This window comes from Symphalangus syndactylus, chromosome 17, assembly GCF_028878055.3.
Source record: "Symphalangus syndactylus isolate Jambi chromosome 17, NHGRI_mSymSyn1-v2.1_pri, whole genome shotgun sequence".
Lineage (NCBI taxonomy): Eukaryota > Metazoa > Chordata > Mammalia > Primates > Hylobatidae > Symphalangus > Symphalangus syndactylus.
In genome coordinates this window covers 68,409,637-68,553,815 of record NC_072439.2, presented here as the reverse complement: position 1 = coordinate 68,553,815, position 144,179 = coordinate 68,409,637, and the positions used below count along the sequence as shown (strand labels likewise).

General features: G+C 35.7%; 1 long non-coding RNA gene and 1 pseudogene across 1 annotated transcript; one reads left to right on the top strand and one right to left on the bottom strand.

Annotated features, from left to right (window-relative positions):
* The first annotated feature begins 38,223 nt into the window (after positions 1-38,223).
* Positions 38,224-106,494, top strand: LOC134733307 (uncharacterized). Its single transcript, XR_010116790.1, has 3 exons — positions 38,224-38,318; positions 97,786-97,864; positions 106,158-106,494. It is a non-coding gene; the product is annotated as an uncharacterized lncRNA (long non-coding RNA).
* A 22,131-nt stretch (positions 106,495-128,625) lies between these two features.
* LOC134732836 (chromobox protein homolog 1-like) lies at positions 128,626-130,052 on the bottom strand (annotated as a pseudogene).
* Between the last annotated feature and the right edge of the window lie 14,127 nt (positions 130,053-144,179).

The following is a 144,179-nucleotide window of genomic DNA, read 5'->3' as shown; positions in this document are numbered from 1 at the left end:
GCAGATCATTTATGCGAACAATGAAACTTACGAGAGGGTATTTGGGTCATAATGCATCAGTTTGACTTCTGGAAGGGTTGGAGACAGAATAATTAAAGTCAACCACGTGATTGCTCCATGCCTATGTGGGCAGTTTGCAATAAAAACCCTGGAGAATAAAGCTCAGGTGAGCTTCTCTGTTAGGCAATATTCCATATGTATTGACACATATCATTGCTAAAAGAATTAAATGCTGTTCACACAACTTTACTAGGAGAAGACAACTGAAGCTTGGGCCTAGTATCTCTTGGACTCTGCCCTATACACCTTTTAACTTTGCTGATTTCAACCTGTATTCTTTTGTTGTAATAAACCATAATTGAGAGTCTAAAAACTTTTCTGAGTTCTTTTTACCATTAAGCTTTTCTTTCTTTATTTATTTTTTATTTTTTTTATTATTGTACTTTAAGTTTTTGGGTACATGTGCACAATGTGCAGGTTTGTTACGTATGTATCCATGTGCCATGTTGGTGTGCTGCACCGATTAACTCATCATTTAGCATTAGGTGTATCTCCTAATGCTATCCTTCCCCCCTCCTCCCACCCCACAACAGTCCCCGGAGTGTGATGTTCTCCTTCCTGTGTCCATGTGTTCTCATTGTTCAATTCCCACCTATGAGTGAGAACATGTGGTGTTTGGTTTTTCTGTCCTTGCGATAGTTTACTGAGAATGATGATTTCCAGTTTCATCCATATCCCTACAAAGGACATGAACTCATCATTTTTTATGGCTGCATAGTATTCCATGGTGTATATGTGCCACATTTTCTTAATCCAGTCTATCGTTGTTGGACATTTGGGTTGGTTCCAAGTCTTTGCTATTGTGAATAGTGCCACAATAAACATACATGTGCATGTGTCTTTATAGCAGCATGACTTATAGTCCTTTGGGTGTAGACCCAGTAATGGGATGGCTGGGTGAAAGGGTATTTCTAGTACTAGATCCCTGAGGATTTGCCACACTGACTTCCACAATGGTTGAACTAGTTTACAGTCCCACCAATATTGTAAAAGTGTTCCTATTTCTCTCCACATCCTCTCCAGCACCTGTTGTTTCCTGACTTTTTAATGATGGCCATTCTAACTGGTGTGAGATGGTATCTCATTGTGGTTTTGATTTGCATTTCTCTGATGGCCAGTGATGATGAGCATTTTTTCATGTGTTTTTTGGCTGCATAAATGTCTTCTTTTGAGAAGTGTCTGTTCATATCCTTTGCCCACTTTTTGATGGGGTTGTTTTTTTCTTGTAAATTTGTTTGAGTTCATTGTAGATTCTGGATATTAGCCCTTTGTCAGGTGAGTAAGCTGCAAAAATTTTCTCCCACTTTGTAGGTTGACTGTTCACTCTGATGGTAGTTTCTTTTGCTGTGCAGAACCTCTTTAGTTTAATTAGACCCATTTGTCAATTTTGGCTTTTGTTGCCATTGCTTTTGGTGTTTTAGACATGAAGTCCTTGCCTATGCCTATGTACTGAATGGTATTGCCTAGATTTTCTTCTAGGGTTTTTATGGTTTTAGGTCTAACATCTAAGTCTGTAATTCATCTTGAATTAATTTTTGTATAAGGTGTAAGGAAGGGATCCAGTTTCAGCTTTCTACATATGGCTAGCCAGTTTTCCTAGCACCATTTATTAAATAGGGAATCCTTTCCCCATTGCTTGTTTTTGTCAGGTTTGTCAAAGATCAGATGGTTGTAGATATGCGGCATTATTTCTGAGGGCTCTGTTCTGTTCCATTGATCTATATCTCTGTTTTGGTACCAGTACCATGCTGTTTTGGTTACTGTAGCCTTGTAGTATAGTTTGAAGTCAGGTAGCATGATGCCTCCAGCTTTGTTCTTTTGGGTTAGGATTGACTTAGTGATGAGAGCTCTTTTTTGGTTCCATATGAACTTTAAAGTAGTTTTTTCCAATTCTGAGAAGAAAGTCATTGGTAGCTCGATGGGGATGGCATTGAATCTATAAATTACCTTGGGCAGTATGGCCATTTTCACGATATTGATTCTTCCTACCCATGAGCATGAAATGTTCTTCCATTTGTTTGTATCCTCTTTTATTTCATTGAGCAGTGGTTTGTAGTTCTCCTTGAAGAGGTCCTTCACATCCCTTGTAAGTTGGATTCCTAGGTATTTTATTCTCTTTGAAGCAATTGTGAATGTTAGTTCACTCATGATTTGGCTCTCTGTTTGTCTGTGATTGGTGTATAAGAATGCCTGTGATTTTTCTACGCTGATTTTGTATCCTGAGACTTTGCTAAAGTTGCGTATCAGCTTAAGGAGATTTTGGGCTGAGACAATGGGGTTTCCTAGATATACAATCATGTCATCTGCAAACAGGGACAATTTGACTTCCTCTTTTCCTAATTGAATACCCTTTATTTCCTTCTCCTGCCTAATTGCCCTGGCCAGAACGTCCAACACTATGTTGAATAGGAGTGGTGAGAGAGGGCATCCCTGTCTTGTGCCAGTTTTCAAAGGGAATGCTTCCAGTTTTTGCCCATTCAGCATGATATTGGCTGTGGGTGTGTCATAGGTAGCTCTTATTATTTTGAGATACTTCCCATCAATACCTAATTTATTGAGAGTTTTTAGCATGAAGAGTTGCTTAATTTTGTCAAAGGCCTTTTCTGCATCTATTGAGATAATCATGTGGTTTTTGTCTTTGGTTCTGTTTATATGGTGGATTACATTTATTTATTTTTGTATGTTGAACCAGCCTTGCATCCCAGGGATGAAGCCCACTTGATCACGGTGTATAAGCTTTTTGAAGTGCTGCTAGATTCGGTTTGCCAGTATTTTATTGAGGATTTTTGCATCAATGTTCATCAAGGATATTGTTCTAAAATTCTCTTTTTTGGTTGTGTCTCTGCCTGGCTTTGGTATCAGGATGATCCTGGCCTCATAAAATGAGTTAGGGAGTATTCCCTCTTTTTCTATTGATTGGAACAGTTTCAGAAGGAATGGTACCAGCTCCTCCTTGTACCTCTGGTAGAATTCAGCTGTGAATCCATCTGGTCCTGGACTTTTTTTGGTTGGTAAGCTATTGATTATTGCCTCAATTTCAGAGCCTGTTATTGGTCTATTCAGAGATTCAACTTCTTCCTGGTTTAGTCTTGGGAGGGTGTATTTGTCGAGGAATTTATCCATTTCTTCTAGATTTTCTAGTTTATTTGCATAGAGGTGTTTGTAGTTTTCTCTGACGGTAGTTTGTATTTCTGTGAGATCGGTGGTGATATCCCCTTTATCATTTTTTATTGCATCTATTTGATTCTTCTCTCTTTTCTTCTTTATTAGTCTTGCTAGCAGTCTATCAATTTTGTTGAATCAGCTCCTGGATTCATTAATTTTTTGAAGGGTTTCTTGTGTCTCTATTTCCTTCAGTTCTGCTCTGATTTTAGTTATTTCTTGCCTTCTGCTAGCTTTTGAATGTGTTTGCTCTTGCTTTTCTAGTTCTTTCAGTTGTGATGTTAGAGTGTCACTTTTGGATCTTTCCTGCTTTCTCTTGTGGGCATTTAGTGCTATAAATTTCCCTCTACACACTGCTTTGAATGTGTCCCAGAGATTCTGGTATGTTGTGTCTTTGTTCTTGTTGGTTTCAAAGAACATCTTTATTTCTGCCTTCATTTCGTTATGTACCCAGTAGTCACTCAGGAGCAGGTTGTTCAGTTTCTATGTAGTTGAGCAGTTTTGAGTGAGTTTCTTAATCCTGAGTTCTAGTTTGATTGCACTGTTGTCTGAGAGACAGTTTGTTATAATCTCTGTTCTTTTACATTTGCTGAGGAGAGCTTTACTTCCAACTATGTGGTCAGTTTTGGAATAGGTGTGGTGTGGTGCTGAAAAAAATGTATATTCTGTTGATTTTGGGTGGAGAGTTCTGTAGATGTCTATTAGGTCTGCTTGGTGCAGAGCTGAGTTCAATTCCTGGGTATCCTTGGTAACTTTCTGTCTCGTTGATCTAATGTTGACAGTGGGCTGTTAAAGTCTCCAATTATTATTGTATGGGAGTTTAAGTCTCTTTGTAGGTCACTCGGGACTTGCTTTATGAATCTGGGTGCTGCTGTATTGGGTGCATATATATTTAAGATAGTTAGCTCTTCTTGTAGAATTAATACCTTTACCATTATGTAATGACCTTCTTTGTCTCTTTTGATCTTTGTTGGTTTAAAGTCTGTTTTATCAGAGACTAGGATTGCAACCCCTGCCTTTTTTTGTATTCCATTTACTTGGTAGATCTTCCTCCATCCTTTTATTTTGAGCCTATGTGTGTCTCTGCATGTGAGATGGGTTTCCTGAATAGAGCACACTGATGGGTCTTGACCCTTTATCCAATTTGCCAGTCTGTGTCTTTTAATTGGAGCATTTAGTCCATTTACATTTAAAGTTAATATTGTTATGTGTGAATTTGATCCTGTCATTATGATGTTAGCTGGTTATTTTGCTCGTTATTTGATGCAGTTTCTTCCTAGCCTCGATGGTCTTTAAAATTTGGCATGATTTTGCAGTGGCTGGTACCGGTTGTTCCTTTCCATGTTTACTGATTCCTTCAGGAGCTCTTTTAGGGCAGGCCTGGTGGTGACAAAATCTCTCAGCATTTGCTTGTCTGCAAAGTATTTTATTTCTCCTTTGCTTATGAAGCCTAGTTTGGCTGTATACGAAATTCTGGGTTGAAAATTCTTTTCTTTAAGAATGTTGAATATTGGCCCCCACTCTCTTCTGGCTTGTAGAGTTTCTGCTGAGAGATCCGCTGTTAATATGACGGGCTTCTCTTTGTGGGTACCCAGACCTTTCTCTCTGGCTGCTTTTAACATTTTTTCCTTCATTTCAACTTTGGTGAATCTGACAATTATGTGTCTTGGAGTTGCTCTTCTTGAGGAGTATCTTTGTGGCGTTCTCTGTATTTCCTGAATCTGAATGTTGGCCTGCCTTGCTAGATTGGGGAAGTTCTCCTGGATAATATCCTGGAGAGTGTTTTCCAACTTGGTTCCATTCTGCCTGTCACTTTCAGGTACACCAATAAGACATAGATTTTTTCTTTTCACATAGTCCCATATTTCTTGGAGGCTTTGTTTGTTTCTTTTTATTCTTTTTTCTCTAGACTTCTCTTCTCACTTCATTTCATTCATTTCATCTTCCATTGCTGATACCCTTTCTTCCAGTTGATCGCATCGGCTCCTGAGGCTTCTGCATTCTTCACGTAGTTCTCGAGCCTTGGCTTTCAGCTCCATTAGCTCCTTTAAGCACTTCTCTGTATTGGTTATTCTAGTTATAAATTTGTCTAATTCTTTTTCAAAGTTTTTAACTTCATTGCCTTTGGCTTGAATTTCCTCCTGTAGCTTGGAGTAGTTTGATCGTCTGAAGCCTTCTTCTCTCAACTCGTCATTCTCTGTCCAGCTTTGTTCCGTTGCTGGTGAGGAACTGCGTTCCTCTGGAGGAGGAGAGGTGCTCTGCTTTTTAGAGTTTCCAGTTTTTCTGCTTTGTTTTTCCCGATCTTTGTTGTTTTATCTACTTATGGTCTTTGATGATGGTGATGTACAGATGGGTTTTTAGTGTGGATATCCTTTCTGTTTGTTAGTTTTCCTTCTACCAGACAGGACCCTCAGCTGCAGGTCTGTTGGAGTTTGCTAGAGGTCCACTCCAGACCCTGTTTGCCTGGGTGTCAGCAGCGGTGGCTGCAGAACAGCCGATTTTCATGAACCACAAATGCTGCTGCCTGATCGTTCCTCTGGAAGTTTTGTCGCAGAGGAGTACCCAAGCCATGTGAGGTGTCAGTCTGCCCCTATTGGGGGGTGCCTCCCAGTTAGGCTGCTCGGGGGTCAGGGACCCACTTTAGGAGGCAGTCTGCCCGTTCTCAGATCTTCATCTGAATGCTGGGAGAACCACTACTCTCTTCAAAGCTGTCAGACAGGGACATTTAAGTCTGCAGAGATTACTGCTGTCTTTTTGTTTGTCTGTGCCCTGCCCCCAGAGGTGGAGCCTACAGAGGCAGGCAGGCCTCCTTGAGCTGTGGTGGGCTCCACCCAGTTCAAGCTTCCCAGCTGCTTTGTTTACCTAATCAAGCCTAGGCAATGGTGGGCGCCCCTCCACCAGCCTCGCTGCCACCTTGCAGTTTAATCTCAGACTGCTGTGCTAGCAATCAGCGAGACTCCATGGGCGTAGGACCCTCTGTGCCAGATGCGGGATATAATCTCCTGGTGTGCCGTCTTTTAAGCCCGTCAGAAAAGTGCAGTATTAGGGTGGGAGTGACCCAATTTTCCAGGTGCTGTCTGTCACCCCTTTCTTTGACTAAGAAAGGGAACTCCCTGACCCCTTGCACTTCCCGAGTGAGGCAATGCCTTGTCCTGCTTCGGCTCGCACACGGTGCACTGCACCCACTGTCCCGCGCCCACTGTCTGGCACTCCCTAGTGAGATGAACCCGGTACCTCGATGGAAATGCAGAAATCACCCGTCTTCTGGGTCGCTCACGCTGGGAGCTGTAGACCAGAGCTGTTCCTATTTGGCCATCTTGGCCCCCCCCCAACTTTTCTGAGTTCTATGAGTCCTTCTAACACATCTTAATGCCTCCTGACACAGTAATAAGAACCACACAGAGTGGTCTTGGGAACACTTGACAGAGTAGTGAGAAATTTTCTATTTTACTTGTATTTGAAAAAATGCAAATGAAAACAGATAAAATGCCATGTTATTGTGGTAAAACAATAGAAATATTAATTGTAGTTAGTGTTAGGAAGTATATTGAGGATGGGATTAAGATGGCAGACAGGAGGCAGGACTAGCTTGCAGCTCCCACTTAGAGCAGTGTGTGGAGACTCGTATCATAAACTTTTGCTCCAAGAACTGCCATAAGAATTCTGTATATTTCTTAGCAGAAATCCTACAACCTAGAAGGGATTAGCATCCTGGTTTTCGCCCCTTTAAACAAAACAATTATCAGCCAAGAATTTTGTATCCAGTGAAACTGAGCTTCACAAATGAAGAAAAGGTAGTCTTTTCCAGACAAACAAATGCTGAGATAATTTGCCACTACCAATCCAGCACTATAAGAACTGCTAAAGGAGCTCTAAATCTTGAAACAAATCCTAGAATTACACCAAAATAGAACCTCCTTAAAGTATAAATCTCACCGGACCTATATAACAATAACAAAATTAAAAACAACAACAATAACAACAACAACAAGGTATTGTCGTCCCAGGGCCTTTCACCTGGGACAGAGCTCTGTCCCAGGAAGCACAGAGCTGCTACCAGTCTTGTTATTTTTTATCATATAAAATTTTGGAGGCAACCTAAATATCTCTCAATAAATAGACAGTTAATAAATGATAGTAGGTAGATACTATTGCAATGTCATGTAGCTGTTAAAAAAGTTAAACATATATGCAATGAATGTAAAGATGTTAAGTAAGAACAGCAAGTCTCATAATCATTTATCCATTTAAGGCAATTTATGCTGAAAATTGTATTGATGCATATTTACATAAGTGAGCTCACACAGATGTGTACACATACACACAAATGATGTACAGAACATAATTAGGGATATTGCAAAGTGGATATTATTAGTACTGATTGCCTCTGGGAAAGAAGTGTATTAATAGAGAATTTTGCCTTTTTTCTTTTATATTTTATATAGTTTATTTTAAAATTTATGTGTTTATTAATTTTGAATTTTTTCTCCTTTATGCCCTGTTGGACTTGAATTAATTTTGAAATTTAAATATGTAAATTAAGATAAATAATTTTGGGGGGAGTGGTGGTCACTGAAAGAATATAGTATCCATTGTGTTCTGACAATTCATATATGTACCCAGAATAAGTTTAGCTCTTGATGACACTGGGGCATGAGCAGTGTCTCTGCTGCTTCTCTTCAAAAAATTGACTTTGCTTTCTAAACTTCAGTTTGTTTATAAGTAAAATGAAAGGACTGGATTACAGGACCTTACATAAACCTAGATCTAATATTCTGTGATTCTATAATCCTCACGACTGGAAGAATGCATGAGTCTTGCACTAGAACTAAATATATGTGCAACTGATCACAGTTAGATTCTATACTCAAGATGAAGCCACAATGATCTCCTAAAAAGATAAGCCTTGAGATAGAGATAAAATCTTGTAGTCTTTCTGAAAGCTGAAGCTGTTTAAACTATTTATATAAGATATTAAACTAGATGCTGTCTGCTGTCAAGTTTTCTGCCATGTGAACCACATTGTGGGTCTTCAGAGAGCATAAAACAAATGCCTAGAGAATAGGAGATGTGGAAGATGGGGAACGGGACTTGGCATTAAATCCTAGGGCCCAGTTATATTGATTTCCTGGTAGTTTATGAGACACCTCATTACCTTTATAAGTCATTTCCCTTTTTGCTTAAGGTATTCCAATTTTGATTTTAGTCAGTGAAAAAGAATCTCATCCGGTGCAGACCTTTTCTTTCTCTCCATTTCCACTTCCCTTGTAGTCAAGACAACTTCATATTGATCTAAGTCACTTGTGTAAGAGCACAAAGTAATATATTAAGTTCATTTAAGTCAAAATGCTAGTGAAAATACTGTACAACATTGCAAAAGCATCTGTCATTTATAAAAGAGATGATTTTACTTTTTTCAAAGCATTTCCAGTGGTGTAATTTTAGCTATTGTGAAAACTAGAACAGGATCTTACTCTGGTAGACAGAAAGGTTTAGTCTCTCACTGAAATTGAGTAGACTCTTGATTTTTATGACCATGTACCAAGCTAAATTTGAGGGATTGGTCAAATGAGACAGATAATTGTTCATTCTCTGTAAAGTGTTGGGTTTGATCTCTCTTACTACTGCTCCAATAATTTTCTTTTGTCTACAGGGAAAGAAGCAGAAAAATTTTTTAAAATGCTTTTGAATTCAAATGTGAATGCTTTTGTGTTAGGAAGCACAATGATGGGACTCCTACTAGCATTTAGAAAATGATAGCTGTATTTCTTTAAATCGAGATCATTAAAATAAAATTACATTGCTAGCCTTTATATTCCATTTAAGATATTCTATAATTAAAATAATGTTCTCATTTAAAACATAAACTCATAATTCACAAAGCGGCATTATTGCCTATGCAAACATTGTGAAATGTAAACAAATTTCCACTAGAATGCCCGCACAATAAAAAAGAAATTGCCTTTATTATTTTGTATACCACTAAGCACTTAATATTACAATTTAATTGGATAATTTAAAGTTGTTAACATAATAGATGGCATAAACACTCTAGATCAAATAAAAGAGTACATTTAGTTATAAATTTCACATTGATTGAATATAATTTTAGGTGTGGCTATATTAAATAACTGAAATCATTAGATGTGTATATTTTTACTGATTAAGCAATGAAACTTTCTTATGTTTGTTTAAATACAAAAGATCTAATTTTACTACAAGTGAAAACTTATCTAGGCCTCCGTTTTCTCTTTTCTACATTGGAGGTCATAGCAATTTCCTTAAGCCATTTGTGATAAATATTAAGCTGAATCAGAGATATAAAATGTCTGAGACTTATATCACTCAATACAATTATTTATTTTCATAATGCTCATTAATTTAAGTGCTGTATAGCTATTTTTTCTATTTGTTATTTTACATTTCACATTGTAATTTTGCTCAGATTACCTAAAATAGATAACTGAAGCAAACTACTTTGGCAATAAAGGTAAGGTGTGTAATTTATATCACAATGTATATATACATGTAGTTCTGTAGCTTAGCATTATCTTGTGTTATTTTAGAATCACTGTCAAGTGATTCTAAAACACTGAAACAAGTGTTCCTGATGAAGATCATTGGTAGAGCTCTTGATGACAGAAGAGCAGAAATAAAGCTGCATGCTTACAACCCTATGAACTTTGACAAAGTAGACAATGCCAAGCCATGAAGAAAGAACTCTCCATTCAATAAAGGGTGCTAGGATAACTGGCTAGCTATAGATGCCAAAGATTAAAACTGGACCCCTACATTTTACCATATACAAAAATCAACTCAAGACAGATTAAAGACTTAAATATAAAGCCTAAAACTATAAAAACCCTAGAAGAAAAGCTAGGAAATACCGTTCTGGACACAGGCCCTGGCAAAGATTTCATGGCAAAGATCCCTAAAGCTATTGCGATAACGACAACAACAAATATTGACAAGTAGGACCTAATTAAACTAAAGAGCTTCTGTATAGCAAAAGACACTATCAACAGATAAACAGACAACCTACAGAATAAAATAAAATATTTGCAAACTTTGCACCCAGCAAAGGTTTAATATTTACAATATAGAAAAAACTTAAATAAGCAAACAAAATCAAACAACCTCATTAAAAATAGACAAGGGATGTGAATAGACACTTCTCAAAAAAAGACATGTGCATTACCAACAAGCATATCAAAAGTGCTCAACATCACTAATCATTAGAGAAATGCAAATCAAAAGCATCTCATGCCAGTCAGAATGGCCATTAAAAAGTCAAAAAATAACAGAGGCTGGTGAAGGTGCAGAGAGTCAGGAATACTTATACCCTGCTAGTGGGAATGTAAATTAGTTCAGAGACTGTGGAAAACCATCTGGAGATTTCTCAAAGAACCTTAAACAGAATTACTGTTCAACCCAGCCATCCTATTATTGGATATATAGCCAAAGGAATATAAATTGTTATACCATAAAGACAAATGCATGCTTATGTTCATTATAGTACTATTCACAATAGCAAAAATACACAATACCAACCTAAATGCCCATCAATGGTAGACTGGATAAAGAAATTATGGTACATAAACACCATGGAATAGCATACAATCATAAAAAAGAATAATAATGTGTTTTTTGCAGAACATGTATGGAACTGGAGGCCATCATCCTAAGCAAATTTACACAAGAACAGAAAATCAAGTACAGTATGTGCTCTCTTATAAGTTGAAGCTAAACATCGAATACACATAGATACAAAGAAGGAAATAATAGATACCAGGGTCTATTTGAAGGTGGAGGGAGGTAGCGAGTGAGGATTAAAAAACTACCTATTAGGTAGTACGCTCATTCCCAGGATGATGGAATAATCTGTACACCAAATTCTCATGACACATAATTTACCCATGTAACATATATGTACCCTGCACATGTAACCCTGAACCTAAAATAAAAGTTGAAAAAGAAAAGCAGAAGAAACAACCAGAAATCAATTGAGGAGAATGTTACTGTTGGTGAATATGGTGGGTTATCAGTTCTCTTTAGTTCTTAGTAGGCAGTGAAGCCTAGAAAATAGTTCTTACCTTGTCAAAATGATGTTTTGGAAATTAAAATGAGAAATAACTAAGATCAGAATGGAACTGAAGGAGATTGAGACATGAAAAGTCCTCCAAAAAAATTAATGAATCCAGGGGCTGATTTTTTTTGAAAAAATAATACAATAGACTGCTAGCTAGACAAATAATCAAATACAATCAAAAATAATAAAGGGGATATTATCACTGACCCCACAGAAATACAAACTACCATCAGAGAATATTATAAACACCTCTTGCAAATAAACTAGAAATTTAGAAGAAATGAATAAATTCCTGAACACATACACCCTCCCAGGAATAAACAAGAAAAAAGTCAAATCCTTGAATAGAACAATAACAAGCTCTGAAATTGAGGCAGTGATAAACAACTTACCAACCAAAGAAATGCACAGGACCAGATGGATTCACAGCCAAATTCTACTAGAAGTACGAAGAGGAGCTGTTACCATTCCTTCAAAAAATAATCCAAACAATTGAAAGGGAAGGACTCCTCTCTAACTCATTTTATGAGGCCAGCATCATCCTGATACCAAAACCTGGTAGAGGTACAACAACAAAAGAAAACTTCAGGCCAATATCCCTAATGACATCGATGCAAAAGTCCTCAATAAAATACTGGCAAACTAGATATAGCAACACATCCAAAAGGTTATCCATGATGATCAAGTCAGCTTCATATCTGGGATGCAAGGCTGGTTCAACCTATGGAAATCAATAAATGTAATCCATCACATAAACAGAACCAACGACAAAAACCACATGATTATCTCAATAGATGCAGAAAATGCCTTCAATAAAATTCAACATCCCTTTATGTTAAAAACTCTCAATAAACTAAGTATTGATGACACATATCTCAAAACAATAAGAGGTATTTATGACAAACCCACAGCCAATATCATACCGAATGGGCAAAAGCTGGAAGCATTCCTTTTGAAAACTGGCACAAGACAAAGATGTCGTCTCTCAGCACTGCTGTTCAACATAATATTGGAAGTTCTGGCCAGGGCAATCAGCTAAGAGAAAGAAGTAAAGGTATTCAAATAGGAAAGGAGGAAGTCAAATTGTCACCATTTGCAGACAACATGATTGTATATTTAGAAAACCCCATCATCTCAGCCCAAAATCTCCTTAAGCTGATAAGCAACTTCAGCATAGTCTCAGGATACAAAATCAATGTGCAAAAATCATGAGCATTCCTATGCACCAACAATAGACGAACAAATAACCAAATAATGAATGAACTCCCATTCACAGTTGCTACAAAGAGAATAAAATGCCTAGGAATACAGCTTAACAAGGGATTTTAAGGACTTCTTAAAGTAGAACTACAAACCATTCCTTAAGGAAATAAGAGAGGACACAAACAAATGAAGAAACATTCCATCCTCACAGATAGAAAGAATGGAAACTGTGAAATGGACATACTGCCCAAAGTAATTTATAGATTCAATGCTATTCCCATTAAACTACCACCAACATTTTTCATAGAATTAGAAAAAAATACTTTCAAATTCATATGGAAACTAAAAAGAGCCTGCATAGCTAAGACAATCCTAAGCAAAAAGAACAAAGCTGGAGACATCACGCTACCTGGCTTCAAACCATCCTACAAGGCTACAGTAACCAAAACAGCATGGTACTTGAACCAAAAAAGAGGTATAGACCAATGGAATAGAACAGAGACTTCAGAAATAAGACCACACATCTGCAAGCATCTGATCTTTGACAAACCTGACAGAAACAAGCCATGGGGAAATGATTCCCTATTTAATAAATGGTGCTAGGAAAACTGGCTAGCCACATGCAGAAAACTGAAACTGGACCCTTTCTTTATACCTTATACAACAATTAACTCAAGATGGATTAAAGACATAAATGTGAAATCCAAAACCATAAAAACCCTAGAAGCAAAACTAGGCAGTACCATTCTGGACATAGGCATGGGCAAATATTTTATGATGAAATTATCAAAAGCAATTGCAACAAAAGCTAAAATGGACAAATGGGATCTAATTACACTAAAGAGCTTCTGCACAGAAACAAACAACAATGACAACAAAACACTATCATCAGGGTGAACAGGCAACCTACGACTGGGAGAAAAATTTTGCATTCTACCCATTTGCCAAAGATCTAATATCCAGAATTTACAAGGAACTTAAACAAATTTACAAGAAAAAAACAAACAACACTATCGAAAAGTGGGCAAAGGGCTTGAACGGACATTTCTCAAAAGAAGATATTTATGTGGCTGAAAAAAGCTTAACTGATCATTAAGAGAAATGCAAATTAAAATCACAATGAGGTACCATCTCATGTCAGTCAGAATGGTGATTATTAAAAAGTCAATAAAGGACAGCTGCTCGCATGGCTGTGAAGAAATAGTAAAGCTTTTACACTGTTGGTGGGAAAGTAAATTAGTTCAACCATTGTGGAAGACAGTGTGGCAATTCCTCAATGATCTAGAACCAGAAATACCATTTGACCCAGCAATCCTATTACTGGGTAATATACCCAAAAGAGTAAAAATCGTTCTATTATAAAGATATATACAGATGTGTGTTTATTGCAGCACTATTCACAATAGCAAAGACATGGAACCAACTCAAATGACCATCAGTGACAGACTGGATAAAGAAAATGTGGTACATATACACCATGGAATACTATGCAACCATAAAAGGAATGAGATCATGTCCTTTGCAGGGACTTGAATGAATCTGGAAGCCATCACCCTCAGCAAACTAACACAGGAACAGAAAACCAAACACCACATTTTCTCACTCATAAGTGGGTGTTGAACAATGAGAACACATGGATGCAGGGAGGGAAACAACACACACTCCAGCCTGTCTGTGGGGGGTGGTTAGGGGAGGGAGAACATAAGGATAAATAGCTAATGCATGTGCAGCTTAAAACCTAGGTTATGGGTTAATAGGTGCAGCAAACCACCATGGCACACATATACCTATGTAACAAACATGCACGTTCTGCACATGTATCCCAGAACTTTAAAAAAAAAAAATTATTCATGCCTTTTCATGGCTTGAGAGCTCATTTTTTAAATCGCTGAATAATATTCTATTATATGAATGTGTCAAGTTTATTCATCTATGGAAAGACATTTTGACTGTTTCCCATTTTTACTGAATATGAATAAAGTCACTATAAACGTTAACATATAGGTTTTTATGTGGTCATACATTCCCAATTTGGCTGGATGAATATCTAGTAGCATGATCGCTACGTTGCATAGGAAAAGTGTTTTTGTATGAAATAGCCAACTGGTCTTCCAAAGTGGCTGTGCCATTTTATATTCTCACCAGCATGAGTGAGAACTCTTGTTCTGCATCTTTGTCAGCAATTTGAATTTAGATTTTTTTTTATTATATTCATTCTAATATGTATGTAGTGGTATCTCGTTGTTTTAATTTGCAATTCCCTGATGACCTATGTTGTTGAGAACATTTTCATATACTTATTTTTAATCTACATAACATTAATTCATTTTTTTAAAAAGAACATCTCTAAAGACTTATATTTTCTGAAACACTCTTTGGGAAATGCTACCTTAGTTCATTATGAAAATGTAGAAATATTATTCATATATGTTTTAGTTAGGTGAAATAATATATGCTTTAAAAAGCTGCATAATATATCATAACAAAATATTTAACATGATTTTGTGTGATTTTATTTTATTTTGTTGATAATGTGTTGTGGTAGATTTTTAAAATATTGGAATCAATAACTTGTAATAAATCATATATGTAAGACACTGTCTTATAAGCAACCTCCCATTAGCATGGATATATATTTTTATTCTTGTTCCCTTTTCAGTTGGTTTTCATTCTCTCTTGGCTGCTGCCATGTAAGATGTGACTTTCACCTTCCAACATGATTGTGAGGCCTCCCCAGCCACATGGAACTGTGATTCCTTTAAACCTCTTTTTCTTTATAAATTACCCAGCCTTGGGTATGTCTTTATCAGCAGCATGAAAAAGGACTAATACAATAGTCCTTGTGTTTGTGTTTATATATATAATGCAAAGTAATGTGTGTGGTATATATTCATAGAAGAATGACTGCATATGTATATTAACAGCTAAAATATTTTAATTTAGTTAAAATAGTTTATTTGAAAGTTTTATTGAAATATATGTTTATAAGTGAATGTTTAAATTCATTAAACAATAAATGAGGATACTTATGAGAAGCAGAATGATTCGTGTGCTTTAGTGGAGGAAGGCAGAAATGCAAACAAGTAATTATGATACAATGATATATGTGTTACAAGAATAAAAATGGTAGAGGAAGCACAGTAGGATGAATGAGATAAAGGAAAGTAGCAGAAATAGGCCAAGGGAATTAAATACTATGGTTGTCATTCCACAAAGATATAAAATAAGACTAGTCCCCTGTTAAGAAATGCAATACCTGTGCATTTCTCAAATAATTGGTGAAATGTTAGAGCACTGTATCTTACTGACAGTCATTAATGACTCTAATAAATAGGAAACCTTAGTTCAAACAAACACATTATTCCAAATGACAGAAGTAAAAGCATGACTAATTAATGAATTTGGTAATATTTGTTCCCTATTTACGAGAACATTACCTTGAGTTAGAACTAATTACCTGTACACATAACTCAGAATATGCCAGGTACTTCATGTCATGCTTAATGTGATGGTGGCTTGTGTTTTTATTTCAGATATATAATACCTAAATATTAGGTCAGAATAATAATATAAATTAAAAACACATTAATTCAAAAGCTATGTTGCAAAACAATACACATTTTCAAATTTGAAAGTAACATTCAAAGAGCTCTTCTAATTTGTGTACCTGCTATAATTCTCTGGAGAAGTAATCATGATATGAGAAATGGAGATGATTTGGCACCCACAATCTTTTTACACAAAATTCAAGCCCAGGCCCTGGCATTCTGTTATCAGGACAGTTCTAAATGCTGGTGAGCTTTTTGCTCTATTGTACTTTATTTTAAAAATTTATACATAAATTAGAAAAGCTCTTTGTATACTGACCTGGAACATAACCAAATTATTTTATTTTCAGGAAAGATAAAAAGAAAATTTTACTTGCCACTTCCCCAATAATTTAACAGCCCCCAAACTGATAGTAAAGGTAAAAGGATATTTGCTTTATTATGTCAAATATTGGCTATTTGTTTTAGGATACAGCATAAATTTCATTGGTAACAATATTATTCATCTATGCTGTAGAATTGTTTAATATTCTCTTGTTATATATTTAAAAACATGTGCATTTCTGTATCATCCCAAATTAGCCATTGGAGATGTGAGTAGTTTAAACAATTTATTAAAAAGTATATGTGTAAAGACAGTTGATGGGTATTTTATTCTACTTTGTGGAAAATATAGAAAACATGACAGTATTCTTGTCATTCAAACCTTGAGTCAGGAGAAAAAATAAATATATGTCAAAATTCAGGAATCCTAGTAAGGCTTACAATGATAGAGTGAAGCCGTACGTAGATACTTTTAGAAATCTTGAAGAAGCACTACATGTGAACATCCTAAAAGGTATTTACAAAAAACAATTTATTCACGCTATAATACTGTCCCTTTATTTCTTATCCTCCCTCCCCCTAAATGGCCAACATACTAAAAAATCTTACCGGAAGGCGAAAAGAATCTGACATTGAAGGTGTCCCTGAAAAATGAGGAATGTGACTGACCTGCTCCAGGTGCCAGTTAAGAAAACAAGAAGAGCGAAAATAAAAGTGAGATTGAGTTGTGATTAGTTAATGCCGGAAACTAGCTAAGTTGGAAAACTTTTTTTTTTTTTTTTTTTTTTTTTTTGAGACGGAGTCTCACTCTGTCGCCCAGGCTGGAGCACAGTGGCGCAATCTCGGCTCACTGCAAGCTCCGCCTCCCGGGTTCACGCCATTCTCCTGCCTCAGCCTGAGTAGCTGGGACTACAGGCGCCCGCCACTATGCCCGGCTAATTTTTTGTATTTTTAGTAGAGACGGGGTTTCACCGTGGTCTCGATCTCCTGACCTAGTGATCCGCCCACCTCGGCCTCCCAAAGTGCTGGGATTACAGGCGTGAGCCACCGCGCCCGGCCTTTTTTTTTTTTTTTAAGACGGAGTCTCGCTCTGTCGCCCGGGCTGGAGTGCAATGGCGGGATCTCGGCTCACTGCAAGCTCTGCCTCCCGGGTTCACGCCATCTCAGCCTCCCGAGTAGCTTGCCGGTACTACAGGCGCCCGCCACCACGCCCCGCTAATTTTTTTGTATTTTTTAGTAGAGACGAGGTCTTACCGCGTTAGCCAGGATGGTCTCGGTCTCCTCACCTCGTGATCCGCCCGCCTCGGCTTCAAAAAGTGTTGGAATTACAGGCATAAGCCACCGCGCCCGGCGGAACACTTTTATTGTGAGTTGCTTTGAAATGAATAGAGCAGCATCTCTTTTTGAGTTCAGAATCTCGTCAAATTTCACAATGTATTCTCCTTGGTGTCATTCTATATCATCTAATTTGAACTCCACAATACCTCTGACAGTTGTATAATATTTTATTCCCTTGTGTTGCTGTGTTGTCTCCAGGATATACAGTTCAGATCTTGATCTCAGAGTAGCATTGTGGAGAAACTTGTCTAAGGTTGTAGACTCAGGGGTGAAGCCTCGTTTCACCACACCTGAGGGGAGAAAATAAAACACATAGTCTCAGTAAGCCAAAGGTTCTCAACACTTTAGTATATAAAACTCACCTGCATGGCTTGTTAAACCAGACTAGTGGGCCCTACCCTCAGAGTTTTTGATTCAGTAGGTTTGGGGAGGAGGCAGAGTACCGACATTTCTAATGAGTTTACAGGTGATGCTGATGTGCTGGTTCCGGGACCACACTTTGAGAACCTCGGAACTAAGTCTTTTAGCATTGGCCAATCAAATATAAAAATAAGGGTTTCTAGATGCTCTTGTTTAGAGAAAGGAGGCATCCTTACTTCTGGGTATATGATAGCTGTATTCTCTACCTTCCATTATTCAATGAGATTTTATTATTCTTTGTTTTTAATCCCTTAAAGCAAGGCATTTTTTTAAAAAAATTTCTTTGAGGTGAATATAATTTGTATTTTTGTCTTTTTAAGGCATGGAAAGAAAGAGAGAGAGAGAGAGAATGTTTCATTCACTGTTGGAATACTTAGATATTTTAAATTAAATCAGTAACCTTTGATTGGCCCAGTGTGCATTATAAAGATATGGATTTTTTTCCCCTTAGTAATTATTTAATAGACTTTGATTCTGCAACTTTCTACTTGGTAACCTTGGTCCAGTTGCCATTGCAGCTTAGCCTTATTGATTAAATGAAACTAATAACAATAGACTCATGAGGCTGTGTGGGTATAAAATGTAATATGTATAAAATTAATTCATGCAAATAATACATTTATACATATATAAAGACATAGATTGTACATGCAAAATAATTGTATGTATATACAAAATGTTCAAAATCAGTTTCAGGGTGACTTGCAGGATTTTTAAGGATAATTTTGTTCATACATTAAAACTTGTGAAACATTAATTTGATTCTGCTTAAGTATTTTTCAGTTAATATTTTATCATCGCACATTTCATGTCTTAGGAAATTTTTTACCCAAATCATGGGAAAAGTCTGTCTTCTTTCCAGGCCACAGAGTAGTTAATAAATTAATTTTAAGTCAGTAAATGAAATATGTGAAATTTAAATTCATGAGCTTCAAAGAGAATACAAAGTCCTTCCATTTTTATCCAGTAATATTTTTCAATAAATATTACAGACACTGGTTTCTTAACTTTCTGGTGGTGAAGGTTCTATCTGAGTTATTTCAAATGTCTGGACAAAATTTAACAATTTTTAAGATTTAAATTTTTTTTTTTTGTCTTAAAAGTGGCAGACAAAATTGTCCACCAATCTCATTTCATGTACAAAAACTTGCCAATGTTTCTTGTCCTGAGGTTGGGCTGCCTTCCTTTTGCTGCCCAATATGCTTATATGTGAAGAAATTAAAATATAATTATAACTTTTCCTTTTTTATTTAGGGCACTGAAAAACAGAGCTGCTTCTGTTCTCTACCATGCATATTAAGAATAATGCATAAAATACATTCTCATGTTATACTTTAAGATATAAAGACTGAAAAATATTTTGTATGTGTTCATTCCTTTGTAAGAAATTGTCTTGTAGGAATACAACAGTTTAAACCCTGCAATTTTATTTTTCTAATGAAAGTAACTGAGTCCATATGTTCACAGATGAAAGTGACATCAGTGCATGATAAATGACTAGGAAGGTCCTTTGGCTTCCTCAACAGACTGTTGAAAAATCCCTGAAAAAGGACATAAGGATAATGATTGCTCAGTGCCATAGATCTAATAACTATAAAGGAGTGATCCTAAACTGGTCATCTAAATACAAACCAGAATTGTTTTTACTCTATTTTGTGTCCTTTCCAGTTTATTTTTTCTAGTGAAAGAGTAGTAGAATAACCTATTATTAGAGATCCTGACAGAAGCTAACAGAAGATGAAAATAATTAACCCTAAATGTATGTAGTTCTGTGATGGTGTAGACCTATGCCAGCTGTGGTCTATTAAAATATTATGCCTTTTGTTTTTCAGTCTAGTAGTGTAATTACTAAACATCAAGTAAAATTTATTCTTTCATAAGAATTAAGACATGCTTAAGATAAAATAATTTAAAATATCTACAAAGCAATAACTCTGTAAATTTTCCATGATACAGATATAAATTAATGAGGTGCCTAGTGATGATTTTTAGAAGTTGATAAATATACTATGCCAGGTAATCTTTAATGTTCCATACATTTTCTATCACCCTGTGAAATGGATATACTGGATTCTATTTTTCAGATTGGAGACTGAAAAGAAGAGAAGTTAAGAAACTTGTCTAAGATCATCAAGCAAAAAATTTAAAGCTGAAGTTTCAATATTTTCTTAGAAAACAAGAAAAGTTAGTGATCTCATTATAGAAGTACAATATAATAAATATAAATACATTTAATATATTTAATTTGAAATAATCAAAACTTTCTTACAATGAAAGGATTTGTATCACTTACATATCATCAAAGCCAAGTTCTAAAGTGGCTCAAAGTATCAACCTTGGTCAAAATAGTCAAAACAGGCAAACTTTATGCATTAAAAATGTAGCTTAAGTGTATGTTGTCTGTCTTTAATCTATTGTATTTTAGTTAGGACTGAAAAAAGAGCTGCAATATTAGTATGGTACTTGATACTTTACAGAAGAATTTCATGAGTATTTCAGTTTGGCGAGCTATAGACTTTGACAGTTAAGACATGTGTGGTGTGATCACTTGTGGACTATCCCTTCACCTCCCATTACCACCTAACGTTTTCTGCACTCCATTCGGAATTGGAACTGCTTGAAGAAAAGCATTAGCATACTTTTAGGAATTCTAGTTAAATTTCAATGTTACTTAATATTCTCAAAATAGCCAGGGAGAATTATATTTAGAAATATTTAATAAAAGCATAAGTGTCCAGTAGAGAAAACCAATGTTTAAGTTAAAAAAAAGAGGTTAATCTTTCTAATAATTATTAACACCTTTCAGATGTCATTATAAAATCTGTAAGTTAAATTGGAAAATGAATGCAAGAATTCTCCCTGTCTTAAAAAAGTTGACCTAGAACAAACAGAAATGTACTCCTAAAAACTAAAATTCATTGCTTTTCATAAGGACCTGCAATAGAAACTGAAATTACTATTCAATTGAGAAAGATGGCTGGGTCTTTTTTTTCTTCACATCCTTACCTCACTTCTTCCCTGCTCAAATTTTCTTTTCTTATTGCTGTTTTCCTTCTGAGTCCTGCAAGTCTCTTCTAGCAAGTGAAAGAGAAGGATGCAAAACTTCCCATGTACTTATCTTTTTTTTTTTTTTTCTTTTCTTTTTTTCAGATCCGTTGCCCAGGGTAGAGGAAATGGTGCCATTTTTTTTTTCCAAGATTTTCTATTGGGCATGAAAATTGCACTAATTTTCCAGGGTGTTGGAAGAAATTACAAAATCTTGAAAACCTATTATATATAAAATAGATTTACTGTTGTTTTCATAGGATTCTTCACATTCCTTAGGACAATCAGTTTACTTTATATATTTTACAGTAAACAGTGAACAAGTTAAGAGGAGAGACATGATTGTATGTATATTTGTATTACCAGGATTTAGTGCAGTGTTTTATATATGTGTATTAGATTCTTAGAAAAATACTTGAGAAAATAAATCTTGTCCCTTCCTCAATTTTTCTAGGCAGGAATGATCGGACTCTAGTACCTACAAGTAGATAAAGTAATCTGGACAGAGTACTATAAAATAGCCATCTCTGCGATATGGCTGTCCCTTGAATTATCCTGCACAAAGAAATGCCAGAATGGCATTAATCTAAATGCTAGGTGGGAAAAATGAACACACTTCCTTCTAAATCACATCAGCATAGAGGAGATTAATGATCATTATTTAAAGACTAAATCAAAAGATTGCAGTAAAGGCAGTGCTTCCATTTTGGTATGAATTTAAAATATTTGCCCATTACAGACTAGCATGGCAGTCCCTCGAGTTTTAGTGAAAATTTAATTCAACAATTGAAGTAACATTTGGTGCCTTCACAAATGATAACACTTTTTTTGTTTGGTCAATACAGGACATTATAGTTTGTAAAGTATTTTGTGATATTTTAGCCTCTTTATTCTTCACAAAAAAAAACTGAAGGTAGATATTATTGGGTTATTTTTATTTTTTGAAGGAGAAAATTAGAGAGGCTATTTAGCAGTTAGGTGTTGCTGGCTCCCTTGCACTCTGACACTTAGAAGTATGTGTTTACTATCTCTATTCCCCAAGATCCATAAACATTTATACTTTGCTTACTTTTCTGTCTTTACTACATTGCACAATCGCCAGCCCTGAGTAGGTGTAAGAAAGATATTTTAAGATAAATTAGGGATTGTTATTTTCACTATATTTCACTGCCAAGACACTGTACTAGGTCCTGGGGTTATACAAAATTAAGACAGATTTTTGTACTCAAATTCTTTGCAGTATATTAGGAAGTTGTAGTGAAAATGTCATTCTAGAAGGAAGGACAGAAGAAAGGAAGGAAAGAGGAAAAGATAGTAGGAGTAAGAGATAATACTCTTTTGTAATAGGCAGAATAATGGCTCCCCCAAAATGTCCATGCCCCAATTCTTGAGATTTGTGAATATGGTATCTTTTGTGGCCAAAGAGACTTTACAAATCTGATTGGCATCCTGGACCTTGAGAGATTATTGTAGTGGGCCAATATAATCATGTGAGTCCTTAAAAGCATAGAAACCTTCTCAGGTATGAAGAGATAGAGAGAGAGAGAGAGAGAGGGGAGTAAAAGTGATGTGATATGAGGAGCTGACCTGCATTTGTCATCTTTGAAGATGGGGCAAAAGACCCATGAACCAGAAAGTGAGGGCAGATTCTAGCAGCTGACAAGAAAATAGATTCTCGCCGTGCGCGGTGGCTCACGCCTGTAATCCCAGCACTTTGGGAGGCCGAGGTGGGCGGATCACGAGGTCAGGAGATCGAGACCACAGTGAAACCCCGTCTCTACTAAAAATACAAAAAATTAGCCAGGCGCGGTGGCGGGCGCCTGTAGTCCCAGCTACTCCGGAGGCCGAGGCAGGAGAATGGCGCGAACCAGGGAGGCGGAGCTTGCAGTGAGCCAAGATTGCGCCACTGTGCTCCAGCCTGGGCGACAGAGTGAGACTCCGTCTCAAAAAAAAAAAAGAAAAAGAAAATAGATTCTCCTCTAAAACTTCCTGAAAGGAATACAGTTCTTCAGACACTTTGATTTTGGTTCAGTGAATCCCTTGGCCCTCCAACCCACAGAAATGTCAGCCAAATACATTTGTATCACTTAAGCAACTAAGTTTGTGGTAATTTGTTAGAGCAGCAATAGAAAACTGATGTATCTTTTTCTCCACCTGAATGGCACAGGAAATACAAAACAGGGAAAACTGTTCATTAGAATTGAAAGCAAGGCAACAGAACCATCTTAGTTCAGACTTCAGTGTTTTCTACTACACACAGCAGAAATAGATTGAAATTAAAGGACCCACCAGCCTAGATCTCAAAACTTTCCTTTGAAATAAGAACATGTCTTTCCTCCCAGATAAACCAGAAGAGAGCCTATATCCCATGAATTGCCTTGACAGGAAAATGGCTGACAGGGACAGGCTGTGAGATTCCAAACAAGTATTTTAACTAGAATGCCTTTCGTTACTACAGATTAGCAGATGTCATAGCAATGGTAATGTCATTACTCAAGATTTCCTGACAGAAAGCCTGTAGTAGTGTACAGGTCTAGTAGTGACATCTTCCTGTTCCTAACAGAAAGCCTGTAGTAGCTGGGAGCAGTTTTTGAGAGTCTTCTTTGATGCAGGAAATGTTTAATAATCTGGATAGGACCTGAAAATTCAGATGACTGTGTAGTTGTACTTAATATAGGCAGCTTTTGGTGGAGATAGTAGTAGCCCCAGAGAAAGTTTTTACTTGGCAGTAAAGTTCTTTGCTGTCTTAATGATTATTTTAATCGACAAATGATGTTAAGAATCAAGGCTCTTCCTTCTCTTGAAAGAGGCATATTAACACTGGGTTTAGAAGTTAATTCAGTACATTTGTCCCAAATGGGATAATCTATGCAAAGATGAATTTTTCCTACTGGGATTGCCAAAGTGCTAAATCATGCAAACTCTTCTCTGCGTAATATTTATTTATTTATTTTTGTCTCTTAGTTCCTATTGTCATTCCATGCTTTCCTCTATATTTCTAAGGGACTAAAAGCCTGCAAAGTATATTTTTGTTAACTCCAAAGGACAGACTTTCAGGGCAGTTTACCAGGAGACAGCTTTTACAATGAGTGCACTGGCAAGAGGAAAGAAAAAAACATTTTTGCTGCTTCATGTATTGCCTACACAGTGACTGTTACAGTGGCTTCAGCAGAGTCAGTGGTGGTGTCAACAGTATCTGGAGCAGAGAGGGCAGCTTCGTTCATAGGAAGCAGCAATAGCAACAGAAGAAAAGGCAGTGACATCACCCTCAGCTTGTTGGGGGTAAGTGTGACCTTATGGACTAAGGCAAGTGACCATAACACTCTCCAACAGCTGCTCACCATCCCCTTCATAATCTCCAGTCACTTCTCCAGAAAACCCCTTCCTTTAACTCTCTAGAACTCTCTGCCATCAATTTATTTCTTTATATTCCTATCTGTTTGATATCACCAGAGAGGCTTTTATTTCCCAACTAAACTTTGGCTGCTTTGGTATTTGTTAAAGAAGCAAACTCAGAAATAGGCTTTCAAGGCTTGGAATGTGAGTTTGTTAATCTATTTGTCATCTGAAAGTTGTGACTTTTTTGCCAGTGAATAATGGGCTATTTCTGTTTCCTGTCAGCAAATGCAAAACTGTACATCAACTGGATTAAATTAAAGGCAAGTATGTGAGGCTGAAATGGGCTATTTTGCTTGATTATAATGGTAGGAATGATGAGTATATTGTGGAATACATGGGCTACTTCTGATTGCACTGGAGAGCTCAGTCAGTGTACATTCAGAAACACTGAAACCATCAGAGATATTTCAGTCTCCATCGATCCCCTTCCAGAGGCACCACAATATGCAGAGAATAAAGGACTCCTTTCTTACTCCCACCTTCCGATTCATTATTACTTCCCTGTGGCAGAATCTAAATAATCAAGATGGTAAAGGATCAGTGGAAATAAAGTTTTTAGGCTTCCAGCTTCCTGCAGGGAAGGGAAATCAGAAAAGGTTAGAGCAGAGCTAAGTGCCTATAGACAAATAACCAGCTCAGTGATTACGTTGTTAACAAGTTTTATAGTTGGCCCTAAAAATGGTCTGTAAACACATACCAGTTCAAAATAGAAAATTCTAAAAAAAATCTTATTTCTGAAGTATTTCTTATTTCTGAAATATCAGACTAAAAGATAACTCCCAATTCCTTAATGGTAAAGAGAAAAATATAGATGCAAAAAATAAATTAAGAAAAAGGAACAAGGTAATTTTTTGTGGCACAGAGGAAGTAAGACATACATACAAAAGATAAATACTATCATCTGTTGAAACAACATGTACTACACAGAAAAGAAGTAAATTTAACCAGCATCCATAAAAGTCAAAGAAACACAAGTAAATTTCAAGTACTGTCTTTAAAAGTCAAGGAAACATGTATGAGGCAAAATAGTAGATTTAAGATTAGATGGAAGTGCAGAAGAAGAAGATTGATATGGTTTGAATCTGTGTCCTCATCCAAATCTAATGTTCAGTTATAATCCCCATTGTCGGAGGTAGGGCCTGGTGGGAGGTGATTGGATCATAGGGGCAGTTTCTCATGAATGATTTAGTACCATCCCCCTAGTGCTGTTTTTGTGATAAAATTCCCGTAAGATCTTTCTTTAAAACTGTGTAGCACCTCCTCCCTCTCTCTTTTCCTGCGGCTCCAGACAGATGTGTCTGCTTCCTCTTCACATTTTGCTATGATTTTAAGTACTCTGAGGCCTCCCCAGAAGCTGATGCCACCATGCTTTCTCAACAGCCTACAGAACCACAATCTAATAAAGCCTCTTTCCTTATAAATTACCGAGTCTCAGATAATTCTTTATAGAAAAGCAAGAGTGGACTAACATACATCCTGTGCCTGGAAAAGCCACAGACACTCAATGCCAGCCTGTGAGAGCAGCTGTAGTGGCTGAACCCTGAAAAATCACAGGACTAGAGCTGCCTAAGCCTTTGGGAGCCTACCTCTTTCATCAGTGTGCCCTGGATGTGGGACATGAAGTCAAAGGTGATTATAGTGTAGCTTTAGGATTTAATGACTGCCCAGCTGGATTTTGGACTTGCATGAGCCTGTAGCTTGTTCCTTTTGGCTGATTTCTCCCCTTTGGAATGAGAGTATTTACCTAATGCCTATACTCCCACTGTATCTTGGAAGTAACTAGATTTTTTTAAAAGAATTTTGACTTTATAAGCTTAAGAGAGTAGCATTGTCTCAGATGAGACTTTGGACTTCAGGCTTTTGAGTTACTGCTGTAATGAGTTAAGGCTTTGGGGAAGATTGCTAGAAACACATGATTGTATTTTGCAATGTGAAAGGACATGAGATGTGGGAGGGGCAAGGGGAAGAAGGATGTGGTTCAGATGTGTGTGCCCACCAAAAATTTATGTTCAATTGTACCCTCCAGTGTTAAAGGTGGGGCTGGGTGGGAGGTGACTGGATCATGGGGGAAGTTCTCATGATTTAAGAGCATGCCACTTGGAGGTATCCTCAGTGATGCTGAGTTCTCATGAGATCTGGTTGTTAACAGTGTGTGGCACCTCCCCCGACCCCGTGCTTCTGCTCTCACCATGTGAGACACCTCACTTCCATTTGCTTTCATTATAATTGTAAGTTGCCTGAGGCCTCCCCGGAAGCCAAGCAGATGCCAGCATCATGCTTCCTGTATTGCCTGAAGAACTGTCAGTCAATTAAGCCTTTTTCTTTATAAATTACCCAGCCTCAGGTATTTCTTTAAAGGGATGCAAGAATAACCTAACATGGAGATGAAAATGTAGCTGGAGGCAGTCTAAAGTAAAAGTGGAGCTTAGGGAAATTACTGTATTAAAAATGTTTAGGTACAAAGTAGTTACTAAAACAAGTTTTAGTGTTATATGGTGGTCAAAAACAAGCTATTCTGTTGAAAGCTAAGTTAATGTTGTAATAGATAAATTTGAAAAAGAAAAACAAAAGAAAAGCTAAGAGATGTTAAATGGATTAAAATAGAAAAGATAATTGACAAACAGTAGAAATAGCAAGATTAAGCAAAAGAAATAATTTAGTTACATAAGAGCTACTATGCCAGAGTTCTTCAGAGACATTCAATAAATGCAAGAGATTATAGGATATGATTTAATTTTTCTTACTTTTGTAGTATTTTTATGCACACCACATGTTTACATGAGGCAAACCATATATGTTAATATTTGTCAGATACTAATACAGAAAAAACAGCATAACAGACATAGGTAATTATCCTATATTTAAAGTGAAAATGTCATTAAAATGTATTATAGTGATTCATTTTTCAAAAATGGAAAACTATAGAATAATTGCATTATACTCAACTTTCTTCAAGTGTGGCATGATACATTTTCTAATTTAATTGAATCTGTAATATTTATGATATTTTTAGAACAAAGATTTCTGAGGACAGAGTGTCAGAAAATATGATAAATAACAAAGAAAATTTAAATGGAAGTTACTATGTGACAATTAGTATTTTATTACTTTACATGTACTAACTTATTAAATGCTTATGATAATGGTCTAAGATACAAATATTCTTATCTTAATTTTACACAGGAGAAAACTAAAACACAAAAAGTTCAAGTATATTACCAAAATCACAGCAAAAGCTGTTGAGCTGACATCTGATTACAGTCAACCTGTATCAAGAGTCTGTTACCTAACTACTGTAAAATACTTTCTCTCACATTCTGACACTTGTTTATTGGCCACAGTATTTAAAATGACCAATAGTATATATTTATCACTCAAGGTATTTTAATTATTTTACCATTCAATTATTTATTTAATACTGTTCTTAATTTTATCTCCAAGAATGTATTGTCATATCTGTATCAATATGATAAAAATTAAAACTGAACTCTTTTCCCATTTAGAAAAAATGTGCAGCTTGCTGCCTGTGTGCATTTAATTTTATATAAACATGCTCTATGAAGCTAAAGCAAATCGGAACAATTTTCAATGTGAAAATAAAATATAAAAACTGTTATTGGAGTTATTTCTAAACAGAACTAACATCAGAATTGTATGAATCATCAGAATTGTCTAATGGATTCTGATTTTTGGAAAAATTGGATTCAAATGAATCTTTGGGTAACAACTGTTCAAGAATGGCATTAATATCACATATAGAAATATTGTTTTATAGGATTTGACATTTTCATCAATTGAGAATTACTATATTTTGCAAACAGAAATACCACTACTAAAAAACAGAATGCTGTAAATAGAATGATGTCTTTTGTTTCTAAAGTCAATATTTGAGAGCAATCCAAAAACAATAATAAAAGTGAGATATTTTGTGGCACACTTATCTCAGGGTAAATGCTGCAGCAGCAAGTGCCGCCAGTGTGTATTTTCAGGGAAAACAGGGAAAGGATTAACATGGGAAAATGGGAAAAAGAGTAACAGGTTAAGCATTCTCATAGTATTAAAAGAAAACTAATTCAAAAAATATTTATTGAATGGAGTGATTTTTCCAGAGTTTAAGCCTCCCATGGTTTATAGTTTAAAAGTGGGAATCTGGCAAATGAACAACTATTTCTTTACAGTTAAGAGTGCTAAGACCAAATTACTATAGACTAGGTACAGTTAAGGAATTAAGTAGGGCATCTTTTACAAAGACAGTGGTAATGAGGTTAAAAATGTGACCAATATGAGACATATTAAGGATGTAAAGTGTAAAATAATAATAGTAATTGACATTTATGAATATTTTTAATGTACAAGTTACTGTCATAAGTGTTTCATAAGGGTTTTATTACTTAACTCTTATTATAAAAGCTATTAGTAAGCTACATTAACTTTATAGATAAAGGAAACTAGGCATCAGAGAAGCTACATAAGTAACCAATGGAATGTGATTGAAGTAATGTTATGTGACTTGTTAAGACAGATAGTAACTTCTACTTCTGTTGTTAGAGTGTTGCACTGAAACTGCGAGGTAAAGAAGTCAGCTCAGACTTCTGGAGTGTGAGTGGTCATGTGGACTGTATTAGGCCATACTTACACTGATGTAAAGAAATACCGAAGACTGGGTAATTTATATAGAAAAGAGGTTTAAGTGCCTGAAGGCTTTACAGGAAGCTTCTAGGGTGGCCTCAGAAAGCTTACAATCATGGTGGAAGGTGAAGGGGGAGCAGGCATGTCACATGGCAAAAGCAGGAGCAAGAAGAGGATAATAACAACAGTAAGGGGAGAGGTGCCACACACTTTTAAATAATCAGACTTATGGATGAAAGCTGAGGTTCCTCAGACAATTGCCAACATCAGCTGACAGAAATTAGTGAAAACATCTAGTGAAGTCATCTTGAAACTTTTAGTTCAGCCAGTCCTCTAATAGGTGGTGTGCTGATAAATGTTGAACAATGCAGGTCTATGGGAAGGAAAAATGCCTAATTTGTAGCATTTGGCATTTTCTCTCTAAAGACATCAATCATGGTAAATTTCAAGCCATTAATATGATGGTATCTGGTTTACAGAACTTCTGAAACCATCAGCTCTCCTATGTTGCTAAGAGTGAGCTCCAGCACAGCATTGTCAATTCTGTTAAATGAAGCAGCATGAGTGAACCCAGCTGAAACCACAGCAGAAACTGCCTTGGAAACTTGCAAAATCATGAGAAATAGAAATCATTGTTTTAAGTAACTAAGTTTTTGGGTATTCAGTTACTCATTAAAGGACTAAAGAAGGCAATGAACAACAAAGAGACAAAATAAAAAGTATAATATTTAAAATATCATAAATGTTCAGTTGTCTCAATTATTAATAATAATGATACCTTGGTTTTTTTCTTAGTATTAGTTTAACTTCCTCTTTTCCTATTTGGATGTCTTTTATTGCTTTCTTTAGCCTGATTGCTCATGCTAGGGCTTCCATTAATATGTGAAATAGGAGTCCTGGGAGTGGATGAATATCCTTGTTTTGTTCTGGTTCTCAAGGGGAATGGTTCCAGCATTTGTCTCTTCAGTATAATGTTGGCTGTGGATGTGATCACTCTTCAGGTACATACCTTTGAATCTTAGTTTGTTGAGGGTTTTTAACATGAGGACATGTGGCATTTTATTGAAAGATTTTTTTTTATTCTGCATCTATTGAGAAAATTGTGACTTCTTTTATTTCTGTTTATTGATGAATCATATTTATTGATTTCCATGTGTTGAACTGACCTTGCATTCCAGGAATAATGCCTACTTGATCATAGTGGATTTATTTTTTGATGCACATCTAATTTCTGTTTGCTAGTATTTTGCTGAAAATTTTTGCATCTATGTTCATGAAGGATATCGGCCTGAAGTTTTTTATTTTTCTTTTATCTCTACCAGGTTTTTGTATGATGATACTGACCTCATAAAATGAGTTACAGAGAAATCCTTCCTCCTCAATTTTTTGCAATAGTTTCAGTAGTAATAGTACCAGCTCTTCTTTATACATCTGGTAGAATTCATATGTACATCTGTCTGATCCTGAGCTTTTTTTGGTTGGTTGGCTTTCTATTACTGAATCAATTTTGGAACTTGTTGTTGGTCTGTTGAAGGATTCAGTTTCTTGTTGGGTCTTTTGAAGACAGCCTAGAGTTAGGTCTTGCTTCTTTGTACAACTTGCCATTTGGTGCCTTTTACGCAGGACATTTAACCTGAGTTCAAGGTTCATGCTGATATGTGTGAATTTGGTTCTGACATTGTGTTGTTAGCTGGTTGTTATGCAGGCTTGATTGTGTATTTGCTTATAGTGTCAATAGCCTATCCATTTGAGTGCCTTTTTGTGGTAGCCTGTAACAGTTTTTCATTTCCATATGTAGCACTCTTCAAGGGCTAATGCTAAGGCACACCTAGTAATAACAAATTCCCCTAGTGTTTTCTTGTCTGAAAAGGATCTTATTTCTCATTTGTATATGAAGCTTTGTTTGGCTGGCTGTGAAATTCTTGGTTGGAATTTTTTTTTCTTTAAGGATGCAGAATATAGGCCCCCAATCTCTTTCAGCTTGTAGGGTTTCTTCTGAAAGGTCTGCTGTTAGCCTGATGGGGATTCCCTCTGTCGGTAACCTTTTCCTACTTTCTAGATGCATTTAATATTTTTTCTTTTACATTGGCCTTGAAGAATGTGATTACTATGTATCTTGGGAATGGTTTCTCATATAATATCTTGCCTGAGTTCTCTACATTATCTGAATTTGCATGTGTATCTCTCTAGCAAGGTTGGGACAGTCCTTATGGAAGTTATCCTCAAATATGTTTTTGAAGTTGCTTGCTTTCTTCTTCATAGATGTCAATAATTCTTTGATTTGATCTCTTTCCATAATCCCATATTGTTCGGAGATTTTGCTCAGTTGTTAAAATCCTTTTTAAAATTTTTGTCTGCCTGAGCTAATTTGAAGAGCTGGTCTTTAAGCTCTAAGATTCTTTCTTCTAATCTGCTGTTAATATTTGTGATTGTATTATAAAATTATTCTGGTGAGTTTTTTCAGCTCCATCAGCTTGGTTTCATGCATTCTTAGAAGGGCTATTTTGTCTTTCAACTCTTAAGGCATTTTACTGGATTCCTTAAATTCCTTGGAATAGGTTTCAACTTTCTCCTGAAATTCAATGATCTTTGTTGCCCTCCAGATTCTGAATTCTGTCATTTCAGCCATTTTTTTTTTCTGGTTAAGAACTATTACTGGGGAGCTAGTGTCATCACTTGGAGGTAAGGAGACACTCTGGCCTTTAGAGTTGCCAGAGTTCTTGCACTAATTCTTTCTCACCTGGGTAAGCTGATGTTCCCTTAACTGTTGTGTAATTTGATTATAGTCATTTGGCTTCACTCCTGGATATTTTTACAGGATGGAAGTTGTGTGAGGGTCTTTATTTGTGGCTGAATTCTTGTAATTGGTTTCACAGGGGGGTATATTAGTTTGGCTGCAATACAGTATCTGGCCCTTAAGTGTAATGGCTGGTAGGTGGGATCTTGCTCAGCCACGTTGCTCCTGTATACTTGCTTGTATTTGCAGTTGTGCTCACTTTCAGTGTTATGAGGACGTGGGTTTCTCTCCCAGTTGAATGCTAGCTGAAGATCTCTGCTTGGTACACCCAGGCTGTGCAATGCAGCTCTGAGAGAACTCAGGGTTTTTGTTGTCTCCCAACTTGGGCACAGAAGGGGTGAGGAACATGGCAATGGCAGTAGCGGAGAGTCTTTCACTTGTTTCTTGGGATTCCATCCCAGAGAAATGCAGAACCACTGCCAATTGGAATGGTCACTAACAGGTGGGGTAGCTGCCTTTCAGGCTTAAGCTCAATGACCCTCCCTGGTGACAAGTATTAGGGGAAGAGGGCTAGCAGCAAACAAATATTGGTCTCTTCACCTTTGAGTGGTTGCAGCCTGTTGGAGGTTAAAGTAAAGCACTCAGGATGTTTGTTCCTTTCCCAGTCTGAGGGCAGCAAAGGCAGTATCACTGCAGTGGCATGGCAGAAGGGCTGTCAATTATTTCTGGGAGCCCCACCTCAGAGAATCACAGTGCTTCTGTCAATGGAAATGTTCAGCAAGGGGTGAGGTGGCTGTGCTGCAGGCCCAAGACAGGGGCCATGCTTGATGAAGAGTAATGGGTGGGATCTCACAGGGAAGAGAGACTGCACTCCCTTTTGTATGGTGGCTGTGGCATGCTAGAGTTGCCAGTGAAGCAACCGGGCTCTTAGTTTCTTCCCTAGACCAAGGGCAGTAAGGTCGTATGGTTGCAGCTACAACGCCAGAGGGCTGTGGGTTGTCTTTAGGGATTCCTCCCTAGAGAAATTCAAAGCTGTCACCAACTGAAGTGTTTAGGCAGCATCAGGGCAGCTGTGCTGGGGGCCCTGGTTGAGAAGCCCTGCCCAATGAGGAATAAGCAGGGTTAGAGATCCACGTGGTAAACAGTCTGGCCACTTTTGCATGAGTGAGTTTCAGTGTCCTGGAGGCCCGTGATACTCCTAGGTTGTTCACTCTTTACCAGCCTTAGGGGAGTAGAGGTAGGAGTTGTAGCAACAGGAAAAATGGCAAGTGTCTCTGTTACCTCTGGGAGCTTCATCCCAGAGAAATGTAGGGCTGCTACTGGCTAGAGAATTAAGGTAGGAATAGGGAGACTGTGCTGGGAACACAGTTAGGGAGGTGCTGCCCAGTGAGATGTAGCAAAGTCAGGGACCACTGCAGAAAACAGTCTGGCTACTTGACTACATGAAAAGATCATCCTCAAGACACATAATTATCAGATTTTCCAAGGTCAACATTAAAGAATGTTAAAGTCAGCTAGAGGGAAAAGGCAGGTCACCTACAAAGGAAGCCCATCAGGCTATCAGAGGACCTCTCAGCTGAAATCCTATACCCAGAAGAGATTCAGGGGCTATATTCAACATTCTTAAAGAAAACAAAAATCTTCAACCAAGAATATCATATCCAGTCAAACTAAGTATCCTAAGTGAAGAAGAAAAAAGATCTTTTTCAGATAAGGAAATGGTGATGGACTTCATTACCACTAGACTTGCCTTACAAAAGATTTTGAAAGGAGCAATAAATATAGAAAGAAAAGACCACTATCAGCTAATACAAAAACACGCTTAAACACACAGACCAGGGTCACTGGACAGCAACCAACCAAACAGGGCAACATAATAACCAGCTAACAGTACAACAACAGGATCAAATCCACACATTAATGCTAACCTTGAATGTAAATGTGGTAAATGCCCCACCTAAGAGGCAGAGTGGCAAGCTGAATGAAAAAGTAACACCCAATGGTATACTGTCTTCAAGAGACCCATCTCACATGTAATGACACCCATAGGCAAAAAATAAAGTGATGGAGGAAAATCAAACAAGCAAATGGAAACCAGAAAAAAAGCAGGGTTGCTTACTTAATTTTAGACAAAACAAACTTCAAACCAGCAAAAATCAAAAAAGACAAAAGGCATCACATACTGGTAAATGGCTCAATTCAACAATACCTAACTATCCTAAATATATATGCTCCCAACACAAGAGCACCCAGATTCAAAAAGCAAGTTCCTAGAGATATACAAGGAGAAATGTGCCACATAGTAATAGCGTGGCACTTCAATACTTCACTGACAGGATTAGACAGATTATCAAGGCAGAAAATTAACAAAGATATTCAGGAGCTGAACTCAACAATGGACCAAATGGATCTGATAGACCTCTGCAGAACTCTCCACACAAAAACAACAGAATGCACATTCTTCTCATCATCACATGGCACATACTTTAAAATCAACCATGTACTTGGACATAAAAAATCCTTAGCAAATGTAAAGGAACCAAAATAATACCAAACACAACCTTAGGCCACAGTGAGATAAAAATACAAGTCAAGACTAAGAAAATTGCTCAAAATCATGCAATTAGATGGAAATTAAACAACATTCTTCTGAATGACTTTTGAGTAAATAACGAAATAAAGGCAGAAATAAAAATGTTTTTTGAAAATAGTGAGAACAAAAAATACAACATACCAGAATCTCTGGGACACAGCTAAGGCAGTGTTAAGAGGGAAATTCATAACACTAAATGTCCACATCAAAAGCTAGAAAGATCTCAATTTAACAACTTTTAGCATTGCAACTGAAAGAATTAATTGAAGCAAGACCAAATCAACCCCAAAGCTAGCAGAAGACAAGAAATAACAAAAATCAGAGCTGAGCTGAAGGAAGTCAAGACAAGATAAACCATTCAAAAGATCAAAGATTCAGGAGTTAGCTTTGAAAACATTAATAAAATAGGCCACTATCCAGACTAGTAAAGAAAAGAGAGAAGATACAAATAAACACAATTAGAAATGACAAAGGTAATGTTACCACTGATCCCAAAGGAATAAAAAATAACCATCATAAACTACTATGAACACCTCTATGCACACAAACTAGAACACATAGAAGAGACTGATAAATTGCTGGAAGCATACACCTTCCCAAAACTGAACCAGGAAGAAATTGATTCCCTGAACAGACCAGTAATGAGCTCCAAAATTGAATCAGTTATAAATAGCCTACCAAAGAAAAGCCCAAAACCTGATGGATTAACAGCTGAATTATACCATATGTACAAATAAGAGCTGGTGTCATTCCTACTAAAATTATTCCAAAAAATTGAGGAGGAGGGACTTCTCCTCTACTCATTCTATGAGACCAGCATCATCTTGATACCAAAACATGTATTTGGCTGGTAAAAATTCATAAAGCCGTTTAATATTTCTGTACTTTCTGCATAAATTTTATATGTCAATAAAAATGTTAACAAGGAAAAATGAACAAAACCAAACAAAAAGAGTGGTCAGTTAAGAAGGGTTTTGGTAGCATGAGTATGACTCTGTGGTTTTTGGTTTGAATGACTTGGATTGATACTACTACTCACAGAGAGGGAAAAATCAGAAAGCGAAGTAGATGCAAAAGTAAAATGATTGGTTTCATTTTGGACATATATTATTTTTCAGGAGCCTATGGGCCAGCTAATGAAAAATACAGAAGTCTGAATAGCAGGGGAAAGCTCTGGGTAAGCTTGAGGATGTTGACAACATTTTAAAAGTAATAGAAACATTGGGAAAAGTATGTGTTGACAGATAATGTAATTTATGTTGTTTTAAATTTTACATTTCAGGTGTCAGCTATGTATTCAAGTAGAGATAAACAGAAGAAGATGTGAAGAAGTCAATGATAGGGTGGTAGGTATGGTTATCTTATTGCGTTACATGAAATCATTGTTTCTTGGGGGTAATATAATATGGAGAACATGGTTTAGTAGAACAAAAGTGTTCTTGGTTCTTGGTTTTTGGAAAATAACTATTATTAATCATATAGGAAAAAAAGGCATTCAAAGTATTAAGCCATTTTTTGGGAAATAACAGCCCAAACATTTTGGGGGGAGAAAGAAGTAATCATCATTATTTATAGTGATTAAGCTTGAAAATTGAGGGGAAACTTTGTTGTTTGATAAAGAAGAATTCAATATTATATTAATATTATTGTCATTTAAATAACCATAACATAAAGCAAATAATACGTGTAGTGAATTAAGTGCACTAAATAATTTGAATAACTCAACATAGGTAATAAAATGTTGAGTTTAAGAGTAGCAAATAAAGGAGTGACATAAAAAAGAAAAAGCTATGTTTACAAAAATGCTCATTATAGAATTACAACACTGAGTATTTGGAACTTAAATTATTAATAAAAAGACATAAGAAATGTTATGCTGCATCCACTAGATGGAGTGTGATGCAACCATTTTAAAAAGTTATGAATTAGTACAGAAATTGCATGTAATATAATGTTAGCTTAAAAGTATAAATTTAGTTAAAAATGTACATATGCAAGAAATAAAACATGCAAGTATTGGAATTATAGGTAAATGCTTTCCTATCCTGAATTTTTCTCTATTTTACCAAAATGTTTTAGTGTGAAAAAATTAATTTATATTGCAAATTATATATAAATAAGAACCAATAATTTTTCACAAAAGCTATTCGTTTATAAATAAAATGCTTCTGAAGCTAGACATTAGCTAAACAAATGCCAAAGATTATATTAATGGTATTACTGCTGGTATATTACTTAGTGTAAGTTAAATTCTGTACTAAAACTCAAAATGTAAAATGACTAAAATATACTTTTTATTTCCTGCAGTGTATCTGAACTTACCTGGTGACTATGGCAATGGACAATCATTCAGAAATCAGGCTCTGGGAGGCTTTGCTATCTTCAGTAAATGCCTTGTAAGGTCCTTTGGGAATCATCTCCATTCTAGCTAACGAGAAAAGGAGGAGAGTATTTTGGGTCAGTTGTGGAAATGGTACAATTATTTTTGGAAATGTCACTTTCTGTATCTATTTCTGTGTAAAAGATCACTCCAACACTCCATGTCCCAAAACAACTACAGTCTTTCCCCTGATACACACAATTTCATGATTTGATTGAGTTGATCTTCTGCTAGTCTTGTTTTGGCTAAGTCATTGGCTGCATTCAGCTGATGGATCAGTTGGGACCTGGTCCCAACTGCTTCCCAATTGCTTCTCCAAAGCAATGCCTATGCTTTGGAGAAGCCTAAAATGAACTACTAAAATGCAAGTGGAAGGTGGAGGATGCAAACAGAAGCTGCAAGACCCGTAAGACCTACCTCAGAGATCACAACATTATTCCTGCCATATTCTGTTGCTCAAAACAAGTCCCAGGGACAGTCTGAATTAAAAGAGGTTGGAAATGAACTCCATCGTCTGATATGAAGAGTTGTAAAGTCACCTTGTAAAGCAATGGAGATGTACAGAGATATAATTCACTAGGAGGCATTGTTGTAACAATGTAGCATAGCACACATCATTTAGAACTTAGATATATGGCTATACTTATGTAGAAGTGAGAATAAGAAATGGAGTCTGGCTCTGTGCCCAGGAAGACATTACCCATTTTAATGAGTCACAGATACTATCTTTTACAGTATCATAGGTAAACATGTTTTTGTTTGTTTTTACTTGTGAACTGTGTTAAGACTTTAACAAAATCTAATGAATAACTACATTGAAGGTTAGTATTAAGTTCTGTTATTACATGCAAGCTTTCACTTGTAGCCAAGCTTCTCTCCATTGGACCACAGTATGCTTGTTTTGTTTGCCAACCCAGTCTGGAGCTTGATAAATTTAAGTTCCACTGCACCTGGTATGCCATGATAGTGGCCAGAAACTCTAGGCAAATACACAGGTGAGATATAGGGAAATAGAAACCAAAGAAGTACAGACAACCTTAAGTCATAGTTAGGGTAGTACCTTAAAACCTCTTCTAAGTCATGCTGAGGGATTTGTAGGTTATCACCTTGAAGATGTCGATATCTTTTGGTTGTGTCCCCACCTAAATCTCATCTTGAATTGTAGTTCCCATAATCCCCACATGTCCTGGGAGGGACCCAGTGGAAAGTAATGGGATCATGAGGACTGTTGCCCGCATGCTGTTCTCATGATAGTAAGAATCTCATGAGATCTGATGGTTTTATAGGTGTCTGGGATTTCCTCTCTGGCATTCATTCCCCTGTCACCTTGTGAAGAGATGCCTTCTGCCATGATTAGAAGTTTCCTGAGCACTCCCAAGCTATGCTGAAATGTGAGTCAATTAAACTTCTTTCCTTTATAAATTACCCAGTCTCGGGTACTTCCTCACAGTAGCGTGACAATGGACTAATAACGGTGTGTACTCTTGATACATTTTTAAGGAGAGGAAGAAGATAGAGTTATGTTTTAGAAGGGTAAATATGGTTGCAATAAAGAAAATATTTTTTCCAGGGTAAGTGATTGAAGATAAGTAATTAGATTACATGTGATTAATGTCTGAATGAGTCAAGGAGGAAAGAGAAGATAGATTAAAGAGAATATTTGAATTATGCTTGACATAACTTGATTGCTCTTGATGAGCAGGAAGGTGGAGAAGGGATAGGCCTTGCTTTTTGCAGGTTGTGCCTTTTAAAGACATTTGAGTAAAAGGAAAGTGGAGACTGAAATGCAGCTCTTGTTTAATTTGCGAGTCCTTGAGTCCTGTTAGAACTATATATTCCAACAGAAGCTGTGTTGTCTCCTGAAATATCCATCCAAGTGGGGCATCTATTTTTAATTTATTCACCAATAGAATATCTTTTTCAAGTTTCAACATCTAGAGATGTATCATTTTTCAAAAATGCAGAAAACTGCTGCTTAACCTGGAAGTAGTTTTGGCTGAGGAAGCTAAGAATAATACTTGGGTTTATGACTTGAGTTATTGGGTCAAGTTTTAGAGTTTTGTGTCTCAATATGTAGTCCTTGGAACAAGAGCATCAGCATTGTTAGGTAACTTATTAGAAATATAAAATATTCAATCAGAATACTCAATTAGACCATGCATTTTAACAAGATCAATAGGTAATTTATATTAATTTATATGTTACAGTTTGGGAAGCATTGCTTTAAAGATAATGAATGAATGCCTCAGAATTTGGTTATTAGGGAGTATTCCTCCATGGGCCCAGCCAGAAGATATTCCAGTTATAGGTGAAAGCCATGGGTCACCTCATCCAGTGGGTTCTCGCTATATCTGTAGCAGGCTCAGAGGAAGCAGGGACCTTTCTAAAGCTGTGAAATAAGTAAAATAAAAGGAGGAGGGATTTGATAAGCTGATGGAAATAAAAATTTAAAAAATTGCCTTTTTCTATGTTGGCATAGCTCAGTGGGGCATAAAGAAAATGCAAGACATACAAGGATATACTAATTTCCTAGGGAAAGGTCATAAGAAAATATCAAAAACTAGGTGGCTTAAAACAACATACATTTATTCTTTCACAGCTGTGGAGGCTAGAAATCCAAAATCAAGGTATTGGCAGGGCCATGCTTTCTTTGAAGCCTCTGGAGGAGGATCTTGCCCTGAATTTTCTTGCTTTTGGTGGTTTATTGGCAATCCTTGGCTTGTAGGAGCACCCCTCCTGTCACATGGTCACCTTCTCCCTGTATGTCTTCACACTGTCTTCCCTCTATTCAAGTCTGTCTCTGTCTCCAAATTTACCCCTTTAATAAAGACAACAGTCATATTGAATTAGGACCCACTCTAATGACCTCATTGTAACTAACTACATTAGCAACAATCCTATTTCTAAATCTGGCCCATTTCTCAGGTACTGGGTATTGGGACTTCAACATCTCTTTTTAAGGGACACAATTCAACCTATAACAGAGAATAAATAATTGTCACAAATTTGTTTAAATAATATTTTAGGAACTCTCTGATAATGTATCAGAAAGCTTCCATAGTAATACAGAAAATCATATTGTAACTGGAAAAAAAGTATCAATCTAAATCTAGTATTAAAATAATATAAGAGTAGAAAACCATGAAACCTATAACTAAACGATCAATTAAATTATAAAGCAAAAAAAGGTTAAGAATAGTAAGTTTATAAAATTCTATGACAGGACACACATAAACATACCTTAAAGGTAGAGTAGAACCAAGCTCTTAAGTTCCATGTACATTTAGACTCCTAAGCTGTAAGCCCTCAACAGTTGTTTCTATGGCTACCTCTGCTTCTTTCCAGTTTCTGCTCAACTTTTAATATACTACTGAGGTTTTTCTTGCTTTCCCTATATAAAACAGCAATCCTAATCAATCTCCAGGGCTTCCCTATCACACTTACCATGGTTAATTTTTCTCTAAGTAGCTTTCTGAAGTGCAGCTTAGTTAACTGTTTATTTCTTTATATATCTCTTCTCCCATTAATATAAAATCCTTGAATATTAAAATTTTTTCTTTGCTGTTCACTATTATATTCAATGTTAGTCTGTATCTTTATCTAGGTACAAACAAGCACTCAATGAATATTTCACTGGCACACAACTCTCTCCAAAACATGGTTTACAAAATAATTATCAAAATTCTTCTCATTTAACATAGCTCCTGGCAAGCTCTCCTTGATGTATTTTATTCTGTTGTGAGAACAGTAAACAGAAAAATTACAGTTGACATGAAGACTGCAAAAATAAACCTTTTGCAAGAATCTAGAAATTTAATGAAGCTGTTGGTAGCAGACAGCAAGCATGAGGTTAAAACATGAGTTCTGTTATTTTTCACTGTGAAGCCCTAACGTAGAAATAGAGGGCAGCCTGTTATTAAATAGAGAATTCTCTACTATGACGGCATTGCTTGTAAAGGGAGTCAGAGTCTTAAAAAACAGAAAAACCTACTTTCTTCAGGAAATATGACTGTATCTACAAATACACTGTCAGAGCAAAGGAAAAGCAAATCATAAACAAAAAATATTCACAAGAAAAAAATTCCAAGGGAAAAAAATGAAAACCAAAACCAAATAGTTTTCTTTCAATTTTATAAAAATGTAACAAGATGATTGTAGTTGAGAAACAAATCCACATTGTAGAAACACACAAAGTTAGGAAAGAAATGCAAAGACAAGAGGATATACTGAAATTTGAAGAAGGAAAACAGAAAAAAAGTTATAAACATTAAATCATCACAGAAATGAAGACATATTGGAGGGAATAGAAAGAACGGCATCCTGCCCCAAATATCATACAGATATTCACTAGGATGTACACTGGGGCAATTTGAAAACAGACAATTTAACTGAGAAGCAATCTACCCTTAAATTTTGGTCAAGTACTGGTGATCCGGAATCATGCTTGAAGGTTTGGGATCGTTTGGGCTTTAAGAACTTTGAAAATTGGCTGGGCACGGTGGCTCATGCCTGTAATCCTAGCACTTTGGGAGGCCGAGGTGGGCAGATCACAAGGTCAGGAGATTGAGACCATCCTGGCTAACACAGTGAAACCCCATCTCTACTAAAAATACAAAAAAAAAAAAAAAAAAAAAATTAGCCAGGCGTGGTGGCGGGCGCCTGTAGTCCCAGCTACTCGGGAGGCTGAGGCAGGAGAATGGCGTGAACTTGGGAGGCGGAGCTTGCAGTGAGCCGAGATGGCGCTACTGCACTCCAGCCTGGGCGACAGAGTGAGAGCGAGACTCCATCTACAAAAAAAAAAAAAAAAAAACAAAAAAAAGAACTTTGAAAACTAACTAGCTGATCCATGAAAGAGTCTCACACTAAGGAGAAACTGCTAGTGATAGTTTCCTAACTAATCAGGGCAGATGCAATAGGGACAAAAGAACAAGACCACATAAGAGGGGAATATATAACAAAGTTGGGAGATGTCAGAAAATAGGAGTTTTTTTTTTTTTTTTAATCACTTTAGAAAGCAACAGAAATTTCTGGAGAAATGAAACTATAAAAGCTTCCCTGGCCAATTTATCTTATTTGAAAGGTCAAGAAAATAAACCTAGCTTAATAATGAGTAACAGAAAAAAATTTAGATCAAGAATTCCATTCAGAAGTATTTTTTTCAAAGTATAAAAACAGAATAACATCTTTACAGACAATGAAAAGATGTCAGAAAGTCCAGACCACATATATTAAAATTATCTTTAAATTAAACTAAAAACAGATAAAAAATATAAAAACGCAACAAAGTCAGAAATATAAAAACTCAGAAAACAGACATGAGACTTCAAAAAATATTTATAAAATAGTAAACGGAAACATTCCAGAAATGAAGAATAAATGAGAAATTAAATATTTTTTAAAAAGATCAAGAAAAATGGCATAAGACGCTAGAAGGTGAAAGAATGAAACCTTTTAAAAAAATAATAAAAGTTACAATAAGAAATGAGAAAAAATAGAGAAGTTAGGCAAGCAAAAGCCAATTCATGTATACCAAAGTTATACATGTATATATAAGAAATATATATATACGCATTATATATGTATAAGAAAACAGAGTGAAACAGCCCAAATACTAGCAACCTAAAAACTACATTTCAAAATATTTGACTTTTTGTAAAGAATTAAAACATTTGAAAGTTTGTATCAAAAGGGCATTCTACAATAAACTTAAAGCAAATACAATTGAAACTAATCTGCTAAAATAGCTATACATAAAAAACAAATGAGCAAGCAAACCACAAAGGTCATATTATTCATAAGAAAATGAAAGACAGATGAATTTTTTGACAATGTTTTATGCAGGAAAATATTGAATAGCATATTAAAATATGAAAAGGGAGAAAAGCCCAGCCAACAATTTTATTTCCATCTCTTCAACAGAAATGTTCAACCTTACTAAGAGTAATAAAAATATAAATACCACACAAATTATTACATTTCACATGTTTTCAAATATCTAAAAGTTTAGTAACAGGAAGTGTTTGTGATAAGAAATTTTTGCATATTTCTGGAGAAAGTGTAAGTTAAGATAATCCCATATAGAAGACTAGCAATTTCTATAAAAAGTGTGAGTACTAAAATCCTTGATAAAACAATTTTCCTTTTAGAAGTTTATACTACAGATGTATTTGCAAAGTAGGAAATGATGCACATACAATTTTTGCAGTCTAACAAATTTTTAGTAGCAAAATACTGAAAATAAAATTTTATTATTGGAGGAATGTCTGAATAAATTTTGATGACTTCATAAGCCACTTAAAAATTAATGAGAAATCTCGGGAGGTTGAGGCAGGAGAATGGCATGAACCCAGGAGGCAGAGCTTGCAGTGAGCTGAGATTATGCCACTGCACTCCAGCCTGGGTGACAGAGCAAAACTCAGTCTCAAAAAAAAAAATTAATGAGAAATCTGCTTTTTTTACAGTTATAAATGGTGGCTAATTTATACAGTTTAATAAAAAACAATGTGAATGGCAGTATAGGTAGTATGTTGTATCATTTATAAAAAATAAATGAAAAGATATGAATTGTGTGTGTTTATTTATACACGCAACAAATATTTCTAGAAGAACTCTAAAATTAATAAAATTGCTGCCTCTATGTAAATGAATTAGGGGACTAGAAGGTGGGGTGGGGAGAGTTTATATTGCATGTTGCATTAGTTTTCTAAGGCTGCCAAAGCAAAATACCACAGAGTAGATTAAAAAAGAGAAATTTATTTTCTCACAGTTCTGGAGGCTGGAATTTCAAGATCAAGATGGTAGTAGGGTTAGTTTCTGGTGAGAACTCTGTCTTCAGTTTGCAAATGGCCATCTTCTCACTGTGTCCTCACATGACCTTTCTTTTGTGAGTATGCGCAGAGAAATAAGAGATCTTCAGTGTCTCTAACTCTTCTTGTAAGGACACTAGTCCTATAAGATTTAGAGGCCCGCTTTTATGACATTATTTAACCTTAATTACTTTCTTAAAGGCCTTATCTCCAAATCCAGCACATTGTGAATGAGGCCTTCAAGATATGAATTTCGAAAGGGTACAATTCTTCTCATCACATATGTATTCTCAAATATTTTGATTTTTGAATTATATGAATGAATGCATAGATAATGAATGAATGAATGAATGAATGAATGAAACAAAAGCCAAACCATAATCCAATAAGTACTTTAAAGGAAGAAAGACATGAGTTGAGGATGAAGATTTAATCAGTGATTTTTAAAGACTGATATTTGGGTTGCCTTTATTTGAATAGACAGTGAGAAATGATGGTTAAAATGATGGAGAAGAGGCTTTGTTATGAATTAAAGAGGAATGTGATTTAAAATAAGAATAATTGGGGTTCCTGAAAAATAGTTTCAAATGACTATCATTGGAAAATTAAGCAATTTAGATGGACCAAAAATGCACTTGACATTCAAGAAAACATATTTAAAAGACATATATTTAGTTATTAAAAACTTGCATTATATAAGAATAACATAATCTATAAGAAAGTAATTAATATGTTGTTCAAATTACCGCAAGTTGTCCAAAAGTAATATGAATTAATGATGGGAAAAGTGTAATGCATGGAAGTTTTCTATCCTATACCAGTGAGATTGCATTTGTATGTGGCCTAACCCTATCTGTAAAGATATTTGACAATTTGTACATGAATATCAGTCATAATTTTTAAAATTACATTTCTAGAATTTTTTCAGGAAAAATAATGCACAATACAGATAAAAAATTATAAATAAACATTTATACACACACATATGTATATAATGGGTGATTTATAATAGTGGAACTGGAAATGAGCAAAATGTTACCCATGTGATTGATAGAATAAATTTTGATACACTTTTATAAAATAGTATAATATGAACTCCTTAAGTTATTATAGAAGTTTTAGTAAAAACATCTTTAGTAAAACACGTATGTTATGTAATTATATATTATATTATTTGAAGCATATAAATTTTCATAACTAGAGAATTACTTTTACTTCATTTAAGTAAACTACTCTTATGGCTCTATCCAGAATTTACTATTGTCTGAAATTTATAAACTTAAAAAGTCTCTCTGAAAAGAACATTTTATGAGCCTTGCTCATTTATTCCAATAATTTAGCCACATTGTCTTGAATTATTATTTTTCTATTGTCTTTATTTCTTAAGTCTTAAATTTCCAAAGTCAGAAAAAAAAATTTTCTTCACTTTCTTTTTAAGGTTAGATGGCAAAATCCTATGCTGTATAAATCACGCCATTTTCTATTCTCAGATTTTCTTCCTCTCTTTGTCTCTATGTTTCTGTCTCTCTTCCTTTATTCATTTATTTATTCAGATGTATATATATGTATGTATATATATGAATTAATAGATAAGTTATTGTCAAAACTTTCTTTTATTGCATAAACTTTTAGCCCTCACAAGACTAAATATGATTCATTAACTTGTTCAACTCTTAAGGATAGTGTTGAATCCAGGTTAGCCTGACCTCCCAAAATCTACTTTTCCAAATATATATTCTCTATGCCTCTATTGATTCTATATTATCAATTACCACAGAATGCAACTGTTAATATGGGAGAAAATACATAATGCTATGGTGGGGATACACTGAAAAACTTCTAATCCACAGTGTCACATGGAAAATAATATTTCAGAAAAGGTAATGCCTGAGATAAGTTTTGGAGAATGACTGGGAGTTAGCCAGATATAGAAGTTAAGAAACAACTTTCCAGGAAGATGAATAAAAGCACAAAAGTAAGAGAAAATATTTCTTCTGAAACCAGACATACTGCAGTGGCTTTTATTCAAGGTTTTTACAGAGGAGTAGCTAGAAATTAGCATGAAAAAAATGAACCAATAAACAATCATGAAGGGCTCTGAATGATATACTAAAAATTATAAATTATATCTTGAATAACTGAAGGTAGGACCCCTAAACATTATTGGTGCAAAAAATGATTGTGGTGAAAGAGGAAGGGCAATTTAAATAATTGTCTGCTACAATTTCTCCAATTCCAGGAAATCTTGACCAAGACACTAGGAGTTTCCATCTTATTTTGATGTGGGCTTCTGTGACTTTCCCCCAAGTAAGGGTGCCAACTAGAATAGATCAGACAAACAAGGTTGTATATGTGCCTCTGTGCTTATTAATTATATTGTTGTAATTGAATTAAACTAGAGAAGTCACAAGGCTGTAGCAATCTAAAATTCTTAATTGCTGACTCTGATGATGTCAGTTGGACCTGTTTACCTATTCAGTCTTGGGATGACAGTCTGCACGGGTTTATGAAATGCCTTTATTGCTAGAAAGATGGCTACATTTCCTGAAATATTTCTATAAATCTTAATGCTTAAATATAACAATTATATAATATACCTTAATAGAAGGCATTTAGATGTACCTAAATATAAGAATTATCTGATAAATAGTCACTCATATTTTGGTACATGCAAGTGAAGGTCACCACAGTTTAAATATTTATTTTATGTTATTTTTTGAAATGCAGCAATAATGCTTGAGTCATAATTAATTAAATTCATTGTTAGTGTTTCTAAGTCAAAATAAATAAGAATTATGAGTAAACTGAAAACTCTAGGTTGCTTTAGGAAATAAAGATGTGACAGGAAAAATAATAATTTCACAACACACATTGTCATTTCAAATCTGTTTCCAGTGTCACCTGTCACAATTTTATTCATTCTTTTTACCTGAATTATATTTTCTTATTGAAGAGCTCAGTAATTCTGTTAAAGGGGTTATGTGAAGGTTAAATAAGCCTTCAGTGATAGGAACTGTATGAAGGAATTTGTTCTCACAGACTATCAATTGGGGAATTTTTTATTGGCATTAATTTGACAGCCTGAAAATTAAAAGAAAATATGAGAGGATTAAAACTTTTAGCCACATATATCATTTTCAACAGTGACTTGCTGCAAAAGCAAATTTTCTCTTTAGTTCCAAATATTGAAGAACTGAAAATAAAATGTTAATTGCTTTTCATATATACTACTATGTGTATAATAATATAAAATATAATATATATGTATAATATACACATTTAAACAAAGATTTTTAGACAATAATTTAATTTATTTGAAGCATATAATATTCTAAATAATTGGAGGGTTTGGGCTGTGGTAACTTGAATAATAAGGAGTCCTCTGAGAAAGACTATTTTTATTCAGTTGAGAAACTAATTTATTAAACACAGTAAATATTACTTTGCCTGTTTTAATTGATATCATTCACAAATACAGTTATTTACTTGAAAAATTCAGGCAGAATATTTAAGCCCTAGAATGTATTCTCCAGAATAGAATTTGACATTCCTAAGAAACAACTTCAGGCCCTTCACCACTTACCCTATTTTACTGATCAACCTGCTACTATATCACTTTCTACTCTCATTCCATAGTTTCTCTAAAAACGTTAGCACTCATCACAGACTTTTTTTTAAGGGATTTTACTCTTTCTTATTTATTGTCTCTTTTTCACAAGAATATATATTCTGTGCCAGCGGGTCCTTTTTGTCAGTTTTGTTCACTGCTATGACCTCAGAACCTACAACAGTACCTGACATATAATAGATTTTCAATAAATATTTTGTGAACAATTACATGCTGCAATTTACATTTGGTAAGAAGAAACTGATCCAGAGGGATTACGTGGGTTGGTTGAGGTCAGATGTCTATCTTGTGAAAATTTTAGAAACAAATCAGGTTTTGTAGCACATAGAAAAATACATTTTCTGATTCCTGAATTCTTTCATATGTAATCCTTGGTATATACACACACACATGCACACATACACATATGTATATATACAATGTATTATACCCATATACAAATTTATTAACCAAATTTTTTGTCTGAGTTTTTTATTTCAAATATTAAAAAAATATTTTCTAATGATATCATCATCTAAAATCACTAAAGACAATTTGCTATAACAAAAAGTAAAACCCACTGTTCAGAAACCCTCAACGAACTAGGCATAGAAGGAACTTACCTCAAAATATGAAAAACCCTCAACCAACATCATACTGAACGGAAAGAGTTGACAGCATTGCCCGTGAGAATTGGAACAAAACAAGGATGCACAGAATGGGAGAAATGCATTCAACAAAGGACTAGTATCCAAAATCTACAAGGAATTCAGACAAATCTGCAAGAAAAAAATAATAATCCCATCAAAAAGTTGGAGAATGACATGAATAGATATTTCCCAAAAGAAGATGTACAAATGGCCAATAAATATATTTTAAAAGTTCAACATTATTAATCATCAGGGAAATGCAAATCAAAACCACAATGAGATACCAGCTTACTCCTGTAGGAATGTCCATTATTAAAAGGTAGAATGCTTACACACTGCTGTGGTGAAAGGAGAATGCTTGCACACTGCTGGAGGAAATGTAAATTAGTACAACTTCTATGGAAAACAGTATGGCAATTCCTTAAAAAACTAAAAGTAGACCTACCATTTGATTCAGCAATCCCACTACTGGGTATCTACCCAAAATAAAAGGAGTTATGTGAAAAAGACACATGCACGTGTATGTTTATTGCAGCCCAGTTCACAATTGCAAAGATTGGAACCAATCTGAAAGCCCATAAACCAATAAGTGGATTTTTAAAATGTGATATATATGCACTACACAATGCTTCTCATCCATAAACAGGAATGAAATAATGTATTTTTCAGCAACTTGGATGGAGCTGGAGGCTATTATTCCAAGTGAAGTAACTCAGGAACGGAAAATCAAACATCATATGTTCTCACTTAGAGAGTTAAATTATAAATATGCAAAGGCACACAGAGTAATATAATGGATTTTGGAAGCTCACAATGGGTAGGGTGGAATGTGGGATAAAAAACTACATTTTGGGTACAACATACACTACTTGGGTGATGGATGCCCTAAAGTCTCAGAATTTGCCACCATATAATTCATTCATGTAACCAAAAACCACTTGTACCCCAAAAGCTATTGAAATTAAAAAAAAAATAAAAAGGAAATGTGGTGCATATAACCCATTATTTTTAACTAATTATAACTTAACAATGAATGCATAAACAAGCAACAACAACAACAAAACTAATAAAAACTCTACACTTTACACTTCGTACCCCTGGTTCTTAACTTTTTATTATTTCTATTTCTATTTTATTGTACTATGTTGTGAAAAGTTGCTTTAGTTATTATTTTCGATTGATTGTTTTAGTCTTTTTACTTAAAGAATGAGTAGTTTACACACCACAATTAGCGTTATAATAATGTGTGTTTTTCTGTGTACTTATGATTACCTGCAAGTTTTGTACTTCCAGATGAATTATTGTTGCTCACTAACATTCTTTTCTTTCAGACTGAAGAATTCTCTTTAGCATATCTTGTAGAACAGGTCTGGTTGGGATGAAATTCCTCAGCTTCTGTTCCTCAAGGAAAGTATTTTTCCTTCATATTTGAAGAATATTTTTGCTATATAAATTTATCTAGTATATGAGTTTTTTTTTCCTTCAGCAATTTAAATGTTATGCCACGCTCTTCTACCATGTAAGGTTTCAACTGAAAAGTCTGCTGTCAGACATACTGTGCTCCAGTGTATGTTGTTTATTTTCTCTTCCTGCTTTTAGAATCATTTCTTTATTCTTGACCTTTGAAAATTTGCTTATTAAATGCCTTCAGATAGTCTTCTTTGGGTTAAGTCTGCCTGGTGTTCTATAGCCTTCTTGTACTTGAATATTGATATTGTACTTTAAGTTTGGAAAGTTTTCCATTATTATTTGTTTGAATAGATTTTCTACCCCTATCTCTCTCTCTCTCTACTTCCTCTTGAAGTCCAAAAAAAAATATTAGATTTGCTTTTTGGAGGGTATTTTCAAGATCTTGTGGGTGTTGTTTACTCTTTTTTATTCTTTCCTCTTTGCCCTTTCTTTTTTTCTTTTCTTTTCTTTATTTTTTTGAGATTGAGTCTTGCTCTAGCCCCCAAGGCTGGAGTGCAGTGGTATGATCTTGGCTCACTGCAACCTTCACCTCCTGGGTTCAAGTGATTTTCATGCCTCAGCCTCCAGAGTAGCTGGGACTACAGGCACACGCCTGTAATTTTTGTATTTTTGCTAATTTTTGTATTTTTAGTAGAGACTGGGTTTCATCATGTTGGCCAGGCTGGTCTTGAACTCCTGACCTCAAGTGGTGCACCCACCTCGGCCTCCAAAAGTGCTGAGATTACAGACATAAGCCATCATCTATGACCTCCTCTTTGCCTTTTCTAACTGTGCCTTTTTAAATAGTCTGTCTTCAAGCTCACTAATTCTTTCTTTTTCTTGATCAATTCTGCTATTAAGAAATTGATGCATTTATTCTTCACTATGTCAGTTTTTCAATTCATGAATTCCTGCTTGATCCTTTTTAATTATTTCAATGTCTTTGTTTAATTTCTTAGATAGGACTCTGAATTTCTTTTCTGTGTTATCTTGAACTTTTTTACATTTCCTCAAAACAGCTATTTTGAGCTCTCTTTCTGAAAGGTTCTATATCTCTGTTTCTTTGGAATTGGACCCTGGTGCCTTATTTAGTTATCCTGTTGAGGTTATGTTTTCCTGAATAGTCGTAATAAATGTGCACATTCCTCAGTGTCTGGGCATTGAAGAGTTAGGCATTTTGTGGTCTGGGCTTTTCTGCACTGGTCCTTCTTGGAAAGGCTGTCCAGGTATTGAATAATACTTGAGTGTTATTATCTAAGTTTTTGGTCACTACAGTTGTATCTGCATTGGAGAGCACCTTAACCTCAGTAACACTGTGGTTTCTCCAGACTTATAGAAGTACTGCCTGGTGGTCTTGGATAAGATCCAGAAGATATTCATAGATTACAATGCAAATAATATTTTTTCTTACTTTCTCCCAAATGGATGGAGTTTCTCTATGTACTGAGTTACCTGCAGCTGGGTGAGGGGTAATACAAGCACCCCTATGTACACCAACACTGTGGCTGTACTGAGTGAAATGTGAAGCCAGTACAGCACTGGGTCTCACCAAAGGCCCACAGTAACCACTTCCTTGCTACTGCCTATGTTCGCTTAAGACTCTAGGGCTTTATAATTAGCATGTGGCATAGCCAGCTAGGTTTAAGTCTTCCTTTTTAGGCCCATGAGTTCCCTCTGGCCCCAGGTGGATCCAGAGATGCTACCCAGAAGCCAGGTCCTGGATTGGAAACCTTAGGAATCTACCTGGTTCTCTATTCTATTGTGGCTAAGCTAGTACCTAAGCCATAAGACAAAATTCTTCCCAGCCTTCCCTGCCATTTCCACATGCAGAGGAGTCTCTCCCCTTGGCCACAGCCCCCCAGGGCCACAGCAAGTACTGCCTGGCTACTGATGATGTTCCCTGAAGGCCCAGGGGCTCATCAGTCAGCTTGTGAATGCTACCAGGTCAAGCACTCTCCCTCAAGGCAGTGGACTCCTGTGTGGCCCGGAGTCATTCCAGAAATGCTGTCCAAAACTAAAAGCCTGGAATCATGGACCCCCAGAAACCCACTTTGTGCTCTGCCTCACTCTTGCCAAGCTGGTATTTAAGCTGCAAGGCAATGTCCCCTTTACTCTTCCTTTTCCTTTTCTCAAACAGGAGTTTCTCCAATAGTCACCACAATTGGAATGTTCTCGGTCACTTATGAAGCCAGAACATCTATGAATTTCATCCAAGGCCTGTAACTAGTACTGCTTTGCTACCAACGCTGATTATTCAGGGCCCAAGAGCTCTATAATCAGCAGGTAATGATTCCTGCCAGGGGTGGGTCTTTGGTCTTTCTCCTCAAGGCAATGAGTTCCCTTCTGGCCCAGAGTGTATCTAGAAATGTCACCTTGGATTTAGGCAGAGAATGGGTCTTGTGCCCCATGTTACTGTGGCTAAGCTGGTATCCAGTTTGCAAGACAGTCCTCTTTGCTCTTCTCTATCCTCTTTTCAAGCCGAGGGAAGGAGTCCCTCCTGGAGTTGTAATCTGTGCTGCATGTAGCTGGGGAAGAAGTGACACAAATACTTCCTTAGCTGCCTAGGCTGGTATCTTAGTGGGTTGCATGACACCAACATCCACTAATTCTGAGCCCAGCACAATACAACAACTTGCCCAAAAATTGCAGTCCTTGTGGGCTTGATGGCCTCTCAAGTTTATTTAGAGTCCAAAACACTTTAGCCCATGGTTGTGAGGCTTGGAAGAACTCCAGTTCCAATTGCTGGCATGGGGATTCCCTTCTGATTTAGGCTGGTCTAAATGCTTCCTCCATAAGCCTGGCTGAGTTCTACTTGGTGTTGCTTTCTGCTGTGAGAGGGAAGCACTGAGTCACAGTGCAAATTTCCACAATTAATGCACATTCCCTTCCACAAGTACATAGATTTTTTTATGCCACACAGCCACTGCCTGGGGATGGGGAAGGTTGGCACTGGCTATTCAAGAGTTACTTTTCTAACCTCTTCAGTGCCTGTTTCAGTGACCTAAGGATAAAACCGGGTACTGTGAGTGCTCACCTGATTTTTGGTTCTTATGAAGGTGTTTTTGTGTGTGTGTGTGTGTGTGTGAATAGTTGATGAATTTGGTGTTCCTGTTGGGATGACAACTGGTGGTGGCTGCTATTTGGCCATCCTCTTCTACCTCCAATCCCTGATCTTTTATTTTAATTTAGCCCGATGTGTGCATTGTTTTTAAGTAGTGTTTTTATGAGTATTGTATTAGTCTATTTTCACATAGCTCTAAAGAACTTCCTTGAGATTGTATAATTTATAAAGGAAAGAGGTTTAATTAACTCACATCTCCACATGGCGGTGGGGGCCTCAGGAAACTTACAATCATTGCAGAACGGGAATCAGTCACCTTCTCTTTTCCTAATAGAAAAGAGAAACATGAAGGAGGAGCTTCCAAACGGTTATAATACCATCAGATCTTGTGAGAATTCACTCACCATCATGAGAACAGCATGGGGTAACCACTGCCATAATCCAATCACCTCCCTCCCTCCACATGTGGGGATTACAGGTCCCTCCCATGACATGTGGGGATTACTACTAGAGATGAAATTTGGGTGGGGGCACAAAGCCCAACCATATCATTCTGCCCCTGCCCTTTCTCAAATCTCATGTCTTTTCACATTTCAAAACCAATCATGCCTTCCCAACAGTTCCCCAAAGTCTTAACTCATTCCGGCATTAACTCAAAAGTCCACAGCCAAAATTTCTATCTGAGACACAGCAAGTCCCTTCCACCTATGGGCCTGTAAAATCAAAACAAGTTATTTACTTCCTTGATAAAATGTGAGTACAGGCATTGGGTAAATAAACCCATTCCAAATTGGAGAAATTGGCCAAAACAAATAAGCTACAGACCCTATGAAAGTCTGAAATTTAGTGGGGCAGTCATTAAATCTTAAAGCTCTGAAATAATCTTCTTTTATTCCACATTTCACATCAAGATCATGCTGATGCAAGAGATGAGCTCCCATGGCCTTGGGCAGCTCCTTCATGGGTTGGTGTTGACTGTGACTTTTCCAGGCACATGGTGCTAGCTGTCAGTGGATCTACTATTCTGGGGTCAGGAGGAGAGTGGTCCTTTTCTGACAGCTCCACTAGGCAATGCCCAAGTGGGGACTCAGTATGGGGGCTCCAACCCCACATTTTCCTTCTGTACTGCCCTAGCAGAGGTTCTACATGAGGGCTCTACCTCTGCAGCAGACTTCTGCCTGAACATCCAGGTGTTTCCATACACCCTCTGAAATCTAGGTGGATATTCCCAAACCTCAATTCTTGACTTCTGCACACCCACAGGATCAAACAACATGAAAGCCACAAAGGCTTGGGGCTTGCACCCTCTGAAACAATGGCCTGAGCTGTACCTCAGCCCCTTTTAGACACAACTAGAGCTGGAGCCCCTGGGACACAAGACACGAAGTCCTGAGGCTGCACACAGCAGAAGGATCCTTGGCTCAGCCCATAAAACTATTATTTTTTCTAGGCCTGTGGTGGGACAGGATGCTGCTAAGATCTCTGACATGCATTGGAGACATTTTCCCTATTGTCTTGATGATTTGCATTTGGCTCCTCATTGCTTGTGCAAATTTCTGCAGCCAGCTTGGATTTCTCCTCAGAAAATGGGTTTTTCTTTTCTATCATATTGTCAGGCAGCAAATTTTTCAAACTTGTATGCTCTGCTTTCCTTTTAAATGTAAGTTCCAGTTTCAGATCATCTCTCTCAAGTTCAAAGTTCTACAGATCTCTAGGGCAGGGATAAAATGCCACCAGTCTCTTTGCTAAAGCATAGCAAGAGTGGCCTTTGCTCCAGTTCCCAATACGCTCCTTATTTCCATCTGAGACCACCTCAGGCTGGACTTCCTTGTCCACATCACTATCAGCATTTTCATAAAAACCATTCAACAAAAATTCTCTAGGAAGTTTCAGTTTCCCACATCTTTCTGTCTTCTTCTGAGCCCTCCAAACTGTTCCAAACTCTGCCAATTACCCAGTTTTAGTCACTTCCACATTTTAAAGTATCTTTATAACAGTGCCTCACTACAGATACCAATTTCCTGTATTAGTCCATTTACACATTGCTATAAGGAACTTCCCTAAGACTTGGTAATTTATAACAGAAAGAGGTTTAACTGACCCACAGTTCAGCATGGTTGGGGAGGCCCCAGGAAATTTACAATCATGGCAAAAGAGAGAAGCAGGCACCTTCTTCACAAGTCAGCAGAAAAGAGAAGCATGAAGATGGTAATAACACCACTCTCCATCAGTGCCACTTACTACTTGAGCAATGACTTCCTAAAGAAAAAACAGGTTCCTGACACATTTATATCCATATTTCTGGGGGTAAAGTAAGAGTAAACAAAAATGTGTTTGAATGGCTGCAGAATCAGGTATTTTGTCTCCATTTTATCTAACTCCATTTCAATAATATGTCTCTACATATCATTTAAGAGCACTAGAGTCTTACTACATGGCTTTGTAAGTGTTCAATCAAGGATGTTCACTAAATTGACAAAGAAAATGCCATGAGTTTTCTCTGTCTTTTAAATTGTCTTATTCTCTGTGTGTCTCCACCTCCTCTGGCTTCTACAACTCAAATTCTCCTCCTGAATTCCAGCATTTGGAAAGTCATAAGATATATTTAATATTTGTAAATTTTCATGGTTTTTAGCATAATATGTGAACATAGTTATTGTATTGTCCACTTGTCTCAGCAGAGACACTCAGCAGAGTAAGAGTTTTTTATGCAAAACAGATATGTACATTTGTGGGCAGGGAGAGTAGAAGAATTGTGAGCAATTTGTGCATTGGAAAGGATATCAATATAATTTTCTGCTAGGGTAGCATTTTGTTTTCTTATATTGGTTGTGCTAAAGATAAAAAAAAAATTACTCTTACTGCATAGGTTAATTTCCTCACCACCTCCCCTGTTAAGCCTCCAGGCAATATTCCAAATAATCCCTTTTAATTTCATTCTTACTATGACAAAAGTCACCATCCTATTATTTTATGTAATTCAGAAACATGACTAAATTCTCTTTTACAGTCCTTAAATTTCTGTGAGTGGCTGTACATGCATACAATGTTCGAAACATACATAACAACTAAATTTGTAGGGCATTTCAGTATGTTTAAAAATAAAGAAAATATATTTTTAAAAATTTATTTATAGATCAAAAAAATGGAAGAAGAGTCATAAGGTGAATTTATTTTCTAATAGATATCAAATGAAAACAACAGGTGCTGGAGAGGATGTGGAGAAATAGGAACACTTTTACACTGTTGGTGGGACTGTAAACTAGTTCAACCACTGTGGAAGTCAGTGTGGCGATTCCTCAGGGATCTAGAACTAGAAATACCATTTGACCCAGCCATCCCATTACTGGGTATATACCCAAAGGACTATAAATCATGCTGCTATAAAGACACATGCACACGTATGTTTATTGCGGCACTATTCACAATAGCAAAGAGTTGGAACCAACCCAAATGTCCAACAACGATAGACTGGATTAAGAAAATGTGGCACATATACACCATGGAATACTATGCAGCCATAAAAAATGATGAGTTCGTGTCCTTTGTAGGGACATGGATGAAACTGGAAAACATCATTCTCAGTAAACTATCGCAAGGACAAAAAACCAAACACCGCATGTTCTCACTCATAGGTGGGAATTGAACAATGAGAACTCATGGACACAGGAAAGGGAACATCACGCTCCGGGGACTGTTGTGGGGTGGGGGGAGGGGGGAGGGACAGCATTAGGAGATACACCTAATGCTAAATGACGAGTTAATGGGTGCAGGAAATCAACATGGCACATGGATACATATGTAACAAACCTGCACATTGTGCACATGTACCCTAAAACCCTAAAGTATAATAAAAAAAAAAAGGAAAAAAAAAAAAAAAAAAGAAAACACATTCATTATGGCAGAGCAATTGAGATTTAGCTTGCATTTTATTAAAATTCCAGTTGTGACTATTTAGCCTGAATACGGAGGGATATGATTTATAGCCCTGAAGCCATGTTTCTGGAAAGAACTTAAAAACTTTAGAAGCTTTATAGTTGATGCAATTCTATTTGCCTATTTTTGCTTTTGTTGCCTCTGCTTTGGGGGTCATACCCAAGAAATTATTGATTTGAAGTCATGGATCTTTTAAAAGAAAAGCCTAATAGTTATTGATGATTGTAATCTTTCACAGTTTTATAATTTTTTTTAACTAAATGCATCACCTAGACTACTTTTTATTAGACAATAAAATATTCAAGCATTTTGGACCAAAGTCTTATTCCTATGACCTATGTACTTAGTTTTGAAACAAGAACCAAAACAACAAATCTCAAGTTTATATTCATTGCATTATAATAAATTTGATAAATCAGTGTATTTGCGAGTGTAATACTTAAACTCTGTGATAATCTATATGTGATGCTTAAGTACTCTAATACTGGCAGGCTTAAAAAGTTACATTGTGAGCAGAAAAGATAATTACTAAATCATATGTTGTCAATATTTAGGAACACACAATAAAAATATACATTCATTTGACTTCATGTGCAGTACACGGTTAAGTCATTATAAATTATTTCAAGATTATCATTATAAATGAGCTAGAACAGTTTCACAGGTACTGGATAACTGGCACATGACAGAACAGGAGAGGACATTTTTAATGACAAATGTAACAGATGTTTAAAAAACCGTTGCTAAAATTTGTACATTTTCTGACTTTTGCAGTATTCCAAAAATCACAAAATGGGTATTATGAGTAAAAGAAGTATACCTCAGAGATATTGCTGATTCAGCATAATGCCATGATAAAGTGAATATTGCAATAAAGTGATTCTTATAAACTTTTAGTTTCCCATTGCAGATAAATTTATGTTTACATTATTCTATAGTCTATTCAGTGTGTAATAGCATTATGTCTAAAAAATCTCAGTGACCACACCTTAATTGAAATCACTTTATATTTAAAAATGCTAATGATTATCTGAAACTTTAGGGAGTAGTAACCTTTTACTTGGTAGGGAGTTTTGTCTAAATGTTAATGGCTATTGACTGACCAGAGTGGGGGTTGCTACAGCCTGAGGTGGCTGTAGCAATTAAAGTAAGACAACAATAATGCTTCCCATAATGATTGACTCTTCCTTTAATAAAAAATTTCTCTGTATCATGAGACACTATTTGATAGCATTTTAATCACTGTGGAACTTTTTCAAAATTGGAGTCCATCAATTCCAGCCCTGCCGTTGCTGTATTAAATGTTTATGTAATATTCTAAATTGTTTGTTATCATTTCCACAATTTTCATGGCATTTTCATTGACAGTATATTCCATCCAAGGAATTCACTCTCTTAATCATCTATAAGTAGCAATTTTTAATTCATTAAAGGTTTATTATAAGACTGTAGCAAATTCAGTAACATCTTCAGATTTAACTGCTAAGTTTAATTCTCTTGTTATTTCTACCACATATGCAGTTATATCCTTCACTGATGTCTTGAACTTCTCAAAATTATCTATGAAGGCTAGATTCAACTACTTCCAAATGCTGTTAATGTTAACATTTTGATCTCCTCTCAAAAATCATGACTCTTTTTAATGTCATATACAATGGTAAATCCTTCCCAGAAAGTTTTAAATTTACATTTCCCAGATCCATCAGAGGAATCACTATTCATGGCAGCTATGACCCTACAAGATATATTCTTTAAATAATAAAACTTGAAAGTCCAATTGACTCTTTGAGGTGTGGGCTTCAGAATGGATGTTGTGTTAGCAGGCATGAAAACAACATTAATCTCCTTGTACATCTCTAGCAGAGCTCTTGGGTGACCAGGTGCATTGTCAATGAGAAGAACTATTTTGAAAGGAATCTATTTTTTTCTGAGCAGTAGGTCTCTACAGTGAGCTTAAAATATTCAGTTAACCATGCTGTAAAAAGAAGTTATGTCATGCAGGTATTGTTGTTCCATTTATAGAGCACAGGCAGAGCAGATTTGGCAGAATTCTTAAGGGTCCTAGGATTTTTTGAATGCTAATTGGACGTCGTCTTCAACTGCAAATCACCAGCTGCATTAACCCCTGAAAAGAAACTCAGCCTGTCTTTTGGTACTTTGAAACCAGGCATTGACTTTTGTTCTCTAGCTATCAAAGTCCTAGATGGCATCTTCTTCTAATATAAGCCTGTTTTATCTTCATTAAAAATGGTGGCTTAGTGAAGTATCTTAGCTAGATCATGAATGATCTTAGCTAGATCTTCTAGAAAACTTGTCTCAGTTTGCAATTCTATGAAATGAAGATGGCTTGTTTCCTTAAACCTTATGAACCAATCTCTGCTAGCTTTAACTTTTGTCCCACAGTTTTTCACCTCACTCAGCCTTCTTAGAATTGAAGAGAGCCTTGCTGTGGGTTAGGCTTTGACTTACGGGAATATTCTGTCTGCTTTGATCTTTTATCTATACCACTAAAACTTTCTTCGTATTAGAAATGTGGCTGTTTCACATTCTTATCACTCATATATTCACTATAGTAGCATTTTTCATTTTTTCCAAGAACTTATTAATTGCCTTCACAACTTAGCTAAATGTTTAGTACAAGAAGCCTGGTTTTTGGCCTAACTTAGCTTTTTGATATGCCTTTCTCACTAAGCTTCATCACTTTTACCCTTTGATTTAAAGTGAGAGGCAATTCTTCCTTTCACTTGAAAACTTAGAAGCCATTGTAGAGCTATTAATTTGCTTAATTTCAATACTGTTGTGTTTCAGGGTTTCTGGAAGTGCAAGGAAAGGATGAGAGATGAGGAAACAGCTGGTCAATGGAGAACTCAGGGCACACACAATATTTTTGCATTAAATTAGCCTTCTTTTATAGGCACCGTTTGTGTCCCAAAACAATTTACAATAGTAACATCAAAAATCACCAAGCAAAGATTATCATAACAGACATAACAATCATAAAAATGTTCTAAATTTTAATTACCAACATGTGACATGGAGACATGAAGTGAGCACGTGCTACTAGAAAAATGGCACTCATAGACTTGCTTAATGCAACGAACTTTCGATTTTTTAAAAAACACAATATCTGCCAAGTGCAATAACGTGAAGCACAATCAAACAAGAGATGCCAAAGTAGAGACAGGGCTAGAGATAAAGAGGTTTCTAAATATGTTCTTAAGGGTAATGGAGAGCTAGATCTTCACACTGTAAGGATGCTACCTGGTTTCTTTATGTTTAAAGTTACTTAAAGAACCAATAATTTAGCAAAATTATCAGATACAAAATCAACATACATGTAAAACATGACTTTGCTCCTCCTTTGCCTTCCACCTTGATTCTGAGGCAACCCAGCCGTGTGGAACCATGAATCAATGAAACTTCTTTTCCTTTTAAATTACCCAGTCTTGGGTATGTCTTTATTAGCAGCAGGACTAATACAACCTGAATGTACCAAAATTTGTTTATCCATTCACCTATTGAGAGGCATCTTGGTTGTTTCCAAGTTTTTGTGATTATGAATACAACTGCTATAAACATCCATGTGGAGGTTTTTCTGTGGATTTCAGTTTCCACCTCATTTTGACAAATATTTAGGAGCATGATTCCTGGATCATATGGTAAGACTATATATTTTTTTGAGCAATTGCCAAAGTGTGTTGCAAAGTGGCTGTAACATTTTACATTCTCACAAGTAATGAGTAAGGGTTTCTGTAGCTTCACATTCTCTCCAGTATTTGGTAGTATCAGTTTTTTGGACTTAGCCATTTTAATAGGCTTGCAGTGACCCGAGTTAAATTTTGCCTCTGTTACATTAAAAATATATTTACTTAAAAATAATATTATATTAATTTTCATGCAACTATCATCTAAAATGTTTATCTGATTTCTAGTTCCAACTCATTAGTTATAAATCTTATCAATATATGACATGACTTTGGTGCCCAAAACCTTGTCTGAACACGTGAGCACCCTCTACTCCCTTTATCCTAATTTGTGACATACAAGTTGACCCTTCCTATTACTATTCTTTGTTTTTTAAAACACCTTTATTTTTTAAAAAAGCCTTTATCTTGTTAAAGTGATTTATCTCTTATGTTTCCCATCAACTCAGTTTTGTTTTTTGGTGTATGAAACAAACAAGTAACCCTTGCCATCTACCTTCCTATTATCCTGTAAGGAGGTCTTAGCTTCCAAAGAAAAAGTCATACATTTGAAATTGCAGTGAAGTGTATTATCTTATGCTATCCTCACAGTAGACATTAGACATCCTTACATTGGCCCAGCATTATAGAGTTTATTTGTGATGAAACTGGGACTAGGACATGGGCCTTCTGAGTCTTGAAATGTTCACTTTCTCACTGTTCACCAGTAACCTAGAAACCTTACAAGGAATCCATTGTATACCCCAGGATTAACTAAAAATTAAATCACACAAAAGAATAAGAGACATAAAAAACAAACTAATGGATGTGTATGTGTGTGTGTAATACACATGTTGGTTTGTTTTTTATATATACATATCTTTTGCAGGCACACAGTATAACTCATTTGAATCCTTGAAAAATTTATATATATAAAATATATTTATATATACATTATATATGTATATATGTATGTATATAAATGTCAGTTTCATTTGAAACTTAGTAGCTGTAATTAGAGGGGTGTGCACATTCCTCTTTATCTCTTTCTCCTCGTGCTAGCTGAATATGATGAGAAGAGTTATTATTAAACTTTTTTAAAGACAGTTTATTATATATGTATATATATAGTTTATATATACATATATAATATATATTTACATGTAAATATTTATATTTTATATATAAATATATAATATATTTATAATATATTTATAGTTTATATATAAATATATAATATATTTATAATATATTTATAGTTTATATATAAATATATAATATATATTTACATATAAATATATATTATATATTTACATATAAATATATATTATATATTTACATATAAATATATAATATATATTTATATGTAAATATATAATATATATTTATGTATTATATGTAAATATATATGTTTATGTATTATATGTAAATATATATTATATATTTATATATTTATATGTAAATATATATTATATATTTATATGTAAATATATATTATATATTTATATGTAAATATATATTATATATTTATATATTTATATGTAAATATATATTATATATTTATATGTAAATATATATTATATATTTATATATTTATATGTAAATATATATTATATATTTATATGTAAATATATATTATATATTTATATGTAAATATATATTATATATTTATATAGTTATATGTAAATATACATTATATATTTATATATTTACATGTAAATACATAAATATATAATGTATATTTACATGTAAATATATAATATATATAATGTATATTTACATGTAAATATATAATATATATTTATATATTTACATGTAAATACATATAAATATATAATGTATATTTACATGTAAATATATAAATATATAATATATATTATATATAATATATATTTACATGTAAATACATATAAATATATAATGTATATTTACATGTAAATATATAAATATTATATATACTTAAATATATAATACATATTACATATATTTAATATAAACAAAATGTATAATTAATATAAATACATATAAATTTTTCAAGGATGCAAATATTATGAGTTGTATTTTGTCCCTGCAAACGGTATGTTGATTTCTAACCCATAGTATCTCAGATTGTGATCTTCTTTGGAAACACAGTCTTTGCAGATGTAATCAAGTTAAGATGACATCATTAGGATATGACTAGCGTCCTTTTAAAAAAAGGACAGATACATAGGGAGAACTCTGTAACTGGTGATGGAGGCAGAGATGATACAGCTGCAAACCAAAGAATGCCAAGGATGACAACCCACAAGGATTGATGACAACCCACAATAACTGGGAAAAGGCAAGAAAGAATTCTTCCCAGAGTCTCAGAGAGCATGACCCTACTAATATCTTGATTTCCAGACTTGTAGCCTCCAGAACTGTGACAGAAAGAAACTCTAGGTTTTTATAAGCCATCCAGATTGGGTACTTTGTTACCTCAGCCATAAGAAAGTAATACACCAGAGCAGGACTAATAAGAATATCAGTGAATCTGTGTATTTCCTTATTACTGTATACTTTAGGACTAGCATTTCTATTGTTAGAGCCAAGTGAATGATGATCTTTTACTTATTATTTATTTTCACTTAGAGATGTTTTCTCTGAGTCTATTATCCCACATAAGATCATTGTAGTTGCTACCGCGGGACCAAGTAGGGAAAGAGTTCATTTGCTAGCTATGCTATGAAGAATCAGGGAAATTTGCCTAAATATACCCATGAATGCAAACAAAAAAACAAATAATAATACAATGGAAACTCCTCAAATATGAAAAGAGTATATTTTGTGAGTGTGTGCTTAGTACTCTCATTATATCTAATGCCATTCAGACCAACGCCTTACACTTCTTTAAGTCAGAATATTGAAGATAATCAATTTAAAAAATCAGTAATTATAATTTGTTTTGATTCAAGGACATTATTTCCTATGCCTGATAGCTTTTTGTTTTGCTTACTAGAAATCCAGGTCTCATGTGTCAGTGATACAGGTGATTGTTTTCTTTCTGCTTTGTCAAAATTCGCCTTTGTTCATAAACTGATTCATGTGTTATTTCGATTACATTTTTAAACTTATGAGATAGTTTTTGTTACCCATATTTTCTTAGTCATGTAACTAAGCCTCTGAAATGTTAAAAGAAAGAAATTAGGGAAAAGAAAATTTGAATACAGATATTTTAAGTCTAAATCTGGTCAGTTTTTCCTCACTTTAATGTATCAATTTTTATTTTATAATAAATGATCAAACCACTCATCATATTTTTTAATGTGATAGGGAGTATAGATTTTAGGATTTAAGATTTAAAATAAAATTTTCTTTTTGCATTTGAGTATCTATGCCTGTAAATGTGTAATTAATACATCAATTATTTTTTACCTATTATGATAATTTAATATTTTTATTTATTTGAAGAGATATGGAATTTGAGAATATAAACAATTTGAGTATCTAATTTGTTGCAAATAATTCTTGTTCTTAGTTTATATTATTGGGACACATGAATTTTTATTTCTCTTAAAATATATATATTTTTGTCAAATTATCATTTTATGTCTGTCTTCAAATAAACAGTACAGTACATTAAAAAATTTTAGTGAGTCATGGATACCTTGGAAAATGAGACATGTTGCTTGTACACACAAAATATTTTAAACATGTCTTTGCCATTTTTGTTTCCTTTCTTCACTGTGAATTCTCATTTTCTTAGGCTGTAACCAAAAACTACATTTTCCAGCGTCCCTTGCAACTGGTTTGATAGTGAACTTTAAGCCTATCTACCTTCTCAGAATTAAGAAGGATGATGTAAAGGATGAGTGAGGCTTAATGGCTCTTCTGGCAGAGATATTCATGTAGTCGTTTGATTTTCTCTGCAGTAGCTTGGCAAAGATTCTGGAATCTGTGGCTACCGGGGTGTCAAGAGGGATTTCTCCTGGAACAGTGTTGTGGAATGATTGGATGTTTCTCCTAGCTACAAAACTTTTGATTGATTACATGACTCCACATGCATTAAAAATTACATTAGCTAAATAATACTTTGAAATAAACCTATTTCTGCTTTAATTGTCTAAATTCATCTGCAAATAAATCCCAGTTAATACCAAAAATCTCATAAAATGTGGATTCTCTTCTCAGAAAATTGGCAAATATGTATGTTGTAGCAGATACCATTTTCTTAATCATATTTTCTAATATCCCTGTTTCCTTAAGCAATAGAAGTTGCAGTTTTTAACTAAATAGTAGTTATTCAGTCTTTCTAGAATAAAATACGATGTTTCTCAATTTCCCTTAGAGTTAAGAATGTCTCCATCATAAATTCTGACTAAAGTATGTTACTGTCCCTTTCATTTGGAACTTAGTAGCTGAAATTAGAGGGGTGTGCACATTCCTCTTTATCTCTTTCTCCTGGTGCTAGCCATACACGAGAAGAGTTATTATTAGACAAATAATTTTTTGCTAGCCATACAGGAGAAGAGTTATTATTAGACAAATAATTTTTTAAAGACAGTTTTTGAAAGTATAGAAATGATTAAGTTAAATAGGTACATTTGAATAGACGATGATTTAAAATCATTTTAATGAAAATAAATAAACTCTATGAACCCACTGGAAATATTTATTTCTTGATAATTTGACACAGAATACTGACAAACTTGTTGATGATGGTTGTGAATTCAGTTTCAAATTAGTCATGGCACCAGTAAATTTGAAACACCCTAAAGTCTAGCGAAGTTATATAAAACAAACTAATAATTGCATTCCAAATTTGATTCTAAAACTTCACATAACATCACTCTTAACAAGTTACAAATTTGAAATGAACATTATATATTAGTAAGGATATTAAAAATATGATTCATGATAGTAAAGATTAAATTATTTTTAATCAACTGAATAGAGAATTAATATTATCAAACTACCCTCATACGAAGATGTCATCAAAGAGAATATTGCCAAAAATATAAAGGGAAGAGGGTTTCTGAAATTGAGAGATAAAATTGCATATTTACTATGTACCACACATTATTTTAAATAATTTATACACGAACTATTTCACATGGTCATCATTTTTGTAGTAATAATACTTTAAGTCCACTCTCTTAGCATTTTTCAATAATACAATATATTGTTAACTATGTAGTATAACGATGTTGGACATCAAATCTCTTGAACTTATTCTTCCTATCAAACTTAAATTTTGTACCCTTTGAGTAACATCTCCCCAACTCAATCCCCCCTCCCAGCAGCCACCCCAGCTCCTGGTGACCACCATTCTAATCTATCCATCTATGAACTCTATTTTTTTTGATTACACATATAAGTGAGATAAGGCAGCATTTGTCTTTCTGTGCCTGGCTTATTTCATTTAACATAATGTCTTACAGATTCATCTATATAGTCATATGTGACTGGACTCCTTTTTTAAAGCTGGACAGTATTCCATTGTGTATATATATCACATTTTTTATGTCCATTCATCCCTTCATGGACACTTAAGTTGATTCCATATCTTGACTACTGTGAATAATGCTGCTATAAGCATAGGAGTGCAGATTTTTTTGGAAATATAGATTTCATGTTTAAAACTACTGTACATATCCTGTAGTGGGATTGCTGGATCATATGGTAGTTCTATTTTAATTTTCTTGTGAAACTTCCATACTGTTTTCCATAAAGGCTGCATTAATTTACATTCCCACCAACAGTCTGTGAGGGTTTGGTTTTCTCCACATCCTTGCTAACACTTACTATCTTTCATCTTTTTGATAATAGAAATTCCAATAGGTGTAAGGTGATATCTCACTGTGGTTTTAATTAGCATTTTTCTGATGATAAGTGATGTTGAATATTTTTTATATGCCTACTGGCCATATGTATGTCTTCTTTGAAAAAAATGATATTTACATCCTTTGCTCATTTTTAAATTGGGTTATTTGTTTTCCTGCTATTTCATTATTTGTATTTCTTATATATTTTGGATATGAACTCCTTATCAGATGTAAGGTTTGAAAATATTTCCTTATGTTTTATAAGTTGTGTTTTCATCCAGTTGATTGTCTGCTTTACTGTGTGGAAAATTTTGCTAATATAATATCATTTGTCTACTTTTGCTTTTGTTAACTATCCTTTTGGGGTCATATCCAGTAAATCATTTTATAAACCAATGACCTGAAGAATTTGCTTATTTTGTCTTCTAGTTTCTTCTTCTAGGAGTTTCATAGTGTTGAGTCTTACATTTAACTCTTGTAACTGTTTTGAGATGATTTTTGTCTATGATGTAAGATAAGTGTTTAATGTTATTCATCTGCACATAGATATCCATCCATTTTCCCAACATCATTTATTAAAGAGACTGTCCTTTTCTCATTGTAGTTTCTTGCAGACTTTGTCAAAGATCAACTGACTGTAAATGTGTGGATTTATTTCTGAGAACTCTTTTCTGTTCCTTTGGTCTATGTGTCTGGTTTTATGGCAGTGCTATGCTGTTTTGGTTACTATGACTTTGTCATATATTTTGAAGTCAAGTAATGTGATGCCTCCAGGTTTCTAATTTCCTCTCAAAATTGCTTTGATTATCCCGAGTTTTCAGTAGTTTCATATAGACTTTAGAATTTTTTCTATTTTTTTTGTGAAAAATGGCATTGTTATTTTAATAGGGATTATGTTTCTTCTATAGATCAGTTTGAGTGGTATGAACATTTTAACAAATCTAATTATTCCTACTTATAAACATGTCTTTTTATTCATCTGTGTCTTCAATTTCTTTCACCAGTGTCTTACAGTTTTCAATGTAGAGATATCTTTTACTTGTTGGTTATTTATTCCTAGTATTTTATATTTTACAGCTATTTTAAATGGGGGTATTTTCTTAATTTCTTTTTCAGATGGCTCACTATTAGTGTATAGAAATGCTACTAATTTTGAATGTGGATTTTTGTATCATGCAGCTTTACTAAATGTGCTTATTTTTTTCTAATAGTTTTTTTAGGTGGAGTTGCTAAAATATTTTATATATAAGATGATGTCATCTGCACATAGGGACAATTTAACTTTTTCCTTTTTAATTTGAATGTATTTTTTCTTGTCTAATTTATTTGGCTTGAATATTCAGGACTATATTGAATAGAAGTGATCATTGTAGGCCCCTTGTCTTGTTCCTAATCTTAGAGGAAAAGCTGTCAACTGTTTCTCATTGAGTATGTGAGCTGTGCACTTGTTATACATGATCTTTAATGTGCTGAAGGACATACTTTCTATCTCTACTGTGTTGAGAGATTTTATAAAAAGATATTGAGTTGTGTCAAATCTTTATTTATTGAAATATGATTTTTGTCTTTCATTCTGTTTATGTGATATATCTTGCTTATTGATTTACATATGTTGAACTGTTCTTGCATCCCTTAAAGAAAACCCACTTGATCATATTAAATCATCGTTTTAATGTACTGTTGGATTTGATTTGTTAGTACTTTTTCAAGGATTTTTGCATGTATGCTTATCTGGGACATAGGCTTGCAATTTTCTTTTTTTGTAGTGTCCTTGTCTGGCTTTGGAATCAGAGTGATTCTGGCCTTGTAAAATGAGTGTGAAATAATTATATTCTTTTTAATTTTTTGAAAGAGTTTAAGAAGAATTGGTATTATTTTTTAATGTTTAAATTCATCAGTGAAGTCATCAAGACTTGTGCTTTTCCTTGATGGCGTAATTTTTATTATTGTTTTAATCCCTTTACTCGCTATTAGTTGGTTAAGATGTTCTATTTCTTTATAGTTCAGCCTTGGTAAGTTATATATATCAAGGAATTTATATCTCTGTCTTCTAGGTTATTCAATTTGTTGTTGTAAAATTTTTGTAAGTCTTTTATGATCATATTATTTCTGTTGTATCAGTGTTAATATCTTCTTTTTAATTTCTGATTGTATTTGAGTTTGCTCCATGTTTTACTTAGTTTAATTAAATGTTCATTGACTTTATCAATGTATTAGTCTATTCTTGCATTGCTATAATGAAATACCGGATACTGGGTAATTTGTAAAGAAAAGAGATTTAATTGGCTCATAGTTCCACAGGGTATACAGGAAGCATGATGCTAGCATCTCCTTGGCCCCTCAGGAGGCCTTAGGAAACTTACAATCATGGCAAAAGGCAAAGGGAGAGTGAGCACTTCACAGGGCCAAAGCAGGAGGAAGAGAGAGGAAGTGCCACACACCTTTAAACAACCAAATCTCATGAGAACTCACTGTATGACAGCACCAAGGAGGATGATGTGAAACCGTGAGAAACTGCCCCCATGATCCAATTACCTTGCACCAGGTCCCACCTCCAACATTAGGGATATAATTGAACATAAGATTTAGGGGGGAAATAGATCCAAACTATATCATTTCACCCCTGGCCACTCCCAAAATTTATGTTTTTCTCACATTGCAAAATACAACCTTCCCAACAGTCCCCCAGCATCTTAACTCAATCTAGCATTAACTCAAGTCCAAAGTCTCATTTGAGTCAAAGGCAAGTCCCTTCTACCTATGAGTCTTTAAAATCAAATATAAGTTAGTTACTACCAAGATACAATTGGTAGAAAAGCATTGGTAAATACTCCCACTCCAAAAGGGAGAAATCAGCTAAAAGAATGAGGCAATAGGCCACGTGAAAATTCAAAACCCAGATGGGCGGTTATTAAACATTAAAGCTCTGAAATAATCTCTTTTGATTCCGTGTCTCATATCCAGGGAAAACTGGTGTGAGGGCTGGGCTCCCAAGGCCTTGGCAGCTCCACCACTGTGGTTTTGCAGGGTTCAGCTCCTGAGGCTGCTTTCAAGGGCTGGTGCTGAGTGCCTGTGGCTTTTCCAGGGACATGGTGCAAGCTGCTGGTGGATCCACATCCTAGGATCTGGAGGACAGTGACCCTCTTCTCACAGCTTTACTAGGCAGTATCCCAGTGGGGACTCAGTATGGGGGCTCCAACTTCACATTTATTCTCTGCACTGCCCTCATAGTGGTTCTCCAAAAGGGCTCTGTCTCTGTAGCAGGCTTCTGCCTGGACATTCAGGCTTTTTCATACATCCTCTGAAATCTAGGTGGAGGTTCCTAAACCTCAATTCTTGCACATCGTGTACCAGCAGGCTTAACACCACATGGAGGCTGCCAAGACTCATAGCTTGCACCTTCTGAAGCAGAGACCCAAGCTGTGTTTGGGGTCCTTGAGCCAAGACTGGGGACAGAGCAGTTGAGATGCAGAAAACAGTGTCCTGAGGCTGTGCAGGGCAGCGGGCTCCTGGGCCCAACTCATGAAAGCATTCTATCCTCCTAGGCATCTGTGTCTGTGATAAAGAGTCTGCCATGAAGAATGCTGCTGCAAACGTCTCTTAAATACTTGGAGGCCTTTTTCCCATTGTCTTGACTATTAGCATTTTGCTCTTTTTCACTTGTGCAAATCCCTATAGCCTGCTCTAATTCCTCCCCATAAAATGGGCTTTTCTTTTCTACCACATGGCCAGGTTGCAAATTTTCCAAACATTTACATCTGCTTCTCTTTTAAATATAAATTCCAGTTTTAGATCATTTCTTTGCTCATGCTTATGAGCATATGTTGTTAGATGCAGCTAGACAATATTTTGAAGACTTTACTGCTTAGAAATTTCTTCAGCCAGATACCTTAAATCATCAATCTCAAGTTCAAAGTTCCACAGATCCCTAGGGCTGGGGCACTATCCAACAAGCTCTATGTGCAAGGTGAAACAAAAGTGACCTTTGCTCCAGTTCTCAATTACTTCCTCATCTCCATCTGAGATCTTCTCAGCCTGGTCTTCACTGTCCATATCACTATCATCATTTGGGTCACAACTATTCAACAAGTCTCTAGGAAGTTCCAAACTCTCCCGCATCTTCTCATCTTCTTCTGAGCCCTCCACACTCTCTGCTTGTTACCCAGTTACAAAGTTGTTAACTCATTTTCAGGTATCTTTATAGAAATACCCCACTCCTAAATACCAATTTTTTGTATAAAATGGTAATGAATTATTTTGATCTAACTTTGTTTTCTATTTTATATTATTTTATTAAAAATGGCTCTTGGATTATTTATTGTTGCAAAACAAATTACCACAGACTTTACAGCTTATAATATACATATTTATTATGTCCAAGTTTCTGTGGGTCAGCGTTCAGAATGTGGCTGAATAGAGTTCTTTGCTCAGGCTCTGATAAGGCTGAAATTAAAGTGTCAGCTGGATTGCATTCTCATCTGAAGGCTTGACTGGAAAACAATTTAAGCTTATTTGTATTCTGTCTCAAGAATCTGACCAAAGACTTAAAAAAATTTCTAGTTAAAGTGACTGAAAGTAAACAGACAATAAGAGGTAAAGCCTTTGCCATTCCATAATATGTACTCTCAAATTAAAAAAATATATAGAATAAAAGTAGACGATGACAAACCTTTTTGGTAGAGAAATAATAGAAAAACCACAGAGAATCAGCAACATATGGAAGAGTAAAAATGGGCAGAAATATGGTGCATATATTACTTATAAATATGTGTTAGTATATATAAATCCTGACATCTTTCCAGTACCAATTTTAGTCTATATGTGATTTAAAAGTATCTCCAGGCTAGATAGTTTTTTCTATCAGACTTCAAATATGTATATGCAACTGACTACTCATGATTTCCATTTGAATATCTACAAGTATCTGAAATTCATCTGTTTTAGCTGTTGGAAATTCTGTGTTCCCAGTTGTTTATACTAAAAAACTTAAAATCTTCATAATTTTTTCTTTTCCCTTTACACCCCACAATCAAATACTTCAAGAAATTCTGTTACTTGTACCTTCAAAAATGCAGAATCCTATGACTTTTCACTATTTCTACATTTCTCCAGTTTTAGCCAAGTTGCTGCAAATGCCATTAATTCATTTCTTTATATGGCTGAGTAGTATTCCATATATACATATATAGATATATAAATATATATAAATGCCTCCAGGCTAGATAATTCTATCAAACTTCAAATATATATATGCAATTGTATACTCATGATTTCCATTTGAAATACATATATATATGTTACATATATATTTCTTTATCTTATTTATATATATAAAATTTATAAAATTTATTTATATATAAAATTTTTAAAATTTATTTATATATATAAATTTCTTTATCTTCTTGTTGGTTGATGAGCTTTTGGGCTGGTTCCATATATTTGCAATTGCAAATTGTGCTGCTATAAACATGCATGTGCCAAGAATTTTTTCATATAATTACTTCTTTTCCTCTAGGTATATACCCAGTAGTGGGATTGTTGGATCAAATGGTATTTCTAGTTTTAGTTCTTTAAGGAACCTCCACACTGTTTTCCATAGTGCTTGTACTTGTTTACATTTCCACCAGCAATGTAAAAGTGTTCCCTTTTCACCACATCCACACCAACATCTATTATTATTATTTTTTATTATGGCCATTGTTGCAGGAGTAAGATGGTATCACATTGTGGTTTTGATTTCCACTTGCCTGATCATTAGTGATGTAGAGCATTATATTCCTCATGAACATAAATGCAAAATTCTTAACAAAATACTAGCTAACTGAATCCAACAGCATATCAAAAAGATAATTCACCATGATCAAATGGGTTTCATACCAGGGATACAGGGATAGTTTAAAAGATGCAAGTCAATAAACATGATACACCACATAAACAGAATTAAAAGCAAACATCATAAAATCATTTCAATAGATGCAGAAAAAACACTTGACAAAATCCAGCATAATTTCATGATTAAAACCCTTATCAAAATCGGCATACATGGGACATACCTCAATGTAATAAAGGCCATCTATGACAAAACCACAGCCAACATAATACTGAAAGAGAAAAGTTGAAAGCATTCTTTATGAGAACTGGAACAACTCAAGGATGCTCAGTCTCACCACTTGTATTCAACATAGTACTAGAAGTCCTAGCCAGAGCAATCAGGTAAGAGAAAGAAATAAAGGGCATCCAAATCGGTAAAAAGGAAATCAAACTATTGCTCTTTGGTGATGATATTATCATATACCTAGAAAACGCTAAAGACCCCTCCAAAAAGCTCCTAGAACTAATAAATGAATTCAGCAAAATTTCAGGATACAAAATTAATATACACAGATCAGTAGCTCTGCTATACACCAACAGCAACCAAGCTGAGAATCAAATCAAGAAGTCAACCCCTTTGTAATACATGCAAAAAATAAAATGAAATTCTTTGGAATATACCTAACCAAGGAGATAAGACCTCTACAAGGAAAACTACAAAACACTGATGAAACAAATCATAGATGACAGAAACAAATGGAAACACATTCCACTCTTATGGATGGGTAGAATCAATACTGTGAAAATGACCACACTGCCAAAAACAATCTACAAATTCAATGCAGTTCCCATCAAAATACCACCATCAGGCCAGGCACGGTGGCTCATGCCTGTAATCCCAGCACTTTGGGAGGCTGAGGTGGGCAGATCACGAGGTTAGGAGATTGAGACCATCCTGGCTAACACAGTGAAACCCCATCTCTACTAAAAATACAAAAAATTAGCCGGGTGTGGTGGCAGGTGCCTGTAGTCCCAGCTACTCGGGATGCTGAGGCAGAAGAATGGTGTGCACTTGGGAGGCGGAGCTTGCAGTGAGTCGAGATTGCGCCACTGCACTCCAGCCTGGGTGACAGAGCAAGACTCTGCCTCAAAGAAAAAAAAAATACCACCATCATTCTCCACAGAACTAGAAAAAGCAATTCTAAAATTCATATGGAATCAGAAAAGACCCTGCATAGTCAAAGCAAGACTAAGCAAAAAGAACAAATCTGACAGCATCACATTGTTCAACTTCAAAGTATACTATAAGGCCATAGTCACCAAAACAGCATGGTACTGGTATAAAAAATAGGCACATAGACCAATGGAACAGAATAGATAAGCCAGAAATAAAGCCAAATACTTACACCCAACTGATCTTTGATAAAGAAACAAAAACATAAAGTGGGGAAAGAGCACCCTATTCGACAAATGGTCCTGTGATAATTGGTAAGCCACATGTAGAACAATGAAACTGGATCCTCATCTCTCACCTTATACAAAAAATCAACTCAAAATGGATGAAAGACTTAAATCGAAGACCTGAAACCATAAAGATTCTAGAAGATAAAATTGAAAAAACCCTTCTAGACATTGGCTTAGGCAAAGACTTCATGACTAAAAACCAAGAAGCAAATGCAATAAAAACAAAGATGAATGGGTGGGACTTAATTAAACTAAAGAGCTTCTGCACAACAAAAGGAACAGTCAGCAGAGTAAACAGAGAACCCACAGAGTGGGAGGAAATCTTCACAATCTATGCAATCAACAAAGGACTAATATCCAGAATCTACAAGGAACTCAAACAAATTAGTAAAAGAGAAAAATAAACAATCCCATCAAAAAGTAGGCCAAGGACATGAATAGACAATTCTCATTCCATTTTCTTTGTTGCTTCATTTTTTCCCATATATCAAAGTAATTATTACTTCCAAATTCATATAAATAGACTTTCGTTTCATATTCTGTTAATTGTCTGCACTCACCCCTCCACCTTAAACATAAATTACATAAGATGAATTACTTTTTGTAATTTTTATTTATTAATGTTTGCCTAGTGCCCAGAATAGCACATTAAAATACCCAATTCATATTTATTGAATTAACAAATTTGGTAATAAAATATTTATTTATACATCCATTATAGTAAATTTGCAAAGGACACACTTTGAAAACATCATATAATTATTCTGAGAGAAAAAATACAATATCTACAAAACCTATCCCATTAAATTCAAAAAAGTATTGCTTACTTTTCAATAACTAGAGAGTCACATTAGTGTTGCATTTTCTTTTCAATCAATGGAGAGCATACTAGTGACCTGAAATCCTATACGAAGAGAAAATGACTTTCAATACCAGAACAAAATTCTTAAAGACCTGTAAAAACATCTAAAAGCAGGGCAATGGAAATTCTTAAGGGTATATTTAAAAGAGAAAGAATATACTAAATATATTGATAAAATAATTATCTATATCTTTAGTTTTAAATTTATCATTTCCAGATATTCTAGACACTATTCCTTTTATTTTTGATATTAACTTTTCCTAATGTACATTTGAGTTTATTTTTCTCTACTTAATATACCTTGAATGAATTAAAGATTCAGAAATATCTTTTTATCCAAAGAGATTGCTTTGGTCCTTGATAACTGTCAACTGAGATTTTGGCAGATCTCTTTTTTATAATTGTTCTGTAAGGAAGACCAATGTGTACAGATCCTCATATAATTTTTTATTAAGAATATATTTATGTAGTCTCTTCCATTATCTCAGCTGCGTTTTAAAAATTTCTGAACTTATGTAGTATATAAAAATTATTATTGGAGTGTACACTCTTACTAGCATTCTTTCTGTGTCTACTGCAACTTATATAAACTTGATTTTGATTATTGCAGTGCCAGGGTGGAATATCTTCTCCTATCATCTATGTTTCTGGACCAGTAGCTTTTCAAAAATAGCTAGGGAAATATTTAAATAAATGTAGATAATGGGTTTTAAGAGTGAATCAGGAGCCATGTTTGTGAAGGGCTGTGGTTAATGATAGACTGGTAAAAACTGTAGTAGAAAACTCCTTGTAGTTATGATTGTCCAAGCCAGTGATAGCCAGTAAGAGTGAGAAAGATGCATCTTCCAGTATCTTACTATCTTAATACTATGCTCTATTTCTGAGTTTGCAGTGTTTGGGGGCCACTAGTAGCTTCTTTCAATAGTTTTATTAGCTTTATGAGTAGTAGAAACATCACTCAAAAAAGTATCCCATTTACACTTTTGGCTTGAACTACTTAACAACGTTGGTACCAAGACTATCTCCACAGTACACAATCAGTTCCAGAACAGTGTTGAAACCAATCTGATTACAATTTTTCTTGAAGTAGATAGCTATAATTGTATCTAAGTCATGGAGTAAGTGATAGAGACTAAAAATATTAGTCTTTCTCTGGGCAAAGAGTGAAATTGCTTGTGGGAATCAACTTTATTCTACCTGATTGAAAAATGTTTAAGAAACCCCCAAAAACTGGTTAGATAAGTAAAAGCTTGAACATACATTCTCATAAAAAACTACAGAGAGCATTTTCCCTGAGTGATAATCACAAAATAACCAAATGTTTAGAAGTCATTGCACTGAAACTTACTTATTTCTCCACCAAGCCATACTTAGCATATCTCCCCAATTAATGCACATCTGGATGGAAAACTAGCATTACTTCCTATTCAGTAAGAAGTCTCCTATTGGGCTGCCTTCAAGAACCAAGTTGTGCTTTGGAGTTATCTCTGTGCTTTTCTCAATTTTAATTTTCATATACTCCAAAAGAAACATTTTAAAAATTATTAACAAATTCTCAGAATAAGTAGCCATCAGTCCTCTTTACTTAGACATATTATATATTCTCCCAAATGATGAGAAATACTTTTAAAGCACTTAAAAATATACTTGAAATATAAAAACAATATATTCAATTTGAGCAAACTCAGAAATAATAAATACATACTGTTTACAAACTGCTCTCTGAAAACAAGACGTCTAACTACAACAATGTACAAATGTTACAAGATCCTTGGTGTGTAGTGTTGCCAGCTAGATTCTTGAGGTGTAGTGTCACCTCTGTGTCCAGTGGTGCCTTTACTTTAATTTTGATCTGGCTCACTGGGCTTGTTTGGCCAACTCAGCCTGGAGGCTACACTTGGCTTGAGGTGCCCACCTGCATCCCATCTCTGCCAAGGGTGAACCAGGCAGAGTGGTGAGGGGTGTCTGAGTGAGCATGGGGTCTGGTGACTGTGCACAGCTGGACACACTAGCTGCCATGAGACAGGCAGATTTAGGTGCCAGCATAGGCACTGGCTCCCTGCAAGGCTGCACTGGGCCATAAGCAACTTCTATGGCTGTCTTCAGGGAATGTGGTGGTGCCTGGAAGCTTAGTGATGCCATGAACTGTACAGCCCTAAAGAGGGTGTCACAGTCCTGGGTAGGGGAGCTCCCAGGTCTGGGATTCCAAAAGGGCCGTGGCTCTTTTTCTCCTCCTCTCTTCTCTCCTCTTGTCATCCACAACTTGGTGAGCAAGGGATGTGTTTGCAAGATGAATAGGAACTTTACTGAATGACAAAACAGCTCAGAGGAGGCCTGCAGTGGGTACCTCCTCTCCATAGCCAGGGTACCCCAATGAGTATTCAGATCTCAGCAGAAATGGCAGCTCCTCTAGGCAGCTGATTATCCCACTGTCTCCTTGGCTCTCATGAGAGAAGGCAACTCCTTTCTGCAGCTGATCATACCATCCTCTCTTTGAGTCTGGCTGAGTCTGGGGCTTTTATGGGCCTCAGAGTGGAGAAAGTGATTGGTCCATGGGCAGCTATGGGTGGCCATGGGCGGGCCCAGGGAAAAGCACTACAAGTTTCCCCTTCAGCCTGGCTCCCAGGCTTCAGGTCCTCCCCAGCTTGGAGGTGTGGCTTCACAGGGGACCTGCCCCTTTCTGTCCAGGATCTTGTCTGCTTCCCACTGCTGTTTATAGCACCCAAGCTGTTTGTGCCCAGGGGCACCTGCAGATCAGCACCGAGCTGCCCTGAGTCCCTCCTCCTTGGCCTCCTTCTTGTGCTTCTTGGTGCCTAAAATCTGCAGGGGCCTGAGGCAGCAGGGAGCTGGCATGTCATAGCTTCCCTGAGCATGTGCACGCCTGGCAGGGTTGCAACAGTACCTAGGCTTGGCTTGAACCTCGTTTCAAGACCAGAGAGGGTGCTGACAGTGGAGAGAAGCAAGGCAGCAGGAGGAGCAGGCACTTCTGAACCTGTGGGGGAAGGGGGTCTTTCCAGGGCCCCAAGAGTGCAGAGATGCCTGGGTCCCCAGCCTGGCAAGGCAGCTGCAGCTTTACCTGGAGAGCTCCCACCCTGCCAACTCGGAGGCGGCGGCTCCCACTGGTTCTATGGAGCATGCAGCACCAGCTGCACCTCCTCATATCCTGGGGCAAGGGCTCTAAGTCCAACACATCATGCCTGGGCCCAGTGCTAAGCTGCTCCAACGTGTGGAGTCTGGCTCTGCTGGTGGTGGCTGGCTCCATGGGGGTAGCATACAACTATGTGGTGATGTACATTTTGCTGTGGGTGCCACTCCCACTTCCTGCCCTGGGCCCCTGAAGCACAGCCCACAACTTGGGCCCAGTTCCCCACACTCCATGTGCAAGTGTGGTACCACCTTGGGCCCAGCTAAGCCTCAGGGCCCCTCTTTGCCTACTCCTCCATGCCTGATCATGTTGCTATTCTGCTGCAGGCAGCTGGGTCTGGCCCCATCGTGGTGGCTCCCAGGGGCGGGTTCCCATGGTGGCAAGCTCCGGGGATGCTACTAGGGGTGGGCTCCAGAGATTGCCCACCTCAGTATCTGCACCTGATGACCCTTGGCCTGACCCTGTTCCCCACTGCAGCTGGTGTCATGGCAGTGATCACTTCAAACAGGCTGCCGCTAACATCACATACAATTTATAATTTAAAGTAGAAAAAAAATAAATAAACGACATAAGATTTTGAATATAATCTATGTAAGTAATTAATTTCAAAATATGTTTCATTATCTCTCCATGCTAGAGAACATAGTATTAGTTTATATTTTAACCAATTTTAAAAACTTAAACATAAAATTACATGTGTTGTAAAGCTAACTCAATCGATATTTGAGATAAAAATTAACCTAATACCAAAGTATATTATTTTGATTTCCTTAGAGGAAAAGTTATGCAGCAATTATTTGAAGAGTAATTCTCTCTACAATTAGCATTGCAGATGCATCCATTATACCACTAAAGTACACTTAATAAATTAATACTTCAGAAATTACCAGATACCATAAGAAAAAAAAATAAAAAGTCATTTTGAAAAAAGTTTATAAAGTAAATCATTCCTAGAATGCTTGGAAAAGTATGTGCCTGTGTGCCAGTATTTCTGATCTTAACAGTTACGAATATCTTTGTACTTAGTGAACCTGAGTGTAAATGCTTGGGCTTTGGTTGCAGATGGACTACAGATACAAATCTAAAGTAGTGTACCTAGTAGCACTGTAACTCAGTCAAGTACTTACTTTTACATGCCCTCAGTATTTTTATCTGCAAAATAGGAATAAAATAGCTAATCATGTTATCATAAGGGTTAAGTTATGAGATATAATAACTATGAAGTACTTAACGGGTAAAGGAAAAAATTAAGCTTACTAGTTATTATTATTGTTGTTGTTGACCTTATTTCACCATATACACTTGTTAGTAACTCAGAGGGGTTTCTCCAAAGTGAAATATTTAAAAAATAGAATGAGATAAATTATTATTTTGCAATTAGAAAATGTATTTAGCAATTTGTCTGACTGGATCATAAAACTAATTGTGGTATGAGACCATTTATAATATATAATCCATGTATAGTTAGTAAGCACTCATAAATACTTGGATAAATTTAGTCTGTAATCTACAGCCATTAATAGAACTATCTTAACTAATTGCAAAAAGTAATGTGAGAGAATATAATATAGTCTAATGATAATTTAAAAAGGAAATAATGTTAAGAGAAAAGAGAAGAAGTAAGAAAGGGTAGATCACGTAGGAGAAAATGCTAAGAATAACTCCATTTCAATAGTACATGTTTCAGTGTTTATCACAGACATGTGGTCTTATGATATAAAATGTTATTTTTTAGTAGCAAAGATAATTTTGGACTCTGTAGTCAAAGAGTATTGGAATTTAAAATTTTAAATGTCATCAGTTAACTGACTGATGACACCTGGAATTCATTAAATTACTTAAGATTGTGTTTGGCAACAGAACTACTAGTGAATAATGCTAGTTATATTGCTTCATTAAATACATGTGATTTAGCTTATCTATATGAAAGCTACTCAATTTAACTGCAAAAATATATTTTTTGTAATATTTTTCCAGCTCTATGTAAAGATATAGTGTGAATTAATTAATATTATTTCCTCTTTTTTTTTTATTACTCTCTTACATTTTAAAAGGTTGCAGTCAATAAAATAGCCTTGGCCTTGAAATGCAGTAATCATCACATCATCAAAATAAAAACAATAATGAAAAAAAAAGAACTTGCAATATTTACTGAGCTTTTACCATATAGCATATAGTATGCTAAGCCCCAATCATACACTTTATGAATTATGTGTAACAATCTCATTTGTAAATGAAACTATTAGATGAGATCATATCTGTGAAAGAATGGTTTAATATAATATCAAAAATAATTTGTACTCATCTGATCTACAAGGAATCAGGAGTATTTATTTTTATCTCCGTGCCTCTGCCTAGAACATTTCTCTTCCCAATGTTCAAGGTCTGATGTATTTACTACATTTTATTCAAATACCATCTTGCATATCAATATTTCTGTTTATATCAAATATTATGTAATATGATATTACTTCTTTGTTAATTTTTTCAATGTTTTCCTTCTTAACTGAGTATAGTTTCAGTGTGGCAGATTATATGGTCTGTCCTGTTTACTGCTGCATCCCCAGTGTGCAGAAGAGTGCTAGAGATATTCTTGGCATTTAATATGTAACACTTGAGTGAAAAAACTGTTCTGTGATTCATGTATGTTTGTAACATAAAATTAGATATACTGACTGGTTATTTTTTTTCCTGCCTCTGCAAATATTTTACCCTACACTGTGTCTCAGGATGCTGTTTAAAATAGGTTCCCGTGCCCTTTCAGTTCCGTTATGGTTGAGAAAATGGAAAGTACTTTTAGAAGATCAGCTAATTGGGAGAGAATGATGATGGAGTTTTTTTTTTTTTTCATTTTTATAAAAATGTGTTTTATTGTTTTAAAAACAAGTCTATAAAAGTAGAAATCACATACAAAAATACAGATTACTCTGACATGTTGGCAAAATAGCTTATGGCTGGACTTGAGTTTGGAAGTTCTGTATGTTTGAGGGCTTCCGGATGTCAGCGTCCAACCGGATCCTAACCCCGGCTCTTGTCACTAATCTGTAACCAATAATTTCAAGTAGTATTTGGCACTTTTTAACTACTAAGAAATTGAAGAATAATCATTTCCTGTGCAACCCAACTTGAAAATCTTCCATAGGTCTAAGCAGATAAAGGCACTTCATACTATGTTTCTAACATTAACAATTTTTTATTTTAAAAAAACAGTTAATACAAATGACGGGTGTTGGCTTTTTTTGTCGTTACATTTTGAACATACGCACAAGTCATCAATTTAAACTAGTTTTTGTGATTTTTAAGAAGTAGAATTTGGCTGGGCATGGTGGCTCACTCCTGTAATCCCAGCACTTTGGGAGCCGAGACGGACGGATCACGAAGTCAGGAGATCCAGACCATCCTGGCTAACACGGTGAAACTCCTTCTCTACTAAAAATATAAAAAAAATTAGCCAGGCGTGGTGGCGGGCGCCTGTAGTCCCAGCTACTCAGAGAGGCTGAGGCAGGAGAATGGCGTGAACCCGGGGGGCGGAGCTTGCAGTGAGCCGAGATTGCCCCATTGCACTCCAGCCTGGGCGACAGAGTGAGACTCTGCCTCAAAAAAAAAAAAAAAAAAAAGAAGTAGAATTTAATCTTTTCGCTTCTCTGTACCAGTTTAAAAAATATATATATATATGACTGATGGTATCAAAGGTCCCACATTTGGATTTTAACTCTTATGTAGACATAAGTAGTGCTTACTATTGAAAATGGATGGAACATATACCCACTTCTATTGTATATTTCTGATTGAAAAGAACATGCAGTTCCTCTTAGGGAACTGTAGGTCTGATAACCTTATAAATGGATAATTTCAGACAATTATTGGCGGAAGATCATTAAAATAAAAAAGACAATTTAAAATACTTGATTCCAGAGTAATATAAAAGAAACCTTAAGAATCTCAGCGCTAAAGGAAAACAGCAGGCAACTTCAGAATTCTTCCATCCAAATTTTCAAGAATAGAGAGTGGATTAATACCAGCTTTCTAAAACAAAGCTAGTCATTTTAAAAGCTAAAGGACCCATGTTAACATAATTTGATTATCAAGTTAGAAAACCACAATTATATTTCTCATCTAATTTAGATTCTGGAAACACAGTAACTTAATGAACATTACAGGATACTTCAAATTAACCTGTCATAGCAAACTGTCTGCTGGGCCTTCAAATCCTATACCGATTCTATACCTCTGGGTTTTGTAATGTTTGGTCTTTTGTAAGTTTTAAGGTGAATTACATGGGGTTACTTATTTCTGTTAACCTAATTTCAAATCTAAAGGCAAAATGATGATGGAATTTTTTTTTCTTGTCCACTCTTCATCAGGCCATAAATTGCCAGAGATCATGCTTTTCTATTGAAAACACAGCTCTTCTAAGGCAGCCCTTACTTAGAGCTCCAGATATCCTCAGACAGTTTCTATTACTGCTCTCCTTTCAGTTTAGAATAATAGCTGATTTCAGTTATTTTTATCCTCTGTGTGCCTCAACATGTCTTAGTGGTTCCTTTTAGCCTTGACAATACTTTTGTGATGTGCAAAGCAGGAAGTGTAAGATGAGAATGGAAAGATAGACAGTTGCTCACAGCGTGAGTAAGGTAAATTGGTAGAAATTTGAATTCACTTTAAAGCTAAAGTGAGCAAGATTTGCTGATGGATTAAATGTGCATTGTTAAAGTGAAGTATAAAGGGTGATTTCTAACATTTTGATCTGTATAAAAGACGGAATAGAGATGCTGTTTATTAAAGTGGTAAAAATTGTGGTTGGTCAACTTAATGGGAGAACAGCCAAAAATTTTGTCTTAGACATGCTATTTTTAAATACCCTATACAATACATATTAACCATGCAATAAAAATTTCAAATGTTGAGGCTAAAATATAAAATATGCACTTGATAGAGATAGGATTTACATTCCTAGCACAAAATGAGTGTATATGGAAGACAAAATGGCTTAGAGTGGATTCTGCTTGCTCAAAGAATAGTGAAAATATGACTTGTTCTCTCAAAGTGAACAAACTGATAACCAGAGAAAACATCTTTGTATAGACTGCTTAATATTTTAGTTAAAAATTATTTTAAGATGCATGACTCACCTGGAAGAAATATTACCTAAGGCATTAGAAACAAAATAAGACAAAACTATGAATCAAGAGAAGAAATGGCTACTAAGTCATTGTTTGTGCTGAGGGATTATACTGATAAGTGGTAGTCTCTGTACTGCTAGCTTGGATTTTAATAGATTTTCCATGATGAATACAAGGTAAAGTCTGGTTCTACTGTACTAAGGGAGATCAAAATTGATGACCCCTGCTTAAAGCCAAGAAACCTAATAAAATAGGTATTTAAAAGTTATACCAGAATGCAACTTTCATGGCTGATGGAAATAGAGAATAAATTTACCTGACTCAGGCTCTGTTCTGAGTTAGATAAAATTAAGTTTATCCTGAAATTTTTTTATTGTAAGCACTTTTTCAAGTAATTTTGGGGTTAAATGTCAAGCTAAATATATGGCACTAAAAGCTCTAAAATATAACTCATGTTTTTGTAGCAAATATGGATGATATTGAATAGAAGTAAACGGGCGTTTTAACGTCCACCCCAACCGGGGTAGTAAACTATTAAAAAGTAAAATATTTTCCTCAAATAAATAAATGTATTTATTAAGAATAAATAAACTCTTAAGTAAAGAATAAATTCTTTCAAATAAAGAATTTTATTTTTCAAGAAATAAAAATTCATAAACACTACAAACACATGAGGAAAATAAGATCATAAATCAGAGAAAGGGAGATAAGAAAAACAAATAATAAGATGATTTAAGTCAGAAAGTGCAGGCATTATCTGATCAAAATATAAAATAAATATGTATAAAGTGTTCAAAGTATAAAAGAAGTAATCAAAAAAGAATAATGAAACATAAAACTGTCAAAATAAACAGAATTGGAAGAGAACCAATCAGAATCTCTATAAATGAAAAATAAGATAAGTGAAGACAGTAACAATATTTGAGTTGTTTTAAAAGGTGAAAAGATTAGACCAATTGAAAAAGAGAATTATGGAACTAGAATGCAGACCTATAGAAACTACTCATAACTAGGTACAGATAGACAAAGAGTTGGAAAATATATAGAACAAGTTGAAACAATGTGGATAGAATGATAAAATTTAACACGTCTAACTAGAACTTTAGAGAGTTTTTTTAAAGTATATTAAGAACAAGAGTGGCAATATTCTAATAAATAATAAATAAAAATTATCAAAGTTATGAAAAATATAAATTCTCAGATTCAGGAAACTCAGTGAATCACAAGAAATACTTTCACGTAGACATATTGAATAGAAACTGTAACACACACATACATGCACACCCACACACACAATTTTGAAAGCTGTCAGAAAAGGAAGACAGTGCACCTACCAAAAATAAAACAAGATACAAAATGAAAATTAGACCAACAGTTGAGTTCCAAATAGCAAAACTGTAATGCAGAAAAGACTTGAGTGACAAATTTTAGGCTTGAAAATAATAAGTAAAACCTTGTAGCCCTACTGGAACTGTAATCAAAAAGGATTATTTGGTTTATTTTCATCTTTTTAATGGAGAAAAACTACATGATGTAAATAGTTAATTATATAGCTCAATATATTATATATGATAAAATCAATTTTCTAATGTATTAGCATATATTAGTTTTATCTGTTGCTGAACATCATATGAGGGCAATCATAATCTATATGCTGTTTATAGTTTTTAATCTGTGAAACAGATCCATGTTGCGTGTTGTCATAATTGTGGTTTTCTGATTGTTGAATAGAATTCTATTAGAAGTCCATTATAAGAATATAGCATGATCAGTTTAACTATCCTACCATTACTATTGCTAAACATACCTGCCATTTCCGTTTTGTCTAATAGTATTAAAGATACTACGATTATTTCTGCACCCAACTGTTGATGGATATATGTGACCATTTCTTTTTTTTTTTTTGAAACGGAGTCTCGCTCTGTCACCCAGGCTAGAGTGCAGTGGCACAATCTCGGCTCACTGCAAGCTCTGCCTCCCAGGTTCATGCCATTCTCCTGCCTCAGCCTCCGGAGTAGCTGGGACTACAGGCACCCGCCACCATGCCCAGCTAATTTTTTAGTATTTTTAGCAGAGACGGGGTTTCACCGTGTTAGCTAGGATGGTCTGGATCTCCTGACCTCATGATCCACCCGCCTCAGCCTCCCAAAGTGCTGGGATTAAAGGCATGAGCTACCATGCCGGGCCATATGTGACCATTTCTTTTGGCTCATATGTATATGTTGTCAATGTTTCTGATTTTGGCTATTCTAATAGGTTTATAATGGCATCTAAGGTTTTTTTTTTAAATTGCAAGTTCCTAGTAACATATGATATTGAGCCTTCTTACATGTGCTTATTTGCCATCTATATATCTTCCTTAATAATGTGTCTGTTCAGGTTTTTACCCACTTTTTAATCGTGTAGTTTTCATATTGTTGAGTTTTAAGTGTTCTTTGTATATTGTAGATAATAGTTCTTTATTAAATATGTTCTTTAAAATATTTTCTTCCAGTCTATGGCTTGTCTTCTTACTCTACTGAGAATGCCATTTTCAGAGCAGAAGTATCTTATTATAATTAAATCCAGCTTATCAATTCTTTCTTTCATGGATCATATCTTTGCTGTTCATATTTAAAAAGTCATTGCCAAACCAAAGGTCATCTTGGATTTTTTCTATATTGTCTTCCAGGAGCACTATAGTTTTGTGTTTTACACTTAAGTCTATGATTCTCTTTGAGTTAATTTTTTGTGAAGGGTGTAAGATTTGTGGCTGGTTTTACTTTGTTTGAATGTAGATGTTTAGTTATTCTTAAACCATTTGTTGAAAATACCATCTATTTTTTCCATTGTATTGCCTTGACCCCTTTGTCAAAAATCAGTTGCCTATATTTATATGTCTATTTCTGGGAAAATCTGTAATTCATGGAATTTGATAATTTCATTTAAATTGTCAAATTCATTGCCATAAGGTTTTTGATAATAATTTGTTATCATTCTAATAGCTGGAGGATCTATCATCCTATTCTTTTGTATTTCCTAATTTATGGTTTGTTTCTTATTTCCTTGATTAGTCTTACTAAAGATTTAACAACATAATTAATCTTTCCAAAGAAACAACTTGAATTCGTTAATGGTACTGAAGGACAGCTTTCTTTGTTGTTTAACTTCTGCTCTTATACATTTCTTTGCTTCAGCTTAATTTATTTTTAATGGCTTAACTATATAGATTAATTCACTATTTTATTTGCATGACTGTTGTTACATTTTATTTTCTCACTACTGGCCTATTAGTAACATCTTTTTGTTTTTTTTTCTAGTGGTTAACTGACACATTGCATGCTATTACATTGACTTATTTTAATCTGGCTACATTTAAACCTTTTCATTTTCTGGACAATACAATAACATTGTACCATTTACATTTTCCCACATTTTATGCTGTATTTCTTATACATTTAATTTCCATAAATACTTTAAATCTCTTTAGACATTCTTATTTTTAAATATATTGTTATCCATTTATGTTTATTATACATTGAGTTGGAATTCTTCACTTATTACTACATTTTTATGCTTCTACAGAATTATTTTCTTTCTGCCAGAAAAAATCTTTTTAGTATTTCTAGATACTAAAGATCAAAGACTATAAACTAAATACTCTAGATTGGTAGTGATTAATTCTATCAGTTTCTATTTGTCTGAAAACATCACTCTTTCCACTCCCATTTTGAAAAATATTTTTCTTTGGACAGAGAATTCTATGCTGGCACTTTGTTTACTGTCAGTGCATTCAACATGTCACTCCATTGTGCTCTGTTTCAAAGTTTGTCTTGAATAGTTAGGCATGATTTTGTAGTTGCTCTTGGATACTTTCAAAATTTTCTGTTTCTCAATTGTCAGCAGTTTGACTCTGAAGTGCCTGGGCTGTTTCTTTGTATTTATTCTCCTTCTGAACACGAGGACAACATATGCAAAACAAAATTCACTGTTCTTAGTCATTACACTGGAGGGGTAATATTAGTATTGCCATTTTGAAACTGTCATGTGTTTAATACTGAATACAGTAAATGAGCCATCATATGATACTCTCCTTTTATCATTATCTATCATTAAGAGTTAGGATTTTCTTGTGGAGGAAGAGACATAAAGATGCAATAGAGAAAACGGTAAGTAAAAAACCTGTAGTTTTATATTAGGGTTAAAAGTATCAGTAGAAACTCCTGATGCACCTTTTCTTTAATATTTATTTTAACACACACACACACATATATGCATGCATGATGTGTTTTGCTCTTGTGAATTGTTTGTGACAGAGACATTTTGAATCTCTCAACTTAACTAATCTAGTCATAGAACATCAACAGCTTTCACACAAAATGAAAGAGCTATATATAGTCATAGAGAGATAGAGACATTGGAAACAGAGAAATTGCTGTCCACAGAAGAGGCCTAGAAACATTGATTAGCCCAATGACAAAGGGATTCTCTGTTTAGAATATTCTCCCCAAAGAATATTAAGTCTTTCTTGGAGAAATGGCAGATTTTAGGTCTGTGACAGAAATTGTACAAGATGAGTTGGAATATAAGAGTAAGGATATTATCAAAGACCACTAAAATCTTGTCAAAAGGGCTCAGAACCAACTTTCAGAGGCTGTGACTGTTGGAAACATGAGACATGATGAGCCTCAGAAAAAAAAAAAATAATTGTAATAGACTGAAATTTACCAAACATACTTATATCCATGATTTCATAATGTTATTAAAATATTTTGCCTACAAATAATGTTAAAGAAGTAACTCAATTCTTTTTTTTTAAATTTCAACTTGTAGATACAGAATATACATGCACAGACTTGTTACACAGGAATATTGTGTGATGCTGAGGTTTGGATTACAGATCCCATCATCCTGATAGTGAGCATAGTGCCCACTATAGTTTTTCTTTTATAGAGCATAGTTTTTGTTTTAACCCACTGCCCTTTCCCTCCACTCTCTATGACTAACAGTAGTCCATAGTGTCTACTGTTCCCATGCTTTTGTTTATGTGTCTCAGTGCTTAACTCCACTTATAAGCAAGAACATACGGTATGTGTTTTCCTGTTCATGTGTTAATATTGTTTAGTATCATGGCCTCCAGCTTCATCTATGTTGTTGAAAAAGACATAATTTCATTCTTTTTTGTGACTACAAAGTATTCCTTGGTGTTTATATACCACATTTTTTTAATCCAATTTATCATTGGTAGGCACCTGGGTTGATTCCTTGTCTTTGCTACTGTGAATAGTGCAGGGATGATCATGCAAATGCATGTGTCTTTTTAGTAGACTATCTTATTTACTTTGGGGTATATATCTAATAACAGGATTGCTGGGTCAAATCATAACTCTGTTTTAAGTTCTACAAGAAATCTCCAAACTGCTATCTGCAGTGGTGGAACTAATTTACATTCCCATCTACAGTGTTTAAGTGTTCCCTTTTCTCTGCAGCTTTGCCAGCATCTGTTTTATTTTTTTTTTATGACTTTTTAATGATAGCCACTCTGTTATGAGATGGTATCTTGTGGTTTTGATTTGCATTTTTCTGGTGAGTATGGATGCTGATCATTTTTCATATGTTTATTGGCTATTTGTATGTCTTCTTTTGAGAAGTATCTGTTTATGTCCTTTGTGTATTTTTTAATTGGGTTGTAAGAAATCGGCAGTCACAAAAATGAATGGAAAAACATTCCATGCTCATGAATTGGAAGAATCAATATGATCAAAATGGCCATACTGCCCAAAGCATTCTACAGATTGATTGCTATTCCTATAAAACTACTAATGACATTTTTCACAGAATTAGAAAAAACTATTCAACAATTCACATGAAACAAACAAACAAAAAGCCCAAATAGCCAAGGCAATCCTAAGCAAAAAGACCAAAACTGGAGGCCTCACAGTACCTGTCTTCAAACTATACTATAAAGCCACAGTAACCAAAACAGCATAGTACTGTTACAAAAGCAGATGTATAGACTAATGGAACAGAATAGAAAACTCAGATATAAAGTCATACACCTACAGCCATCTGATTCTCAAAAAGGTGAAACAAAAAATAACACCTCACTGTCAATATTAAGCAATAGGGAAAGGACTCCCTGTTCAATGAATAGTGCTTGGACAAGTAGCTTTCTATATGCAGAAGATTGACACTGGACCCCCTACCTGTCACCATATACAAAAATCAAATCAAAATGTATTAAAAATGTAAGATCTCAAAATGTAAAAATCCTGTAAGACAACCTAGGATATACTCTTCTCGACATTGGCCTTTGCAAAGAATACTTAGTAAGTCCCCAAAAGCAACTGCAACAAAAACAAAAATACAGTGGAACACAGTTAAAGAGCTATGGCACAGCAAAATAAACCGTCAACAGAGCAAACAGATAACCTACAGAATGGGAGAAGATATTCACACTCATTGCATCTGACAAATGCCTAAAATCCAGAATCTATAGGAAACGGAAACAAACTAACATGCAAAAGACTAACTCAATTTTTGAAAGCTAATAAAAAACAGAAAGGTTCAGACATGTTTCTTGTCCTTCCTATCTAAGTAAACAATATTAAAGGAAAGCACTTTTTTTTTTTTTTTTTTGAGAAGGAGTCTCACTCTTTCACCCAGGCTGGAGTGCAGTGGCACGATCTCGGCTCACTGCAGGCTCCGCCCCCCGGGGTTCACGCCATTCTCCTGCCTCAGCCTCCAGAGTAGCTGGGACTACAGGCGCCCGCCACCTCGCCTGGCTAATTTTTTTGTATTTTTAGTAGAGACGGGGTTTCACCGTGTTAGCCAGGATGGTCGCGATCTCCTGACCTCGTGATCCGCCCGCCTCGGCCTCCCAGAGTGCTGGGATTACAGGCGTGAGCCACCGCACCCGGCCGGAAAGCAGTTTTTTATAAAAAATTCTTAGTAAATAAAAATACACAAAGTTAGCATAATATTGCCTTTTATCTTCCAAATTAACCAACGTAGTTATGGAGTATCAATAGATTTAGCATCACAAAAAGACAAGCAGACATTATAAACCTCTTGTTAAGGAAAAGCTGTAGTGTCTCCAAAGGAACTGGTCATGAATCTAGTAAAGCCCCTGGATCCTGTCACCAATTTTAAGGAAAAACAAATGACAGATTATGTCGAACCCCATCATATGCTTATCATTCAGCAAAATCCACACTGTGAAAAGATCTACAGATTAAATTTCCTCTGGTTTTCAATAAATACATTCTAAGAAAGATAAAGGGGAAGGAAGGAGAACCTAAAGAGTAAAAGAGACTGAAAAGGCACTGCTTTTCAGTGGGCAAGACTCAATTATGGTATCTAGGGAAATATATTAGGCAAAAACATTTTAAAGAAATTAAAGGAAGTAAATTATTATAAAAGTCAGGACAGTGCTGACTTTGAAAAATTAAGAGAGGTAAGATTAGGGTAGAACACATGGAGGAAATTCTAGGGTGGTTCTCAGTGCTTTCTTTCCTGACATGGGTGGTGGTTGCATATTGTAACTGCTTCTATTTTATCACAAGAGTATGTTTTAAAAAATATAAAATATATGGAAATAAATCTAGCAAAAAAATGGGAAAAATAATCATAGAGAAAATAGTAAACATTTTGAATGACATTAAAAAGACATAAACATATAATATGTATAAATGTAAATTCTCAGATCATCTCTATAAGGCAAGCTAAAGCAAGTTCTTAAGATTGTGTGGAAACTGGTAAGCTGATTCTAAAAAAACACTTTACTAGTTATCAAATCTTTTTATAAATTTATGATAATAATAAAGCAATGTGGTATTGGTTCGAGAATAGAAAAATAAACCAATAGCAAATATTCGGCCAAGAAACAAACATATTTATATTACCACTTGATAGTTTTTCATATCAGTTTAGAAAGGATAATAAATGTTGCTGACAACATTATATATTCATATAAAAAAATTGATTAACTTTTTCTCACCATTAATAAAAATTCTTCCCTTTGCATTGAAGACCTGAATATGAAAGGCTAAAGGAAAATATTTAATGTCTTCAAAATAAAACAAGCTGAAACCTTAAAAGTGTCCACGATGATAAAATTCTTTTCATGAAAAGATTTATAAGTGGAGACAAGTTAAAAATTGGAAACCTATATTTACATCACTAATAAGCCTCCAACAGATATCTATAAATTAAAGAAGAAAAAAGAAAAACTACTCAACAAAAAGCAGGCGATTGACAAATCTCATTAGCAAACATGGAAATGTTAGTTCAAGCCCCAATGAGATGTCATTTCACACACAAATGACTGACAAAAATGTGTGCCTAACTATCTTAAGCTTGAGCAGTACATAAAGTCAGAGGACAACAGAGTAAGATGTTTTGAAGCAACCATTTGTGAAAAAGGAGAAAATCCAGCTATATTAAATTCACTAGAAAAGTTATTATGCTTATGGTGATTATTCATCTGATTTGCAGTCACATGGATTAGGTAAATATCAGGATAAGCAAAAATTAAAAATTCTGACAAAGCAAGAGCAGAAGAGATGTGAAAGAGTAGGAACTGTCAGTTATTGCTGGTGAGTTTGCAATTTGACACAGTAGTTTGTGAACAATTTGGCATCATCACGTAAAATTAAAGAGTTGCATGTCCTAAAATTTAGCAATTCACTCTTGGACACATAACCAAGGAAAAACTGTAATTTAAATGAACTGAGACATGTTCATGTTTACAGCAGCATTATTTCTAACAGCAAAAGCTGGGGACAAAAATTAAATTTGTTTTAGTGTATTAGTACTAAAGAATACTAACAACACTAAAATAAGCAAAGTCTGCAAATATCAACATGGATCAACAACTAAACAAAATATATGATTGAGGAAAATAATCATAAAGGAGCACTATATAGAAATGTCAAAATGAGGCAAAAATAAACTACACATTACTAAAGAGCATATGATCAAAATACATAGGTTTTGTTTGTAGATGCAAAGATATGTTAAAAGTATAAAAAGTCTAAGAGGCCAGGAACGGTGGCTCATGCCTGTAATCCCAGCACTTTGGGAGGCCGAGGCGGGCAGATCACGAGGTCAGGAGATCAAGACCATCCTGGCTAACATGGTGAAACCCCGTCTCTACTAAAAATACAAAAAGTTAGCCCAGCGTAGTGGCGGGCGCCTGTAGTCCCAGCCACTCGGGAGGTTGAGGCAGGAGAATGGCGTGAACCTGGGAGGCGGAGCTTGCAGTGAGCCGAGATTAGGCCACTGCACTCCAGCTTGGGCAACAGAGCCAGACTCCATCTCAAAAAAAAAAAAACAAAAACAAAAAAAAAACAAAGTCAAAGAAATATTAATGTTAGATTTAAAAATAACATATATTTCTTAGGAGAGGATATGAGATGTGATATGGGCATAAAAAGACTTTAATGTTTATAAAAATATATATCTTAAATTGAGTAATAAGCACCGATTTTATAATGATTAAAGCAATAGATTTAAACATTGTATATATTCTTTGATAAATATATTTTATAGTGATATTGCTTTTAAAACCTATAACACAAACATTTATCTTGTTGCTATTCTGATAGTTCAGAATTGCTTCTACAATGACTTCCTTTTCATCTGTGTATTTAGCTATTTAGATGGCTTTCTATTATTCACTAGTATAAAAAATACTAAAATTCTTCATTCGCACTACATGTAGTCTTTTAGTATGTAATCAATATAAGTATAATTATATTGAACCCAATTCCATTAAATATAGTATTTGATTTTACCTTGGATTCATGGTGTTACCTATAATTTTCCTCACAATGACAAAGAATGCCATTTGCAAAGACAAAGAATATCAACAATGAAATAGAAAATTTGAAAGCATTAGAAGGAATAGGCATATGATTTCTTAGGGTTTGCAAACCTCAGGAAAAATCACCTGCACACCTGTATATTGTTCAGTCAGGCACCTCTCTCTCTCTCTTCAGGTCTAGGACCTATTCTTTATGCAGGAACAATTGTATGTGTCATTCCTGGCGAATCTCATACCTTCCAATTTAAAAAATAGGTTAGCAATGCTGTTATTACTCACAATGCCATGGTTCTTTGGAAACTGTTTGTACATGAATAATATAGAAATTTTTGCCTCTGCAATTCTCATTAAATAATATTTATTTAAGCTGAGAAGAAAGAAACGGTGAGTGAATCCTCCCCCAGCAACTAAGGTATCCAGGTCCTCTCCTTGGGACTGACTAGGCAGTTGGCCCGAACCATGGAGAGTGAGGAAAAGCAGGGTGGCAAAATGGCCCACCTGGTAGCCACAGGGAGCAAGGGGAGCTCTCACCCCCAGCCAAGGGAGGCAGTGAGTGATTGTGCTCCCCCGCTCATGAAACCATGTATGTTCCACGGATCTGTGCAACCCATGGATCAGAAGATCCCCTCGTGAGCCCCATCACCAAGGCCTTGGATCCCAAGCACAGAGCTGTGCAGATTCTCAGTGGCTGCTCAGCTGGAGGCTGCCCAAGACTACCAAGTTCCTGGGGTGGAGGGGTGGCTGCCATCACTGCAGCTTCAGTCAGCTGTTTTCGCCACCAGTGCCAGGGAGACTGGACAGTTTGGACCCAGGAGAAATTCCCCACAGTGCACCACAGCAGCTGTGGCAGATCATGGCCAGACTGCCTCTTTATGCCAGACCCAGACCTATTCCTCCCCACCAGGCAAGGCCTCCTTGTGGGAATTTCAGCAATTTCAGTCAGGCGTTTATGGACAGAACACTGATCTCCCTGGAACGTAGCCCCTGAGGGGTGGGGTGGCCACAGTCCCTGTGGATCAGTGGGCTTAGACTTTTCCCCTGCTGTATCTGAGGAATCTAGGCAGACAAATGTGATTCCCTCCAGCGCAGCACACCCCTTCCACCAAGGGGCAGCCAGAGAGCTTTGTTAAGTGGATTTCTGATCCCATGCCTACTGACTGGGAGAGACCACCAAGCAGGGGTCATCAGACAACTTACACATGACTATTCCTGTTGGCATTAGGTTGGTGCCGCTCTGAGACAGAGATCCTAGAGGAAGGAGCAGGCAGCCAACTTTGCTGTTCTGCAGCCTCCACTGGTGACACCTCCAGGGGTGGGATAGACCCAGATGAATAGGGTCTGGAGTGAACCTCCAGCAAACTGCAGCAGCCCTATGGAAGAGGGGCCTGACTGTTAAGCAAAAAACAAATAGAAAGCAACAACAACAATAGCATCAAGAAAAAAGTCCCCACAAAAACCCCATCCACATATCAGCAGCCTCAAAGATTAAAGCTAGATAAACTCAGGAAGATAAGAATCAATGAAAAAACACTGAAAACTCAAAAAGGCCAAGTGCCTCTTCTCATCCAAATTATTATAACACCCTTACAGCAAGAACACAGAAATGGGCTGAGGTTGAGATGGAGAAACTGAAAGAAGTAGCCTACAGAAAGTGGATAATAATGAACTTTGTTGAGGTAAAGGAGCATTTTCTAACCCAATGCAAAGAAGCTAAGAACCATAAGAAAACATTATAGGGAGTTGTTAACCAGAATAACCAGTTTAGAGGGGAATATAAATGACCTGATGGAACTGAAGAACACAACACGAGAACTTAAGAAGGCAACCACGAGTATCAATAGCTGAATAGACCAAGCGGAGAAAATAATTTCAGAGACTGAAGATGATCTTGCTGAAATAAGACAGGCAGACAAGATTAGAGGAAAAAAAGAATGAAAAGGAATGAAGAAAACCTTTGAGAACTATGGGATTATGTAAAAAGACTGAAGAGACTGAACCTATGATTGATTGGGGTACCTAAAAGAGATGGGAAGAATGAAACCAAGTTGGAAATAATACTCCAGGATATTACTCAGGAGAACTTCCCCAACCTAGCAAGACAGGCCAACATTCAAACTCAGGAAATCCCGAGAACCTCAGTAAGATACTTCATGAGAAGACCAACTGCAACACACATAATAATCAGATTCTCCAAGGTCGAAATGAAGGAAAAAATGTTAAGGGCAGCCAGAGGGAAAGGCGAGGTCATTTACAAAGGGAAGCACATCACAATAACAGTGGACCTCTCAACAGAAACCATACAAGCCAGAAGAGATTGAGGACCAATATTCAACATTCTTAAAGAAAAGAATTTCCAAGCCAGAATTTCCTATTTGGTCAAACTGAGCTTTATAAGTGAAGAGAAATAAAATATTTTTCAGACAAGCAAATGCTGAGGGAATTTATCACCACCAGGCCTGCCTTGCAAGAGCTCCTGAAGGAAACACCAAATATGAAAAGGAAAAACTCTTACCAGCCACTACAAAAACACACTGAAGTACACAAACCAATGACACTATGAAATACTACATTAACAAGTCTGCAAAATAACCAATTAGCATCATGATGACAGGATCAAATTCACACATAGCAATATTAACCTTAAATGTAAATGGGTTAAATACCCCCAATAAAAAGACAGCAAATAGCAAGCTGGATACAGAGTCATGACCCATCAGTGTGCTGGATTCAATAGACCCATCTCACGTGCAAAGACACACACAAGTTCAAATTAAAGGGATGGAGGAAAATTTACCAAATAAATGGAAAGCAGAAAAAAGCATGGGTTGCAATTCTAGTTTCTGACAACATAGACTTTAACCAACAAATATCAAAAGAAGACAAAGAAAGGCATTACATAATGGTAAAGGGTTCAATTCAACAAGAAGAGCTAACTATCCTAAATATATATGCACCTAATGCAGGAGCATTCAGATTCATAAAACAAGTTCTTGGAGACCTACAAAGAGACTTAGACTCCCACACAGTAACAGTGGGAGACTTTAACACCTCACTGTCAATATTAGACATTGAGACAGAAAATTAACAAAGATATTCAGAACTAGAACTCAGCTCTGGATAAGGTGGACCTAATACATATCTGCAGAACTCTCCACCCCAAAACAACTGAATATACATTCTTCTCAGTGCCACATAGCACTTACTCTAAATTCATCACATAATTGAAAGTAAAACTCTTCAGCAAATTAAAAAAAAACTGAAATAATAAGCAGTATCTCAGATAACATCACCATCAAATTAGGGCTCAAGACTAAGAAACTCACTCAAAACTACACAACTACATTGAAATTTAACAACTTGCTCCTGAATGACTCCCAGGTAGATATGAAGTTAAGCCAGAAATCAAGATGTTCTTTGAAACCAGTGAGAGAGATGATTGTATCAGAATCTCTGGGATGCAGCTAAAGCAGTGTTAAGAGGGAAATTTACAGCACTAAATGTCCTCATCAAAAAGCTAGAAAGATTTCAAATTGACATACTAACATCACAACTAAAAGATCTCGAGAACCAAGAGCAAAGAAACAACAAAGCTAGCAGAAGACAAGAAATGAAAAAGATCAGAGTGGTGCTGGAAGAATTGGCTAGCCATATGCAAAAATTGAATTTGGACCTTTTGCTTACACCTTATATGAAAATTGACCCAAGATGAATTAAAGACTTAAATGTAAAACCGAAAACTGTGAAAAATAACCCAGAAGAAAATCTAGGCAATATCATGGTCTTGGACAAAGATATCATGACAAAAACACCAAAAGGAATTGCAATAAAAGCAAAAATTGACAAATGGAATTAATTTAAAGTAAAGAGCTTCTGCACAGCAAAATAAACTATCATCAGGGTGAACAGACAACCTACAGAGTGGGAGAAAATTTTAGCAATCTATCCATCTGACAAGGTTCTAATATCCAGAATCTACAAGGAACTTAAACAAATTTACAAGAATAAAACAACCTTAAAAACTGGGCAAAAGACATGAGCAGACACTTTTCAAAAGAAGACATTTAAGTAGCCAAGAAACAAATGAAAAAAAAAGCTCAACATCACTGATCATTATAGAAATGCAAATGAAAACCACAATGAGGTACCATCTCATGCCAGTTAGAATGGTGATTATTAAATAGTCAAGAAACAACAAATGCTAGTGAGGCTGTGGGGAAATAGGAACATTTTTACACTATGGGTGGTAATGTAAATTAGTTTAACCATTATGGAAGACAGTGTGTTGATTCCTCAAAGACCTAGAACCAGAAATACCATTTGACCCAGCAATCCCATTACTGGGTATATACCCAAAGGAATATAAAACATTCTGTTATAAAGATACATGCACTCGTATGTTCATTGCAGCACTATTCACAATAGCAAAGCCATAAATCAACCCAAATGCCCATCAATGATATACTGGATAAGGAAAATGTGGTACATGTATGCCGTAGGATACTGTGCAGCCGTGAAAAGGATGAGATTGGCCGGGTGTGGTGGCTCATGCCTGTCATCCACTTTGGGAGGCCGAGGCAGGTGGATCACTTGAAGTCAGGAGTTCGAGACCAACCTGGTCAACATGGGGAATCCCTGTCTCTACTAAAAAAAATAAAAAATTGGCTGGGCACGGTGGCAGGCACTTGTAATCGCAGCTGCTCAGGAGGCTGAGTAAGAAGAATTGCTTGAACCTGGGAGGTGGAGATTGCAGTGAGCCGAGATTGCACCACTGCACTCCAGCCTGGGCAACAAGAGCTAAAACTCCGTCTCAAACAAAAACAAAAACCAAACCAAACCAAACAAAACAAAACAAAAAACAATGATATTATGTTCTTTGCAGGGACGTGGATGGAGCTGGAAGCCATTATCCTCAGCAAACTAATAAACTAATGTAGGAACAGTAAACCAAACACCTCATGTTCTCACTCATAAGTGGGAGCTGAACAATGAGAGAACATGGACACAGAACAACACACACTGGTCTGTTAGTGGGGACAGGAGGAGGAAGAACATTAGGAAAAATAGCTAATGTGTGCTGGGCCTAATTCCTAGGTGATAGGTTGATAGGTGCAGCAAACCACCATGGCACATGTTTACCTGTGTAACAAACCTGAACATCCTGCACATGTATCCTGGAACTTAAAATAAAATAATATTTTCTTAATGCATCATTATTCTTGACACTAACTTATTCTTTGTGCCACCTGTGAATACTGAACTCCAAATACTCTCTTAACTGTTTTTACTATACTTTATGGTAATGACAACAAAAGCAAATTTATCCAGCATATGCAATATAATGTGAAAAATAATTCATTTTCTGGTCATATTTAATTTACTATGTGGGACTTTATAGCATAAACTCTATCTTCTTTGATCTCCTGAGGTCAAAACATGTAATCCTAGAACATGATCTCTTTCCGTGTTGACCATACTTCTGCCTTCCACAAAGTATTACCAGTAGGAGAATAGTAAAATATCCAGAAAAGGGTGTGAACAGCGGCCCCACTTGAGCAAAATGTGTCTGTCTTTCTCCCAACATGACCGTTGACAAATCCAGGAAAGCCTAATGTCACCGTGTAAGTGGAGGTAAGAGAGGATATCAAGCAAATGGTCCTGTTCTGCTTGCAGGCTGTCTCAAAGTCTTCAGAGGAAGAATTCTGTGGCCACTCCAGAAGGACTACCTCATCCAGTGAAGACAACAGAAATGGTAGGATAACATCTCTGAGTGCAATGGCAAGGATATACAAGGTTAAAGATGCTTGCTTGCTACTACCCCCACTCTTCCTAGGTGTTGTAGACTGGAGGTGACATCATGGATCCTACGTGGATGAGCAAGAGTACATATATGGGCCCAGACACCTACCTCAAGTGCAAGTTAGGGTGGTGAGCCATTAGTAGTCCAGAGCCCTAAACTCATTTTATGAATAGTGTAAGTGAAAGCCACCTCAAATCAGATTGTCTGAATCATTCAGGTGGCTCAATCTCGCAGAGTCTTGTGAAACAAAGCTGTTTGGCAAGAGTTATCTGTTTACCAAATCACCATTCTGGAACTAGGGTCAGTCCATGGGGCTCTTGTAAAACACAGTAGTCAGAACTACTGGAAATCCTTAGGGAATCTGGTCAACTTAATGTATGGTTAAGGAGTGGCCTAGCCGGGCGCGGTGGCTCAAGCCTGTAATCCCAGCACTTTGGGAGGCCGAGGCGGGCGGATCACGAGGTCAGGAGATCGAGACCATCCTGGCTAACACGGTGAAACCCCGTCTCTACTAAAAATACAAAAAATTAGCAGGGCGTGTTGGCGGGCGCCTGTAGTCCCAGCTACTCGGGAGGCTGAGGCAGGAGAATGGCGTGAACCCGGGAGGCGGAGCTTGCAGTGAGCCGAGATCGTGCCACTGCACTCCAGCCTGGGGGACAGAGCAAGACTCCGTCTCGAAAAAAAAAAAAAAAAAAAGGAGTGGCCTAAAGGAGAAAAATTGGGACAGGGCCAATGCAAATCCCAGTTCTTGTACACAGTCACCTGTCCAGGGGTCACTGCACAGTCCTTGACAGTTAAAATGGATTTAGAATTTGTTTGTTTGTTTAAGAGACCAGCTCTTGCTCTGCTGCCCAGGCTGAACTGCAATGACGTGATTATAGCTCGCTGCAGTTTGGAACTCCTAGACTCAAGTGATCCTCTCATCTCAGCTTCCTGAGTAGCTGGGACTTCAGGCATGCGCCACTGTGCCAGGCTAATTTTTAAACATTTTTTGGTAGAGGTAGGGTCTCACTATATTGCCCAGGCTGGTCTCAAACTCCAGATCTCAAGTGATCATCCCGCCTTAGCTCCCCAAAGTGCCGGGATTATATGCATGAGCCACTGTGTACAGCCAGAAAGTTTTGATTGGCAAATCTTGGCAACCAGGATTTATGTGGGACCAAGTCTGGCCTTGCAATGAGCTGTGTGGGTGCCATTGCTGGAACTGTTCAGTCCCAGGCACTGCAAGTAGACTGGAAAAATTTGGAAAAGCCACTGTGAACCATGATACCCATGGAGATGCAGACTTTGGGGAAGCACCTCAAATGTATATGTGGAAAGGCCAAATTCCAGAAAATATTCAATATTGAAAAACATTTGACCAAATATAGCAAATCAGTAAAACAGATACCTTTTGCAATTAAAAGTCTAAAACATCAATTGATATTATATGCAATATTAATTAGCATGTGTCCGTGGAAAACCATTTAGATAATATTCACCATTTAATCATATATTCACTATGTGTTTAGCACATTAGGAATGCAATAGAGATGCTTGCTGCATTAAGGATGTACTACATTAGAGATGCAATAATCACTAATGTATTTCCTACACCTTCTGTGATAGATATTAAGAGCCATAAAATTGTTTATAATCTTTAGCTGATTTATGCAATTTTATAATTTAATACTAGGAAGTAAGGCAGGTGATAAGTCAATGAAAGAATGTATATACTAAGTATCGTACATTGTATTGTATATTATTGATAACCAAAATATCTATAAATAGTAGCAAACTTCTGGTTCAACTAATTAATAGAATATTGTACATCAGTTTAAATTAGAATTATGAAGCTATCTGGCAAAATTGATCATGACTACAATTTTATAAATTCATATTTGCATGAAAATAAGGACCAATGAGGAACATGGATATATGAACAACTGATATCTTCGGTGACTCTCATTATTATTTTAATATATTTATAGGATGTTAACATTAAGAGAAATTAAATAAAATTAATGATTGCCCTTAGTCACATATGATTCTTTAACAAAGTGCAATCACCTGTACAATGGTGAAACCTATATCCTGAGGGTTGTTGTTCATTCATTAATTTAATTAATTTTTTTTAGTGGCACATTTTCTCTATGCCAGATACTTTTTTTAATAAGCACTAATAATTAGTGAAGAATGAAGTGAGGCGAATGGATCAGGGGTTCTGTTTGGGGCATAAGATGGAGAAACCTACTTTTCTAACCTAGTGGATTTAAATTCATGACACCAAGTAAAGAGTTAATAGTAGATAGCTAACTCTTGAGCTAAAATAGTATGTTCATTAATGTCCTAAGTATATGCATAATAAATTAGATAAAAATCAATTATGCAATACTCTGAGGTAATTTCAGTTTCTGAAAAATGTTATGAAAAAACTAAAATTGGCTGGGCATGGTGGATCATGCCTGTAATCCCAACACTTTGGAAGGATGAGGTGGGCGGATAACGAGGTCAGCAGATCGAGACCATCCTGGCTAACACGGTGAAACCCCATCTCTACTAATATACAAACAATTAGCCAGGCATGGTGGCATGTGCCTGTAATCCCAGTTACTTGGGAGGCTGAGGCAGGAGAATCACTTGAACCCAGGAGGCGGAGGTTGCAGTGAGCTGAGATCGCGCCACTGCACTCCAGCCTGGGCAACAGAGCGGGACTCTGTCTCAAAAAAATAAAATTAAAAATTAAAACATAAAAATAAAAAACTAAAATTAGATAATGGAGTAGAAAGTCATAGAGTTTCAGATGGAAGTGAGGAGAAAGAAAATTTTATTTGAGAACGTAATAGGACCGATACCTAAACAATGAGGAAAAAACAAGCATGAGGAGATCTCAGAGAAGAAAATTTCATGTAGAAGAAACATCCATGACAAATTTCCTGAGGGAGATTCAGCCAGATAATACTATTGTAGGCCATGATGAGAACCATGGTGTTTCCTGAGTATGATGAGCAGCCGTTAAATATTTTAGGCAAAAAAGTGTTTTAAACAGACCACTCAGGCTGCATTGAGTTTGTGGCACGGCTGGAGATTAAAAGTGGGAACGAGGCTGGGCGCGGTGGCTCACGCCTGTAATCCCAGCACTTTGGGAGGCCGAGGCGGGCGGATCACGAGGTCAGGAGATGGAGACCATCCTGGCTAACACGGTGAAACTCCGTCTCTACTAAAAATACAAAAAATTAGCCGGGCGAGGTGGCGGGCGCCTGTAGTCCCAGCTACGCGCGAGGCTGAGGCAGGAGAATGGCGTGAACCCCGTGGGGGTGGAGCCTGCAATGAGCCGAGATGGCTCCACTGCACTCCAGCCTGGGTGAAAGAGCGAGACTCTGTCTCAAAAAAAAAAAAAAAAAAAAAAAGTGGGAACGAGGAAATACGACTGCTGGCTATTGGAGAGATGAGGTTGTATTTTGTGGTAGCTTGGTCTATGTGGCAGTTGAAGAGGATAAAAAGATATTGGAGCAGATATATTTTAGTGATATAACCAATATACCATGAAATGGAGTAAATTGAGAGAAGAGGAGATCAGGTCTTCTGATGATTCCAAGTTAATTTCAAGGGACATATTAAACATAGAATAGAAGATTAAATGCTTATTGTGAAATAAGTATGCAAAAGTAGTTGGTAGTTGCTAACCTAAAATAACTAAACTCATTGTGTACCAGGTATTGTAAAGTATAGAGAGGATGTATTTAAAATTGCCTATGTGCTTTCATAGCACTATATTCGTATCTCCTACATATCACTTATTCAACTTTGTTTTCTTGAATAATTCCACTATTAAACTGTGTTACTTTGGTGGTCACTAATCTTTGTGCCAATAGTAATTAGATCAAAGCCTGACCCAGAGAAGAAGCTTAGTAAATATTCATGAATGAATGAATCTAATTTGAGGTGGAAAATTGAAAAGAAAATAATTCCACGTATAAGATAATAACAATGTACTTTTTTTGTTTTGTGATTCAGATCCTAAATTATATAGAATAAACTTTGTGTTCAGAGACTGGTAAGGCATAGAAGTTGATTGCTGAGACATTGAAGCAAGCATTAGAGTTTATGTGAATGGAATTCCGATCCAACATAATGTATAACCAGTCACAGAAGACAAATATACTTACAGTTGAAATAAGCGTTGTAGAATTTTTTTAATTGTGAGGGTCAAGTCAAGACCATTTGCTCTGCTCTTTAATCATTTTTATTGCTCTATGTATATCGCACAGATATGTGTAAAGTGTAGCATAATATACATTTTGTCAACAGAATACAAAAGTGATTTAAGTGAGAAAGAGAAGAAGATACTGATATCTAATTCACAGGTCAAGTTTTTAATGCTACATATTGGATAGAATGTTCTTTAGTAAACCTCTAGCGAAGCCAGAAATTAGGATCCTTTAATAGAACTGTCTAGGGTCTCCCTGTTAAAATTGATGTATAATGTTAGTTTTTAATAGATGCTTTCTATCAAATTAAGAAAGTGCCATTCTATTTTTAGGTTACTGAAACTTTTATTAAACTGGAAATTGGTGATGAATTGCACCTTATCTTTTACGTCATCTGTGAAGCTGTTTTTTGTCTTTTAATCTTTTAAGATAATACATCATAGTATTATTAGTTATTCAAATTTTGACTTCATTTTCATTGCTGAGTTAAATTCTATTTACTCAAGATATATCAATGTTTTGATATATTGTATTTGATGAGCTAACATTTTATGTGGAGTCTTTGCATGTGCATTCATAAATAACATTCAACCATAGATAAGGTTTTTATTTGTACTTTTCTGTACAATCTTGGTAGTATAATTATGCTAGCTTCCTATAATTTATTTGGAAGTATTTAATTTTTAAAAATGAAGCAATTTAAATAATATCAGTGCTATTTAAAATTTTCATAACATTTTTTGTAAAATTATCCATGTTTATTTTGTCAGAGATAATTTGTTCATTTTGTTCTGTGCTTATCCTGATTAGTGTTTTAATTATTGAATCAATTTGTTAAAACCTTTACAATTTAGTGTAATAAAGTACATATAGAAATCTCCTATAACATTTTAATGTCTTCTTATTCACTTGTAGTTTTTTTGTATTTACTGTTATTTTTGTGTTTTTTCTCTTAACATTTTAGCATATTTGTCATTAAAAAATTCTTTCCATAGATTTTGCTCTTGACTTATGTTGGTTTATTATTGAATTCTCAAATTTACTTATTTCTCCCTTTCCATACTTTATTTTTTTAGCTTCCTTACTTGTATCCGTGATTTACTAATTTTCAGTCAATGTTTCATGATAAAATAATTTAAAGCTATGTATTCTTTTCCTTTTAATAGCAATTGGTCCCCTCCTGTTATTTGGGTATTTTACAAATTTGTAACTGTAACATATTCTAGCAACAAGTAATGTTATACTATTTATTCAAGCAGAAAATTACAGAATGGTTTATAACAGGTGTGTCTAATCTTTTGGCTTCCACATTGGAAGAAAAAGAATTATCTTGGACCACAAATAATACACTAACACTAACGATAGCTGATGAGCAAAAAAACCTCCTAATGTTTTATGAAAATTTACCAATTTGTGTTGGGCCTCATTCAAAGCCGTCCTGGGCTGCATGCAGGTTGCATGTGGGCTGCATGTGGGTTGAACAAGCTTACCTTAAAATATTTGAGAGCAAAATAGTCTTTTGTAAATAATGTTCAAAAAGTAATGTTAAAATAAAAACATTCTTTGCATTTTGAATACTGATTGTCAAATAAAGGAAAACTCTGGTGTCTTACTATTAATAATAGATTTTCTACGGGTATACTTTTTATCATTGAAATATAATTTACGTGTAGGCCACATACAAATTTTAAACTTACAGCCTGATCAATTTTTATATATTTATGCACCCATGCACCTATCACCCAGGTTAAGATATAGAATATTCCCATTATACCAGGAAGCTCCCTTTGTCCTTTTTAAATCAACACATCTCTGCCATTATTTTGATTTATATCACTATAAAGAGAAAATACAGTCTTCTCTATACTCATACAATACCTCACTTCTGACACCAAATGTATGAATTTATTTTTGCCACACCTACCAACTCTCCAACTCTCTGGACACTGCCCGGGTGTCCTACAACATAACTCAATTCTGATACTACCTATATAAAGTTAGTCCAGATGCCACAGATTAAGAGCTCAGTTCCATAAGATTGCCCCCTACTGGACATCAGTCACAAGTAGTAGGTTCCCAGGTTACTCTCATTTTTATCTGACTTGGCTACAATTCATGGATTCCCATTATACTCTCCTCACATTTGAGAATTTGCTATAATGGCACAAAGAACTCAGGGAAACACTGAAGTTTATCTTTTTACTATAAGACAATGATAAAGGATACAGATAAGAGCCAGACTGAGAGGTACATAGAGCAAGATCTGGAAGGGTCTCGAGCATCCCCATGGAGCTGCGATATACCACTCTCCTGGCATATGGATGTGTTCATCAGCCCAGAAGCTCTCCAAACTTTAGGGATTTTTATAAAAGCTTCTAATGTATGCTTGATAATCATTAACTCAATCTCTAGTTCCTCTCTTGTCCTTGGAGGGGATGAGGAGTAGGGCTACAAGCTCCAAGCTTCTAATCATGGCTTGGTTTTTTTAGTGACCAGCCCCCATCCAAGAGCTATACAAAAGGCCACCAAGAGATACCTCATTAGAAAAAAAAAAATTTTCTATCCTCCAGTAAATCCCAAGGAATTTAGGAGCCCTATGTCAGAAACTAAGATCAAAGACCAAATACTAGAAACAAAGATTCTCCTAGCACCTCTATTGCTTTGGAAATTACAAGGCTTTTAGGAACTCTGTGCCAGAAACTGGGGGCAGAGACCAAATATATATTTCCTATTATGTCACCATCACTATAGATTGGTTTGGCTTGTTTTGAAAATTCATAAGATGTAATGACATAAAATATGCTTGTTTGTGTCTGGCTTCTTTTATGCAACATAGTGATTTTGAAAATCAGTTATGTTGTTGCAAATAAAATTTTTTATTTATGTGCCAAATTTCCATGTGTGATTAATAACACAGTCTTTCTATCCATTTTTTCTCTTAATGCACATTTGGAATGCATCTAGTTACTGTCTTTTATAAATAAAGCTGCTATGAATATTCTTATAGAATCTTCTTGTGAACATACATTTTTATTTATTTTGTAAATACTAGAATTAAAATTTTTGGCTTGCGGAAAAGATGTAAGATTAATTTTAGTAGAAACTTTCAGTTTCTCAAAGTGGTTGTGCTATTTCACATACCCAAAGGAACAAAATTTAACTTGCATTTCTCCATTAACTAATACTGCTTAGCGCCTTAATACACACATACACACATATAATTTGATTAAATCACTTCTTATGTGTTTGTTCAAGTCATAGGACCAGTTTATAAATTGTGTTTTTTGGTCTTCTTATTACTGATATGTAGATGTGCTTTATATATTATCAAAATAAAATTTGTCATGTAATTATATTGCAAACCTTTTCTCTCATTGTGATTTAATTTTGATTTTTATTTCGATGAGCAAATGTTTTTAATTATTTAGAAATATATGTATTTTAAATGCAGATTCTTACACATTTTCTATGAAATTTATTACTAGCTTTTAAAAAATAATTGATAACATCCTAAATGATATTTTAAAATAATTACCAATATTTCCCAATTTTTGGCTACAATATACATTCAATTTTTCTGATACCTGTATTTACCTTATGTCTTGTGAGAATTAAGGAAAAATTTCCAGAAGTTAAAATCTTCAGTGAATAAAAATAAGTAACAATAAATTTAGTAGAAGGTAAGAAGTTATATATTTACAGGGATTATTTAATCAAGTGCTTAATTACATCATATGGCATTCACTATACTGTTGTCAACACTTTCTTAATGGTAGTAAAATTCCTGTGCTTTCATTTTTTTTTTGCGGGGGTAGTGGTTCTAGTTTAAATTCAACTCCATTGCAAAACACTTCTAGTTCCTAGTACTATCTCTCAATCTATCTTCTGATAAGAACCTAACTGAGTAAACTCAACCCTCTGCTACTTTTTAAATTGTTCCTTAAGCAAGTAATCTTTGCTAATGTAAATCGCACCATTTGGGGAAAAATGTTTTTATTTAATTTATGAGACCGGCTAAAAATTATCACACAAATACTTTTGCATTTTCTTTTCAGCCTGCTTGAGAGCTCTGCTTGGTCTGTGTACTGCTCAATTTTCCCACCCAACCTGGAGTGGGACTACATCAAACTTAAAAGCTTCTGCACAGCAAATAAGACAATCAACAGAGTGAAAAGACAACCTACACAATGGGAAAAGATATTTTGCAAACTATGTATCTGACAAGAAGATAATTTCCAAAATATATAAGAAACTCTTACAACTTAACAGCAAAAGAAAGAAAGAACGAAAGAAAAGAAAGAAAGAGAAAAAGGAAGAAAGAAGAAAAGAAAGAGAGGAAGAAATTTTAAAGTGGATGAGCCAAGGGCTTGAACAGATACTTCTTCAAGGGACAGATACAAATAACCAATAAATGCATGAAGAGGTGTTTCACGCTACTAATCATTAGGGAAACACAAACCAAAACCACAATGAGGTATCATCTTATACTTGTTTTAAGATGGTTATTAATAAAAACACACAAAATAAGTATTGGTGAGGATGTGGAGAAATTGGAACTCTTGTACATTATGGGCACATAAAATGGTGCGATAGCTACAGAACACAGCAAAAAGGTTCCTCAAAAGATTAACTGCTATATGATCTAGCAATTCCACTTCTGGTCATATATCCAAAAGAATTGAATTCAGAATTTCAAAGAGAGATCCATACTCATTGCATTATTGTTTACAAAGCTCAGATATAGAAAAAATTTAAGTGTCCATTGCACTTAATTTGATAAACAAAATGTGCTATATGCATGCAATGGAATACTATTCATCCTTAAAAAATTAAGTCCTACCATTTGTGACAACATGGATTTACCTAGAGGATATTATGCTAAATAAAATCAACTAGTCAAAGAAGGATAAATATGGCATGATTCCACTTACATGAATGGCTGCCTGGAGCTTAGGGAAAATGGCAGTCCTTCAGAGGGTGTAAAGTTTTGATAATGCTCGATGAAAAAGTTCTAGAGCCTGTTGTACAACAAAATTCCTACAGTTAATGCAGTATTGTATATTGTGCACTTCAAAACTTACTAAGAGTGTGGATCTCACTTTAAATGTTCTTACTACCAGCACCACAACCAAGATCATCAAAAAACAAAAGCAAAAAATAAAAACAAATGAACACAAAAAATCTTGTGTAGTTTTGGATATAACCATTATCTTGACTTTGATTATCACTTCATAATTGTTTGCATATATTCAAGTTCATGAAATTGTACATATTAAATATGTGCAGTTTTTTCCTTTTTTGTTTGTTTTTTTGAGACAGTCTTGCTCTGTCAACCAGGCTGGACTGCAATGGTGCGATCTTGGCTCACTGCAACCTCTGTCTCCCTGGTTCAAGCGATTCTCCTGCCTCAGCCTCCCGAGTAGCTGGGATTACAGGTGCCAACCACCATGCCCAGCTAATTTTTGTATTTTAGTAGAGACAAGATTTCACCATGTTGGTCAGTTTGGTCTCAAACTCCTGACTCTCAGATGATCCACCCACCTTGATCTCCCAGTGCTGGGATTACAGGTGTGAACCACCATGCCCGGCCTATGCAGTTCTTTGTATATCAATTATATCATAATAAAGATATCAAAAACAAAATAATGATAATATGAAAAGACAAAAATGAGAGAACTACCACCAACACCACTGGCACCAAACCTGTCATGTGGTTCTCACAGGCAAGTTTTCTTAGTACAATATAAACCACATCCTTGTGCAGTCAGTGGTAAAAGAAGGTGAAAAACAAACAAAAAAAGCTAATGGATTGGGCATTGTATATTAATGAAGGAGACTTTCTTAAAAGAGAGAGCCACCATACTGTATGCTACTTTTTCATCTGATTCTTTTGAGGAATGATTACTCTTTCAAGTAATTTGCTCATTTTCTCATTGGATTGTTTTATTTTTGATTTGCAGGAGTTATTTATAATTTTTTAATATAATTCCTTAGACCTATACATGCATTTCAAGTATTCTCCAGTCTGATTTTTCTGTTTATTTTCTTAATGATGTCTTTTGTAAACATTTTTTAAATGAAATCCAATACATTATTTTTGAAACTTTGAAATTTTAAAGGAGTGTGTTTAAGTATGATTCTTTTTTTTAATTCACTCTTAGTAGCACTTGGAGGAGTCTTTCAAACTGAAGACTTATCTCTATCTTTACTTCTGAAGAACTTGTTGAGTCTTTCTTTTTTATTTTTTCTGAGATGGAGTCTCGCTCTTTCACCCAGGCCAGACTGCAGTGGCGCTATCTCTGCTCACTGCAAGCTCTGCCTCCCGGGTTCACACAGTTCTCCTGCCTCAGCCTCCCGATTAGCTGTGACTACAGGTGCCCACCACTGTGCCCAGCTAATTTTTTGTATTTTTAGTAGAGACGGGGTTTCGCCATGTTAGCCAAGATGGTCTCGACCTCCTGACCTCGTGATCCGCCCACCTCGGCCTCCCAAAGTGCTGGGATTACAGGCGTGAGCCACTGTGCCTGGCCGAGTATTTCTTTTTAAGAATGTATTTCATTCGTTTTTTTCCTGCCAACTTTTCGGAGGCTCTTGTTGGACATGTGGAACCATCAAGTACTCTTTATTTATTTTTTCTCCTATAATTTCCATGTAATTACACTATGTTTTGAGTTATTTCTTCTTTTTTTAAAAAGTTTCCATTTGTTATACAAATGATATACCATATATGTAAAATATACAATAGATATATTAAAATACGTAATCTTTTAAAACTACTTGTTCAGTGGTTCTCTCAGAGGCATGTGAACGAGAGCAACTCCATCTTAAACAGAAGCTGGGTAAAATGAGTCTGAAACCTACTGGGCTGTTTTCCCAGATGGTTAAGGCATTCTAAGTCACAGGATGAGATAGCATGTCAGCACAAAATACAGGTCATAAAGACCTTGCTGATAAAACAGGTTGTAGTGAAGGAGACAGCCAAAACCCACCAGAACCAAAATGGCGATGAGAGTGAACTCTGGTTGTCCTCACTGCTACATTCCCACCAGCGCCCTGAAGTTTACAAATGCTATGGCAACATCAGGAAGTTACCTATATGTTCTAAAAAGGGGAGGCATGAATAATCAGACCTATTGTTTAGCATGTCATCAAGAAATAACCATAAAAATGGGCAACCGGCCGCCCTTGGGGCTTTCATTTTGCACTGCGGACTCACCCTAAATTCTTTCTTGCGCCAGATCCAAGAACCCTCTCTTGGGGTCTGGATCGGGACCCCTTTCCTGTAACAGTTTCATTTTTATAACTTACTTTCTTGTTTTATAGATATTGTATCTTCTTAAATATAACAGATTGCATTAAAGAATTCTTTAATTTTTTACTTCTTTCCCAAATTGGTTTTTCTTGACCTTTCTCTTTCAAGTGGCTAGCATTCCTCATATGCTGGAGATCTTACTTATCTGTGCATATTTTAGAAGAAAGAATGGATAGTTAGCTTCCGGTTTCTTTAAGGTTGTGTAAGTACTGTTTCTTTCCAACTGAATAGAGATATCAAATACAGGTACAAGAAGCCGTCTACATGCTTTACTATTCAACCAGAAAGAAAGCAGGTCTAAAGCTGTCTATAATACTTTGGGTTCTCTCTATGACAGAATTAGAGGTTATCACAGATTTTTTTGTATCCAATTGTTTTGTGCCTATGTGTACCATAGTCTTCTTGGCCTTGCAAGAATTTTTTTAACCTACATTACATTATAATGTATGCAACTCTTATGCAGCTCAGAATGTTAACTAAGAAGAATTCTCTCCCTGTTGGAAATATAGTTTCTTAATGATTATGACATTAATGCAAAGGGAGTTACTGGCTTATATATCAGTAACCAGGGCTTCATTCTATGATGCTTGAGGCACCCATATCTATTATAGAATTATAATCAAGAAAAGATATGAACTCTCATATCCCTGAGGTGATGCTTTTTTCTTCACACCAGAATGTGCTGAAGAAACATTTTGCTAAAGAAATGCTTAATGGTGTTATATAATGTGAGCATGCAGGCTAGTAAATTAGTGGAGATTAGCTTTCTTAAGCTCTTGAAGAACTACGAGATCTAGATCAGTGCCGTGTGATTAACATTTCTGTGATGATGGTGTGCATTACATCTGTATGCCTAATAGGACAGCCACTAGACATATGTGGCAATTGCACACTTGAAACATGACTAGTGTGAGTGAATAATTGAATTTTAAATTGTGTATCTAATTAAGTTAATTCAAATTTAAATATATAGCCACATTTAGCTAGTGGCCACTGCATTAGGCCTATTAGACAGCTGAGATCTAGAAACTCAGTATCAGTTTATCATTCACTAATAGACTTAATATCTATCTTATTGAGCTGTTGTGAGGATAGCATGATGTAATAGGTTATACATAGTAAGCACTCCACAGATATTTGTGAAATTATTGAGGGTTAATTTTTCAGTACACATACCAAAGCCAGCTAAAACATCTACCTAGACTATTATCTTAATACCTGATGTCAATTTTTAGTGAAAATGAATTGTTATCAACTGACCCCTGATGATTTTATTTTCTGTATTTTTATATATATTGAATAAAATTTACCTCTTTACTTTCTGTCTGAAAGTCAGTCTTATTTTTGCAGCATTGCATAATTTGGTAAACTGTACTTTGAATTCAGTGATTAAGATAAATTCAATTTAATTCATTTTAGTAAGTTTAAGTATGCCACATGCTCTTTTTCTGGCTGTTTCTTTCTCTTATAATTGACTTAAGCCTTCAATTTTTTTTGTTGAGATAATAAAGGAATCTTTGTGAAATAGCAAAGATCTGTTTGCCTATTTATATATCACTGTATTTACAGGTGTAGATAGAGAGTGATTAAAAACTATTTTCACATTAAATTAAAATGACTCAGTTTATATAATATTTACTATGAGTATATATTCTGTAAAGTATAAGGAGGGATTTACTAATAACTTTGTTCATTCTCTATTAAAAAGCATCATGGGGTATAGGATAAAACTTCAGAACACCTACATTTTAGTAATGATTCTGTAACCTTGGCACTATAACTTTGGGGCTAATTATGGAATCTCTGTAAGCTTCAGCCTTTGCATCTATCACATAGAAATGGCAGTCCAAAAGTCTAGTTTCAGATCTTTTGTGGTAATTAGTTAAAACAATAAAAATTAGTAAGTAATTAAAAATATGGTAGATTTTAAAAATTCCAGTTGGATATTTCAAAGTTCAACATAAATTTTTGAATTAAATAATATTACAATGTTTAATAATACAATGGAAAATAATTCTAGATTGTATATCTGCTACCACCATTTAAAAAGCCAGTTGGCCTTAAGTAAACATGTGAACTTCCATTCCCCTACCTCAAAGTGTGGATAATAATACCTGCCTTCTCCAAACTCCCTGGACTATTGTGAAGGCCCAGGAAAATTCACGTGAAGACAATTGTATGAACTAATGTGTTTATTATTAAAACATTATAAGACAATACCAAATCACTGAGTGAATAACACACAAAGACATCAGCTGCCTTAGGGGCTCAGAGAAGTGACAAATTTCCTGCCTGAGCTGGACAAGGAAAGCTCTGTAGAGGAGGGATTGAAAGCAGACAGGAATGCACTACACTCAACCCCATGTTTCAACATTTTTTATTTGCATTCCTCTCATTTCAAAATCTAAAACAAATTAAGATAAACTTGAGGGTCAAGGAAAGGACAGCGGTAGATAATAGTTCTGTTTAATGAAATATTACTGTGTCAACACAGAAATGCAGAGTAGTCAAATAAATTGTTAGTGTTTCATTTTATATTCTGTGAAGTCTGTTTCATAATCAGCAGAGACACCAAATTCATGATGTGTCAGAATCATTTCTATTTTATTTCAAATGCTATTTAATATCAATAAAAAAAGGTATAATAAAATAGCTTGATTTCCTTGTATTCTGTCCTTGTCCCTTAATTTCTTTTTTTTTTTTTTTTTTTTTTTTTTTTTTTGAGACGGAGTCTCGCTCTGTCGCCCAGGCTGGAGTGCAGTGGCGCCCTCTCGGCTCACTGCAAGCTCCGCCTCCCGGGTTCACGCCATTCTCCTGCCTCAGCCTCTCCGAGTAGCTGGGACTACAGGCGCCCGCCACTACGCCCGGCTAATTTTTTTGTATTTTTAGTAGAGACGGGGTTTCACCGTGGTCTCGATCTCCTGACCTCGTGATCCGCCCGCCTCGGCCTCCCAAAGTGCCTTGTCCCTTAATTTCAATGCAAATTACATTTGAACTCCTGATGATATTCAGTTATTTTTGTTCTCCAAATATACTATCTGAATTTAACAAACTATTGCTAAATTTTTTGAAATAACTTTTTAAATACTTTCTCTTCATTTTGTACCAAAAGTCCAAATTTTACAAAATGATTTATGATTTTAATAATTACTACTAACAAAACATTTTTAAGGAGGATGATTCCATTTGGATTATTAGTTAAAGTAATTTGTTATAAAATGTAATTATCTTTTAAAAAGTGTATGTTGCTCCTAACTCCACCGCCTATCCCAAAACCTATAAGAACTAATGATAATCCACCACCCTTTGCTGACTCTCTTTTCAGACTCAGCCCACCTGCACCCAGGTGAAATAAACAGCCATGTTGCTCACACAAAGCCTGTTTGGTGGTCTCTTCACACGGACGCGAGTGAAATTTGGTGCCGTGACTCGGATCGAGGGACCCCCTCCCCCTTGGGAGATCAATCCCCCGTCCTCCTGCTCTTTGCTCCGTGACAAAGATCCACCTACGACCTCAGGTCCTCAGACCAACCAGCCCAAGAAACATCTCACCAATTTCAAATCCAGTAAGCGGCCTCTTTTTACCCTCTTCTCCAACCTGCCTCACTATCCCTCAACCTCTTTCTCCTTTCAATTTTGGCACCACACTTCAATCTCTCCCTTCTTTTAATTTCAATTCCTTTCATTTTCTGGTAAAGACAAAGAAGACACGTTTTATCCGTGGACCCAAAACTCCGGCGCCAGTCATGGACTAGGGAAGGCAGCCTTCCCTTGGTGTTTAATCATTGCAGGGATGCCTCTCTGATTATTCACCCAGGTTTCAGAGGTGTCAGACCACGCAGGGATGCCGGCCTTGGTCCTTCACCCTTAGCGGCAAGTCCCGCTCTTCTGGGGAAGGGGCAAGTACCCCAACCCCTTCTCTCCGTGTTTCTACCCCTTCTCTGCCTTTCTGGGGGGCAAGAAACCCCCAACCACTTCTCCTTCACCCTTAGCGGCAAGTCCCACTTTTCTGGGGGAAGGGCAAGTACCCCAACCTCGTATCTCTGCACCCCAATCCCTTATTTCTGTGCCCAGACCTCTTATATCTCTGTGCCCCAATCCCTTATTTCCGTGCCCCAACATCTTATATCTCTGCATGCCGATCCCTTATTTCTGTGCCCCGACATCATATCTCTGCACCCCGACCCCTTCTCTGCTTTTCTGGAGGGCAAGAACCCCTCACCCGTTCTCCATGTCTCTACTCTTTTCTCTGGGCTTGCCTCCTTCACTATGGGCAAGCTTCCACCTTCCATTCCTCCTTCTTCTCCCTTAGCCTGTGTTCTTAAGAACTTAAAACCTCTTCAACTCTCACCTGACCTAAAATCTAAGCATCTTATTTTCTTCTGCAATGCCCCTTGACCCCAATACAAACTCAACAGTAGTTCCAAATAGCCGGAAAATGGCACTTTCAATTTTTCCATCCTACAAGATCTAAATAATCCTTGTCGTAAAATGGGCAAATCGTCTAGGTGCCTGACATCCAGGCATTCTTTTACACATCAGTACCTTCCTAGTCTCTGTGCCCAATGCACCTCGTCCCAAATCTTCCTTCTTTCCCTCCCACCTGTCCCCTCAGTCCCAACCCCAAGCACTGCTGAGTCTTTCTAATCTTCCTTTTCTACAGACCCATCTGACCTCTCTCCTCCTAGCCAGGCCAAGCCAGGCCTCAATTCTTCCTCAGCCTCCACTCCCCCACCCTATAATCATTTTATCACCTCCCCTCCTCACACCAGGTCTGGCTTACAGTTTCGTTCTGTGACTAGCCCTCCCCCACCTGCCCAGCAATTTATTCTTAAAAAGGTGGCTGGAGCTAAAGGCATAGTCAAGGTTAATGCTCCTTTTTGATTATCCCAAATCAGGTAGCGTTTAGGCTGTTTTTCATGAAACACAAAAATCCAGCCCAGTTCATGACTCATTTGGCAGCAACCCTCAACTTCAAGGTGTACAATAGTAGAAAAAAGTTGCAATTCCTTGCCTCCACTGTGAGACAACCCCCAGCCACATCTCCAGCACACGAGAACTTCCAAATGCCTGAACCGCAGTGGCCAGGCATTCCTCCAGAACCTCATCCCCCAGGAGCTTGCTACAAGTGCCAGAAATCTGGCCACCGAACCAAGGAATGCCCGCAGCCCGGGATTCCTCTTAAGCCATGTCCCATCTGTGCGGGACCCCACTGAAAATCAGACTGTTCAACTCACCTGTTAGCCACTTCCAGAGCCCCTGGAACTCTGGCCCAAAGCTGTCTGACTCCTTCACAGATCTTCTCGGCTTGGCGGCTGAAGACTGACACTGCCCAATCGCCTCAGAAGCCCCCTAGACAATCACAGATGCCGAGCTTCAGGTAACTCTCACAGTGGAAGGTAAGTCCATCCCCTTCTTAATCAGTACGGAGGCTACCCACTCCACATTACCCTCTTTTCAAGGGCCTGTCTCCCTTGCCTCCATAACTGTTGTGGGTATTGACGGCCAGGCTTCTAAACCTCTTAAAACTCCCCAACTCTGGTGCCAACTTAGACAATACTCTTTTAAGCACTCCTTTTTAGTTATCCCCACCTGCCCAGTTCCCTTATTAGGCTGAGACACTTTAACTAAATTGTCTGCTTCCCTGAGTACTCCTGGCCTACAGCTACATCTCATTGCTGCCCTTCTCCCCAACCCAAAGCCTCCTTCGCGTCTTCCTCTCGTATCCCCCCACCTTAACCCACAAGTATGGGACATCTCTACTCCTTCCCTGGCAACCGATCATGCACCCCTTGCCATCTCATTAAAACCTAATCACCCTTACCCCGCTCAATGCCAAGATCCCATCCCACAGCACGCTTTAAAAGGATTAAAGCCTGTTATCATTCGCCTGCTAGAGCATGGCCTTTTAAAGCCTATAAACTCTTCTTACCATTCCCCCATTTTACCTGTTCTAAAACCAGACAAGGCTTCAGAATCTGCGCCTTATCAACCAAATTGTTTTGCCTATCCACCCCGTGGTGCCAAACCCATATACTCTCCTATCCTCAATACCTCCCTCCACAATCCATTATTCTGTTCTGGATCTCAAACATGCTTTCTTTACTATTCCTTTGCACCCGTCATCCCAACCTCTCTTCGCTTTCACTTGGACTGACCCTGACACCCATCAGGCTCAGCAAATTACCTGGGCTGTACTGCTGCAAGCCTTCACAGACAGCCCCCATTACTTCAATCAAGCCCAAATTTCATCCTCATCTGTTACCTATCTCAGCATAATGCTCATAAAAACGCACGTGCTTTCCCTGCTGATCGTGTCTGATTAATCTCCCAAACCTCAATCCCTTACAAAACAACAACTCCTTTCCTTCCTAGGCATGGTTAGTGCAGTCAGAATTCTTACACAAGAGCCAGGACCGCACCCTATAGCCTTTCTGTCCAAACAACTTGACCTTACTGTTTTAGCCTAGCCCTCATGTCTCTCTGCAGTGGCTGCTGCCACCCTAATACTTTTAGAGGCCCTCAAAATCACAAACTATGCTCAACTTACTCTCTGCATTTCTCATAACTTCCAAAATCTATTTTCTTCCTCATACCTGACACATATACTTTCTGCTCCCCGGCTCCTTCAGCTGTACTCACTCTTTGTTAAGTCCCACAATTACCATTGTTCCTGGCCCAGACTTCAATCTCGCCTCCCTCGTTATTCCTGATACCACACCTGACCCCCATGTATCTCTGTGATCCACCTGACATTCACCCCATTTCCCCATATTTCCTTCTTCCCTGTTTCTCATCCTGATCACGCTTGATTTATTGATGGCAGTTCCACCAGGCCTAATCGCCACACACCAGCAAAGGCAGGCTGTGCTATAGTACAAGCCACTAGTCCGCCTCTTAGAACCTCTCATTTTCTTTCCATCGTGGAAATCTATCCTCAAGGAAATAACTTCTCAGTGTTCCATCTGCTATTCTACTACTCCTCAGGGATTATTCAGGCCCCCTCCCTTCCCTACACATAAAGCTCGAGGATTTGCCCCCACCCAGGACTGGCAAATTAGCTTTACTCAACATGCCCGGAGTCAGATAACTAAAATACCTTTAGTCTAGGTAGACACTTTCACTGGATAGGTAGAGGCCTTTCCCACAGGGTCTGAGAGGCCACCATGTTCATTTCTTCCCTTCTGTCAGACATAATTCCTCAGTTTAGCCTTCCCACCTCTATACAGTCTGATAACAGACTAGCCTTTATTAGTCAAATCAGCCAAGCAGTTTTTCAGGCTCTTAGTATTCAGTGAAATCTTTATATCCCTTACAGTCCTCCGTCTTCAAGAAAAGTAGAACGGACTAAAGGTCTTTTAAAAACACACCTCACCAAGCTCAGCCACCAACTTAAAAAGGACTGGACAATACTTTCACCACTTTCGCTTCTCAGAATTCAGGCCTGTCCTCGGAATGCTACAAGGTACAGCCCATTTGAGCTCCTTTTTATTAGGCCCCAGTCTCATTCCAGACACCAGACCAACTTAGACTGTGCCCCCAAAAAAACTTGTCACCCCTACTATCTTCTGTCTAGTCATACTCCTATTTACCATTCTCAACTACTCATACATGCCCTGCTCTTGTTTACACTGCCGGTTTACACTGTTTCTCCAAGCCATCGCAGCTGATATCTCCTCATGCTATCCCCAAACTGCCACTCTTAGCTCTTGAAGTACATAAATAATCTTTGCTGGCAGGACTAGCGGAATCTCCTTAGGCACTCCCTAATTAGATGTCCTAGGTCCTCCCAATTCTTAGACCTTTTATATCTGTTTTTCTCCTTCCCTTATTCCATTTAGTTTTTCAATTCATACAAAACCGTATCCAGGCCATCACCAATAATTCTACACAACAAATGTTTCTTCTAACAACCCCACAATATCACCCCTTACCACAAAATCTTCCTTCAGCTTAATCTCTCCCACTCTAGGTTCCCACGCCGCCCCCTAATCCGCTTGAAGCAGCCCTGAGAAACATCGCCCATTCTCTCTGTCCATACTACCTCCCCAAAATTTTCGCCGCCTCAAGACTTCAACACTATTTTGTTTTATTTTTCTTGTTAATATAAGAATGCAGGAATGTCAGGCCTCTGAGCCCAAGCCAAGCCATCGCATCCCCTGTGACTTGCATGTATACATCCAGATGGCCTGAAGTAACTGAAGATCCACAAAAGAAGTAAAAATAGCTTTAACTGATGACATTCCACCATTGTGATTTGTTTCTGCCCCACCCTAACTGATCAATGTACTTTGTAATCTCCTCCACCCTTAAGAAGGTTCTTTGTAATTCTCCCTACCCCTGAGAATGTACTTTGCGAGATCCACCCCCTGCTCCCAAAACATTGCTCCTAATTCCACCGCCTATCCCAAAACCTATAAGAACTAATGATAATCCACCACCCTTTGCTGACTCTCTTTTCAGACTCAGCCCGCCTGCACCCAGGTGAAATGAACAGCCATGTTGCTCACACAAAGCCTGTTTGGTGGTCTCTTCACAACGGACGTGCATGAAAAAAAGTGTTTCTTGTTTCCAGGATAACTCAACTGTTTATTTTTGTAAGCTTTTTTCTTGGCTGGAGATACTGTTTCAAAGTATTTTATTTTAGGTGAATATCAGTAAAGAGCCACTCTCAAAACAACAATCACTTGCAAAGATTCCCCTAGGATTAGATATATTTTCAACATTTTTCTAAATTGTTATTTTCCCAGAAAATGTATGACTCCTTGTCTACTTTTTTGAAACAATAAAATCTAAAAAATTATTTACAATCTCTAATTTCTAGAATTAAATAATAAAATGTCACTTAAAAAACTATCACACAATCTGAAATAAATTAAGAAGAAAAATAAGCAATCATAATTGTAACACAAAAATGCACATTGTTAACTTTTTATGTGGCATTTTCTTCTGTCACTACCTGTATGATTTTCCTATTTTAATAAAGTTTTGTACTCGAGAAAAAAGGTAATTGTTTTTAATACATATTAGTTATATTTAAATTCTTAGTTTCCACAAAAATTTTTTACTTTTAGCTATCTTAATCACACATAGATTATTATAATAGGAAATATTATAAATAGAAAAATAACAAATATTTTACTTTATAAGACAATAATAGTTGATCACAAGAATTCAAATTCACACAAAAGATGTTAAACTGTGAGCCTGGAGTCTTTTTTTTTTTTTTTTTTGAGACGGAGTCCCCATGTGTCACCCAGGCTGGAGTGCAGTGGCGCCATCTCTGCTCACTGCAAGCTCCGTCTCCCGGGTTCACACCATTCTCCAGCCTCAGCCTCCTGAGTAGCTGGGACTACAGGCGCCAGGTACCACGCCCGGCTAAGGTAATTTTTTTTTGTATTTTTAGTAAAGATGGGGTTTCACCGTGTTAGCCAGGATGGTCTCGATCTCCTGACCTCGTGATCCGCCCGCCTCGGCCTCCCAAAGTGCTGGGATTACAGACTTGAGCCACTGCGCCCGGCCTGGAGTTGTTCTTTAACAAAAGAATTGCAGGCAACATTACTGCAAATTGTTTCACTGCATCTACGTAAGGACAGGAAAGATTAATTATAAACAGCTTCTGCTGAGACTTTGGTGGCTAAATCACAGTTTATTTAATAATCTTTTTGTTGAGTCGGTCTATAAGACTTGTGGTATTTGTTCCATGTGTGATTGATTTTCACTGAACATATCAACAGTGAAAAATAAAACCATTTAAAAAATTAAGGTAACTGCATTTCCATAACTGGAATAAGTTTTATATTTAACTATATTTTAATTTTATTTCATAGCTACAATGATAGTAAAATGTTCTTTGCATGTATTTTCTAAGAAAAAAATTTACAATAAAAATGATAGATTTCTGCAATGAGAAAGATGCTCATGGGCCCCTGCAGACAGAAATCTGGAGAGTAGCAGTTAGTTATACAAATGCCTCTGAGCTTCATCGTAATTCATTACAGATTTGATTTTAGATGCACTCTATATTTTTTCCTGCTCTATTTTATGAGCCTAACCTTTTGCGACCCAATGTAACACTGTATTTCTCTAATTTCCTGAAGTTGCCTCCTCTATTAACCATTTTCAAAGCCTTCCGGAGCTCCCACTCAGGTCAATGGTTATAAGGAAAACATTAAATTTTAAGTTGTGTCTTATTGGAATGAAAGATTAAATTGGAATCATTTAACCTGATTGTCCTCATTGCTGGTTCATGCTTAAGTTAAATGTACATTCTCCACTAGAGCTAATCAGCCTCTGATAAACTATGTAAATGAGAAGACCTGGGTTTCTTTCTCAACTCAGCCCATTGCATGCAGTTTGGCCTTAGGAAAACAAGTCATAGTATTTCCATAGAATTATAGCTTTCTGCCAGAGTTTTTGCCCTGTTACACTAAGAACATGTTTGGACATAGTAATATAAAGTGTTATTTCCACACTAGTTAATATAATCTCACGTACTGATAATTTACATTGAGTTCACTATGTCAAAATTTTGGAAACTCTGAGACATCTTTTAAGTTCTTCGTCTTATCTTCAAACATGTCTCTTCATTTATCTATTTTTCTCTCTGATAGCGTACAATGTTTTTGAGGTTACAAACACTCTATATATACTTATCAACTACAGAGGTCCAGATGCTTTGCGAATTTTCAATATACTGATTGAAAGAAAAGCGTTTTCTAAAGCTAGGATTTATTCTTTTAGGTGAGGAGTGTGGGATAAAGATCTTAGGGAATATACCGCACTGTCAGAGCACATCTTCAGAAAAAGAGATCCTAGGATCTTTTAACAAAATCATCACAGTGGTATTAACCACACTTATTCTCCACTTAATTTTTGTCCTAGTCAGGCTGAACACATTTCCTTTTGTTTTGCATCTTCTAGTTTCTTGCTTTATTTTTATTTTTGAGAGGGAGTCTCGCTCTGTCTTTCAGGCTGGAGAGCAGTGGCATGACCTCTACTCACTGCAACCTCTGCCTCCCAGGTTCAAGAGATTCTCCTGCCTCAGCCTCCCGAATAGCTGGGATTACAGGGGTGAGCCACCACACCGGCTAATTTTTGTGTTTTATTAGAGACGGGGTTTCACCACGTTGGCCAGGCTAGTCTCCAACTCCTGACCTCAAGTCATCTGCCCACTTTAGGTTCCCAAAGTACTGGGATTACAGGCGTGAGTCACCACGCCTGCCCAATTTCTTGCTTCTATTGCCTGGCGTTGAGATCATCTTATATATGCACATTCTTATAAATAGCATTTCACATTATTTTCTTCTGAACCGCACACACTAAACTCATACACAAAGCCCTGAAAAAAAAAATTCAACTTCTTTAGTTTGTGCTCTCTACCATTCAGTCACCAGTCTGAAACAATTATATTCATTTTTAGTATCTAATTAAACAGTTTTATTATATTTTTGGAGACTCAATATTTTTTCAGAACTAATTTCAATTGTTATAGTTTCATATTTAGTTCTATATAGTTAATACATATTCTATATTTAAAAAAGGCACAAGAAATCTAAACTGCTTTTTTCTGTAAATTTTGTGGTAGAACATACTCATTTTTTAATGAAAAATAAATGGACCCCAATGGACTCAGTGCTAAAAGTTAAGAGATCAAAGGAGGAAACCGCAGAGCCAGATATTTTAGCCTATTTAGACAAAGCTTTGAGATAAATTATTAGGATAAGGCAGAATATTACTCTCACTATGAATTTATGATTAACACAATTTATTTTATGTAAGGTCATGGGTACTGAGGACATTTTTTGTGTCATGTAAGTAACAAATAGAATCTGTTAAACATTTGTGATGAGGAGCTTATACATGGGGAAAGAAAAAAATCTGCAATCAAGATATTCCTAACAAAAAGAAAATAAGTGAAGCTCTTTGAGTTAAACTGTTTTATTCATCTTGGTGCAAAGTAGATCACATATGGTAGGTACTCAAAGTTTGGAGACTGAACAAATACAAGAATGTTAAATGAATACTCTAGGTGATGAGGAATAAAATAAACTAATATTTGATTGCTATTTATATTTTGTAAAACACTTTTGAATAGATGATCCATCCCCTTTTTATTACAAGGAACTGTGAACTAAGTTTAGTGACCATTAATTACTAAATCCCTTTAAAAAAAAAAAAAGAGTGTTAAAGCTCAAAAAATTTAAGCAAAAGTGCAAGATTAAAAGTTGCAAAACAGGTCTGGTTCCATTGCCACAGCACCAAATTCTCCTTTTTTAAAATAGCCTCAGGTGAGTCAAGAAAACACAAACAAAGTAATTCAAACAAAAATGTGTTCAACATAAAACAGTGGTTGAAAATGTTATTTAGAAATGCTTTTAGTTTCTGACATTATATTGCATGGTACTTGAAAATCTTTTGTAAGAACTTAATTATGTTATAATTTTAAAAATATAGTTGCTATACATTAAATATACTAAAACTCACTACTAAGTGTTGTAAACTACAATTTCTATGCATAAATGTAGTTGCATTATCATTAGGCACATTACAATTAATCTCATGTCCTTGAATACAAATAAGTTGGGAAAATTATTCAAATTTTATTAAGTTCAATTGTACATATTTTTGAATATTTACATGGTCACTTTTAAACATTTTATTAAATAAGTTTTATGGTAACTCATTAAAATATTTAGAAAATTTAGCCTTTCTAAGAAGAAGTTTTATGTTTATTGGAGAATGAACCCACTTTACATACTAAAGCCTTCAGTTCAGTTCCAATCTCATAGCACAATAGGTTTAATAGTTTCAACTTTTTATTAAGTGGATCTTTTGGTCATAATTTACCACCATTCATTCATTCCATAATTTTTTGTTGAGAAAAGACTGTAGACAGGCAGTTATCTAGTTATTAATAGTATAGTGGTGAAGGAAGGAGTCAACATCCATGCCATCATATAACTTATCTTGTAATGTGAAGAGGACGTATCAGAAATACATAAAATAATAATATATAATATATCAGTTGGTAAGAGCTACGCAAATATTTAAGGAGAGAGGAGAACAAAGAAAGCAATGATGGTACTGGGGTAGTTATTTGAATTTGTAGAGTCCGGAAAGTTACTGTTTGAGAAGCCATTTGGCGCCATGTAGAGAAGAGAATAGACAGTGTAGTATGTAGTAGTGGAAGGAGAGATGGATAGTGGTAGTATTCCAGGTACCTGCAAGTTCAGTGCCTTGATTTTGCATTATGCTGGAGAGAAGAAAGCAAGGATAGCAGAGTAGGAGATGAAGCCAGAGACGGCATAGGAATAGATCACCTAGGACATTGTAGGCGTGTTAGTGGCTGTGTTACTGGCTGGGGAGGATTTTTATACTATCTTCCCTCATTTTATTTTAAAGGGTATAATGAAATGGTCAAATTTATTTATTTATTCATTTATTTATTTTTGAGATGCAGTTTTGCTCTTGTTGCCCAGGCTGGAGTGCAATGGCGTGATCTCGGCTCACTGCAATCTCCATCTCCTGGGTTCAAGCGATTCTCCTGCCTCAGTCTCCTGAGTAGCTGGGATTACAGGCACATGCCACCATGCCTGGCTAATTTTTTGTGTTTTTAGTAGAGGTGGGGTTTCATTGTGTTAGCCAGTATGGTCTTGGTCTCCCGACCTCTGGTCATCCGCCCTCCTTGGCCTCCCAAAGTGCTGGGGTTAGAGGCTTGAGCCATTGCATCTGGCATAGAAATCATTGTTTTTTTGTTTTTTGGTTTTTTTTAGCTGGAGTCTCACACTGTTGCCCAGGCTGGAAATGCAGTGGCTAGATCTTGGCTCACTGCCTCCGGGGTTCAAGTGATTTCCCTGCCTCAGGCTCCCGAGTAGCGAGTAGCTGGGATTACAGATGCACGCCACCTCAAGCAGCTCAAATTTAATATGAATAGTGAAAATGTGGAAAAACATGGTACCTATTCAGTGCTGCTGAGAGTACAAATGGCTCAATCACTTTGGAAGGCAATGTAATGCTATACTTTGAAGTTGAATATTTATATACTGTATAAGCCACCAATTCTGTTAATAGGTGTACTCCACAAAGAAATTGTAAATGCGTGTTAGACTGCATGCACACCATTTCTTATCAGCACTGTTTACAGTTGCAAAAATCTCAAAAAACCTAAAATATTAATTGACAAGGAAATCCATTATAATGTTGGATTATTATGTAGAAGTGAAAATGTATGAGCTAGATGTCAATGCAGCAACATACATAGATCTTAGAATCAGTGGATAGTAAAATCAGCAAGTTCCAGGAGATTACACAGGGTATGGTAGTATTTTTATAAGTATCTATGAAAATAAAAATAGTTTATTTGATAACTACATATGTAACCAAGCTAAACCAAAAAAAGTAAACAGAATGATGAACAACACACAACAATTAACGGGGTAAGATGAGAGAAAACTACATAGATACATGCAATAGTATTGACAATTTTTCCAATTCATAAAATTGAGGGTAATTTAAAGGTGTTTGTTTATCAATTTCTTTATATGTATTATGTATCAAACATTTTATGACTTAAGTAATTAATTAACATATAAATATTTACTTTGAAATATTAGTAGAAAAATACTAACATGAAAATAATTTTAGTACAATATAAATCAGAAGCATGCCATTGGTATATAAAAAATTGATCAGGAAAATGCACGTTTGTGATCTGAAAAATACTTTAATGCCAAAATGCATGAAAGGCACTGTATAGTTTTGAGCAGAGTAATATGGTCAGACTTTCATTTCAAGGTATTGCGGGATTGCTGTGTAAAAAATAGACCACAGGTAGATAGAGATTGATGCAGGGAAACTAATTAGGGGACTATTTCAGATGAGGGATGATTGTAGCTGGAGTAGCACTAGCAGTGGATATGGTGAGAATTGTTTTGATTCTGGATATTTTTCATAGCTATATCTATGAATGTCAACATTAAAGAAAAGAGATATCAAGGTTATAGACCTTGAAATTGGAGTAGAATGGAGTTGTCATTTAACGAAATGGGGAAGACTGTAGGAAGGACAGGTTTAGGGGATGGAACAAAAGAGTATGGTTTTGAACATTTTAGACTTGTGATGTCTATTACACATAGAAGCAAAGATGAGAGATCAGTGTCTAAGTTCAAGGGAGGTATTAGAGCTCCAGCTATAAATGTGGATGTCATCAGTATTTGATATTTACAGTCAAGAAACCAGAGTTGAAATGATTTAGAGGTTAAGCCTTGACAACCAAAGGAGACAGAACTCATGAGGCCAGAGAGTGAATACATTGAGGGAAGGCAGTCCTGATGTCCAATAAGAGTAGTATTTGAGAAAGAGTAAATGACAGGTTGTGTTAAATGTGGCAGATATTATATAAGAGAAAGTTGAGAACTGATGCTGGATCTGGTCCGATAAAGGGCATTGATTAGAGTGACGATGGAGGCCCACATACTATGCCTAAGTATTCACAAGTTATGAATCAAAGCAGTCAATTCTTAAATGATCTCTTCATTTCCAAGTTTACAAGTATATCTTCATAGTAATAAAATACAAAAATATGTAAGCTTATTTTGTCAAATTATTGAAGATGAGCCACAAAATTAGATTATAAAGAACAAAGGAAAAGTAAAGGGAAAAAATGATATATGGTGTCACTAAGAAACCATACAATTTTCTGCAAGAATCTACTGTATTTATTCTGAGAGGAGGGATTTGTGAAGCTAACTTGCCTTTTCTACTACTTAAGTATTATGTTCAAATCCACTATTCAGTTCAGATTATCTGAGTCAGTCATTGATGGCAGCAGATTCAAAAGCCACAGACTTTCAGAGCATCTGGATGCTGGCGCATGGTTTTTTGAGAACAGAAGGCTGGAGATGTGGAGAAGTATTCTCCAAGGCCTGAATAATATTCAGTATGTGAATGAATGTTTTAGGTCACCGCTTGACATACTAAAGATCACATGCCAAGTGATGGAGGCATCTATGTGTTCTTAAATAACATTGTTTTCTTCCTGTGGGTAGAGGTGGTAAGCTTTATGACTTGTATATGCCCCCAGATACAAGTAAACATGATTATTCCTAAACCTCATGTCTACTTCAAGGTTGGCATGGTGGAAGGTGGAAATGAGGAGTATTGGAGCTTTGATTCCTTAGGATTCCCTTTGTTGCACTCTCTCATTTCACTGTTTGAGATCAGGGAACACATGGAACTCAGAGGTTGTGGGCTTGAACAGTTCCAAATGCCATAGCTGAAGCTGGATACTTTTTTTTCTTTGTCTATTAAAGGATGTAAATATTGAAAAAAAAAATCAGGGCTTGTAAGTTACTTAGTTCCATCCTTCTTTATTTCCTGACACCTTATATTTCCTAGAACTAAACAGATAATCTGGCATCATTTTTATGCATTTCTGATATTCAGAATTGATTCAAGACCTACTTTTTAAGGACTGAGGTGGCCAATTGAATATTTTGTTTAAGGTTATTTCTCAGATACTTATATTTTTTGTGACAAGTGAAAAAAATTGAATTAGAATGAGGATATTTAAGGAGAAAAATAATTTCTTTGCTAAGTGGAATTCAATATAAGTGCCATTTAGAATTTAGATATTTTCAGATACTTATTTTTCCATGCATGTGAAGGTGAATATTATGCTGAATATGAGAATCAAGAAAATATTTTATAAAATGAATTTAATCATTTTTAGTTTGGTTGCATAAAAATATGTTATCAGAAGCTATGGCAAATTGATTTTTGGATGGAGAGGGATTTCCAAGGCATTAAGCGATTTGCCTTTGCTTGTCAGCAACATGGAAGCAAGAAATATTTTATCTCATTTGGGCCAGTAGTTCTTGTCTGGTTCATTAGTTTTCATTCAAGTTCATCTACTTGCCACGGTTAATACACTAATGCTTTAATGAGTGTGTATAAATAAGCTGAAGCTGAATTTGGCCTATAAATTTCTAGGATGTAATTGCCTCTAGAATATACATACATAGTTGTCTTTCTTCTAATTATTTTCAATTAGTATAGAATATAAGCCAAAGTAGTACTTTTTACGTACAAATGTGTGTGTGTGTGTGTGTGTGTGTGTGGGTGGTCACTGCATTATTCAGAACTCTGGAAATTGGTTAGAGTTTAAGTAGTTGATGGTTTAATGAGCACAAAATCTAACTGTTATAAAATTAGAAAACGTTCAAACAGATTTGATAAAATATCAACTTCCTTCTAAAATTTTTTAACTTCTTCACCTCAGCACAGGTATAAATAGCTTCTTTATTCCATGGAAACTTTACTAACTTTTCTATTTTAACATACATCATGTTGACTATAATTTTAATGTCATTGTCACAAAGAAAACATGGGCTTCTTGGGGGCAGGAACAATACAGCATTCACTGATGTTTTCAGTAAAAAACTGCAATGGATAAAGCCAAGTAAGCTTAGCAAATATTTATTCACTCATTATGATCTTCTTCCTCTTATTCCTTCCTTATAGTTTTCCTCCTCTTTCTTTGTCCCTCCTCCCAATATTTAGTACTAAAGCTTATGGCTTATACATGTTTATTATATCTGTCAGAGTTCATCTCTTTTCATAGCTATAGCTGCTACTTCCAAAGCATAGAGCCATGTATTTAGCCTGTCCTCTCAATTGCATCCTGTCTCATATTAAGCTTGTCACAGAAGGATTCCATATCTGTCTGATACATTTCCCCTGTTTTCTTCACTGCTTTTGCTTCCTAAAATCTGGCCTACTGGTATAACCACCTTTTAATTTGTCTTCTTCACTTCAGTACCTTTTCCTTCAGTCTATCTTTATTGTTTGTTTATTTGGAGATTATAGAACTGATTTTATTAAGATACAAACTGACAGCATGCATGGCATGAAGTTTACAATAAAACAAGGTTTTCACAGAAACCTAACAAATGACTAAAAATATTTCACAATGTAATACTAGATTCAGATCTAGACAATATCAAGAGCTGGTTGTTCTCATGATTCAAGACAGAGCATTTTAGGTATCTGTTAATTCTTAGAATATTTTTTAAAAATGTTTTTCTGTTTGGGGGGGTGTATGTGTGTGTGTTTTAAAGTGAATCGGTAACCCAGTATGAAAGTTTAAACTTCTCTTGAGGACAGAACTTCTGAAATTATTCAACCTTTGAGTAGATTTAATGAAAATTGTGCTGTCTGTGGCTGATCCCTTCCACAGAGTTTGAAACTCAAAAAACAGAGAAGCTTCAAAAATTCCAACAGTGTGGGCCTTTTCCTTTTCCTACTCTTCCATCTACTATGCCACCTTCTTCCCCTCTCCAAATACCTCAGCCAGTGCATTCTGTGAACAAGCTGATATTTATAACTTCGTAATTAAAAAATCAAGGGTCTTCTTGTCTAATTTCAAGAATTAACACCTCCGAGACAGAATGATATGCCTGTTTATACTCTCCAATAAAAGACTTTCCTCCTCAGTCAGTTACCATCTTCAAAATGGCAGCTTTGGAACTTATGAAATGGTCTTTGTGGAGAAGAGCATGAAGCTCAGGCAGGGAACACCTTCGCTTATAGATTTCAGGTATTTACAACATCTAAACAGTCTATTATAGTCCTCATTTATGGTGCCAATGACATTTTTTGAAAAGGTAAAATATTGTGAGCATAGAAGCAAGTAGTTAGTTACCTGTTCTTTCCATTGTTTTACCATTTCCCGAATCAGGCCCCAAATTTTAACCCAAAAGAACCTGTCCATCTCCCTTCCTCCCTCCACATCCCTCCCACCCCCAAATAATACACCAGTAATAGCCCAAAACTACACGCATGCTACGCTGTAAAAAATCATAGTTAACACTACTGGGAAGAGGACTGTGTATTGCAGAGAGTATCTTGTTTGCCCTCCCACACATCCAAATCCGCAGATTTTGTTCGTCATTGAAGACCCTTTGTTTTTCTCAGTAAAGTGCAAAACCGGTTGCCTTGAAACATTTATCCCCTTCCCCTTCCATATGTGCGCACTGTAGAGCTCCGAAGGACGTTAAAGCACTTGGGTTGCTGCAGAACACAGAAAATTATACTTGCTCTTTAAAGGACATCTTTTCAAGCCACTTCTATGGTGTCAAGACAAGTAGAACTCTTTCCCTTCCCTCTTGAAACCCACAGTCCGATGTCACAGAAGCTGGTACTCAGAAGAATTAGTTCTTGTCATCATTCTTGTTATCATCCTCTGAGGGGTAGAAATACCACACTGGCCTTTCCTCACATAAGGATATGTCAACCTGTGAGCACTTGACATTGGCTTCCTTGGCAGAAGCCAGGTCCGCCTCATCGGAGGCTTTTCCATTTCATCAGGAGCAAGGGCTCTCTCTCCAGTGGAGTCGGTAGCTCCAATAATCCTCTGTGACTCAAAACCCAGGGCAAAGTCTCGTGGCTTTTCTGACTTACTTCTTCTTAGCTTTGACCTCCTCTCCCTTACCTTCAGAATCAGAAACAGCTTTGTGCTTGCCTCCCTCTGACTCATCTGTCTCGTGCTGTTTTCTGTGACTGCAGAAACTCAGCAACGAGGTTCTCATCTGCCTCCCCCTGTGTTTGTCGTCCTCATCTGAGAAACCCTTCCACTTTACCGGCTATTCCACTTCACTCTTCACCACACAACAGTGGAGAACTTCTTCCACCACACACTCCTCTTCCTCATTCGGCACCTCTACCACATTTTTTTCTTGTTTAAATTTTTCCACATGGTGCCTGCCCGCTTTCTGGTGAGGCTGAAAGGGTGATGCTGCTCAGAGCAGCACCCAAGAGCCAGAGAAGAATCGGTGCCGTGCTGCTGGCTTGGCGTGGGGCTCGCTGGGGACTGGCGCCCAGGAAAGCAACAAGCCTGGTGGTTGCAGTGGAGCCCTTCACTGAGGCGGTGAACCGCAGGCCCTGGACGATGGCTGTCTCCTCTTCTGAGCCCCTTTCATCTATCTTTTATCCTAACACAAACATTTTTATCTAAAATATGTAATACCCCTGCTCTTTCATAGCACCATAGGGTGACTATCGTCAATGATAATTGTATATTTTAAAATAACTTAAGGAATATAACTGGATTATTTGTAACTCAAAAGATAAATGCTCTCGGGAATGGATACCCCGTTCTCCATGATGTGCTTATTTCACATTGCATGCCTGTATCAAAACTTCTCACGTACCCCATGTATATATTTCTCATGTACCCCATGTAAATATATATACCCACTATGTACCCACAAAAATAATAAAGTATTCGAAAGAAAAAATAAATAAAATACATATTAATTTATATCACTCTTCTGTTTCAAAAATCTCCCACATATAGCCCTTTGATATCCACTATGAAACTTAAGCCACATTTCCTTACTCATTTCTCAAAACTTTCCACACTCTATAATTCACTATTCTCTAAATATTGCCATGGGATTTTTTTAGCTTGATGTATTTTATTATGGTTTATTTTCTATATCAAAAAAATTCTCTCATCTATTAGTCATTTTTAAACAGCCAGCTTAAATATGAGGACTTTTCTGCAGTTGGATTTAATCTTATGTTTTTGGAAATCACCTTTTATTTGAACTTCACATCATACCTTGAAAATAATCATTTATGTAAATATTCATCTTTCTTACTATATTGTAATCTTCCAAAAGACAGATAAGACAGCGCTCGGCTTAGTGGAACATTCGTCCAGTATGAGTGATGGTTAATGTTCTCCAGCCACATCCTTCTCTCCTGACTGAATCTCTCTCTCTATCATATTGAAAAGGACCAGGAAGACTTATCTCTGAACCCTCTAGACTTATGACATTAAAAAGCATGAACCTAACTTATAGTTCTATGATTTTACCAATTCTTGATAAGCAGTCAGAGACAGTAATACAACTGACAATGTAAATGTTACTAACAGAGTAACATTTAGTTGCATTTCACATCATCGTATTTCTTCTTTTTTTTTGTTTTTTGTTGATATTGTGCTACTTATCTTTGTAGACTTAACCAGGAAACTCCTGCAGGATAGCAAACATGTTCTTACCTCTTATTCTCTCCTGACAGATACTACTGATAATACCCAATGGAGTTCTGTAAACACAATATAATCTGACTAGGTAATTGGGTTTTTGTTTGTTTTTTGTTTTTTTATCCCTTTGATTCTTGTCAATATATTACACTTAAAACTATGTTATACGGACATTTCTAGTTCTTTAAGCCACATATAAATTCAGTAAATGTTCTGTCACAATTAAATATACTAGATGCTTAGATGAGTATATTCTTATTTTATCATTTATACAATATTTTAAATTATTTTATCTGTTTTTGAAAACAATTGTGCTATTAACTTTTTCTTTTCACTCAGATTTCATCAACACATTGGAAATACAACACATTTGCAAATAAGTTGCGATAAATAAAAATACTTATAATGTGGCTGGAGTCTTTATTTTTAGTTTTTAATTTTTATGGGTACATTGTAGGTATAAATATTTGTGGGGTACATGAGATATTTTGATACAGTCATACAACGCATAGTAATCACATCAGAATAAATAATCTTCATACCCCATTGTGTATCAAAATATCACCTCAAGCATTTATCCTTTGTTTGTGTTACAAACAATACAACTTTACTTTTTAGTTATTTTGAAATGTACAATAAATTATTATTAACTATAGTCACCCTATTGTGAAATGTACAATAAATTATTAACTGTAGTCATCCTATTGTGCTATCAAATACTAGATTTTATTCATTCTATCAAGCTGTTAATGTATTTTGGTACCTAATAATTATCTTTACTTAACCTTGTCCCCAGCTATCCTTCCCAGCCTCTGGTAACTATTATTCTACTCTCTATCTCCATAAATTCAATTGTTTTAATTTTTAGCTGCTATAAATAAGAGAAAACACACAAAGTTTACTTTCTGTGTCTGGCTTATTTCACTTAACATAATGACCTCTAATTCCATCCATGTTTTGCAAATAACAGAGTCTCATTTTTTTATGACTGAATAGTACTCCATTGTGTATATATACTACGTTTTTTCATCCATTCATCTGTTGATGGACACCTAGAATGCTTTCAAAGCTTGGCTTTTTTGAATAGTGCTGCAATAAACATGGGAGTGCAGATATCTCTTCAATGTACTGATTCACTTCTTTTTGGGTATATACCAAGCATTGGATTGCTGGATCATATAGCAGTTCTATTTTTATATTCCAGGAACTTCCAAACTGTTCTCCATAGTGATTGTATCAATTTACACTCCCACCAACAGTATACTGTGTTTCCTTTTTCTCCACGTTCTTGCCAGAATTCATTATTGCCTGTCTTTTGGATGAAAGCCATTTTAACTGGGGTGAGATTATATCTCACTGTAGTTTTAATTTGCATTTATCTGATGATCAGTGATGTTTAGCACCCTTTATGTATCTGTTTACAATTTCTATGTCTTATTTTAAGAAATGTCTATTCAGATCTTTTGCCCATTTTTTAAACAGATTATTCAATTTTTTTCTGTAGAGTTGTTTGAGCTTCTCTTTTTCACAGTAAACATGTATTTTAGTTATGAATTCCTTGTCAGAATGATTGTGTGAAAATATTTTCTCTTATTCTGTTTGTTGTCTTTTCACTTTGTTGATTGTTTCTTTTGCAGTGTGGAAGCTTTTTAACTTGCTTTGATCTCATTTTTTCATTTTTGATTTGGTTGCCTGCCTTTTGCTTTTTGCCAGTTCTCGTAGGGTATTCCTCAAGAAATCTTTGCCCAGAATAATGTCCTGGAGAGTTTCCTCAATATCTTTTTTAGCCATTTCATAACTTGAGGTCTTATATTTAAGTCTTTAATCCATTTTGATTAGATTGTTTTTTACATGGTGGAAGACAGAGTTTTAGTTTAATTCTTTTGCATATGAATATCCGGTTTTTCCCACACCATTTAATGAAGAGACTGTTCTTTCTTCAATGTATGTTCTTGGTACCTTTGTAAAAGATGAGTTTGTTGTAGATATGTGGTTGTTTCTGGGTTCTTTATTCTGTTCCAGGAGTATATGTGTCAGTTTTTATGCTAGTACTATTCATTTGTTTGTTACAGCTCTCTAGTATAACTTGAAGCTATACTGTAAATGTGATTCCTTCAGTTTTGTTATTTTTTTCTCAGAAGAGTTTTCACGATTCTGGGTCTTTTGTTGTTCCATATAAATTTTAGATTATTTTTTCTATTTTTGTGAAGACTGCCATTAGTATTTTGTTAGGAATTGCATTAAACCTGTAGATTGCTTTGGCTACTAAGGATATTTTTAACAATATTGATTCTTTCAATCTATGCTCATATTTTTTTACATTTTTTGGATTTCTCTTTATTTAGTTAATGTCTTATAGTTTTCATTGTAGAGACTGTTAACTTCTTTGGTTCAGTTAATTCATACACATTTTATTTTATCCTTAGCTATTGTAAATTAGATTATTTTCTTGTTTTTGATTTCACATTGCTCACTGTTGGCATAAAGAAATGCTATGGACTGTTGTATGTTGACCTTGTATCCTGCAACTTTACTAAATTTTTTTATCATTTCTAATAATTTTTTTGGTGAACTCATTAGATTTTTAAAAATATAAGATCATATCATCACAAACAAGGATAATTTAATGTCCTCTTTTCCAATTTAAATGCCTTTTATTTCTTTCGTTTAATTGCTCTAGCTAGGACCTCTATTACTATGTTTAATAACAGTGGTTTGAATGGCTATCCTTGTTGTGTTCCAGATCTTAGAGGAAAGGCTTTCAGTTTTCCCCCATTCTGTATCATACTAGATATGTGGCTTTCGTTGTGTTGAGGTATTTTCCTTCTCGATCCAGTCTTTTTAGGGGCTTTATCATAAAGGGATGTTGAATTTTTTCAAATGCTTTTTCAGTATCCAATAAAATTACCTTAGGGTTTTTATTTTCATTTTATTGGTATGATGTATCATATTGATTGATTTTCATATATTGAACCATCCTTGCATCCCTGGGAATAATCTCACTTGGTCATGATAGGGTTCTCTTGTAAGTGACCTGTACCTTCTGTCTAGCAGCCGGTAAGATTTTTTTTCTTTTGCATTTATCTTAGAGATATGATGGCTGTGGGTCTAGGGATGGTCATCTTGCATGGTATCTCACAGTGGTTCTCTGAATTTCTTGAGTTTGAATGTTGTCCTCTCCAGTGAGGGGGAAATTTTCTTGGACAATATCCTCAAATATGTTTTCCAAGTTGCTTGCTCTCCCTTCCTCTCTGGAGTAATGCTAGTGAGTTGTGCATTTTGTTTCTTTCTATAATCCCATTATTTTCAGAAGCTTTGTTCATTCTTCTTCCTACTTTTTTTGTCTGACTGAGTTGATTTGGAGAACTGTTCTTTGCTCTAAGATCTTTTTCTCATCTTGATCTATTCTTATGTTAATTCTTGATTCGTCTATAAAATTCTTGTAATCAGTTTTTCAGCTGTATCAGATCAGTTTGATTCTTTCTTAAAATGGCTATTTTGTCTTTGAGCTCTTGTATCATTTTATTGGATTCTTTAGATTTATTGGATTAGGTTTCAACTTTCTCCTGAATCTCAGTTATCTTTGTTGCCTTCCAGATTTGGAATTATATGTTTGTCATTGGAGTCATTTCAGCCTGGTTAAGAAATATTCCTGGTAAGCTAGTGCAGTCATTGGGAAGAAGACACTCTGGCTTTTTGAGTTGCCAGAGTTATTGCACTGGTTCTTTGTCATCTGTGTGAGCTGATGTCCCTTTTAAGTTTCTGTCCTTTGATGTGGCTTTTTGTTTTTTATATTATTTTATGCCCTTTAGGATTTAACTGTGGTATAAGTTAGGAACAGTCAATGGGTTCCATTACTGGATGATTTTAGGGGGTAAAGACTCAGCTCAGCACTCCTGGGCTGTGTGTTCTCAGCCTGACAGTGGAGCCAGGCCCAACTTGGTTCTCTGGATCCTCTAAGTTAAGCACCTGCTGCACTGGAGGGTCTGAGGTGTTACTGGTCACTGGCAACCACACTCAGATGGTAGATGCCAGCAAAAGCAGTTTGTTGGGACAGTGGAAGCAGGGTATACTGTCATGTGTGCATGTGCCAGTGGGGGTGGGGCAGTGGAAGCAAGATCCATGCAAGCATGTGTTCCAGCAAAGCAGAGGGTGAGTGGTGGGCAAGTGCATTCCAGCAAAGCAGTGGTGAGAGGCTTCAGTTGAGTGTGTTGGCAGGAACCTGTGGGCAGGTGCACGATGGTGGGGGCTTGTCTGCAGAAGCTATCTGATGGTTGTGTTTGCTGGCAAAGGAGCTATGGTGGTGGCCACTGTGAAATATGCTGGCTGACCATCTGAAGCTATGTTGCAAGTGGCGATGTCCAGGCAGGGATCCCAGTAGAGGACAGCAGACACAGGGGTGCTCACATAGACTGGCCCCATCCCATGTACAAGACAACTGTGCTCTTTCTAGGTCTGACAGTCAACCAAAGACCAAAGCCATCTAGAGGAACATGGCAAGTGTTGGGTGATAGGTGTTCCTGGCTGTGCTCCACTGCAGCTGTTCCCATGAGCTTCACTCAGGCTGGAGGTCTATCCTTGCCACCTTTCCAAGCAGCTCTTGCCTCCAGCTCAGATGTTTGTGGTGATCATGGGGTATCCTGAAGCTTGGGTTTCAAAAGTCTGTGGAGACTGTGGGCTAGTGCTCTCCTATTTAACTCACTTCCCCTCCAGGAGCTCCTGGGAGGCCAGGAATCAGTCCTGGTGCTAGGAAGTACCCTGCAGGGTTCTCAGCTTCCTCTCCACTCAGCCCATGGTCTGTATCCTCCCTCTGTCTACTCTCAATGCCTTGTCTTTGAAGATCCGGTTGGAGTGTACCAGTGTTCTTGATGATACCGTCTCTCAGTGGGAGATGCTCGTCCTGGCTTCATCTACTTGGCCATCCTGGCTCTTCTCACCAGACTTGTTTTAATGCCACAAAATTGCTCATAGTTTCTTTATTGATTCCACTCTTTCTTTGTCCCTCCAGGCCATTCTTTCTCTTCTACATGCTGCTTCATATACTGGGAAGCTAAACTGATCTATTTACAGAATTTGGTATTAGTCTGCTCAAGAATTTAGTATTTTCCAGGTTTATTCTTAGAAGGTTGTAGTTTCCAGTTTTTTAATTTCCCCTAGATTTTTATTTTGTATGTATAGAAGTGTTCATAATGATCTGCGAGGATCTTTTGTACTTCTGTGGGATCTATAATAATGTCACCATTGTCATTTCTGATTGTGCTTATTTAAAAACCTTTATTTTAAAATAATTATGCATTTACAAAAGTTGCCGAGCTAGAATGGAGAAGTCCTGTGTATTCTTCACCCAGGTCACCCTATGAGTTAAACATTTTAAGTTTTTATGAAGTCCAGTTTATTCATTTGTTTTCCTTGTATGAATGGTGCTCTTGGTGTCTTGTCTGAGAATTTTTTTGTAATCCTTAGATCTCAAAGACTTTTCAGAATATTTTTTCCTAAATGTTTTGTACTTTCCATTTTATATTTAAACATTCTAATTTGAGTTAACTTTTGTATAACATATGAGGTTTCGGTTGGGGCTCATTATTTTGACTACAGATAAGTTGTGATATAAAATTTCATCAAAATAATTGCACATACACTGTATAAATAAAGCATTCTATGTAAAATATCATTAAGTAAAATGTAGAATTTGTTAAATAATAAGCAGAATTCACAATGGTATATTTACCTTGAAAGTAAATTTACTTTACTAATTAATTTGTTTTCTAACTTATTCTTCACAAAAAAGATCTCATACAACTTGATTTGAAGTACTAAACTGAATTGTTTGATTATAAAAATAGGAAATCAAAAGGATTTGTAAGCAATGTTTTCTCATGACAGTTAAATCTATTTTGTCACTAAGCTGCTGTTTTCCTCCTTTTTCAGACTTTTGTCCAAAATATGTTTTATATTTTGTTTATTATAATTCTGAAACAAAATATAAATTTAGAAAAGGGAAATTAAAAACTTGCGTTTTATATATAAAACATTTTAATAATTTTAACCACTTACAGCCAAATAATTACTTTTATGGTTGCAGGTTTTTAAGTGATGCTGTCTGCTCCTAAGGGTGAATCATTCTTGTAAATAAGAAGAATATTAACAAAAGTGTGCATAGGATATACTTTATATAAATCCCATTAGTATTCTTTCAAAATTTAAAACTTTTGGATGTGAAATAGTTAAGACAATTTTGTTACATGTTCATGTGGACTCCTCCTAATTTTGGTAGGATATCTTAATGTTATATTACTTGAATACTACCTAATAACATTTTCAGTGACATAGGCAGTTATCAGTGTTTAGGCAGTTATCAGTGTTTGATTCTTTCCCAGTGCTCAATTATGTACAAATACATTTATATTTTATTAAAAATATAAATGAAATGTTATAAGAATAAAGAATACTTCATGATTTTAAAATTCCTGAGAATGTCTCAGAATTCTAATTTTTCATTCCAAAATGCTAGTAAATAATAGCTGTTGGGATTTGAAAAGAGTACGTTTTTAGTTAAGGGATTCAATTAAAATTGGACACATCATATTGTAAATTTTTTTTAAAAAGTAATAATTAATATATTTTTTAAAATATAAGTTTGTATCTGAGACAAAACTATAAACCTCATTACAAGACAAAAAATAATTGAAAAGGTAAAACAAGTAAAATATTTTAAATAAGATAAACATAAGTTAGTATGTAATATGCATAATAATTATAAAATATTTTAAGAGTTGAGATGTAATCTATAAATTGTATCAATAAATATGAACAGACTTAATTCATCTATTGAAATAAATAAATATATCTTTTCAATTTTAATTACAAAGCAAAACCCAACTCTGTGCAGTGTATGAGATGCACCTAAAACAAAATGATTTGGAGAAGCCAAAATTGAAGAAATAGATGAAGATACATCAGAGAAATGAAAATGATAAAAAAGCTAAAGGTAAAAAAGCAACAAAATACCACTGCATATCCATTAAGAATGATTAAAATTCAAAACCCTGACAACACAAAACGCTGGCAAGATTATGGAACAACAGAAACTCTCATTCACTGCTAATGGGAATAAAAAAATGGTACAGTCAATTCGGAAAACAGTTTGGTGGTTGCTTAGAAAGCAAAACATAGGCTTAATATACAATCCAAATTGGGGGCAAAACTAAATATATATTTTTAAGAAAGAAGACAACAGCCGGTCTACAAAAGCTACATACTGTATAATTCCTATAAATATAATAATAGAAATTATAATGAGTATATAGGAATTCCTACTGTATAATTCCTATAGGCTACATGACATTTTAGAAAACGCAAAAGTTTAGAGTCAGTAAAAAGGTCAGTTATTGCCAGATAGGATGAAGGGAGGGTTGGATAGGTGGAGATAGATTTTTAGGGCAGTAAATCTATTCTATATCATACTCCGATGATGAATACATGAGTACACGTTTGTCGAAATCCATGGAGTGCAAAACACAGAGAGCCCTATATAAACTATGGACTTTAGTTAATAATAATATTTAAATATTGGCTCATCAATTATATCAAAAATATAACAACAATAAAACATATTAAAAAATAAGAGAAACTATGGGCTGGAGGAAATGAGTTATGTAGTAACTCTACTTTCTGCTCAATTATTCTGTAAATATAAAATTAATTTTATTACAATGTGATGAGAATGTTGTTTGCAATGTTTCTATTCACCTAAGTTATCTTTGTGACCTAATATAAGTTCACTGTTCCAGATGTTTTGCACTCACATGAGAAGTTGCATTTTTCATTATCGGGGCATAAAGTTTGAAATATATCATCATAACTGCTACACCATTTTTTTTGTTATATCTTTTCATGTCTAGCCTGTCTCATAGTAAGAGTGATGTGTTCAAGTTTTCTGTTTTTAATATGGTTATTGCTAGTTTTCAGGAATCTCCTTCAGTTTTTGTTTTATAAAAGTAGCTAGTATGTTATTTGGGGCAGATATATTCATAATTGTTATATCTTTTTTTTTTTTTTGAGACGGAGTCTCGCTCTGTCACCCAGGCTGGAGTGCAGTGGCACTATCTCGGCTCACGGCAGGCTCTGCCTCCAGATTTCACGCCATTCTCCTGCCTCAGCCTCCCGAGTAGCTGGGACTACAGAAGCCCGTCACCACGCCTGGCTAATTTTTTGTATTTTTTTAGTAGAGACGGGGTTTCATCGTGTTAGCCAGGATGGTCTCGATTTCCTGACCTCGTGATCCGCCCACTTCGGCCTCCCAAAGTGCTGGGATTACAGGCGTGAGCCACTGAGCCCGGCCAATTGTTCTATCTTTATTTTAACTCATAGGTTTAAGTTTTACCCTATAGTCTCAGGAAAATAAGAAAGAATTGCAAGATATTTCAAAATTTAGCCCCAGAGTTCACACAGTACTACTTTGGTCATACCCTTTTGTTCAAGGTGGCCACAAATACACCTAAATTCAATGAGATGGGCATAGATATCACCACTTGATGGAGGGATTTTTAATATCATATTTTAAGTAAAGCACTTGAGAGAGATTATGTGGTGGGTACAATCGTTGGAAAATTCTATCTGCCACAGATGGCTATTTTCTTGTGATAATAAAACCAAGATTATGATGGATGAGAAAACACTAGAAGAATTACCCTTAAATGCAAGAACATCCATTATCTTCAGTGCTATTCAACAAGGTGCTAGAGGTATTAGCCAATAATTTTGCCAATTATTAGGCAAAATAAATCAATTGGAGATGTAATTATAAAGGTGAAATAAAATAAAATATAAACACTAAATAAAAGATACAACTAATATCCCTAATAGCTAGAGAACTCTTTAAAATTGAGACAGTAAGGACCAAAATCCAATACTAAAATGGAAGATATATGTATAATATTATATACTGTAATATGTAAATAATAAAACATATTACATAAATATATCTCTAGAGATAGATTACTCCTAAACATAGAAAGAAATGTCCAATTTTTTTACTTATTAAAAAAAGAGATAAATTCTACTATCTGCTTAAAATGCATCAATCCAACCCCAAAGATAGGAAAAAGTCTGCAAAATCATAATTTTTCTTGAACCTGTGATAAAGCCGAGAACTGAGATTCCATGGTCATCAAGTAGCTTGAAATCTAAAGAAAGACAGGTGCCTCCAAAGAGAAAAGGGACACAAAACACACACTTATCTTGGTAAGAACCCAGAGACCATCAGGGTGTCACATTTCTGCTAAAATTTTCAGTAAATTGCTAAAGACTGGGTGTGGGCTAGTAAGAGTTCTTAGAGCCCTGGAAAACCATGGACACAGGGGGAGTTCATATTCACTCTTACATTCTTCTTGATAGGTTTCCCTCCAAATGTTCATTAAAACGATTGAAGGCAGGGCAGGTGACTGCAAAACATGCAGGTCATGGCGTGTGTTGCAACTGCTTCTGTGAAACAGGCATAAAAGTCCACCAAGATTATTTTATTCCTTTACAGAAGCTGGGTGAGGGAAACAAAACACAAGAAACAAAGCCAAAAACACATAAAAGCCTTCTTTTCTTGAAGAAGGAGCAGGAAAACGTCCGGGGCCCAGATCGCTGGAAATTCTCCACCACTACTGGTAGGAGCAGGATCACTACAAAATCTTTAGCCCTGAAATCAAGAGACATAGTGCCTACCTATAACACTAAAATAAGGCAACAGGAAATGCCCTCCATCTCACCACTTCTTCTGCACTACACTGACACTCTAGTTCCTAGTTAGGCACAAAATAGTGCTAGAGAAATTTGGAGCCAGTTTTGCACTAAAGATAATCATAGTAAAAACAAAATCCCTGAACTAGCTCAACTCTTGATTAGACTATCAAAGATTCACCTAAATCCTAGCAGAAAAATGCTTATTTCTAGGCAAATATATATATTTTTTGCCTTGGTCTTGACTGTTCTACATACGATACCCAGGTTTCAACCATCCCCCCTCCCCCAAAAAAAAGGCAAACAAAAAAGTGGGAAACACACATACACATGCATATGTAAATATAGATATACATACATACAGTATAGAAACAAAGAAATCAACAGAGCAACTCAGAGATGACCCAGATCTTTGAACTATCAATAGTGGCTGTAAAACCTAAGATTAATATGTTTAACATTTTTAAAAGCGAAGGTGGGCAGCATACATGAACACCCGAGGAATCTCAGCAGGGAAATGGAAACCATAAAAGTCTAAAAATACACAAAACACCATTTATTGCCTACCTATCAGATATGTGAAATATTTAATACATGAAACCTAAAATAATAATATATTCTCTCAGTATATCTGTGATGATACTGGCACTCATACACTTGTGGTGAACAGGCGTACTCATAGAACTAATATGGAAGGGAATTTGCATATCTAACAAAACTCCCAATTGATCCAGCAATTTCCACTTCTAGGAATTTATCCTGAGAATAAATTTCAATAAGATAAAAACGCACACGGTCAAGTGTATTTTTGGCAGCACTGTTTGTAATGGCAAAAATGGGAAACAACATATGTTCATATGTGGGGAGGTGGAATAGACTATAATGTATTATTCAATAGTCAACTATGTAAAAATAATGATAAATACTTCTATGAACTGATATCTGATTTTCAGAGTACATCTTGATAATTTGCTGTGACAAAAAGCAAATTAAGAAAGACTGTGAACTAACACAATAGAAAGAAGAAGCAAGATGACATTACTAGAAACATATAAGAATGGTTATCTATGGGAGTGGATGGGTATGAGACACAAGCACAGAGGCATGGAAACTTGTTAAATAAATTGGGGGTTACATTTCTTTCAGAATAATTTTTAAAGAGTGCTGATTTTTAGATCTAGGTTAATATTTTATATACTTACCAAATAAGTCAATTATAATAAATAAATGAGGGTGAAATTTTAAGTACAGGAAAAAAAGTACTCATTTTTTAAAATAAGATGGTCTCGGAGGGGCATGGTGGCTCACACCTGTATTCCTAGCACTTTGGGAGGCCAAAGTGGGTGGATAATGAGGTCAGGAGATCGAGATCATCCTGGCCAAAATGATGAAACCCGGTCTCTACTAAAAATACAAAAATTAGCTGGGTGTGGTGGCGCGTGCCTGTAATCTCAGCTACTCCAGAGGCTGAGGCAAGAGAATCACTTGAACCTGGGAGGCAGAGATTACAGTGATTTGAGATCGCGCCACTGCACTCCAGCCTGGCGACAGAGCGAGACTCCGTCTCAAAATAAATAAATAAAATAAAATAAAATAAAATAAAATAAAATAAAATAAGATGCTTTCTCTCTTTTCTTACATCACTCTTTCTCTGTTCTTCTCTCTCAAAACTTTGAAACAGTAACACAATATGGACTGTTTCTATATAATCTTTATGTTTTAAATTTTCTGACCAGCCATGGAGAAATACTATACACAAGTAGGATAAGTACTAAATTCTGATTTGGAAGCTTTAAGTTCAGACTTAAGAAAGTCATAACAATTCTGATCTTCAGAGTCTATATTTATATACAAAAAATACTAATTCTTATTTCTGGAAAATATGATTGAAAAGTTTGCAAGATAATACATTTAAAAATAATCCTTGAGGGAGTAAGGTTCTGAATAATCAACTAAATTTGTTTGCTGGCTGTCTTTGTCAGAATTATTGAATAATTTATTATATAATAATGCTTATTAATTCAGCGAACTAAAATCAAACAACAAAGGATTAATTGTTGACTTTTTATTTTTCTTAATAATTCTATTTAGCTAATTTTAGGCTAATTGGCTCAGTAGTGTTGAAAAAATTTCTCAAAGAGCATGGACCATAAGTGGCTTTGGAATCTTAGATTCCTGATTTTAGTCAGGTACTAAATTCCTACCTATGCTATATTCTTATCATGTAGCATAGTACATTTTTCTTAAATTTCTTAGGCTTCTTGATTTCTTAAGCAGTCTTAAATTTCTTAAGCTTCATGTACTATGAGATTAACAAAATAAGAGTGCCTACTTAGCAGGGTAACATAACAGTGATTGATTAACAGTAGGCACCCAGTGAATTTTGACAATTTATTATTGAATAAACTAAGACATAGATTATTATTTTCTAATGACTTAAATCAATAAATTTTAAAACAGAAAAAGGTAGGTCTGTTAAATATAAAAACAAGGTATTCAAAAGAAATGTAAAATAAATCAACCTACTGTATTATATCAAGAAAAACGGGAGAAAAAACAAATTCATAAACAGGAAATAATAATGGAGAAATAACTAGTCAGAGAGCTATTTCAAAGAATCAGGAATGCTTTGCATATAGTTCTGAAAACATGTATTTAACATGTGATTTTTTTAAAGATAAATGTACATGCCAAGAACTGATTTTATTAGCATGGAAATCTAAGCAGAAAATTACCATAAGAGAAATAGATTAAGCTGTCAAAATACAATACTTCATTTCCTTTAGAAAGAAAGCACTTGAATCAACAATTTCATATGATAATAGTACAATGCATTTAAGTAAGGGATAATTCTAATGTCCTTTTCAGTGTTTCTGAGAAAAAAGAAAAATTGTGAATTATCTCTATAAAGTTAGTCTGGCTTATTTTTTTTTTAATCTTTAGAAAGTTTTATTGAAATTTTTTTCATTGTTTCTTCCTATATTTTAAATTTGGATACTTAAATCCTTTATAACAATTATTTCTCATTTCTTAATACAACTGTATCAGGTAATGCATTTTCCTCCCCACTTGTTTGGCTATATCTTTAAAAAATATATTGATACATAATAATTGTATACATTTCTGGGATACATGTGATATATTGATACATGCATACAAAGTATAAGGATCAAATCAGGGTATTTAGAATATTCATAGTCTCAAACATTTATTTTTTGTGTGTTTTGGAAAAATTTCAGACCTTCTCTCCCACCTATTTTGAAATATACAATGAATTATTGAACACAAAACTTATTTTTTCTATTTAACTGTGTATTTGTACCCATTAACCAATCCCTCTACTCTCCCCTCACTCAATCTCTGGTGAAGATTATTGTACTTTCTACCTCTTTGAGATCACCTTTTTAAGTTCTCACCTGTGAATGAGAACATGTGAAACATAATGACTTCCAGTTTCATCCATGTTGCTGTAAATAACAGAATTTCATTCTATTTTACAATTGAATGGTCTTCTATTATGTGTGTATTTATACCACATTTTCTTTATCCATTCACCCACTGATAGAAACTTAGGTTGATTCTATATCTTGGCTGTTGAGAGTAGTGCTGCAAGAAATATGGGGATACGGGTAATACTAATTTCCTTTCTTTTGGATAAACAGCCAGTAGTTGGATTGCTGGAATGTATGGTAGTTTTAATTTCAATATTTTGAGAAAACTCCATACTGTTTTCCACAATATTCTCTCCAACAGTGTATAAGAGTTCCCTTTCCTCTGCATCCTCACTATTATTTTGTTACTTTTTGTCTTTTTCACAATAGCCATTCTCACTAGGGTAAAATGAGAACTCATTGCGGTTTTGATTTACATTTTCCTGATGGTTACTGATGTTGATTTTTTTAATAAAACTACTGGCCATTTGTATTTCTTCTGTTGAGAAATGTCTACTTAAATTCTTTGCCTGTTTTATTGGGATTATTCATT